This window comes from Anabrus simplex, chromosome 5, assembly GCF_040414725.1.
Source record: "Anabrus simplex isolate iqAnaSimp1 chromosome 5, ASM4041472v1, whole genome shotgun sequence".
Classification (NCBI taxonomy): domain Eukaryota; kingdom Metazoa; phylum Arthropoda; class Insecta; order Orthoptera; family Tettigoniidae; genus Anabrus; species Anabrus simplex.
In genome coordinates, this window is record NC_090269.1 from 433,722,895 (window position 1) to 433,867,073 (window position 144,179).

General features: G+C 39.2%; 1 protein-coding gene across 1 annotated transcript; it reads right to left on the bottom strand.

Moving 5' to 3' along the window:
• Positions 1-22,015: 22,015 nt before the first annotated feature.
• On the bottom strand, positions 22,016-81,269 carry LOC136874610 (zinc finger protein 792). Its single transcript, XM_068227881.1, has 7 exons — positions 81,237-81,269; positions 78,506-78,634; positions 74,688-74,759; positions 50,467-50,547; positions 39,917-39,999; positions 24,018-24,400; positions 22,016-22,146 (listed from the first exon to the last, which is right to left on the bottom strand). Exons 2-7 carry the CDS (start codon positions 78,569-78,571, stop codon positions 22,016-22,018), a joined length of 816 nt encoding a protein of 271 aa, XP_068083982.1. The 5' UTR covers positions 78,572-78,634; positions 81,237-81,269.
• Positions 81,270-144,179: the final 62,910 nt, after the last annotated feature.

Here is a 144,179-nt window from a genome sequence, read left to right on the forward strand (position 1 = left end):
TATGTTGGTACTGTACATTGATTGTTAGTATTTGATGATCGGGTGTGTACATCATGGTTTCTTGAAAAATTATTTAATCAGTGATGTAGCTGTGCGCTTTGGTGTGTTTTATTCTGAAATTAATTAACCTTATCTGACTTATAAGGTTATTTCTTAAATTTGGTTAATTTACCTACTTCTAATGTGTAGTGAGCTTGATGTGTGCCGTTATATGTGTCCACTCGGTTGTGATTAGGTCTGGGTTATGTCACAATCAATTAGTGATATGTTTTCGCCCTTGTGTGGAATTGGATATGATATTGTACTGACCTGGTTAATGTTTTGGTTTACTCCTTGTGTCAACTGTTTATTGGGCAGTTACCATCATGATTGAGCCATGTGGATCAGTATCTGATTGGGATGACTTGTTGGTTTCGTACCTAAACCGTAGTGTTTTTACTGGTTTTCCCTGTCTTAATTATTGCTTGCATGTGTTCTGCTATTCTGATGTGTCGAAGCCCTCTTACTTTGGTTGTGAGGTATTCATCAGGTGTCTGGGCCACTTCAAGTTTCTCTAATCGTGATCTCCTTGGTTGAGTATTGATTAATCTGCCTGGCTTTTCTTAATTTCTGTTTGTTTTCATCCTGGGGTAAACGTTATTTGGTGTTTGATGTTTCTCATGCCTGACTGTCCCTTGCATTGTTGTTATTGTGCACCCTCGTGGTATTTATGTATCTGATTCATGTGATCTGGTTCCTTTCTTCCTCTCTTTATGCATCGCCTGTTGATCAGATGTCCTCTAGTGTTTAACCTTTTTCTGTAAAGCCCATTTAATGTTTACCTGCCACTCAAAGGCATTTTCTCTCAGTGGTTCTTATAATGTTTCTTGACATGGTTGTTGTCATCTTGCTGTGTTATTGGATTTGATACTTAGGTATGGGACTAAATAGCAAATCCTCTAGCCGGTACTGGAATCCTACTAATGATGGTTTATGGGGGCCATTTGCGGTGTAACTGTCTTTTTCAAGGATTCTTGGGCATTTCCATCGACTCGACTTCTATTCTGCTACTTATATTTTATTTACTTCGTCCCCTGGGGAATATTGGGGGAGGTACCTGTTTTGCTGTGGAGCGACAGTGTGATCTTGACATCACCTATTTATAGACCGGGTAATGCCGAGGTTCTGCAAAGGACAACTGTGGTATATGTAGTTTGGGTCCTTGCTCGTTATTTCCCTGTTGGTTCTTCTAATCGAAGGATTTATTTGCCTTTTTTTAAAATTGGTTGGATGTTCCATGGTGGGATGAATTGTATCTGTGTTTCTGTGAAGTAGGCTAGTTACCTGATTCCAGACTGTGTTCCCTCCTGAGTTTATGTTATCCCTAATTCTATGCTGTTTGATCTGATGTTTGATAGCTTGGCATTAATTGTTGATCTGTTGTGATGACAAACTTATTGAGCTCTCTTCATCTAATAGTACTAGTGGTCTCCAACTGATCGTGCCTATTTTGCCTCGCTATGAACTGTTTACCATTTCTATCTTGGATTTTGCTTGTTTGATATCTAGTTCTAGATTATTTGAAACATAATTATTAATTGTGGATCGATTGCTTGTCCTTCTTCTTATTCAACTTGGTGATGTAGTTGTGGAGGAAAGTTGAACCTGTGGCAGTTGAAAAATTATTTTACGTTCTGGTCTGTCAATTATGTTCTAGTGTTTTGAAGTTGTAGTATAGTCTACTGTTAGGTGTTCTTACCATCTTCAAAGGGGAAGTGTAAGGAAAGTTGTGTTAAGTGATTTCATCCTGTGGAAATATTGAATATTCGTGTGGACTTCACGTTGTAAGGTGATCTGGTATCCTGCCTATTCATCGCTGTTATCATCATTTCCTTAGGTGTTTTGGGGGAAATTGGGACTTGTTTTATTGAAAATGTTGTTTAATTTGAGTTGTAGGTTCATGTAATGTACTTAGAGTTTTACTTCTTCCGTCCGTTATTGTGAAGTGATGTTGAGATAGTTAAAGGATTCATGACCTAAGGAGTGTACCTCCTTTTGACCTTAGGGTATGGTTTCTGATCCTTGAGTATTGGTGAAGTTTGGTATCATGGGTTTGATTTTGGGAATTATGTTGGGGTGGCATTATGGTTTCGTTGAGAGGTGACTGTGTTCCTCTGAAGTCATGATGGTGTTATTGTGGTTGTTGTGAAATGATATTGGGTGGGCACTCTGTGATTTGTGAGATGGTGTCGAGGATTTGTATGTCCTTTACCTTCGTGGCTGACACATCGGCACTGGTGGTCATTTGAGTGGTGATGTATTGTTGTTATTTGAGTTACTTATTTGGTGGGTTATTGTAGTATGGACACCTTGAGGAGGTTGTACATTGCCTTTTTATTTTTCTCTTGGTGTCAAAGGTGGATTTGGTGAAAACTCATTTTATGTATCTACAACTCATTTTGGGAAAAATTCTTAACTATGTGTTTAGTTTCGGGTCTGTCACCTGACTTGTGGTTCAACTTCTTATATTCTCTGCCATAACCCGTTCTTCTGAAGTCATCTTGCTTTTGCTTGGGGATTTAAACGTTCATTTTAATTAACCTGCCTGGCTAAGGCATTTTATAATGGGAGTTTCACCTGAATGATGTCGTTGATATGGTAAGTTATCGTTCTGTGATGTAGAAGAATAAGTATGGGATTATTCGGTTCGTGCAGTCGGTACTGCGGTCATCGATCCTCTACCTGCATATGGGGGCTTGTAGAAGGAGTATATGATTTCAGAATAGTGTTGTTTCCCGTGTTTCTCCTGGTCATTTTCTGTCCCGGTGTAGGTGTTGATATTGTGTGTTCATTGCCTGGTAATTGGTGATAGTTCGGTTGTTGATGACCCACCTTACGCGTACCCTACATCTGAATTATACATATGTCTCCAACTGTAATTAACCTTTTACCCTTGGCTCTAAACATTCATATCTTCTACGCTAGCTTTGCTTATTGTTCTAAACGTGTTATTCAGTATTCTTCTATTTATTGTTTCTTGTTTTCACCTTCTGCTTGGAACGAGTATATGTGTAGTAAGCCTATGGAAGTTGAAGCTGTGAGAATGGAATATTAATTTAAGCCAAGAAATGATTTGAAAATTTAAAAAGAAAGGCTTTGTCATCTATTGATTGGGGGGTTTTGATTTCACAAATATATCTGTTAAAATTTTATCTTTATTCATGTATTGATTTATTCGCTACTATTAGCTTGATGTGGTAATTTATCGTGAGTGATTTGATACTCTGTTTATGCCTCTTGCAGTTGTATTCTGTACTGATTGGAGGAAACTGATGATAAAGTGATTAGTGCGATAAGTTACCGTACTTAAAGAATTATCTAATGTTTGTTGCACTGATTTACTTCTCGTAGAGGCTTATGTTTTCCTAATTATTTTTCTATTTTCTTTCTTCTTCTTGTGTTTCCTTTTTTGGGGGGGGTATTTATGTGGTAATTTGGTTATCACTCATGAAGTCTTGTCTTCCCCTATAATTGTAGCCCGGAATCAATTTCAAAAGAGAATTTTGCTATGTTTAAAACATTGTAAGACCTGCCTTCTTGTGTAGGTTGTGACTCTGAAAATTTATTGTGATTATGCGAACTTCGATTACCTTAGTAACCTCGGTATTATCTGCACATTTCAAGGAAAATTGGGGTGCTGATGATATTACGCGTGAAAACTGGACTTAATTGAACACTAAACAACTGCGTGTGGTCTGTATCCCTGTTATACATCACCCAAGTATACCTCTGCTCTGCTGGAGAAGTGCTTATGTTAAATTATTCAAGATGGAACTTTTCTTGCATATATTCTTGAGACAACAGATGGTTTTTATCTATGACTGCTTGTTATACCCCACCCCAAGTTGATGGTTTCGGGGGGGAGGCTGTAATGGATTTAAAATTATTTTTCGCGATGGTACGATGCATATTGGTTATGTGTCTATTTTCTTGTCTGGCCCACCGTGTATTCAAACTTCAGGATTCCATGGACCTTCTATAATTGATGATGGTGTGCTATCTAGCGGTCGACTTGGAATTTAAGCAGCGAGGTAGCTAGTTGTGCTGCTATCTGGGCGCTAGATGTGAAGCTTTCTCAGTCGTAGTCTGTCGACAATGCAGATAGCAGTTGTTCCGATTATTGCTTTTTAATCTGAAGACGGTGGAACCTATTCTCTACTGATTGTGCTTTAAGAAGAGTAGAAAATCATGATGCAAGAAGAGGAGATGGTTGAGAAACTAGACCATGGGTGATGGATTGTCCATCTGGGCCATAGGCCTGAATATTTGGTTATCCTTCTGAATTTTTAATAGTATATTTTGTTTCCTTCGACCTCGTAAGTAAGCTGCATCCATCTTCTGTAGTGAACTAAGTGACCGAGGAATGGATTAGATAATAGTGTTAATACGTGGAGATATTTAAATTCGTATGTGAAATTGGGCATGTGGTTTTAAAAGAAATTAACTTCCTAAAACAGGTCTTCATAAAAATCTTGTAACATGGTAATATTTGTTTTAGGCTTCAGTGTTGTAACGATCATGTTGGCATTTGTTTACCTTCTTGACTTCAATTAATTTTAGTTTGGTGCACCAAAACAAGTTATTTTTTTTTATTATAATATTTTCAAGCGAATGTCGGGCTACTAAAAGAGAAACAGTGTGACTTTAATGTAGGACTTCTAATGACTTCCTCGGTACTTCAAGTGCTTGTTTTGATTTCGGTGCTCGTCATCTGTTACATCTGTGTAACAGAATGCAAACTTACCGTAGCCATGCCGTGTTGAAATTGACATTCGAGTATCGACGTATTATTGGTAACTTGATATTATTCAGCTGATTTGGGTGTGGATGTTGTGCGTGTGGAAGATTTTTCTGACGAGTTTGATTAACTCATTTGGTTTAAGCTACCGTTCCTTGGAGTATATTTGGGTTATTTATCCTAATTATGGATTTATGCCCATGTTTCGAATAATTTCTTGGTATTAAATGAAGTCATGCCTTTTCTTCGATTTGATTAATTTTAATGCAGCCCTGGAGTGACCGAGAATTTCATTAGGAAAGATTTCAAACTTCTTTCTATAATAGTTGTCTTAAGATTTTAATCTTCTATTGGCCTACGTTTGTTTATTTTCAAAAGATTTACTGCCTCTTGGCAAATTGAGTCACTGTTAAAATAATTTATTTTCAATGGATATCCTTAATTAATTTTTCTGAATGGTGTTCACGTTCATTGTGCGGTGGTAATTGATTTGTTAATTAGTTTGAGGTCGAAAATTTTTAAATTATTTTCCTAATTAAATTTGGTTTGATCAATTTATTTTGAGTTATTATTTCAGCCAATTAATTAAGTAAGCTTATTTTAAGTTGATTCGCTTGGCCTCTTGTGTCCAGAGCTTCCACAGTCTGCGACGGCCTTTGGTTGGGATAATTCGTAAGTTGTCCTTTAACTTATTTTATCCCTGGTCGTGCTAACACTCTTGACATTTACCTTAAGTTGTGAGACCTCATCGGCACGAAACTTCCACATACATAGCAGAATGTATCTGGATTGTTCTTGAAGCCACGTCGTGGCATGTTGATAGATGTAAGTTCAATAAAAATATTAACACGGTACGTCACTCACATATAGAACGCTTATGAAGACAAAAATCTCCTTTCACTAGCAAGCGAAATACAAATCAGACAGTCGCGGACGAAGCACAACGAGAGAATGACGCTACTCAGCCAAAAGCGCGCGTGTCCGGCTATGTTGTACATAGTTGCCGACTCTACGCTCTGAGCATCATAATACAGGACAAGGAGATGGCTGGAGGACGCCGAATTAATAAAATAAATTAATAAAGGAATATGGAAATCTAAATTAAAGCAACACTCTTCCTAACAACGTAAGAAGTGCATGAGTGCACGTGATGAAGTAAACGTAATATAGGATTTTTGAAAAAATGTGATGTGATGGGAAAAAAATAACATCGGATCCTGATTCAGGATGCAGAAGTCATCCTAAAAAGCAGTACGGGATGGCGACAATGAAACCATCGCAGGGCAGTGTTATCTTATTCAGCGCATCGACAGAGCTCTAATGCGCGGTAGCGTCACAACCATTCTTGGGACATCCCCACCTGGCAAAAAGCTGGATGTTTTTTTCTTTAATGCATGACTTTGTATTTTATGATATTCAGCATGTATAAGAAATCTAATTTCATAAATGCTTAAACATATACAAAACATTTTTATTTAATTTTTTACCATAGGAACAGAGGTGTACGGGAGATTATCTTTGGCGAGGAGTATCAGATACACTACTGATCCACTTTCTTCTATCCATGTTTTTCTCACGAAATTCAACTGTAATATGCATCCAATTTCCTAATTTAGAATAGGCATTCCTAGTTTAAAGACACCAATAATGTCTACATTTATTCAAATAATCATACAAGAGTATGACAATATTTTGGAACCGCATCACGAGTCATATTGGTGGAAGTTCAGGATAAAGGAAAATTTTAATCCGTTGGCCAGTAGGCCTAAAATTTTATACTGTACGGGGAAAAGAATACCCTTTAATACCAGATCACTATTGGATCTGTCTCTGGAATTTAATGAAATCATTTACATAACCTCTTCTATATTAACCTATGGGTAATGGGTTTGATGAACTTATATTAGACTTCTGATCATCACACTATTCTCACTTAATTTGTTCAAAGAGGATGACTAACTAGATGAACTTCCTCTTAAAACGAAAATCACCACCACAACCACCACAAACACCTGACATTCTGATATAGATTCAAGCAAATTCGCCCGCCATTAAAGAATATACCCTTCTAGGTAACTAATGCAAAAATAGAAGTATAACCCCAGTTCCAATATCTTGTATTATAATAAATTAACTTTCGGCTATTGTTATCAGTCCAGTATGTAGCATTAGTTTTGTATTACAGCAGTACAGGAAAAGAATAATCAATAATACCGGTATCTAAGTGAAAATAGGGCATGCATTCCAATATATAACTTGAGGTCATAACACTCAATGCAATATTGAACTAAAAATACAATATGAACGTCAAATATAATATTTAAAATATACAAAATATTTGTTCACACCTTTACGTAAAGCCTATAGGCACTATATCTTGTTATACTGAAGAAAATAGATCTCCTCTGTAGCCTAAATCAGTCTGAAAAAGTCTGAAGACGAGTACAGAGTAGAGTGTCTTGTCTCACTCCGGTGTGCTACTTCTTTCTTACTACTCTAGTTCATTTCATAACGGGCACCTGTGTGCCACGCTTTCCGTCTCCAATAGAAACAGCCGAGAGAAGGAGGAAGGTTCATTTGCAGATTTGTTTGAAAATCAAGAGATTAAAGGTGAAACAGGCCAAGTGGTTCAGACAGTACAGTGTAGGTCTTCTGAGTTCGAGTTGAAGGGTTCGATTCTTGTTTAGTCTGGTGGAGGTCAAATCCACCAGTCTCGTTTGTTGGACTTCTATTCAAGTTAAAGTACTGAGGGGAGAAATTTGAGCACTCAGCACTCAATGGATCTCGAAAAACATTAAAAGCAGACAAAAGTGCGTAAAACTATTATTATTATTATTATTATTATTATTATTATTATTATTATTATACTGGCGCAAAAGTATCCAAACACCTAGAAGTGTTTGTGCTAGATTAGCGAAAGTTCGTAGGGTTGTTTATATATCTGAAAGAAGACGTTGAATTAAATTTCCCGCAAATCGCATTAGCGTGGCACAAGCAGCGGCATTATGACGTTGCACAACAGGTTTGCTTTAAATGCGGATGTACTGTGCGAGAGCGTGAGATAGGACAGAGTGACAATGAGTGGGTCAAGAATGCCTTTACGTTGAAGAAGAATCAACAGCTCACTGCAGTTGAAGGAGGGCTACATAAAGGTTGATATTCCTTCTGCGATATTGCAGAACGACTTGGCAGGAATTTCTCCAATGTGCATGCGTGCTGCAGCAGTGGTCAAGTGAAGGTATGTTCCCAAGAAGACCTGGGTGCGGACGCCCCGTGTCACCCCAAAGAGGCCGGACCGCTGTATTTGGCGCAGCGGACTGTGTTTGCAGCAGCAATTCGAGCGGCGGTTGCCACCACAGTAACGCAACGAACTGTTCGAAATCGGTTACTTGAAGAATAGGTCCGAGCAAAACGCCCTGCGGCGTGTATTCCACTTACCCCAAACCATCGCCGTCTTCGCATTCAGTGGTGCGGCGTCGACAGAGTGGATTTACACCGGGAGTTCCGGTCAGGGGAACAATTTGCAATGACAGCAGGGGCACTCTCGTAGTTATCCCACGCACCCCGAGTGCAAATGTGTACATCCTTTTGTTGATTCGACCTTTTGTGCTCCCATTCTTGAACAGCATTCCAGGGTTTTTTCCAGCAGGATAACGGACGGCCCCCGGCCGCTGTTGTAACCCAACGTGCTCTACAGAGTGTCGAGAAGTTGCTTTGACGTGCTCGAACAACTGACCTGTCCCCAGTCGAGCACGTATGGGTAATCACTGGACAACTCCAGCGTTATCCACAACCAGCATTAATCGTCCATGTATTGATGGACCACATGCAACAGACATAAAATTCCATCCTACAAGCTGGCATCCGGCACCTGTACGTCACAATGCATGCCTGCATTCAATTGTCCGGCGATTACACCGGTTATTAATGGGCCAAGATGGCACGTTTGCGGTGGCCTTTCTCGCGCGGATATTAACCGGTAGTCTTGTACCTTTAATCAATTCAGTATGTTACCTCGACAAAGATATTGCCAACATTTCCATATGCCACATTCCTTACTTCATGATGTTTGGATATTTTTTCCGCCAGTGTATACTAATAATAATAATAATAATAATAATAATAATAATAATAATAATAATAATAATTATAATTATATAATATTATATAATTATATAATATATAATATAATTATATAATATTATATAATTATATTATATATATATTATATTATTATTATTATATTATTATTATTATTATTATTATTATTAATGACAATAGATAAACTTACTCTCAACATAATAATCCTACTTTTCTGTATTATCGAACCACTCACTATGAGGAGGCATTGTGTTGACACATTATCATCGGTGCTGCAGGGCAGATTGACTAAAACACCACATAGTATGTATCAAAGATGCACGTTTGGTAAGACTGAACGTGACAGATTTGATGGAGGAGTAAAATAGCCGAACAATATTGCCAAACTGAGTTATTTGATTTGAGATGACCTATTGTCGTGTGCTTGTCCGAAAAATGAACGTATTTTAAACTCAACATTAATCCAAGTATGCCATTTCTCAAAATCAATAAAGTGCACAATAATAGAAAACCATACAAGTAAACCATACAAGTAAAATATGGCGGACTTTGAGGTGACGCTGTGAGTGTGCTCCGTGTTTATCCCGCGCTAACTGCATTTAAAACAGCATATATAGTCCGTAAGTTGTGTGAAAAGTGGTGTTAAGTTGTAACTAGTAACTAGTGTACGTTGGAAGATGCCTTCCGTCAAAGGTGCACACGAAAGACTGGATAAATTTGAAGCAGCTATGAACAGGTTCGAGGCACGCCTAGAACTTGTTGATGGCTCCCAAGGCTCCAGCACAACCAACCCTGCTGGTAATTCCCTAGCTTCCTTGAGGCAGGAATTCATGGAATTTAGGTCAGCGATAACCAGTGAACTCAAGTCGCTTAGAGATGAACTAAATGATCTTCAACATAAACTGGAGGAACATGACAAGCTACTGGATGAGGCAGAGCAGTACAGTAGAAGAAACTGCTTGCTCATACATGGTATCGCCGAGGAACCAAATGAAGACATTTACAGAAAAGTGAAGGACGTATTCTCCAAACATCTAGAGTTGGAAGTGCCCATAGAAGGGATCGATAGAATCCACCGAATTGGAAAGCCTCAGAGGACAGCAGCAGAGGTACTAACAGCGGGTAAGCGGCCGATTATCGTTAAGTTCACTCGCTACTGGGAACGTGAACGCGTGTGCGGTGCTAAGCGCAAGCTAAAAGGCACGAAAATCCTGATCACTGAATCGCTGACAAGAACACGTAAGGCAATTTTAAATTCTGCTCGGGACAGATTCGGCATGAGAAATGTGTGGACACTAGATGGTCGTATTGTAGTTCTGCTTCCAGACGGCACTAAGAAGATTATTACCACGAATGCGGATTTGAAATCTTTAAAGTTTTAGTGGGATAAACGTTAACAACTATGTTTCTTGTAATTATTATTGTTGTTATTATTATAGTGTTTTTAAGAATGTGTGAATGTGTGTGTAAATGCCGGCAAGTGATTGTTAGCTGTCTCATTCTCCAGGAAGTCGAGGTGAGTTTCCTTCTTCTAAATAGCATGTATTGTTATCTTATAATCTACTTGTTGGAATTCTTAGTATTCAGCTAGACAGTTATTGTGCACCTGGACCTGACCTTGGCAGTGACAGTATTAATAATCCCTAACTCTCGGTCTCTTCCTTCTCAGCAAGTACCGGTACTCTGTTGAAACAAGCATTGTCGTCCTCTTCTTACAGTCTACAGTGTTGCCATGTAAATGCTCTTTCTCTTCCGGCGCACTACGACGAAATTCAAGCAATACTAACGGAAAATAATTTACATATACTGTACTTTGCATCTCTGAAACCTGGCTGTCTCCTAGCATCCCTTCCTCCATGGTTGATATCGATCGATATGATCTAATACGCTTCGATCGGTCGGATGGAAGGCGTGGTGGCGGGACAGCGATTTACTGTAGAAACGATCTACAGAGCCGAGTGATATGTACTTCTTCCCAGGGTGTACGAACACGGCCGGAATTCATGTTCGTTGAAGTAAATATCAACAGACAAAAAGTGATGTTTTCTGTCATATACAAACCGCCTGGTGTAACTGATATGACCGAATTCGAAACGTCTTTACTAGGCTTCCAGGCTATTTATGAACACATAATCATTATGGGTGACTTTAACTGTAACCTACTTAATACGACTCATGACAGTAAACGATTAGTAGATTTGTTTGGTACTTGTAACATGACCATTCTCCCACTACAACCCACGAACCACGTGTATGCAACAAACCGTTTATCACACACACTCATAGATCTCATTATAACGAACAACCCAGGTAAAGTAATAACCCATGGACAAATCCCTGTACCATCCATTTCGACCCACGACCTTATATATTTATCCTATTCCCTCAAAGTGCCTAAATACAAACCCAAGTACATAACTGTCAGAAATACGTACGACTTAAACTTGGATTACTTGAAATATGACGCTTATCAACTACCGTGGGACGATATACGGAGTCTAAATGATACTGACGCTAAAGTTAACTTGTTTAATGCGATGGTAAAGAACTTATATGACAGACATGTCCCCAAACGTCGAATAAAGGTTTCTCGCCCTTCTTGTCCATGGCTAGATGATGAAACCAAGAGAATGATGGCCCACCGTGACTCTTTATTTCGACATTATAAGCATACCCTAGATGACGCAGACTTCGAATCTTACCGCATCTTAAGAAATCGCACAAAGCAATTAATCAGAAATAAAAAATGTGCATATTTCCGGAATTTAGCTAACAACATAAATTCTAATCGTGCATGGGACCAACTTAGAGCTCTGGGAATAGGAAAACATCAACAGAGACAGACAACTCCTGACATTCCACTTGACGAACTGAACGATTACTTTAGTAGAATAAATATTCAACCTACCCCAATTAACTGTACTGTCTCACTGCCCTCCCCTCCAGCCAATCCACCATTCACATTTCACAGTGTCACAGAAAATCAGGTTAAAAAGGCTTTGTACTCGATTAAATCAAAGGCCACAGGTGTAGACGATATTCCTATTGCTTTTATACATAACATTATGGGTGCTGTCCTGCCTATACTGACGCACATACTGAACGTTTGTTTACTCAACGGAACTTTCCCAACTGTTTGGAAAACAGCCAATATTATACCAGTACGTAAGAGTTTAGACCCACCATCACCCTCTGACTATCGTCCGGTGTCCTTACTCCCTGCGCTTTCTAAAGCCTTCGAACGTTTAGTATACGAGCAGGTTCTGGAGTACCTAAATAAAAATGCTCTTTTGGACCCTTTGCAGTCTGGATTTAAGAAGGGGCACAGTACCGCGACAGCACTTTTGAAGGTTACTGAAGACATTAGAAATGCTATGGACAAACGACTGCTTACTATACTTATCCTTCTTGACTTCAGTAGCGCCTTTGACACTATAGACATTCAGACTATGATAAAGAAAATGGAACTACTAAATTTTGACCTGGCTGCGCTTAAGTTTTTTAGGTCTTATTTGAGTAACCGTCAGCAGCGTGTAACAGTAAATGACAAGGTCTCTAAATGGAAAATGAAACTTAGTGGTGCCCTACAGGGCAGTATTCTAGGGCCCTTATTTCCTGTATTTATATCAATGACATATCATCGGTGACAGGAAATAACACACCACCTCTATGCTGAAGATCTTCAGATTTATCAACACTGCAAGACTTCAGACTTAGATGAAACAATACAAGATATTAACAATGACCTCCGACGACTCAGTATATATGCACAACGAAATTCTCTTATACTAAACTCCACAAAATCTCAGGCAATCATAATAGGAACACGAAAATTACTGAACTGCTCAAACAATATTGCAATCCCGCCTATCCTACTGAATGGTAACATTATTCCCTACAATAAAACAGTTAAAAATCTCGGCGTAATTATGAATGAAACACTTGATTGGTCTGATCACACAAAAATCATCTGTAAAAAGATTTTTGGAGCGCTACACCCTCTTAAACGGCAAAGGGATGTATTTCCATTTGAGCTTAAGGCCAAACTAATACAGACACTGGTTCTCCCTATTCTTGATTATTGTGACGTTGTTCTAGTTGATATGACAAGAGAAGAAACACTTAAACTTCAACGAGCACTGAATTCCTGCCTGCGATTTATTTACAATATTGGTTACGATGTTCACATTACTCCATACTATAAGGCTCTCTCATGGCTGAAGCCTGATAAACGTCGGCAGCTACACATTTTAACGATGGTATTTTGAGTACTAGCGGAAAGTCAGCCACTGTATATTTCTTCTAAATTCACCTTTCTATCATCATTTCACAACTTAAATACACGTTCCAGATCCACTCTTTCTATTCCAGTGCACCGCACAAACAAAATTAATAGATCGTTTGTAGTGACCGGCGCCAGATTATGGAATTCCCTGCCAGCTCAGGTCAGAGAAACTAGCTCTTTAGAAAGGTTTAAGGTCACCTGCCGAGACTACCTGCTGAGGACAGCTAACTGAATGGTTGAAGTATGAATGTGTGCGCGCCTGAGGATAAGTCATTATTAAGAGTTCTTACTTTTAATTAGTTTTATTATTAACTTCGTAATGTATTTAAAATTGCTCTCAATTCTGTTAATTTTTTGTTTGGTTTTAACTATTTTAAATATCTCATAACTTTATGTATGGTTTTGATTAGTATGTGGTTAAGTAGAAGAGAGGGCCTCGAGCCCTAACTTCGCCACTGAAAAAAAGGCATTAATAAATAAATAAATAAATAAATAAATAAAACAACAAGTACAACGTGGTACCTATTGGCATAGAAAAAGGATCAAGGGGGACAAGCTCTCCACGTCTTGATAAACAAGCCGAATAACCGATTGCATTTAGAGAATGAAATCTCTTGCTGTTTGCAGAATATATTCCGCTTGAAACACACAGTAGAACCTGCATCACACAACTAGCTTATTTAGAAAATCGTACTGTCTGGAAAGAAGTAACTCTCTCTTCACGAGGAACTTTCTCGTTCAATAAAAGAAAGTATTGCTCAGTGTAGAGGTGTGTGCTGAAACAGGCCGAAATTTCTATTTGCAAATCAAAAATGTCTGACCGTCAGGGTAACTATAAAAAAAAGGAAATATTCTTTTAAGGCATCATGACTAGAGGAGAGCGACAGCCATTTTACCCAAATATATAACTGAAATTGCAACAATCACTGTCGGAAAGGAAAATTTTTAACAACTACTACCGTACCCTGCCCTGTCCTATGCCTTGGCCTTGCTCAGCGGAGAAGCTACGTGCATCGTCCGTTAGTGAAATTTGCCAAACATTTACCTAAAAATGTAACTTAAATCAAAATGAGGATGGGAGCAAGTTTACATATACTAGTAATGAGAAGTAATTGAATTCAGTGGGTTGAACAACTTTTAACAGTTAAATTTGCGTGAGATAATATTATCACAACCGCTGTACAACAAATTTACAGATATAAATACCGAGCTCGATAGCTGCAGTCGCTTAATTGCGGCCAATATCCAGTATTCGGGAGATAGTAGTTTCGAACCCCACTGTCGGCGGCCCTGAAAATGGTTTTCCGTGGTTTCCCATTTTCACACCAGGCAAATGCTGGGGCTGTACCTTAATTAAGGCCACGGCCGCTTCCTTCCCACTCCTAGCCCTTTCTTGTCCCATCGTCGCCGTAAGACCTATCTGTGTCGGTGCGACGTAAAGCAACTAGAAAAAAACAACAAAAAAACAGAAAGAAATATCTTGACGACACGCATGTGCGTCAAAGAAATCGGGTCACGAACCCATGACGGAAATTTCCGGAAGTGGAGAGTATCGTAGATGATTCCGTGATTCGCGGACTTAATCAGATGAGCATATAGAAATGTGGCATACGAGTTATCTATAGTTAGCACTGACACACAATAAAAGACTCATGCCTCGCCCAGATCTTTACAAGCACAAGCCGAACTAGTTGATATAAACATTAAAAAGTGTACACTCTTGGGACCGAAAGACGTACCCCTAAAAGTACTGATACTACCACCTTGGGGTCCGCCCGGGCGTAATTGGATGGTTTAGAAACACCACCATCTACAGCGCGTTCTGCCACAGATTACTCAACGTCGTGAACTCAATAAGTATATGCATAAACGCACGTTACAAATGTTGAAAACACCAACTGAAGATAAAAAAGCCACATAGAAATACCCTGGAATATCACAGAATGATATCCAGTCTGTAGCCACGAGATGTCAGAACACATAACCAGCCCATATGGGCGGGTCTTATGACGTCTTTGGCGAAGGATTACCAGCTGTGCAGACCTTACAAGGCGAGAGCGACGAAAAATAAACAACTTTCACTGCGGACAGGATCGTGCCGGCCTGGCTTACTACTACTAACGGGAATCTCCATATACCTCGGGAGGCCACTGACACAAAGTATACCTGCTACACAAAACATTCCCCAAATAGCAGTCTCCAATGACTTTTCCACTACACCCTGGCAGAGAAACTAAAACGCAAATTACACTTTCCTCGCTATTCAATATCTGGGTCAACGATACGGCCACTCATAGGCGTCTCACAATCTGTATTTCACATCATTAGCACTAACGACTTTTCACAACTAGAATACGCAGGTTCGTAACTCGGCTAGTATACAGCCTATCACACAGTCGTCTGGAGACTAAATCTCAGCTATATAATCCCTGCGCACTTCCTGGCCACAAATTGTACCGTTGACAACACGTCTCACCTAGGCTACTGTACTATCTGTTGCAGTATTAATTACGAAAGAAACTTTGCTCTCAACGATGTTAGCTACAACCTAAAACTGGTCTCGCTCCAAGCTAGAAATAAAACAACATGGTCATCTGTCTGGTGTCCCCACACAAAAACTGGAGGTGATTTTGCCTCGTACTTTACTGATGAGAATTACTTCATTTACCTTGCACGAACACGAGACGAGCGCTCCCCACTAACACAAACATACCCTCGTTCCTACACGCGTCACGTCAGCCTACGGCATATAGCTTATGAACTTATATACAAGATTAATTACAAATGAAATCAAACAGGGCATCCCGTGTCTTTATTGCATACCATGCCTAAAATTATAGATTTCTCATCTGATTGATGTCCGCCAACGCCTTCGGCCCTTCTGTCGGAACTCATAGTAGCTTAAGCCATCATGTTGGCTTGATCCTCCGGACTGGAACTCCTCCGCTCGAACTCCGGGACAGGTTGACGCGTTTCTGTCGGTTTGTTGCTTGAGTTATATTCTGGAACCATCAGCTGCAGAAGAAAGACAGTGCTTCGATCATTAGCCTCTTAATCTCCGCACAAGGCTGCGATTTAGGCGAGGCCAATTAGCAAGTCTCACAAATTGTAACTTAGTCCGTCAAATGCAGCGCCTAATTAAGTTTGAATGACCAACCACAGAAAAATTCATGAGGCTTACGGTCACCGCGACGCGCACTCAAATGCACGCGAACTTGATGAGTTTCACTGTCTAAGCTCGGAGTAGCTACTTACATCAGAGTAAACTGTATACGTTCACGTTAGTAGTTAAATTATCCCTCGGATAGAAATTCACTCAGTTCTTCCGGCTAGATTAAAGATAAATTAAGCGTTACGGGCGTCGCACTCTCGATCACACACGAACGTCACTTGCCAAAATAATCAGAATGAATGGCGCGAGCTCTGCGTCTGCCGGTATTTTATAAGGGTTGGCTTGGACCGTTAGGTCTGGGGACAATCCTTGGTGACGGCAGTCTTCCTCTGTGTGAAGGCGGTTGGCCGGCAACGGCTTTCTCATTTAAACCTGTCAGATCGATTAGGATCCCTTCGTAATGGTATTATAACCTCTTCATAAATTAATTTGACACTTGCGATCATTCGCATTCTCTTACAACAGACTGGTGTGATTAAAATACCAATAACATCTGACGATCTGCCTAGCCTGGATCTCTCGTATTCGGCTGCGTAGGGTTGCACACACCTCCACGTGACAATTTCAAAGTTCTCTGTTTCATTCAGAACTCATCGGTCTCTGTCTCACTGGCCCGTTCAAATAATTTTGAAATAAACAGTCGCTGGCAGCCGGGGCTTTCATGAGTAATCTCACGGACTGATACTGGTTCCGGCACCTCCTAAAACAGGGAGGTTGGGGTTTAAATGGCGCTGTATTTGAAACACGTAGATTGAATAAATATTGTAAATGACTATATCATAGAAAGTTATGATGATTACTTGACCGTAAACATGTGATACGGTTCACTACCAACAGATACAAAACAAGGCTTAAAACTCTAGCCGCAAGGAAAAGATCACGTTTGGAATTGCTTTCTAGACAGCACCAATTGCATACATACTTCTCGTTAGCTGAACAGTTAGCGTACTGACCTTCGGTTCAGAGGGTCCCGGGTTCGATTCCCGGCCGGTTCTGGAATTTTAACCTTAATTGGTTAATTCCAATGGCACGGGGGCTGGGTGTATGTGTTGTCTTCATTATCATTTCATCCTCATCACGACGCGCAGGTCGCCTACGGACGTCAAATAGAAAGACCTGCACCTGGCGAGCCGAACCCGTCCTGGGATAACCCGGCACTAAAAGCCATACGACATTTCATTTCAGTGTAAAAACTGGTCACACCATAACTGAAAAGTGGCCTATGAAACATGCAGTGGCAGGTTCTCATCCTAACGTCCAAGATGAAAAAGGCGAGTGATAATTTTATCCATACTCGCAAAACCGCTCGCGTTCTTTTCTTGCACATCTGACTATATTTCCAGTAGCTGTCAGCTTGAACGGTAAACAGAACTCTTATATGAGATAAAGTATGAAGCCTACGTTCTGCCGGGTAACGAAATCTCCTCGCACAACATTGCAGGAATAAAGTTTATATTTATGAGTAGTCACCAGCTGTTAGGATTTGATCCTGAGTTTAAAGGTTCGGTATCTCAAATCCGGGCTCAACTATAATTTATCCGTTTAAAATAATTTAATAATGACATTACTGGCTTTACATCACACTGGCTAATTTTATGGTAGACGCGGAGGTGCTGGAATTTACTCCCGGAGAACTTTTCCGACCCAGTAAATCTACCGACACGTTGCTAACGTATTTGAACACCTTCAAAAACCACCGGACTCACCCAGGAGCGTACCTGCCAAGTTGAGTTCAGAAGACTAACGCCTCAACCGTCTGAGCCATTAAGCCCGGCAAAATATTTAATAATATTGTAAGGAAAATCCTGACGTTTATTCATCTCTTCACTGCATTTTGGCACCTATAGTGGGATGGAGTAATTTTTTTTTGCTACCTGACATGTCTGAATTGAAACACTTATTATCTTGCAGTGATAACATTGATAACCAAACATCTAATGTTAATCCAATCTAAATAGTGAAGCTTAATGCATACAAGGCAGATACCATGTCTCTTAAGTGAGCAAATCAGACAAAATGCTTATTTAAATAAAAAACAGCCTATAAATTGTATTATATCCAACGTTGAGTTCCAGATAAGCACCAGAATGAACCGCGCAGGATCATCAGCATCAGTTAGGAACGAACCAATACCGTATGTTTTCTCACTTCAAGATTCCTGGTGTGGAAACACACGCGTTGACAGTGAAAATGCGTTACTTCACTGCAAAATATCGAAGGTGCAATAACTCATCCTCTGTTAATTATCACTCGACCGTATGCCTGAACATTCCAGTTTAAATGTCACTTGGGTGGTCCATGACCAGTGTAGTGAACTCCGGAGCGCCCTCCAGTAGATTTCCAAGTGTGAAACATATCTCGATAAAGTACACTTATATTTCATTCATTGTTACGGATGTCGAATTCATAGTGTCACTGCAGTCTTCTCCATCATAGTGAGGAATGAAGATTTACAATTACGTACGAGGATGTTTTATCAAAGAAAACGAGGGAGAGCCTGGTTTCTCAAGCGAGGTGGACAAAGAACAGGAAACACCAAGCCCCACTGTGTGAGAGAAACGTGCAAGCGAGACAAAGACATTTAATAACCCAAGCGTTTTCAATTGCTTCGAGGAAATATTATTGCTAATTGTGTGGGTGGGAAATATGAGATGATTTAACGTTGGAAAACCCAACAGATTTCTATCTAGCACGGGTACATGATATGGGCGAAATAAAAATGCCAAGCAGCCAAGATATAATTACAGTGGCTGAGAAATAGTTACAACTAAAAAAATGCATTTTGGAGATTTTTCTGTCAATGTTTAGCATATGCCAACATCTACAAACTCCGAGAGTTTAACTACACAACATGTAATGTATTTATTTTAACAACCACTTCAAACGGTTTTCATTGTTCTGAAATTGGTCGCTTTTCTTACTTTCAACGGCTTACATTATGAGTTGTAACTCTTTTTCCAGATAATACCAACCCTGTAAGAACCGTGTACACACCAATTTTCATAAGAATAATCAAAAACATATATCTTTGAGATGCTATGATGTAATCTGTTAAAACTCTAAGTTCTTCTCTTGAAAATCATGGATTTTGAATTGTGACACTTCCATTCTAGGCCATCGATCCATACAGCCATGCACAATCATGCATTAATTCAGCATTCTGGTAGAAGCAAGGAAATTACAGCAAACCATTAACAGAAAGTCGGTTGACCTTGATGTCAGAAAGAAAAGTTTGTAAGCGGGCTATATACTTTGACATTTTAATAACTTGGACTCCATTTTTGTTCCAATCAGTTCATATAAAGAACTGTGTAATGGCACAACATTTAACACATCGTTGAGTGCAGCTAGAGAATATAACATGCAATTAATAAAGAGAAACTTTAAGAGGTAGGAACAGTGCACTTGTAAATAGATTCAATAATAATTCCAGCCGTTAACGTGAGCGCTCAACTAGACCAGCTAGTTTGGAGGTGTGATAAATGAACACATTTTCCAAGCCATCAAAAATATAGCCTCACCAGTAAGTTGGTCAATATCACAAAGGATCCCGTGAACTTCCCTTAAGTCAATATTATCGCCATGGAGCACTCATCACCAATGGCCGACTCTCTGAAACAGATGTTCATCACAAGATTGAGACCAGGTGTGTGGTAATCATTATTATTACTTTATTCAGGAGAGTTACAACCGCACACAGTGATCCATATAAATATGTAAATATCAAATAATTAATGATTCATTGTGACGATTTTAAACTTTCTAGTTACTTGAGATACAATTGGGTTAATACATGTCCCCTTATGGTTGATGGATTGCCTAAAGGAGTATTAGTTATTGCAGTGTAAGTATTACTAATCATGGGTGTTCAGATGTATTTGCTTAATGCTGAGCTGACATGAAATGACTGTACTTTAGAAAATATTATAACTAATGTAGACAAAATTTATCCTTCATATGTTGTTATAGACAATTCATTGCCTGATCATAAAATAAATAAATAAAAGGTTCAACAACCATAGCACTGCACATCCTGGATTACTTCTTTGTAAACAAGTACAAACTGGAAAACAACTTTGAGCTCCTTGGGGAGAATTACAATTTACTTGCTGATATTCTGAGTTACCATCAATTACAGAGAGCAAATGATGTAAATTGTATGTGGCATCAAATTACATTTGTAAAGTCACTCCATGATAACTGGTAGCATACATGAAATATTACGACTAGTGGTAAGTAAATAATAATATCCTTGTCTATAATTTCCATTGCTCATTTCCCTCATGTTGCCATTGCATTTGGGTTGCGTTACTGCACATTATATCCAGACATGTAATATTAAACTTTTTTGTTTTTGTTTAATGCAGTATGAAGGATTGCATTCGTTTTATGTTCTTTCAAAAAATAAATGTTAACTTGTATCCGCCACAATTACAAACATTAAAGAAAACTACGCATGTGATAGATTTCAGACAACTTCACAAATTTTAGATCATAGCATGTAGCACTGTTAAAGAGCAAATGCATGTACTTAACAGTATTTTAAAGTGTTATTATGCCCGAAGGGTGGAATTGTAGGTTACTGAGCGGGGAAAGCATTTTTCTATTCAAATACAAGAAAGCAAATTTCTACTTCCAATGTTGCTTTCAAACAAGTACACTCATAAAAATATATTTCAACAAATCACACATCTAACAAACCATACTCTACAGTAAATAGATAGAATGTCATTAAGAGGAACTTACTGGGTGAATAAACATTCAGGCACAGAATAACTATATGACAATGACCAAGATGGAGATACGATTATTTAATAATAACAATAATGTTACTGAAAAGCCTCCATGGCTCAGGCATGTCAGCCACTCATCGCTGGATTCCTTGGTTCAAACCCCAGTCACTCCATGTGAGATTTGTGCTGGACAAAGCAGAGGCTGGACAGGTTTACATCCGGGTACTCCAGATTTTCGCTGTCATCTTTTATTCCAGCAACACACTTCAATATCATATCATTTCATTTGTCAGTCATTAGTCATTGCCCCAGAGGAGTACGACAGGCCTCGGCAGCCAGGACAATTTCTATCCTCGCCGCAAGGCGGTGGCTTCATTTATTCCATTCCTGACTTGACCACTGACTGGAAAACAGGTAGTAGGTTTTCATCTACAATAATGTTACTGAGCCACTCAGCCTGGCTGTTTTTTAAGGAAGGATCTGTCAGAAAAACAGGGCACTGCATACATGAGAAATGTTCGGCCTGACACGTGAGTTAGTGAAATCATAATACCGACAATTGTACCAATGAGAAAATTTACTTTTGTATACATCGCTATGGATGGATCTTACTCAGACTGAGTTAACACTAGAACAGTAGGGTGAATATCATAACATGAATGGCCATTAATTTTGCATTAAAGTATTTTACAGTAAAACAGCATAATGTCAATAACCTGAATACATTTTAAAAATAGTTGACTCCATAAAAACTTTAAAATGTTCACTGAAAATCAGTATAAGACTTATGGTACAAAACACACATGATATGAAAATTTGTGACATAGAATATGTACTCAATATATCTATCACTGAATTCTTATCACCATTACCAGGATGTACACAGGTTACCATCCCTGTGAATGCTGAGGCCTTGGTGTAACTGTAAAAAGTCATACTAGTGGGTCTCACACGCCGAGACCGACCATTTTATAGTTAATAGTCATGAAACCAGAAGAGTCTTCAGACATAAACATACCTACACATTGAATATAAGGGTGACGCCGTTCTGTAAAATCCTTTTTAAGATTATGAATACCTGAAAATAATATGGAAATATACCGTATAAGTACATGGGGTTAACAATAGTTTATAAAGATGTGTACCTTGGGAGTTTACTTACAAAAAGAACAAACGACCAATGATACATTACATCACTGTACATGTTCACAGAGTGAGCTACAAAATATGTCTGAAAAAGAGACTTGTGGGAATACATTATTAATTAATTTATTAAAATGGTATGATCGTTCTGCAGCGTTAACGAGTGTCTTCTTAAGATAAGTCTCTAAGAAATCCTCTTGCCACACTTATTACACTGAAGCGGTTATTCACGAGCGTACGTGGAGCAGGTGTTTACTAAAATTTGCCTTCATATTGAACAACGAATCATATTCTTCAAATAGAGAACCTTCTACAAAATTCGTTAGAACAGTGGGAGAGAGATGTGTAAGAACTTTTCACCTAATGCTTTACAAGAAAGTCCCCGTCCCACAGCATAAATCAACATACATAGTTGTATTGCATGCCTGAGAGTTGTATTGCATGCCTGAGAACATTTACCATCACATTGATATCAATACTGTGAACGTAACTTGCGATGACTCACCGGATGCTTTCCAACACTAGCCTTTTCACTAAAGATTTTACCTCATTCCTAACAATAGTGCGAAGATATTCCGGTGCGTCACAAGGTGAATTCGAAGATTAGATTTCCTAAATAAATTATTAGCACATTCTTGAGAAATTTGTAGGCGCTCAACAGCAAGATTGAGTAGGTTTGTTTTGAAAATAAGATGTCGGTGGAAACGTTTACCATAACAGCGCGAAGGCTCTAAAATATCTTTGAAGCAGTGTCTCATTACGCCTGCATTTTCTATGAAATGTATTACCACATTAGTTATGACAGTATGTGTGACATCAAGTATGGATAAACAGATATTTCCGACAAATATATGTGCGGATAACGCTCACAACAAGTAAGAAACGACTGTCGCCACTCTCCAGTGTCTGTCAAAGAAATTTTATATCGTGTAGGGTATTTTCACAAATCCTCTTACCAAATCCGTTACAGCAATATGGGACCAGTTCCATATGAGCAAACCTGTGTACTCCAAGAATGAGATTTGATACAAATATTATCAAGACATCGAAAAAATGGGGTGAACGTCCTCCTAAGCGAGGTCTTACATATGCATATTCAAATCTATTTTGAACGAAAGCTGTCACCACATCGTTCTCAACATAACGGGCGGCCTGCAGTATGTCTTTTTACGTGTCGTCGAAGGGCACACTTCCGAGAAAATTTCCTAACACATTCACTACATGAATATGGACGCTCACCAGTATGAGTGCGAGTGTGTCGTTGAAGACTTTGCTTGTTAGAAAAGGTAAAATCACAACTACTACAGGAATATGGACGCTCACCACTATATTTTAGCTGGTGTACTCCAAGACTATATTTGGTAGTAAACCCAATACCACATTGATTACAATAATGTGGACGCCCTGCAGTATGAGTGAGTAGGTGACATTGAAGATTTTGCTTGCTAGCAAAGCTGATTCCGCATTCCTCGCATGCATATGGACGCTCGCCAGTATGAGTGAGCACGTGTCGTTTAAGGTTTTGCTTAGTAGGAAAGGAATTTCCACAATCACCACAGGAATATGGACGTTCATCAGTATGTGTAAGCCCGTGTACTCGAAGATTAGACTTGCTAGCAAACTCGCTGCCACATATATCACAAGAATGTGGTCGCAGTCCACTATGTATGCGTATATGCTGATCTAGGTGTGACTTCATTGAAAACCTCTTACAGCAAAGTACACATGAAAATGATCGCTTGCCAGTGTGAGCAAGCATATGTTGCTCAAGGTGGGACTTCCGCAGAAACTTCTTGCTGCACTTACCACAACAATGTTTACGCTCACCACGATGTATCTGCATGTGTTGGCGAAGATTCGCCCTTTCCGAGAACTTCTTACCGCATTGATCACAATAATATGGATGCTTTTCAGTATGCAGGTGGCTTTGAAGGTCGGACTGAGTACAAAATCTATAACCACATTGACCACAGGAATGTGGACGAACATTGTTATTTTTAAACATATATTCTGGAAGATATTTGGAAGATATATGACTGAACTCGTTACTGGAGCCTAGGCGGTCTTTAGTATGAGCGTGCAGGTGCTTACGAAAAGTGGATTCATCATAACATGGTGCCCATTGTCCACTAGCATGGATTGACATTTCACCAGAGTTAGCTTTGGTCAATAATCCGTGATTTTCAAGGCTAGAAAACAGAACAAACAAAACTTGTTATTTTTTTCCAGAAATCAAATGCAGTAAACAGAAGCAAACACATCACACGTACAGAAAATCATTGTTTACATATTACAATAATTACTATCATTTCAGGTAATGTCTCCAACAGGTAATCGAAAATGATTTTCACTCGCCAAAGTGTGCCCTCAATGGCAGCACATCTCAACAATTTAAGAGAGTCCTTTATGGTAGCAATGATTGTGAGAATGCTTCTCTTAGTGATTTCCTTACATGCTCTCTTCAAGTTTGTTTTTTACTGAAACTCATCACATTTAGGATGCCAAGTAAGACCTAATGTTTTAATAGCATGATGACACGGCATGGTAGTAAGGTAAATTAAGACTAGACGGATAGCTCCTACACTAAGATTTATTAAGTAAGCACCAAACTACACATAACTTTCACCCATGTACACACTTACACTGTTAGCGTGCTCTCTCTCTAGGTTTCTCACTGGTTCTCACACTACACACATACACACAAGGTAAAAAGTTGTCACAAAGTCACATGGTCATATGTTCTCTCCTTCGCAGTCAAGTTGCACTGCAACGTGCTAGTCTGACAATCATGGCAGTCCACACCGGCAGTCACTCGCTGACTGAGCTCACGACTGAACTACATTAACCACCTAGGCTATTCAATTCCCTCTTATATAACCGTCCGGATCCTAGATGTGTCCAAGAACCTCAAGAGATAGACTCCAGATAAATCATCGAGAAATTTCCATAGCCCTCTGGTGCACTACTGCAGACAGAAAAGAGAGGGGGCAGCCTTAGCACTTAAGTCTTGTTCCTGATCAGCACGGTCAAAGCATAAGGGAGTGGGCCAACAACCCCGACCGGAAGAAAGTTGGCAGGGCAGAAGCTATAACCATTACAATAGCTTCGTTCTTAAAGATGTTACAATTTCACAAGTTTCCTCTATCATTTACAGGGACATTGGCAAGGGCTTCTGGACAATTTGATGTCCATGTTCTGAGATACACATGTGTAAGATAAAGCATGGAAGAAAGTTCTGATGAAGATCCTTAGCTTCTTCAACTGAGCTAGTACCAATTAACAGGTTGTCAACGTAAAAAGAAGAGGATGCAATGGGGTGAGATACTTTGTGTTTATCAGAAGTTGAACTAGAAATCTCATGGCAAGAAAGGGAACAGAACTTGTAACAGTAGTAAGGTGGTAAACCTTGATCCCTTCATCAGAGGATTCTCTCCACACAATTTTCTGAAGACTCCTGTGGTCAGGATGAATTAAAACAACACTTAAAATGAAGTCATGAGCAATATAAACATTGGAACAATCAATTTGCTCTCCAGGAAGTTGGCTTGTTGTTATATTCACAACTGCACAGGCCAAGATCAATGTATTATCAGACACATCAACAATATCAGCTGGAAGAGTAACAAGATAAGTTCTGAACTTTAAAGCAATAGACAGGAAGACAATCTGAATTTTAGGGTTGACCATTAACAAAGAATTCAATACTACCCCATTTGAAGATTCATAACTTCCATCAAACTCAACTTCTTAGTTGATTGTCATACTAGAATCTTTGAGCACACAATGATGGGGCATGTTAAAGCTTAATGAGTTAGAATTCTCGAGGGATGCAATTTCCATGCATCCAGTTTCACTGTATTCATGAATGAAAATTACATACTGCTGTTTCAAGTCTGGAAATATAGCAAAATTATTTTCAATGTGCTTGACAATTTTAGCAGCATTATGCTTAGATTTATGAACAGGTGACACTTCAGAATGAATAGGAAATTTGCCAACACACCTGCCGGAATCAACCACTTGATCATTATTAAAAACATGTTCTTCACAAGCTCTTTCTTTAAGAGTTAGAAATGGTTGATGGGGTTCTTCAAGTTTCCAAACCTTTTGCTATTTTGTTTCAAGAGAATCAAGTTTTATAAGGCTGGCATGCCGAACCTTGGAATTAATCTTAACACAAAACTCAGAGATGATGCCTGACAATATCCAACCAAATTTGGTCATCTATCACGGTGGGATAACCTTTCTTATCAAGATATTAGAAGACAAAATTTCATAGTAGACATCAGCTCCTAACAAGATATCAAGAGTAGAAGGCTAGTTAATTATACCAACACATAAAATGACATCATGAGCAATATACAATTTGGAACAATCAATTTACTATGCAGGAAGTTGACTCATTATTGTATTCACAACTGCAGAGTTCAACTTCAGTATAATCTGTCATATTAGAGAACAAAACAAGGGTGCATATGAATCTTCCCGGCAATATATCAGTGTTGCATAAACCATCTATAGGTAGCCGACAAGCCTTAGTACAAATGCCAAGCTTCATGACAAGGCCACAAGACACTAATGATAAATGACTCCACCAGTCCCAATAAATCTTTAACTAGTACAATCTTTCCTGAAATGTTTTTCACTGCTACACAAGCTGTGCTTAGAAAAATATTTAAGTGGGTGAAGCAATTACAGATATTCAAATATTAATTTCATTATTGGAAATTGTTTGTTATTTACGAATCAATAAATTGTGAGGTCAATTATACTGGGGGCACTTGTGTTGCTTACAATGTTTAGAAACATGAGAAGTAGAAAACATAGATAACAAAGGTTATTTTCCCTCACAAATGTGTCGAGAATCAATGTTTGCTTGTGTGAACTCTCTACAGTCAGAAATGCTATGATTATCAAGTTTATAAAACCTACAATTCAAAGAAAGGCTCTTGTTGGTATTGTGAAGTAAAATATAAAACAATTGATGATGAAAAAGTGATAATGAACCCAAAACAATCAGTGGATCCAATTCACAATGCATTATATCCAGAGATGATACCTGTTGTCCAAATGGTTCCAAAATCCATGCCACTGGCCCTTATAACAGTACTAATCACTGGTAAAGCAGAACAATGGCCTTCTCCATATAGTGGTATTAATCACAGGTAATGTATTCATGGCATTCCTGGCATGGTGGTACTAATCACAGGCAATCTATACACATGGCATATCACACATAATAGCACCACTCATAGGTAACACAGACCAATGGTGTTCCTCACATAAGGGCACTATTCACAAGCAATGGAGACCAATGGTGTTTCTCACATAGTGGAATTAAACATGTTCATAGACTAGATCAGTGATGGTGATGATGATGTTTCATGTTTAAAGGGGCCTCTATTGGTATGAGGTACAAAACAGAATGAAATAGAAATTATAAATTAAAGACATCCACTGACAAGAATCTAAAATGAATGTTGATGAAGAATCACCATGAAACCAAAACAATCAGTGGATCCAATTGACAATGCCTAAATGACTTCACTATGCAGGGTAAGAATAGAAAGCACTTCAGGTAAATGAAGAAACTTAGCCTGGAGTCTCAACACTCAATGCTGCATCAGCCTGTTTGCATCCTCGAGTCAGCATGCTTTTCTCCTCCACAGAGCAAGTTAGTTATGTGGCTTTTACGTCCTATAGACAAGAACGTCCATTCAAGGGATTTTAAGTAAAAGTCCCCAGCTCTGAAGATAGTTTTAAAGTGGTTTCACATTTTCACACCAAGCTGGTCTATGCAACATCACTGTAGCATGAAACTTCTCCTTCTCAAACACTTTGTAGTGTTTAACCTCCTTATGGACAGAGTGGTATGCATGACCTCTCCCTATTCAGTACTCATTTCTGTTACAAAGTAGAGTAAAACTCAGAAATATCTCTCCGACCTCATAACAGACAATCAAACTAACACCTTTTTTAATAGACCTAACAGAATTGCTGTTAAAATTTATACTTCGTCCATTGAGATTAAAATAAATGCTCTCCTTGCCACCACCATAAAGAATCAAACCCTCAATCCTTGGGTTCTGAGAAAAAGATTTGAGCCACATAAACCACAAATTCCTTTGCAGAGAAATGTGTTAACAATTGCATTCGCTTAGCAATCTAGTTATAATATAATCTTTTGACAGCAAAGCAGTTCATCATTAGATTTAACTACTGAGTAGTATGACAAGTCTACGATGACTAGCGACACAACAACTTACAACAGAAAACCAACAGAGAGCACCACCAGTAAGAAAGCTACCGCATGTGGGAAAAGCTCCTTCCATGGCACCTGGAAATTTCACACAGTCACCACAACACCATGAGGACTACAAATTTTGATGAAGGAGTATGCAGGAAAGCTGGCTATGTGCCCGGAAGACAGTGATTCTGCAAGTCCAAATCATTGCAAGTAGTTTGCTATTTATCCAGAGTAATAAATCCCACTTGCATTGACTTGCAGTACATACACACCACCGTCAGTCAATCAGGTGGCATATCACCTCTCAGTATCACAGAGAGTGTGATATTCCAGTACAGTTCCATTTACCAGCTGTGAACTGCTCCGGGATTTACGTCATTAAATATCAGGAGGTAAGCAGAGGGAGCAAAAAACACTGCACTGCCACATAAAGTAAAACAACATAATGGCACAACAACAAACACCGATCTCCATGCCCCATTGTATATAATGAAGCTGAGAAATCTGAACCCAGATATCAACTGACCCATCAGAATCTACAATATAAACACCAAGTTTCTGCCCAACGCCACATGAGATTACCACCCAGAAATTTTGTGGAGCATAGACGGCCACACCATCAAAATCTCCAGAAATATTTACACAATCCTAGTGAACAAAATTAGACTGGGACATTTGCGATGCATGCTGCAGCACAGAACAACCTGGCTGCATAATGGGGCACAACCAACCACCTATTCATCCAGCCTCCACTAAGTCAGTAGTGGCATATGGGGTTGATAGCAGCTACACAGAGTATGTTACCACTGGCCACCTTCAGCAACAGGGACATCAAATATACTGGGCCATTTGGGTCCAGAATTCCACGCTGACGGGTGCCCTGCCTAGAATACAGCAACAATGAACTAGCTGCTGAAGGATAGCGTGCTGACTTACGGGAAGCAACATCATGTGGAGGCCTGTTGGTCATCTCGACCACAGCGTAGACACTGTGATCACTGCCAATTCTATGTTCATTCTACTATTGCTTTCTTGAAAACATATGCACAATTTGTAGTGGTCAGCACAACTCAAGAGCTTGCATGAAAAAGGAATCACTCAAATGCAACAACTGTGGCAAAGCTCATCCAACTTTCTCAGTTAAATACAAGGGTAAACCTCAGCCTTCTCCCACGCAACCAGAAAAACTGTTACCTTTCACCCCTGTTGATATCCCTTTTGGATCTGCCCATTCCACTCTTCCCCCTCCTTCCACTGAGAACATTCTGAAAATCATCATTATGGTGCAACAGAATATTCTTCCATTCCAACATCCTGATGTTCTGTATCAGATCCAACTAGCAGCGTGACTGATCTTCCAGGCTCACTTTGACTGAAAGTTCTCTGGGACAAGAATGCACTGTGCATTCATTCCCCTTGATCCTAGTCATCTATTTTAGTAAATAAAAGTTCATTATGATAAGTTGTGTTCTTTGAGGACAAAGCCACCACTGCCCAAATAGATGTCGCGGAGGGGTAGCAATTAGTCTTCATAAATCCTTCCCATCACAACAACATTATCATTCCTTAAATGAATATCTATCTGAAAACTTAAATATAGAAATCACAACTGGAAATCAAATAACAGCTTTAGCAACAATTTATATACTTCCTGGCCATTCCCCACCTCAAAAATCAATTGAATTTGTACCGTCTGATATGTGTCCTAACAGTGTGTTCAAAAATCTTAAAATCATCTTCACTCACTGTATATACTCCTATCTCAACTCCCTCCAGCTCATAACTCAGTTACAAGCTGGTTTCTGCCCTTAGCACTCCATACGTGACTAGGTCTTTCATATCTCTACATCCACCTCAAAATATTTAACTACAAAAATATGCACAGCCTTACCAGTCTTGTAATTGAGAAGGCGTTTCAGCAGACTGATATTGTATTGTATTTATTCTTGAACATAACAGGCGTTCAGCACCAAATACATGTTCACAATAAAATGATGATAATAAAAAAATGTAAAAACTTACAAAAACAGGAAATAGGAACAAAAAACAACAACACGAGACTCTCAGGGCATGCCATGAGGTCCATCAGATACTCCGGAAACGTGACACTCCCTAGGGAGGATCAACACAGTAGCCATCCTCAGTCCCTACATGCCACACCCATCGACCCCACTGGATAAAAAAATAAACGACTGATTGTCCGGCCCTGGTGAGAATTTTTTTCTAGTGGCTTTACGTCGCACCGACACAGATAGGTCTCATGGCGACTATGGGATAGGAAAGGCCTAGGATTTGGAAGGAATCGGCCATGGCCTTAATTAAGGTACAGCCCCAGCATTTGCCTCGTGTGAAAATGGGTAACCATGGGAAACCATCTTCAGGGCTGCCGACAGTGGGGCTCGAACCCACGATCTCCCGGATGCAAGCTCACAGCCGCGCGCCACATGACCGGCCCTATCCACGGGGCGCATAAGATGCCCCCAACCATCCATATCTAAAATAATAATAATCTACTAATAATACTAAACTGAAGCTCTATATACTAACTGGCTACCTGAACGAAATACTCCTTAACTACCCTAACATACTAAATATATCCGATACAAGATCATTTTAGCTGTCACCAACTCCTCTTTTCAGTACACTCATCATGTGTCCTTATGCATTCAGCAACTTTCGTCACATTCATTGTTCCCTGACCTACTCCCGATCAATACCAAAACAACGACAGTCAGCAATTACATTCCATCCTGCCATATCAAAAACAAAAACTCCACTACCTTTGCAAAATAACACATCATTTACCCAACTTCACCCACTCAACTATGTACCCAACACCAGTACTCCCCTCACCATTAATTTTATCACACAATCTCCATCCAGTGCATATCATCAAATTATTAAACAAGCTTCCCATAGACATACATCACTATTCCAAACACATACCCCCGTGTCCACCCTCTTACTCTTCCTCTTCCATTTTGCTCTCAAAGGCCTTTTTTACCGCACATAGGTACCTGTTCAACTCTCCCCCGTTTCCCCACTGCTTGATAATCCATCTTAAAATAGACTGCTCACCCCCTCTTCCCAATAGTTTCTGATGCTCGGCACTCAGTAATCTAATTCTTATCTTACTTGTTTCTGCACAGTCACCTAATAAGTGAAAATCGTCATTCACTGCCCCACATAGTATACACACTGTCTTGTCCCTCCCTTGTAACCAACCCTTATTCTTATGCAATCCCATAATCCACCACACCAATCCACACCTATTTAACCTGTCAACGTATCTAATATTTATCCCCATTACTTCCTCTATTTTAATAAAAACATTCAGCGAATTTCTCAGTCTACTTTCCCCCAATAATTTCTTCCTATGAATGTCTCTAATCCTCCTCTCAAGGACCTTCATCCCTCTGGCTTCTGTCTTCATCCAAACCTCCCCCCACACATTCCCTAATCCTATCATCTCCAAATATCTTTTAATTTTGACTAGCCAACATCCCTTTTACATACTCTTCAGTTGTTGTTCGTACGCAGCTTGTAGCACCCTCCCGCCATCTTGTCTCTTCAAAATCACCCAATATTTCATTATTCCTTTCACACACTCAAATTCCAAGTCTTCCCCACATAGTAATTCCACCCCAGCACTAGCTGTGCACTGCGGGAGCCGCAACACCAACTTACCGAAATTACTAATAATTCATCTTAATTCTACTGTTTTCTCATCCACCTCACAAATTTCAGCCCCATACATTACCCTACCAAAAACCACCGATCGTAAAAAAACCTCAAAGTTTTATAACTGATACCCGGCAGCAGACTGATGCATAACCTCCATCACTTCCAGTTCACATGACAATCACCCATTTCCTAGCCAAAATCAATATCCAACACATTATCCTACACATTTCCAATTAAAGCAGGAGTATCACGAGGTAGCACATTGTCACCAATTTGATATGTTCTGTTTTGTGTCACTGTTATTCAACCCTGATTGTCAGTTTGCTGAACGTGCAAAAATATTCGCTGTAGAATCCAATAATCAATCTTTGCAATCCTGTCTCCAAACCAATTTAAATGAACTTGACCAAGGGCTCAATCTCTGTCAACAAAATTAATGTAAGCAAAACAATTTATCATTTTCCAAAGCGTAAACTAAATGCCATCCTACTAACAAACTCTACTTAACCCTAAATAGTAATCAACCCCTTGCTGAAACTACCATTTTTACCTACCTAGGTATAATGTTCCAAAATAATTTATAATAGAATGTACATTTGGACAAAATTTATAAAAAGGCACCTCCGCTGGCTGTTAGGTCAAACCTAGGTATTAAAAACCATACAAATCATTAACATATACAAAGCCTTCATTCGACCTGTCAACATGTATGCCTCTCTTATCCAATACTTAAGGCATATCGAAGCTTGACCACTATGCCATCCAAGTAGCTTAATGACTCAGACGAGAATTTAAACTCATAGTTATCAACAAGCTTTATAACATTCCCTAAAATCCTTTCCCATCTATGCTCTATTTGCTTTCTCTGTTTACAAAATTCAGCCTCCCACAACTCACATACATTTTTAGAAGCACTCAGCCTTTCCCCACTTGCCACTGCCATTCATACATACCAACCAAAGCCTGCTGCCAAACATCTCTTTCCACCTTCGAATCAACCCATGGATAAATTTAAACTCAAAATGGAATTACGGAGAACTGCAGATCGCATATCTCAGGGTGAGGTTTATCTTGTTATTTTTCTTTCTTCATAAATTATAACAACTTGGCTTATTCACATGGGCATGAATTGGTTAATAAATTTATGATCAATTGTATACTAAAATTTAAAATATACATAAATGTACATAAGTATATATATAAAATATATACATAAAATATTTCATATTGTTTCACTTCAAGAAAAACAATATTTACTGTTCTCTTATTATGTTTGTAGTGATTCATTACTTTGACGAGAAAATGACTTAAATATCTGACGTGTTTTACAAAAGCAGAAGAAAAAGGTTTTTAAATTTACTTCCATAATATGTGTGAAATTAGCACACAACCATAGCCAAAGCTAATATCTGTAAATGCAATTGCTACAGAGTCAATTTGTTGGACTAATGGCCTACTCCCCTAGAGCGGAAAATGAAATAACTATGACACTAAAAATATTGGTTCATCTCTCTTTGTCTCTCTCTGTGATTAGGAATGTATCTATCACGAAACAACCCACCCCGGGTTATATTTGTAAGGACTGTGAGAGAACCTTCCTCCAGGGGTACAAGAAACATCATGAGATGTCATACATGACAATTGTTTTTGGCTGATCTAAGAATGACAGCCAGAAGTGAACTTAAAAACTTAGTAGCATATCAAGTTTATATAGACTAACTTGGTCTGAGAAGATGTCATCTAATTCTTCCAACTTTGAAAAACTACCTAGGTGAGGGTTAAGTCTGTAGAAAACGGCATGATCATCAGCAATGAGCAGTCGCTAATCAGCAAGGTGCCGTTAAGCATGACTTTATGAGCAGGGGCTAGTAAGCAACCACAAATGATCAGGGGGCAATTGAGCAAGAGCCTCTGAGCAGTTACTAATGAGCATGGGCTAATGGGCAAATGGGCAGTGACTAATAAGTGTTGATTAATGAGATGCGCATTGCTAGTTTGCTACATTGTTTGGTGGAAACACTGTAAAAGTCTGTTCTGGAACCCTTCCAACAGCAAACATCACAAAGAAGTTTGTAGTGTAGCTTCATCAAGAAAGAAGTTTAAAGAGCTCAAACTTATTCTAGCAGATAATTTATTTGTAAATATTACAACTTTACAAAATATTTTGAACCCTGCTTCATTGTCCAGGTATACAACAAGTTCTGTTCATATGCTACCATCTCAGAAGGAAGAGAAGCAAGATAAAAAAGGGGAATAAAAACGAAATCTCAATGGTCTTTTACCATCAGAGTTCTTAATTCTATTTCACTGGCAATGGCAGTGCAAACATCTAAAGGAGAAGAGCAGGAGGATGAGGTACAAAAGGAAGAAGGCGATGAAAAAGAAGATGACCAAGAAAATCTTGGTGCCTCATTACCATCAAAGGAGGTTAATTACAGTTTTCTACATATCAATTGTCTGCACAGTCTGAAATGTTAACAACAAGCCTCTGTTACTGTATGTAGATGTAAGACACTATAAAGACCCCAATCTACTCGTAGAACACTTGTAACTGCTAAGAGCCAATCAAGATTGCCATTACACAAAGTATGAAGTAGAAATTCTAGAAACAGGGCAAGAATTACACTGTGTGGGTATAACTGAGTAATAGCTCATCAAAACGAAAACCTTACCTGTAGTACAGTCAGTACAGTACCTTCATATATTCATACTTCCAAACCCATACTTTTCTTTTCTCTAGCATATAGTATACTAAAATGTTGCTGACTCTTTAATAACCTCCATCTCTTAGGGTGTTAACTTAACCTCTAGCTGTAGAGCAGGTCTCAAGGCTGATAAAGCAAGAGACACACCCTAAATAGTGGGCTAGATGAAATGGTAGTTTAGGGGGAAGTATACAATTTAATTCTTGTTTAACAGTGTTAGTAGCCATTCTATCACAATATGCCACATAACTAAATGTGTAAAATATCACTTGTCTAATAATTATTGTCCAAACATGAGTTTTCATACAGGCTATAATAGCACACACAGTCATGAATTTAAACTTTTACTGAGTTGTAAAAATATAGTTGCATAAAATGTAAAAAAAACTAGTAATGCGCATCTCATTAATCAATGCTTATTAGCCCGCACTCATTAGTAACTGCTCAGAGGCTCTTGCTCAATTGCCCCCTGATCATTTGTGGTTGCTTACTAGCCCCTGCTCATAAAGTCATGCTTAACAGCACCTTACTGATTAGCACCTGCTCATTGCTGATGACCATGCAGTTTTCTAGAGACTTAACCCTCACCTAGGCAGTTTTTCAAATTTGGAAGAGTTAGATGACATCCTCTCAGACCACGTTAGTCTATATAAACTTGATATTTTTCTAAGTTTTAAAGTTCACTTCTGGCTGTCATTCTTAGATCAGCCCAAGAACAAGTGCTCTGCCACCTGGGCTACTGACTCTAAGTTAGTCTTTTTTTTTTTTTTTGCTAGGGGCTTTACGTCGCATCGACACAGATAGGTCTTATGGCGACGATGGGATAGGAAAGGCCTAGGAGTTGGAAGGAAGCGGCCGTGGCCTTAATTAAGGTACAGCCCCAGCATTTGCCTGGTGTGAAAATGGGAAACCACGGAAAACCATCTTCAGGGCTGCCGATAGTGGGATTCGAACCTACTATCTCCCGGATGCAAGCTCACAGCCGCGCGCCTCTACGCGCACGACCAACTCGCCCGGTCTAAGTTAGTCTACAAAGTCGTGAAATGCTGCTGTGTTTCAACTTCACCTCTGTCTACTGATCCGTAGATCAGCCCTTTAGGCTGATGACAATGCAATTTTCAAGACTCAAAAGGCTAGCGCTCAGCTATTTGAGCTGCACAGCCTAAGTTACTCTACACAGACTTGATAGCTATATTTCAATATTTTTTTAAGTTCTGAACTCAAAGCTTTAAATCCAAGTGATGTAAACATTATGGTATGGAATCAGAAGTCTCTAATGTTCAAATCTATAAGCTCAAAAAGTTAAAATCAACAAGTGAGCGACTCCGTGGTCGCTCAACTCTCAGCCCCTGAGATCGACCTCCATTATGTGCATATAAGCAATTCAAACATGTTAGGCATTACACCACCTCCCTAGTGCCATATAAACAATGTAGTCACCATCTTGTGCAGAACTGCAAGTTCAGCACTGAGTCCTTCCGGTTGCCTTCAATTAGGCCCCTATCCGTACTAAACCATATCCACGATCCCATTAATAAAATGTGTAGCCACTATGTTGTTCCAAGTCCAGCACCGAGATCTGTGGTTGACTTCCAATGTTATGCCTCTATGAGTAAAGCATAGGTACCAAGCCTTATACGATCTCCATAGACCAAATAGTATAATGTGTAACCACCATTTTGTATGCAGGTCAGATCCAAGGGAGATAATGCTTCTGTGCATTGCATTAAAATAATTAGAGTTATGTTGTCCAGATGGGAAGCAGCATGTGGTCGAGTATTTAGAAGGCTGTAAAATACCTCGATCTCTCTGAAGTAAAGGTTGGAGAGAGAGAATGGTTATGGCTGAGCTGCGTTAGGGTACATATTTGTACTTTTCCCTACCTCATTATACACCCCTTTAATTTCTCACTGAACATTGAGGCAATGGCCTCGGTGGAGGCAACTGTTATCCTATTATAGTATAACACATTTTGTGTTGGATTACCATTTTTACTATTAAGGTATTAACACATGTCTTTGCTGTTGTTACTTACCTTGTTTATGTAGTTTTTGTATACTACATGAACGAGTTTCTTGTTTGTATTCCTCACACATTTATAGTTGTACCACATACGATTGCTCATTTCCTGTTTCCTGTAAAGTGGGTTCCTTTTGTGTGTCATCTTGACTATTTCTTTTGTGATTTATGAAGAGTTTTTCTTGGTAACGATGGGTAGATGGCTTCATAGAAGTTATGATAACAGTTCCCAGTCAGCTCTTTTTAGTTGTAGACTTTTCTATTACATTGTTTACTGGTGTTTTCTTATATTTTAGGTTAGCTGTAACTGATAGGTTTCTAGAGAAACAGATGATTACTTATGTCTTCAGTACTGTAGATGGTAGGTTAGTAAGGACAAGAGTTTTTGTTATACGGGTTGGGTCAGTAATGAATTGGTCAAGGAACAGGTCATAGAATACTACTATGAAAGTTGCTGCTAATGGACTAGTGGGAATAGGCAGGAGGTGAGGGCGATCCTGCTGCCAGAAAATTTCTGAGAAAAAAGCAACAGCCTTGTAGACACTTTTGAAGCAATGCTGTATATTTTCTACATGGCTTAGAGACAGTAGTAATTCCTCATATTCTCACTGGGATAGTTCGGAGCTCAGTATATAGAAACCAAAAATAAATTTGGTTCCAGCGCATGTGAATTCCACTGAAAGAAATTCTGCCTTTGTTTCCAGCTGCTCAAAGCACACATGGTTGAATTTGTGTTTCACGGCAATAAGTGTTCCTCCCCCTGAGGTCTCTTATGTACTGTGTATGACTGAGGTACCACTTCTAAGTCATAGATTGATGAATTTAGCCAGGATTTATTAACACACACAATTGGTGGGCTTAAGCAGCAAGAGTGGCCAGGACTGCTTGTTTACAACTCACATATTTGAGGTTGTGAGCATTAAATCAAAACATAGTAAATGTCCTATTACCTACATTCCAAGATTCTGACATGCTAACATCACTATTTACACTGCTTGATGCCATGTTAAAAACTGATTCTGAGATTGAGGAAAACTACATTTCCAACATGACCAAGTCTGTAATCCCAAGTTAATTTTCTACAGTAGAGATGTATTAATTACTGTGCATGTTCTCAGAGCAGGAGAATGGCAAAATGTACACATCATAAAGAGCTGATTCTCATGACCTTTAGAATTATACACAATACACAGGCATTTGAATGAGATTTCTGAGTTAGGTCCTGGTTCAATTCTATATCTTCACTAAGAGCAAGAGAACACATCACAAGGTGCAGTAATGATACAGGCAGTTTTGGCAACTTTACTCCCTCTGCCCCTCCACCCACTGATGTCCGTTACCCATTCCTGTGGTGGACTGTAGACCTTCATGTCCACACCATGCCCAAGAATTAAATATCATATTTAGATCCTTCTAATAAGCCCTTATTAACTTCTAAATATTGTCTGTTTGTCAAGAGTACTTTGATACTACTTTTGTACTTTTGTAGATGTTAATCCACTTTTTAACATTGAAAACACGACACAAACTTGGAGAAATCATATCACTACAGAGCTGCTTGCTGTCATCTTGAACTATTTTCTGGTTATTTTTTTGTGATGAGCTGCACATTTAAATATTCCAGAATAACATTCTTGCAAAACCAAACATTTGATTCCTTGACTTTCATCCAACACAGCCAAATAAGAGGCAGTGTTCCCAACATTTCTATCCGAGAATATATTTTCCACCTGCCTGAACACTGAGGATGCTGAGGTCAACCTCTCGCTCTGAATCAACTCCACTTTTGTTTTTGTTTACTCACTTAATTTAACCCTGAAAGGATGCATTTATCAAATAGGTTGCTTACCTGTTACCCATGACCATATTTCAGTCTTTTTGATTTGATGGTTCTTGGAATATTGTGATGAGTGTGTGAGTGGTATTTTGCACTTCTACCATACAATGCCCGTAATCACATGATTGTGCAGAAATCAGCTACTACTTACAGTACAGGGTCAGATGTAAGAACAAAGATTGTAAAAGAGCAACAGGAGGCCAAGTTACTTGTCAGAGAGCAATAAAGGCTTGACATTTAGACAATTAAATATCTCCAAACTGCATACAACAGTGTTTATAATGAGGTGATAGAGGTGAAGAAGAATAAAAAATACAGATGATGGAATATAACGCACCAGCCCATGAGGATCACTGATGGAGTTTCAGCCACCTGATTGCAAGATCAAATTTCCAAAGGTCAGAATAAATTTTGAGTACAGAAAGCAAAATTGAGTACATCAGGACATGGTCATCTGTCAATAATCTGGCCTTGGAATATAAGAAAATTCCAGGCATGTTCCTGATATTATTCTTCCATCTGAAACAACATAAAAGATATTTACCTAATAACACCATGACAAAAATCTAATATGTCTTCACATGAGTCAGTGATTTCCAAGGCTCTGAAACTTTACAAGCCATGAAAGGCAACAGTAAATATATTAGTGTCACAGAAAGAAGATATTTGTGAAGTGTCACTAATGAAAGAAATGGGGGTTCGATAGAAGAATGCAAAGATCTCCAGAGATATGAAAGGAGACAGAATCGAGTGCCTAAGTCAAGGAAGGCTGATTAACTGGACTGGTCATGGTGCAAGAATAGACAACAGCAAGATCATGGTCAACTAGACAAACCAGGAACACCTATTACAATATGGAGAACAGAACAGGGATGGTAATATTAACAATCATTCTACTGGCTTAGATACCGAGTGGTGCCATCTAGGTGGCCTGCTGATCAATAGATAGTATCGGCTGAGAGATTTTAATTTTTGTGGAATTTTCTCATGAACCCTGATCAAGCAAACAAGTTCAGACCATGAGTTAAGTACAGGAGACAGAATTCGAGAATGATCAGGATGGGCCTGTGCTCACTTTGAACCCATGATATTGGGATGTCGAGGTCTTCACTCCACCTCTTGTCTGCAGTGGGAGCCACTGAACACATGAAAAGCAAATTCCATATTGTCGAGGGCAGGGGTGTAAAATCAAATTAAGCTTAAGTGTACTTACTTGTCTTCTTCTTTGAAACATTCAACCGACTGACCAATTGTGTGTTCATCTACGGATATTTCATCCTTAATATCAGTAGAAGGCTGTAAGGAAAAAATACGCAAAGCAATGAAGAAATGAAGAGTTAAAAAATAACTAGAGTAACAGTTTATAAATAGACATGACATAGCTCACAAAATAAATTGCATTGTTGCATGATTAAAATATCAATTTATGATCCCAATGTAAAAAGAAAACAAACAAGTATCATGTCATAATTATATGAAGAACAGGAACTAGAAAACGAACTCATAATGGGATAAAGAGGACAGCACTGGAAGAGGGATCAAAACAAGAAGAAAAACTTGAAGGAGAACAATAATCTCTGCATTTCTAGTCTTATTTTCCTGCAACATCCTGCCATCATGTTCATCCTATTAAGTGTTCTTAAACGACTGATCAATTGTTTGTTTCTTGTGTGCCCACAGATGACTCTCACTGTCAGACATACACTGACTGACAGAGCAAATGCAACACCAAGAAGGAGTGGTTCGAAAGGGATGAAAGTTGGGGAAAAAAACAGAGACGGCACGGACGAATAATTGATGTTTATTTCAAACCGATATGCAGGTTACACAATGCGCACGGCATCGACTCAGTAGGATGTACGAGCACCGCGAGCAGCGATGCACGCAGAAACACGTCGAGGTACAGAGTCAATAAGAGTGCGGATGGTGTCCTGAGGGATGGTTTTCCATTCTCTGTCAACCATTTGCCACAGTTGGTCGTCCGTACGAGGCTGGGGCAGAGTTTGCAAACGGCGTCCAATGAGATCCCACACGTGTTCGATTGGTGAGAGATCCGGAGAGTACGCTGGCCACGGAAGCATCTGTACACCTCGTAGAGCCTGTTGGGAGATGCGAGCAGTGTGTGGGCGGGCATTATCCTGCTGAAACAGAGCATTGGGCAGCTCCTGAAGGTACGGGAGAGCCACCGGCCGCAGCACATGCTGCACGTAGCGGTGGGCATTTAACGTGCCTTGAATATGCACTAGAGGTGACGTGGAATCATACGCAATAGCGCCCCAAACCATGATGCCGCGTTGTCTAGCGGTAGGGCGCTCCACAGTTACTGCCGGATTTGACCTTTCTCCACGCCGATGCCACACTCGTCTGCGGTGACTATCACTGACAGAACAGAAGCGTGACTCATCGAGAACACGACGTTCCGTCATTCCCTCATCCAAGTCGCTCTAGCCCGGCACCATGCCAGGCGTGCACGTCTATGCTGTGGAGTCAATGGTAGTCTTCTGAGCGGACGCCGGGAGTGCAGGCCTCCTTCAACCAATCGACGGGAAATTGTTCTGGTCGATATTGGAACAGCCAGGGTGTCTTGCACATGCTGGAGAATGGCGGTTGACGTGGCGTGCGGGGCTGCCACCGCTTGGCGGCGGATGCGCCGATCCTCGCGTGCTGACATCACTCGGGCTGCGCCTGGACCCCTCGCACGTGCCACATGTCCCTGCGCCAACCATCTTCGCCACAGGCGCTGCACCATGGACACATCCCTATGGGTATCGGCTGCGATTTGACGAAGCGACCAACCTGCCCTTCTCAGCCCGATCACCATACCCCTCGTAAAGTCGTCTGTCTGCTGGAAATGCCTCCGTTGATGGCGGCCTGGCATTCTTAGCTATACACGTGTCCTGTGGCACACGACAACACGTTCTACAATGACTGTCGGCTGAGAAATCACGGTACGAAGTGGGCCATTCGCCAACGCCGTATCCCATTTATCGTTCGCTACGTGCGGAGCACAGCGGCGCATTTCACATCATCAGCATACCTTAGTGACGTCAGTCTACCCTGCAATTGGCATAAAGTTCTGACCACTCCTTCTTGGTGTTGCATTTGCTCTGTCAGACAGTGTATATTGGATCTTAATCTGAGATAGGTCATTCTCTTGCAAATCATGTTCAAGTTTTGTCAACAAATAGTCAATTGTTGGACTTTTCATTGACCCTAAACAATCTGAAGGCTTTATCATTATAGACTTACAACATTTACATTCAGATTTTAAAGAAAAATGCTGGCCCCGTTTTTTATGGATAGCGAGTACACCGAATTTCCGGAAGCCCCAGAATTGATTCTCGAACAAGTCAGGGATTATTACCAGAATCTGGTGGATACTTGCTGGTCCAGTCAGTTTATATGAGAACAATGATGGCGCTAGTTGATGGAGAGGTAGAGACATTAGTCTAAAAACATAAGAATGGCCAAGAAAATTTGTTGTGCTCACCAAACATCAACTTATAAGCTGCAGGCCATCAGGCTGAGCTGAGATTGCTTGGCAGGGTAATGCTCTTTGGAGCTGTAGTTTGTTGGTCTTTAAAAGGACTCTGTTCAGAGAGTTTCAAACTACCTAATATGTTTCCTAGACATGAGCAGAACAGCCCAATATTTTTAAAAATTATCAATCAACTGACAAATTCCACACTTGACTTTCTACATAATGTTAGATTAACATAATCTCTAGGGTTTTTTGAAAGAGAGAAATCTTACAGCTTGCTTCTTCAGAAGTGAACTTTTGACTCTTCTAACAAAGGTGAAAGGATTCACTTTAGTTAACTGTCATTGTGTAATTCACCAATAGAGCAATAGTCAAATGAATTCCACAATCAAAACTTTACTAATAAAAGTTGAAGGATCATAACTAACGTTGAATATTTTGAAACTAACAACCAGCAAAAGAGAAGAAAATCCCAATGTCTTGTGTAACAAATGCTGCAAAAAGAAATGGAGGATCCAAAGCACATGGATAAAACTGCCCTGAAAACTCTCAAGGCTCAATTCTGCTCAGATAAATCTCTTCAGGATTGGCTGCATCTATGGATATGACATGTAGCACATGTAGCATTATATTGACTTTAATGTAAAATTTTATACTGGTAAAGCTAATCCATTTGTTCACAACAAGAAAGCATTGAAAAAAATCTATATTAGCATCATGAGAATAAACTTGCCTGAAACGGGCATTTCTCCACATATACCCATACATTTTTTTAATGGACTGTGCATAAAAAGATTAAGTAGGCCACAGATGGATGAAAACAGAAATGATGTTTAATTAGCTGTTGAAATTGAAGGCAAACTGAAGTATGGGACATAAGATGGTTGGAGCTTTAATAGTGACAACACTGCTGCAAAGACGCCATGCAATGTAATCTAATAATGTTAGTTACATACCTGCCTTAGCTCAGAGCATACAGACTCTGCCTTCTCACATCATGCGCATGCGAACTGGCATAAGGAACACAGCCTCGGGTTCGCGGGCAATCTAAGTCAGTGTTGTCACAATGTTTTTGAGACAGGAACAATGGGATTGGATAAAGATTGAATGTGCCAGTGGTCATATAGCACAACAGTGTCATCAAGTTCTTCAAGAGGTTTGGGGGGACAGTACAAGACTTCAACGAGGGACGCCAATATCTGGGAGACATGCATCAGCCAGGTCATCCTAGTGTCAGTGAAGGAGAAGTGTTAACGGACACTGACCAATGTCATATGTAATGTGAGCTAGCCCGAGACAATGGGGTAGCGAATGCGACAGTGCTTCATATTTGAAGGATCACCTGGGCATGAGAAATATTTCATCACAATGGGCTAAGCATGATTCAACAAAAATGCAGAAATTATTACGACACGATGCTGCTCGCAACCATTTGCAGGATCCATTTGGAGTACTATAAGTGTGAAGTAGAGGCTTTCTTATGCCATACCATTACACTGGATGAGACATGAACTGAATTGCATGAGCCGCAACTGAAATGTCTATCGAACTAATGGTATATTTATGGGAAACCAAGAAGACTGAGAGTTTGTGAGAAACCCAGCCCTGTGAAAGTTATTGTTATTCTCATGTATGACTGTGATGGTTTTATCCTAATGCACTATGTTCCTCCACAGCATAGCGTAAATGCGTATTATCCGTCATTTTCCATGACAATGCTCGGCTGCATACAACGCAAACTGTGGCTGATTTGTTTGGTCGATGGGGATGGGAATTGCTGTACCATCCACTGTAATCCAGGAATTTAAACCCTTGTGAATTTGCCTTGTTGACAAGATGAAGGAACCACTTCTGGGCTTTTGCTCCAGAATTATTCGAAGATCTTCTGGGAGTAAACCGCTCCATTCAAACTATCAACACAATACGTGCTGCAATAGATATGCTATGACTTTTGCATCACTGGTAACAGGATGTACACAATGCTGGTGTCTACTCTGAAGGACACCATTGGTAAAACATTCATCTCTTTTGTAAGAGTTGCTGCTATTAATGTTCAAACCCTCCTATAAGTCCAATAACTTTCTCTTTACAACTTGCTTCATGGCACACCGGCATCAATAGGTCTTATGGCAACCATGTGATAGGAAAGGGCTAGGAGTGGGAAGGAAGCAGCCTCGGCATCAAATGACGTACACTTCCAGCATTTGCCTTCTTTAAAAGTGGAAAACCATGGAAAACCATATTTGAAAGAATGGCTGAAAGAGAAATGCAAGGGTGTTCAAGGCTTTATGGTCATAGGAAATGTAGAAACTGCATACGAGAAAATCAAACAATCCTTCAGAGAAACGAAAACTAGGCATGAAGAGAAGTGATGGGTGATATGATAGTGCTGATGGATAGGATATGGAGGAATGTAGTCAACAGCTTGCTGATAATCCTATGAAACTGCAGTCCAAGGATTGGGCATTTGGTATTGCTAAATGGACTAAGCTACTTGAGATTCTGAAGGTGATCAGTATCAGAAAACGAAAAAGATGAATTATTTAAAATCAGCACATAAATCAACCTGTAGTGATAAGAAACTGGCAAGCTTCTTCAAAGTTTCACGTTCTGCTTGAACTGAGGAAGCTCACTCCTACATGTACCTATATGTACATTGAAAACAACCTTCAGACAAGCAGAGCACAAATTTAAGATAAGAAGACTATAACACCAACAGCGCTTAGATCATTCCTCAGTGCCGCATTTCACTATGAATAACACACTTATCAAGATTTTAACTGTTCATTAAGCTTTATCATACCAAAGCCCAACTTTACAGAAAGTGGCTCAACTTACATACCAAGACAACATATAACTATTACACCACTGTGTAGCAATCCTCGTAAATTTTATATAAAGTATTTTAAATGTGAATCGTTAACAAATTTTACCTAGTGTGTGTGTGTATTGTTGCTATGTGTTGCAACGCCCTCAAACAATACAAGAAAATGACAAGCGTCATTGGGACGTGTGTATACAAGATAAACAGTAAACAACATCATCAAAGCCAAAAATGGAAGAGTGCAGGACTTAACCCAACAGAAATAAGATTAGAGGATGGGATCATTAGGTATTGCGACAGACATTGCCCAAATAACACCAACATAAAGTTTTAGATTAAATTTATCCTTAAAAGAAAATTTATTCTTACATATTATTTAAAATAAAAAAAATCATTAGACCCCAATTAACATAATGAACTTGAGAAAATAAAATTATTTAATTTTTGGCATCCCTGAAAATAAGTCAGATAAATAATCAGGATATAAATAAAATTAATATTATTTAAAATAAGTTTCTTCTTTTGTAAAATAAAATTCTTGTGCACCAGACAGCTAAACTAAATAAATTACTATTAAGTGTTCGTGAACAAACATAAAATTTTAATAAAATTTATAACAAATTATTTAATAGAGGGCTTCCAACACATCCTAGTGGAAGGATCATTCCCCACAAAACTCACATAATGTAAACCAAACAATGCATGAAAATAAAGGGACTTTACACTATAACCGACCAATATGAAAACACATATCGTACAGTAGTTAAAATAAAATCAACACTAATACATTATAAATAAAATCACTCCACATAGTAGATGTGGTAATTAGTAACAACATGACCAGAAATGCACAATTTAATGAGGCGGAACCCACATTACAAGATAGAAAACACACGATCTTGCCTCAATACCGCAAAACAAAACATCATAATAATTACAGCGGCCCACAACAGCGGATGCTAAAGCCCACAAGACAATAATGACCAATGACAGTTGCGTAACTACCACACGGCGATAAGATAAGATAAGCAACAATACATGGAAGAGTAGATAAGCCCCAAGCAACAATCACTCCACACTAAGGGTGCCCAAAACCCTCAATTAAATCTTCAAACTTTTACATTGTTAATGAATCTCATCGTTGTAATAAATGTAGGCATCCTCATATAATTAAGCAATAATAAAACAAAACCACCCACAGAAATGCAAGAAATATACAATCCTATTCCCTAGTCATACGTATGAATCAAATAAGAATCAATGAAAAATCCAACTAATAATAATAATAAAAATAATGATGCCCTTTAAGAGAAATGGGTGGTGTTCAGTGCAATCGCAGTAGTTAGATCGTAACACGAGTAACGGGAGGCTAAATCACACGAACCGAATCACAAAACAATAGTATGGGAACAAAATATCAGAGAGAACAGACGATAGTGTACACCACAATAAACACGGCAATATGAAGATGCAATTTATCAGAAGAAACAGCACACGAATCAAATAATACACGAAAACACACATAGATACACCAGAAACAAGAATTAACAAAGGGAATCACAAAATTTAGAAAAGGCAGGAACGAATTTTGACTGTTACCTAGAGCAAACACTGCACTTCGCCGTTACGCAGCACACACTTCAAATATGAACACCATCACCAAGCTGTAGCTTAACTACACTTACAATAAGCAATAAACACTTATAGAATACAGAAAACTACACCAAAATGATATATACACAGTAATAAGACCTAAAGGCCAACTTTTGTGGTGATCAATAATGCCCAGGTAACATCCTCGTGCTATAACCAACTACCACGGCACTTCACAAATAAGAATTTTTAAGAATGACTTACATACTAAAAACGAATATACTTAAATACTGTACAACACATTTAGACTTCCTCGTTAGGCAAGGTGTACTCTCCTTTATCACCCAATTCCCTCAGCTTCCATAATCATTATTTGAGTTACAGAGTAGCCATTGAACATGGCTGAGCTTCCAGTCACAAGCGAGTCCAACAGCTTAAAAGCGCATTTCACACGTTGTCACTAGGCGCGACACAGTCTCAACCCCGCTACACGCTCTGGCGGAGACCGCCGAACCACCAAGATAAGTTGCTAGCCACTCTCACAGATGGCATAGGAGTCCATGTATCGTTCCACTATGTACTAATAGCTCGTAGAAGCATTACCAAGCAATAAACAATGTTCCGAAAAGTCACAATTGCCACGTTTAGACAGAAAATATGCCCAATATTCCAACAGTTCATAGCGCTCATGCATTGAAATAACCAAGTCTACCAGACTCAAGGTTTTAGTCTTTCCATAGAGTGAAATAACAGTTCCATATGAACGGGAAAATCACGGCTCAGTACAGTACTTAGCCCGTGAACATGATGTCCGTAGAGGAATTAGTTAATTCACCAAAATACCAGTTCCGATGAGAGACACTATATAAATGTATGTCGCGTAGACAGTAGAAAGTTCACATATATATATACATCACAGGTAGCGTATTTGTTAATAACGCTACAGTGTGAATTTATTTTCTTGCTTGGTTTTACAAGAGGCTGACGATGACATTGAAAACATGTCAAAACCAGTACCTTCATAATAATAAAAGTGTTGTAATATAACTTTTGTGCAACAGTTTTATATGTATTGAAAAGGTTGACTCCTTACATGAAAATTACCTGTGCGATTCTCAGTTTAATATGCAAAACCATGAAGTTTTTATCTTTAGATCCTGTGATAAGAATCAAAAACTTTGAGAAAACAGCAGCATTCCATAAGGAAGTGAGGCAAGGCTGAAGGTTCAATGTGGTGGTGAAGTAAATCAAAGAGGTATTTGGGAAGGGAATCTCAATTCAAGGAGAGGAAATAAAAACCCTGAAATTTTCTGATGATATTGTTATTTTATCTCACTCTTCAGAAGAACTGGAGAAATTGTTGAATAGTATGGACAGAGCCTTGGGGAAGAAGTACACGATGCAAATAAATAAATAAATAAATAAATAAATAAATAAATAAATAAATCCAAAACAAGAGTAATGGAGTGCAGCAAAAGAAAGTCAGCTGATGATGGAAATATTAGATTAGGAAATATAAACTTTTAAAGGAAGTAAATGAATATGGTTACTAATGGCAGCAGAAGTAAGGACATAAAATGCAGACTGCAGGCTAGCACAAGCAATGAAGACTTTTCTTCAGAAAGGAAATTTGCACTCTGCAAACATTTAAAACTGAATTACCTAAATGTTTTTGAACAATTTTTTTCTGGAGTGTGGCATTGTATAGAAGTAAAGTATGGATGATAACTAGCCCAGGTAAAAAAAGGAAGGTAGAAGCTATTGAAATGTAGTGTTAAAGATGAATGCTGAAGGTGAGATGGGTAGATCGAATCACGAACGATGAGAAATGGAATTAAATTGGTGACCGATCAATTTGGCTAAATTTTAGAAGAGATAGAATGATAGGACATATTTTAGGACACATAGGACTTGTTCAGTTGCTTTTGGGGGAAGTGTAGTTGGTAAGAGCAGTAGGGATAGCCCAAGATATGAATATGACAAGCAGATCAGACTAATGTAGGGTGTAGTAGTAATCTAGAAATGAACAGGATATGGGTTGCACGAAGTGCTGCATCAATACCAGTCTCTGGACTGATAACTCAAACAATAACAAGTTCGAAGTCGTGTCCTGGTTAACACAGACTGGAATTCCTTTCCAAGAGAACCCGGTAATATTCATTAATCAAAATGAAAAAGCCAGTCCCATACACTTATAAAACAGATTGTATTTAAGATAAACATGGACATACTGTGTTAAACCTTTCTCCAAATCACCCATCAAGCTCATATGGGCAAGTGTCAAGAATGGCATTTCTGAACATAATGCGATATTCAGAATGGAAGCATTACTAAATGTTATGGGCGAACAAATTGCTTTTATTACAGATGAGGAAGGGAAGAAAAATTTAGGAGCACATAAAGAAAACTGAAGACCAGTACATTTCAATGAAGGTTTATTGGACCATGGTAAACATAAACGTGGTAAGTGAAATGGATTGAAATAGTGACAGTCATGGAAGCAATACTGAAATTGCAAGAGAAGATGATAATAAATCGACTAACACTGCAGGCGGAAGTGAAATAGACACAGATACAGAATATGATGAAACAGTGGGAGGGGCATTCTCTAAGAGATTTTCTTTATCTGGAAATAGTGACAGTGAATGATCCTTAGTTCCAATCAAGGGATTAACATACTGAGTTATGTGTAGCATGCAGTTGTGCGTATAATTACTGGAAGAATTTTTCAAATTCTTCTTAAGAGGACTGCTACAATTTATGATAACATAGTTTCATAAGGCCTGGATTGTAAAATATTCTCACTTATACTCTCCTATGTATGTCACCTTCTACTGCAGCACTACTCACTACCATGAGTGTCCTCCACAATTTCCACAAGCTGTGTGTAAGGATTGCAACTTTGTGTTCATCTTCATTAGCATGTGGCAACTCCTATCCTGAAATGATCGCAGAATTAAACCTCATAAAGAGAATAACAAAGTGTTGCATCCCCTCCATCTTACTAAATAACATACAGCCCCATGTATTTCATTACCCAGAGAAAAGAGAATCCAAAAAAAAAAAAAAAGGTAAAACAGCAAATGGTATAAATTTGTGGGTTATTTTTATGTTGCACCAATAGCGATAGCTCTGATGGCAATGGCAGGATAGGAAAAGGCTAAGAGTGAAAAGGAAGCAGCCATGGCCTTAATTGAGAAACCTTGAAAACCAACTTCAGGCTGCCGACAGTGGGGTTCAAAACCCCCAATCTTTTGGTTGGAGCATAGCAAAAGAGGGATGTACACCACACAAAGAGCTGTTGACCTCAGCTCATCAAGACAATTAAACTGAAGAGACTGAAATACATGAACAAATTATGAGGAGTCCTAAAAGGAACAGTTTATTACAAGTAATATTTTGATGAACAAATTTAGGCAAAAAGGGACTCAGCATAAAATCAATCACTTTCACATTGTCAGAGTCAAGGACAAGACTGAGGGACTCTTTGATCAATATTTCAAGAAATTGTTTGGAGCTCCTTGACACATGACAAAAGGAAGATAGCCAAGCTCATAGCCTAAATCCAGTTAGGATAAGGTAAAAGTAACAGTGATAAAACCAGCCATCAGATGCCATGCAGTGGAAGGACTTCAAACAATAATGGCTGGTATATCTAGCCGAGCATAAAATTTTGAACTACGTAAAAAAAAAAATGAAAATCATTTCAAAATATTGGAAATCTCACTATAAATCTTTCTGAGGACCTCCTGAATGCCTGCTTTAAAATGAGGAGTTGTTCAATAAAATATATTCAACCGTTTCTTACAATTTCTATTAAAAGAAAAATGTCTTCAAAGTATCAGATTACACCAAATGTGCTCACCTGTGTTTCTCTTGGCTCTGCCAACTCTGATTTGGGTTCTCCTTTAAAATCCATCCCATCAGATGTAATTTTATAATTGTCCTGTAGAAAAGAATATATTAGACACATTTTCCAAACATCTCGAAATTTACATATATATATGAGTGGGCTTAACAATTCATAATTTCGTAGTAAAAGAATCAGTATCAGTTTCAAATCATGATCATTTATCAGAAAATTTACATGTTGAGTATCCTTAAAAACATGCCAACTACGAGAACTTCAAGAGTGGAGAAATGTCCTGTTCAATGCTCAGAGATATTTTTGAAGAGTAGAACGATTATATAATACAGTATAAAACCTTCTAAAATAACACTAAACGATCAGGAAAATATACAGACAGACTTACAAATAATCTGTTCATCATAAACAAACCAATTCTGAAATATTAAGAACTTCAAAATTTATGACTCTTATCTTTTATATCATATACCCCTCGGCATGAAGTACGTATCTTCCATATCTCCTGTTGTCTTTGATGTGTTCAGCCTGAAGGCAGGAAGGATTCTCAACAGCTCTACAATCAGATGCCATAGAGAGCTAGGTGTCATGGAGGAGGCAAAGTATGGAAACGAAGAGTGAGGTAGTTTCCCATAACCAGAAAGTGTTACTTTTTTGCTAGTGGCTTTACATCACACCGACACAGACAAGCCTTATGGTAATGATGGGATAGGAAAAGCCTAGGAGTAGGAAGGAAGTGGCCATGGCCTTAATTAAGGTACAGCCCCAGCATTTGCCTGGACCAGAAAGTGCTTACATGACAGACTTTCATGTTCACTGTAATGTGCACATGAATGTCAATTTCACATCCTTTCCTACAGAATCTGGCCGTATTAGGAATAGTGTTACTAGCACTGCTCATATCTCAATCACTTTCACATTGTCAGAGTCAAGGATGAGACTGAGATACAAAATACACGTGACAAACTTCATCATCATCATCATCATCATCATCATCATCATTGCCCTTTATCCAGCTATAGCCAGGTAGGGGCAAATATGGTTCCTCTCCACTTTCTTCGCGGTCTTTCCACCACTCCTCCTCCAACACTGTGTCCCAGTCCAGGTTTCTTTCTATAATGCTGCGTTGGATACTATCCTTCCATCTCAATCGTGGTCGTCCACAGCCTCTCCTTCCTTGGATTTGCATTTCCATCACCTTTTTTGGCATTCTTTCGTCGCTCATTCGCTTTATGTGCCCAAACCATCTAAGTCAGCTCCTCTCTATTCTATCATTCATTTTTTCCACTCCAATTTCTTCCCAGATTTTCTCATTCCTTATTTTGTCTCTTCTACTCTTCTGTATCATAATCCTCAAGAACTTCATTTCAGCTGCCTGTATTTGACTCTCAGCCTTCTTTGTCATTGTCCAAGTTTCTGCTCCGTAAGTTGTTATGGGTACGTAATACATCTTGTACATAGTATCCTTTGCTTCCATTGGCACATCTTTGTCCCATAACATGTTTCATACACTATGATAGAAACAACTTCCAGCTTGAATCCTTTTACTAATCTTAGCATCCAGTCGAGCATTCTCCATTAATTCACTCCCCAGGTATTTAAACGTTTCCACTACTTCCAGGGGCTTGTCTGCAAGTCTAATCTGACCTTCCCTTCTTTCTCCCCTCTAGTCATAACAAGAGTTTTACTCTTCTCTACACTTATTTTCAATCCACATTTTTCAATCTTCCCATTCACCACATTCAACTGTTCTTGAACCTTCCTGTCATCTTCTCCCCAAATCACAATATCATCTGCAAATAACATCATGTTCATTTCTCTTCCACCACATGTTGCTTTTGCTGTTCTCATGATGTCATCCATTACTATCATCATATCATTCCCGTTCTCCCAATGCTTTTCCATTAGTTGTCTCATAATGAAAATGGGCTCTATTGTTGAAGTATTTTTCTTTATTTCCTTCTTCTGAGCTTTTTTTCATAGAAGTCTCTCTCCTAGTATCGAACTAGGAAGACTTTGACCCCCTTCCACTTCTGAAACCAAACTGATTTTCCTGTATCTGATTCTCAACCCTCAACCTTATTCTACTTTCCAGTATCCTTTCCATTATCTTAGCAACATGGGATATTAAAGTAATTCCCCTGTAGTTCTTCAAAACTTTCTTATCACCTTTCTTGAAAATTGGGATGATTATTCCCTTTTGTCAATCCTCAGGGACCTCCTTATTCTCCCAGACATTCCTTAGAACCTGATATGTCCACTGCAGGCCTACAGCTCCAGCTGCCTTTATCATCTCCACTGAAATTTCATCTATTCCAGCAGTTTTTCCATTCTTCAACTTTCTTACTGCCATTTCAATTTCATTCATTGTAATTTCTTTATCCATTTCTTCATCAACTAATTGCCTTTCCTGGTCGTCCATTGAATGACTGTCATCCGTTCTTATGTTCAGCAGTTTCTGAAAATACTCTCTCCATCTATTTCTTATTTCTTCTGGCTTTGTTAAAATTATGCCACCTTCATCCTTCACAAATCTGGTGTTTACTTGATCTCTCTTTTTGTTTCTTAAGATACCATACAGTAATTTCTTGCTGCCCTGCATATCCTCTCTCAATTTCTGTGTGAATTAGGCCCAGCTTTTCCTCTTTTCTTCCTCCACTACTTTCTCGGCCAAATTATTTGCCTCCACATATTTTCTTCTACTTTCTTCAGTCTTAGATGTTTTCCATGCCTTCCATGCCATTTTCTTTTCCTTTACTTTAATCTTTACCCTATCATTCCACCAGTGTGTTTCTTTGTCTTTCACATTTCCTGATGTTCTACAACACACCTCTTCTGCACATCCAACCAGTGCTTCCTTAAATCTTTTCCATTCCTCAACATTCCCCACCTCTGTCCTGGGTACCAAGGGTATTATTTCCCTTTGAAATTCTTCTTGTATGCTTTTCTCCTTCAACTTCCATACTTTAATTCTTTTCTCTCTTCTTAATTGGGGTTTTTCAATCTTTCCTACTTCCAATTTTCCTATCACAACTCTATGATCTCCACCAAAGGCTTCTTCAGGTATGGCTGCTACATCTACAAGGTTCTTCCGGTGTTCTTTCTCTATGATTATATAATCAATCATGGTCTTTGTTCGTCTGTCTCCCGAACCATACCTTGTAATCTTCTGACTGTTCTTCTTCCTAAACCAGGTGTTTCCAACAATCATTTGATTCTTCATGCAAAAATCCACCAACAACTTGCCTTCTGGATTTACATTTCCATATCCAAAGGGCCCTACACCATCTTCCTTTCCTGGTCTTTCCATTCCAAATTGTGCATTTAGATCTCCCTTCAATAGTACTTCCTTATCTTCTATCTGTCTCTACACTTCCTCTAAGAAGTCCTCTAGATGTTCATCTATGCAACCAGTTTGTGGGGCATACAACTGAAATAGATCTTTCACGCCATTTTCAAACTGGAGTCTCATCATCATCATCCTATCGCTGACGTACTTTGTATATTCCACATATTCTTGTATTTCTCTTCTAAGTATGATGGCCACTCCATTTTTTGCTTCAGGTCCTCCGCTGTAATACAGCCTGTATCCTTCTCTCCCCTGTACCCTCTTCATGGTCTTGCACAGTCCAAGTATGGCTATATCTTTTTCTATCATGAAGTCAACCAGTTCTTCTGTCTTTCCCGTCAGTGTCAGTACATTTAGTGTTTCAATTTTGATGTAGTTTGGTGCTGGTTGCCCATTTTTCACAGTTCTCCCAGCACCTGAAGAGCTGCGCGTCGCTTTTAGCAGGGGACGCCCTAACCTTTTTCGAGGCACCATATCTGCTTTGTCCATATAGGCTATTGTTACGATGGGCTCGCCACACCCAAAGGCATTTTATACCTACTGCCAGGTTCAAAATTAGGCTGCCCCTAACATGGAGACAGACGCCTTTCGTAGCTGCTCCTCTGGAGTACAGAGGCTATGGGTATGCCCCTTCCGCCATCTCCGCCGTACCAAAGTCCACCTTCTCCGCCGTAGATGCTTGTTCTGGGAAAATCCAGAAGACATTAAGCATTGAGCACACAGTATCTCACCAGAGATGCAATAGGCATATGTAATTTGGAAAGGAAGTCATCACGGATATCGGCCCTAAATTACATGAACTCGCAAACAATTATTCCTATAGGTTATCTGAACCACAACAAGCTACAATATCATAGAGGGACTATACACCAGACATCAGCACTCCTTGTGAAGGCATGTGAACACTTGGTGTGAAAACTGGAAACCACAGAAAACCATCTTGAGGGCTGTCATCAGTGGGGTTCGAACCCACTATCTCCGGAATACAAGCTCACAGCTGGGTGACCCTAACAGCACGGCTGCTTGCTCAATACAGGGATATTGTGCATGGTGACTGGACTTCATATGTATTAAGAAGCAAGAGGTTAAACTGTTGTCTCCAAAACAACATATGGCTGCACTAATCAGTGTAACTAATCCAAGGATACACTTTGTTTTAACTAAGTGTTACTGAATTATAACTGACATTGCTTCTGTAATCCATGTTTGTAATTAAACCCATTTTAAAGTTTACATAGGGGAAGTACTGTGAGACAAAGTTATTATTTATTTCATTATGCTCCTGATGTCCTCCTTAAAGACCAAGGAATTAACTCAACAATGGTTTGTGAGGATGAAAAGAGACAAATTTTATCCCACCCAATACAGTCACTTATGCTCTGTACACTCTAAAGGTAAGTACACGTATCAAATGACCAGCGGCGATTACTGCCAAACACAATTCTAACCATATTTTAATTTTCCCTGCATTTGCAAACAAAGAAAATAGAGGACCCATTGCCAATAAAAGATAACCAGGAAAACCCACCTGAAGAAATTATGACGAAAATCCTGTTAAAATTAAGGTATATGAAGTGGGGACTATTAAACAGTGTTGCTAATCACTTGCTACTCTAAATTGCAGTGATCTGGATGACTTTGTTTTAAAATTGTTTTATCTTTTAAATTACCAAACCAACAACCTAAACTACAGCTCTTGTCCCAGCCCTATGAAAATTAAGCAACAACTGGTGCAGCTTACCAGGAAAATAAAGCAGCCAAAGTAATGGCAGAGCAAAGAAAGAGGAACAGTAGGAAAGTACTCCATCAGCAAGAATTCACTGCAGGTCTTCACAAGAAACATGATGATTAAGGCTCAATGTTTTGGGTAGCTATTTCCAAGAGGTGATCCAAGGTCAACCCAGCTGTGCATGAACATCCCTAGTATCCCTATTGTTTGTCACTGGGCAATATTTACTGATGGGCAGTCCAGATTTTACAGAGGAGTGTTTTTAAAACAAAGAAATAGTTACGGCTATTTCAGAACCAATCCTTGGAACTTAGACGTTTGATGAAATGGCTGTTAAGAAGTACTTGGTGTGGCACAATAAACAGCTTGGTGTCTATGTTGACTTAAGTCAGGAGTATTTAGACACTGGCAAATATGAAGTGGCCAAGGAAGCATTAGACTTTAAGGTGGCAGCACTGAATAGGAGTTTGAAAATACCAGTCAGTGAAGTTCCCAAAGAAGTGAAGTAAAATTTAGTGAACGAGTATTTGAGAAAACTGCAAGAGACAAGTACAAAAAATCACATCATCAACAGTGGTGATGGGATTGGGACTAACAGCCTTAGAAATGAAGTTTGTTGAACTGAACTCCCAGCGTTGGTTTCCTCATCCAGCAGAGTCTGAGCAAAAGGTGTTTGCTTCCCTTGATGCTGCTCACAATATAAATCATGCAACCAATCTGCTAGCAGAAAAGCAGGTTCTCATAGATGGTAGTGATCCAGACCAAGAAAATATTACTGAGATGAAATACCTGGAAAAATTAGGTACTATTACAGATTGTGAAAGGCCTGCACACTGGTTATAGATTATAGAGAAAGAATTTAGCGTGGCTGAGACAGAAGTTAAATGCTTCCTTAGGCGCATAAATCTTCAAGAATTCTGTGGCTAATACCATTAAATTTTGCAGAGATCTGGGTCATAAAGTGTTTACTAATTGTGAAAGAACAATTCAATTTGCAATGTTCCTACATCTTGCATTTGATTTAATGAATTCATGCCATCCTACAGGTCTGTGAACCAAGGCTGCAAAACGACATTTCAGCAAGGCCAAAATCTGTACTGATATTGAAAAATGCTTAAGTTAATTTAATAACATTAGGCTAATTGACGGTTTATCACTCTGTAAATCTAAGAACATAACTGCAATGAATGCCATCATTCCTGCCATTTTCACTTGAACATTTCAGGTCTAATTTCATCCATCCCTGCTGCTTTATGACAATGGACTTTATTTACCACCCTTTCCACTTCCTTAAGAGTAATTTCACCAACATCATTGTCCTCGTGACACAAGAGTTGAGAAACAACAGGGATTACAAGTAATAAATAACACAGGAATGTTGCTGAAAATAGACTATGTCCTATGACTGAGAAAAGTATTTGTGAGAATCTATCTGAAGGGTATAATGCTGTACTGCATGAATGGGCTAAAGATGGCATTGCTGAAGAGAGACATTATGAAGGGAATTGAGGTAAAGGCTACATTCTACTTCATTGGGGTGTAATTAAGGACAGTGCAACTATACAAATTAGATCCATATTCACCGCATCCAGTAAAAGGAAGAGGGAGTTGTCACTGAAAGACTGTATCAACGAAGGTCCGGACTTGATCGAACTTACTCCCTCCCAGGTTTAGAGAGAGTTCAGCGGGTATGATCTCCGCCATAAGAATGGTGTTCCTACAAGTGCCAGTAATGGGGTTTATCAATTTCTGTTGTGGGAATTTCATACTCATAAGAACTTCAAGGTCTTTTGTCATCACCAAGTGGATGGGAAAGTAGCATGCTTTATCAGGCACAGAAGACTCAGTCTCTCCAGTACGGGGACTGCTAGGTTTTGTCACAAAAGATTGCAAAATTCATAACGAACCTGTAAAAAGACAAAGTATTCTATCAATCTGTCAGGGCATCCTTGTACCCATTTGTTTCTCCTGTCCAGAGACTCTGATGCCAAAGATTCTGTTGCAAGACAGTTGAGAGCAGAGAATAAGTTATGGCACAGAGGTACTTCCAGAAACAACGGACATCTTCATAAAGTGGAATAAACAATTACCTCCATTAGCTTGTATCGCTATACCAAGATGACCTACTTTGGCTGACTGTAAGGAAGTCTTATCAACCTTCTTCATTCTGTGATGCCAGTAAATATGTTTAGGTTGCAGTTGTATTGCTGAAAAGCAAGCATCAAAATGAAATCAGTCTGCAGCTAATATTTGCAAAAGGGAGTGTAGCACGATTTAAGAGAACTACTACACCCCAACTAAATTTACTCTCCTGCCATACTGGTGTTTGAATGTAAACCATTTAAAAGACAGTCTCAGGCTCGTTGATGTGCAATGCTATTTTTGAACTCTGCATGGATATGGATAAAGAAAGGTGTCTTTGTACGAAATAGAGTGAGGGAAATATTGACTTTTCCCACAGAGTAGAGTGGCGGCATTTACAAGGAAGACTTAATCGTGCTGATTTGCCTTCGCGAGGTTGCAGCATGGTGAATTTTAGAGGAAACCATGCGGTGGGAAGGTCCTGCCCTGGTGAAACTGGGAGAAGAAGAGTGGCCTTGTGTTGAAAATTCCATGCAGAAAAGGAAGTTGATATTGAAAGAGATAAGGAAACTGTGACTTATGCTGTCCCCTCTGGTAAGCCTCCTTGGTATCTGGAATATGCTTATTCTATACCAAGGTCTCCACAATGGTAACTTGGATGTTGTGGTTTACTGTTAACAAAAGAAGGAACGCGAAACAAACACCGGTGGGAGAGAGAACCATGAATTAAATAAAGGCATCAGGAAGGATTAGTGCAAGAAGAAGTTTCTGAGGGAGAAGGGATTTGCAGCTGGAAGTCAATTTGCATGTTCAAAGACTGTGAAGGAAATTTTTGAGTAAAAACAAAGATCATTAAAAGAAACGATAGTGAGGACTTCGGATGCCCAATGGTACTACCGAGTAAACATCGTCTGGTGAAACTTTTAATTCATGAGGAACATGTTAGAATGTTACAAGAAGGTACTTGCATTTTACTGTTGCACTTGCAAGAAAGAATTTTGGTCATATGAGGAGGAAGGAGCTGTCAAGGTGTGCGAGATGTAAACAGCACGGAGCTAAGAAGGCGGATGCTCATCCTGGAACTGTATCGGAAAACAGAATAAAATATGTTTTGGTATTTAAGGTGACAGATGCAGACATTTCTGGACCTCTCATACTGAAAGGAGGAAGAGAGGGATGGATTTGCCGTATACAGGGTGATTTCTTCAAATGTGTACAAACTCTAGGGATTGATTGTGAAGAGGAAATGGAACAAGAATGGTCTAATGAACGTATGTCCAGAAATGCATGGTGTCCATGCTAGCGACCATGTATTCAATCATACTTTGTTACAGAGCCTGCAGGCCAATACGCACTGTACCATACCACCACAGTTACAGCATGCGTGGTTTCCTCCTAAAGGGTGGTACACTTCCTCATACGTCATGCACTAGTGCCCTCTTCTGCCATAGTCATTGGTACCGTTATGACCGAGTCACTTCTCGTGCTGACTCACCGGGTACTAGTGTTGCTTCATTGTACACAATGGTTCCGTATTCGACTCGAGAGATTGCCAACATGGTGTTTGCTTACAGCAATGCAAATAGCAATGGGCAGTGGGCAGCATGGTTATATCGGGAGACCTATCCCACCGACAACAACCATACCATTCAATGTTTGCAAAAGTGTTTTGCTGTTTATCTGAGACAGGGTTGTTTATGGAAGCAGGATACACATACCCTGTTCAGACACCAGACGTGCAGGAAAATGTGATTCATTCTGTGGAACGCGACCGTCGTGTCAGTACCAGGCAGTTGGCCTGGCAGTACAGGGTAAGCCAGACAACCGTGTGGAACATTCTCCTTGACAATTGTTACCACCCTTATAACTTACAGCATGTGCAGGGCATACTAGTGACAGACTTTCCATATTGGGCGTGGTTTTGTCACTGATTTATTCCCAAGGCAACCACAAATCCAGGATTTGTGGCATCCATCTTATTCACAGATGAGGCTACCTTTAAACGGAGGGGTAGCTTCAAATTTCATAACAGTCATCTGTAGGATTTATGCAGAACCCCCGTGGTTTGGTGCCAATGAATTATCAGCAGCAGTTCAGCTGGAATGTATGGGCCAGGATAATTGGCAACCGTGTTTTGGGACCAGTCTTCCTTCACGTCGCCTAACAGGCCAGAACTATTGGCGTTTCTTGCGGGTGACTTTGCCCCCCCCTGCTGGAAGACGTACCACTGAAGATTCGCAAGGTTATGTTGCTGCAACTTGATGGTGCTCCAGCCCACTTCGCCATGAACGTCCGGACACATCTCAATCGTACCTTCCCTGGTCAATGTATCAGACGAGGAGGGCCAATTGCATGGCGTGCTCATTCACCAGACCTCAACCCATGCGATTTCTGGTCATGGGGCCACTTCAAATGTATCGTGAATACACAGCCCATTCCAGATGAGGAGAAACTGGAGCAGCGTATTCGTGCTGCTTTTGACACTGTTCGGATGTAGCCTGGCCGATATAACCCGTATGAGACAGAACATGCTACGGTGCATACACACATGCATGGAGGCACATGGAAACCATTTCCAACACATACTGTAAGAGAGGCTGCATGGTACAGGGCATATTAGACTGCCGTTTCTGTAAGAAAGGATGAATGAATAAATGGTCCCTAACAAACAAACCATGCATTTGTGGACATATGTTCATTAGACTTTGTCTGTTCCGTATCCTCTCCTTGATCAATCCCTAGAGTTTGTAAATGGTGGAAAAAATAAACCCTGTATAGGGCAGTGCACTTGAAACTAGTCAGCAGTTTCATAATAAACAGATATTTTACTGAGGTTTTGAGGGTTCACTGCTTGATGAGGAAGTCCAAAAGTTGTCTACAATGGCAATGAAACAAATTTCACAGGTACAGATAATTTGTTTCAAAATGTTGACTAAAACTACACAGAATGAGAGTCCACAATGCAGCAAATACAGAGGAGGATTAACCCTCCCAGAGCAGGCTGGTGGGGTGGTTGGTGGCAACGTTTGATTTTGGTAGTAAAGGATTTTGAGATGTGTCCTCAGGAGAGCTTCACTGTGTTACAAAGAGATGACGACCCTACAGTGTGAGTGAAGAGCCGTGGTTAATTCCTGTCCTCTTACCTATTTGCCAGAAAAGCCTGAAGGTCTCAACCAACTTTCACCTTTAAGTATTTTGCCAGACGATGTCTGCATAGGAATACTAAATCTAGATCAACTGGATCCTGTGAAATTATCCAGGAGATTTTTATTTCTACTAGAGTTTTGGCAAGATTTTCAGAAAAGCACCTAAGTCAGTTGATCCAGAGGCAGAATAAGATGTCTAAAAACACTGCAGAAGCAGATGTGGTGCCGGTTGGAGCTGATGGGAAGAATTGAATGGACTGGCCATTAGTACGGGTGCTAGAAGTGTATCTTGGGAAAAAGTTGGAAGAGTTATGAGGTTGAAAACAGGTGAGGTGACCGGTCCTCATCAGTAACTTCTGAAACTGCGAAGGAGGATGCTGACGACTGCCCCAGTAGCTTCCACTCTCACGAACATTCTGCCTCATCAGACTCCTCAAAGTAGTACTGGTAACCACAAGTGGTCGACAAGTGAAAGTTTGGAAGTTTCATAATGTAATTTAGACAATTTTATACAAGGTATCTGATATGGTTTGGAAGTTTTTTAACATATTAAATTTTGTATTAGATTTAAGATCAATTTTAACCATGTACCTGACATGGTTTGAGGTAATGATACGGCTGATGATGCCCCACAGGAAAGGACGAAACATGTCCCAACACACATTTTAATGAGGATTTAGCTCTAACTTTAACATTTGAGTTGTATTGAGTAGGTGGAAGAGAAATTTTCTTACATCTATATATATAAAAGCAAGTCAGTCTGGAGCGATGTATATATAAATATTTGAAAATGAAAAGAGACGTGAATTAATGAGGCACTTCCAGAAATCTCAGAAATTTGAAACTTGGTACGGGAGAAGCTCATGACCCCAGGATCCCTAGAAAAATTGAAAATTCTCAAAATTCCCTGAAGGGGGCACACTGGGGGCCTCAAATTTTGGGCTCAGCATAAGAACGCAGTTGTATAATTTATCCAAAGCTACAACCTATATGTTTCGTGGGCTTTAAAATTTTCAAGAATTTACCAATTTTTATCCCCCGTCCCCACAAATCAAGATGGCGGCACAACCTGCCAGACGAGGTAAAAAATTGAAATTTTGGTGAAATTATAGCTTTTGGTCCCTAACCGACGTAAAGATTCCAAGATGTTCAAATTTTTCACTTTTTACCCCCAAAGATATCGAAATATGGAGACAATTTTAATGACTGTGCAGACATTCATTTTGAGCTATTTGTTGGCTAAACGGTAAGTCGTAGCACAAAACTGATGGCACAATCTCCTTCAATTTGGAGTGATCTACAACTTTGGACCTATGACATTTTGGCGTATCTCTCTCCCTTATACGTTAGATTTGGCCATATTTCTGGATTGTTCGTAAATTTGATGATTTTTACAAGTATATTTCATTGTTTGACACACTTATAGGAATGACAGGATCATCACGTTGGGTGCGCACATTGGCACGCTTAGGGGCCATATGTGGACCAAATTTAATGATTCTAGCTTATACACAAGTAGGCGAAAAGTAATGTGAAATGTTAAAAATGTACAAAAATTTCACCCCATTCAAATTTTAAACTCAATTTACCCCCTAAATATAGGAGATATGAGGAAATGGTTAAGAAGCACCCATGTAGAGCGATAAATGACGCGTCTGATGGCGTAAACCGTTTGTTAATATCATGCACCGTTTATGAGTTATGAATCTCGAAGTGGAAGTCTGCACTTTTCAACGTGCTCATGCTTATCCGTCATTCTATATATATAAAAGCAAGTCGGTCTGGAGCGATGTATATATAAATATTTAAAAATGAAAAAAGACGTGAATTAATGAGGCACTTCCAGAAATCTCAGAAATTTGAAACTTGGTACGAGAGAAGCTCATGACCCCAGGATCCCTAGAAAAATCGAAAATTCTCAAAATTCCCTGAAGGGGGGACGCTGGGGGGCCTCAAATTTTGGGCTCAGCATAAGAACGCAGTCGTATAATTTATCCAAAGAAACAACCTATATGTTTCGTGGGCTTAAAAATTTTCAAGAATTTACCAATTTTTATCCCCTGTCCCTCCAAATCAAAATGGCGGCAACACCTGCCACACGAGGTAAAAAATTGAAATTTGGTGAAATAATCGCTTTTGGTGCCTAAGCGACGTAAAAATTCCATGATGTTAAAATTTTCCACTTTTTACCCCCAAATATATCGAAATATGGAGACAATTTTAATGACTGTGCAGACATTCATTTTGAGCTATTTGTTGGCTAAACGGTAAGTCGTAGCACAAAACTGATGGCACAATGTCCTTCAATTCGGAGTGATCTACAACTTTGAACCTATGACATTTTGGCGTATCTCTCTCCCTTATACGATAGATTTGGCCATATTTCTGGATTTTTCGTAAATTTGGTTATTTTTTACAAGGAAAAGGTTTAGAAATAAATATGTAGAGCAATAAATGGGGCGTCAGGTGGCCTAAACTGTTTGTTAATATCATGCACCGTTTAGGAGTTATGAATTTCGAAGTGGAAGTCTGCACTTTTCAACGTGCTCATGCTTATCCGTCATCTTCTTATAAATAAAGTTGTAGGGGGTCCGCTGCCTGTAATTTCGTTTGTTTTGCCAATTATTCAGATATTTATCCGTTTTAGGTCAACTCAAGACCGAATCGGTGGTTTTTACTTTTCGTGTCTGTTTGTTTGTTTGTTCCACCATCACGGCAAAACGGCTGGATAGATTTAAACCAAACTTCATATTTGGAGTATATTCACCCCGAGGAAGGTTTCTATATTCATTTCATTTTGAAATCTTTGATTAGACGGGGGTTTTCTCTTATACTATTGATTTCCTGTAAACACCGTGGACCGTATGTGAAACGTATCTTAATTATAAACAACTTCCGTTATGTTCATAATTTACTATTCAAATGACGGTGAAATTTTCTATTTTCCGCGGGTATCATGGTCTGCGTGTGTGACCGACAGACCGACAACGAACCTAGAGGTTACCATGGCAACGTCTCTGACTGCTTGCCAGCAGGGATATAACGTATTGCCATTTTCCTCATCATACCTTTAAATTCATGGTTGTTCCTTGGGTAGAAGGCAAGGGAGGGCGTCAATCGGCCATTCTGCGGGATATTGGCGGAATATCGTTGGAGTTTATAACCGTCCTCGAATAGCTTAAGTAATAACACCATTGGCCATCTTATCTGTTGACCTAAGAATGCCTGCGCCTAAATTTCTCCTCTGTTACCTCTTTCTTATATCCATAACTCACACCAGCATAATTTATTGAGGGGCATTTGATTTTCCAATACATTCACTTGGTATATACATACTTGTCGTCACCCGAATGTCCTCAGTTTTTAATCCATTTTCTATTAATTTCAACTTTCTTTACTGAATTATTTTCTTCCTTAATTATACCGTATGTATGCGAGTGCTAATCCCGAAAGCTTGACACTCTTTCCTTTGAGGAAATATTCTAAGCTATGCAAATGTATAACTTTCGGCCCCGGAAAATATCGAAATATGGATGTAATTTTAACGACGGTGCACACCTTCGTTTCGGGATAATTAGTGGCTAATCGGTAAGTCTTATTACAAATCAGAAAGCACAATCGCCTTTCAGTTTGGAGAGATCTACAACATTGGTTCTATGACTTTTTATCGTATTTTTATTCCTTATACGTTAAATAGAGCTGTATTTCTCGATTTCAATTTTGCACTTTCACACGTATATGTTAACATTAATTTGGCACACTTATAGGAAAGATAGAATCATGACATTCGGCACGCACATTGGCATGACCAGTGGCAATGTGATAGCCAAATTTTATGATTCTGTCACATGAGTATCACAAATATAAAGTAGTATGCGAAAACTGTACAAAATTTCACACCCAATGATTCTAACTCAATCTAAACCATAAATATAGGAGATACGAGAAGATGTCATAGGACCAACCATGTAGAACACTGAAAGAGGCGTCTGATGGTGAGATCCGTTTGCAGATATGTCGCAGAGTTTCAAAGCAGTAACTCTCGAAATAAAGGTCTGCACTTCTAGAGTGTGTCTGTACATTGACTATTTTGGCGACATTTCTGTACAGTTATCCCATTTGAGGTGTAATAATGACCATCTGCATATTTTAAGCTTTGGTGTCTGTTTTTCTATTTGTCTGTCTGTTTGTCTATAATTTGGAAACTACTGGATATATTTCCTCCAAACTTTATATTTAGAATTCACCTGCCCTTGGGTAGGTTTCAGGGCAAATATTGTTTCTAAATCCATGAAATGACTGGGGGGTTTATACGAAACCGAAACCGTGATTTTGCACTCCCACAAAATATACACAACCAAACTTAATAGAAATCTACCTGCCTTAATGAAAAATTAATTTTTAAATTTTTTTCTCATGTGCATCATTTCGGTAAGAGGATTTATAAGGGAGATATCATTAACCGGACTTAACTTAAGAACGGGCACGTGTTGAGCGTATTTCTTACAACTTGAAAACTATTGAAGATATTTGAACCAAACTTTATATTTAGCATCCACCTTTCCAAAGGTAGATTTTAAAGGTCAATAACATTTCCTGTTCCTGGAATGGACTGGCGGTTTATAGGGAACCGAAATGGTGAATTTACTCTTCCACAATATATAGAATACATGACCAACCTGACAGGAAATCGACCAAATTTGTTGGAAATCCATTTCTAAAACTTTTTCATGTGTATTTTTTCGACAGAAAGATTAATAAGGGAGATATCATGAATGGTCAGTTTTGCAGGGTAAGTCCAGCAGACATAGACTAAAAGGTGCTGTACGTGGAGCAGATTCCTTATCTATCTATATAAGTAAAATCCTAACGACTGTGTGCCTGTACATTGACTATTTTGGTGAAATGTTCGCACAGCTATGCGTTTAAGAGGTAATAATAACCATCTGCATAATTTTTTGGGTTAGTTTCCTGAAATTCCTAATTTTAACCCTCCTCGCCCAAAATCCACATTGCGGCATAATCTGCCAGACGAACAAGAAAACAGAAATTTGGCAAAATTATACGTTTTAGCCTGTAACGAATGGAAAACTTCCAAGATCTTTAAATTTTTCCCCTTTTATCCCGAAGAATATCGAAATATGGAGGCAATTTTAATGCTGGTGCAGACCTTCGGGAATTATTATCACATAACGGATGGCACAATCCCTGTTCAATTTGGAGTGATCTACAACCTTGGTCTTATGACTTTTTGTTGTATCTGTATCGCTTTTACGTTTGATTTTTGTCTATTTCTCGACGTTAAGTAAATTTGGACTTTTCATATGCATAATTCATATTTTCAATCACTTACAAGATAGATAGAACAATCAAACCCTACACAAAAATTGGCCCACCCAGTAGCCATATGTGAGCCAGATGCTATGTATGTAGCTGTCACATAATTATCTGAAAAGTAATGCAGTGTGAGATAATCTTACAAAACTTTTACCCTATTCAACGTTTCTAACTCAATCGGACCCATGAATAGATCAGATATCATACGACCAGCCATTTAGGCCGCTAAATTTGACGTCTTATGGTACAATACTTTGTCGATATGACATCCGTTTTGCAGCAGTCAATCTGTAAATGAAGGTCTGCAATATTTTAAGCATGGATATACTTTCGTATGTCGATCTGTAAATATTCACTGATGTCGTCTTGTAGCGATCGAGAAGGGGTGTGTCTGCTATTGTAATCAGTACTCCCCACACCGACGTTGACTGGCAGTAGGAATGGGGTCCTTCTCCAATTCCTGTGTAACTGGCATTAATAAGGCAGGCCTACCATTGTAATGAATAAATCACTTCTCAATTTGACTTGCAGAAGGCAAGGGAGCATGTAGTTTTGTTCAAAACTCCCCTTACCCGATTGTGTTTGGCTGTAGGCAAGCGTTCCCGCAGTTATAAACAGATATACCCATGTAAAATGTGACTGGCATTAGGCATACTGGCCTGCTATTTTGATGGAAACTTACCAACTTGGTGTGACTGGCAGTTGGAAAAGGGGCCTCACATTATAATGATAACTGCACAACTCAATTTTGACTGGTTGTAGGGAAGTTTCCTGCCATTATAATAAAAACTCCTCAATTTGTAATATGTCTGGAAGTAGGAAAAGGGGACTGCCATTGTGACGGAAACTCCCCAAATTGATTGTGACCGCGCAGTAGGCAATGGGGCCTGCAATTATAATGTAAACTTCCCAACTCGATTGTGAATGGCAGTAGACAAGTGAGCCTATCGTTATCATCACAAATCCGTAACAAGCACTTTACATTGGAAACAACATATGGGGACCTCTCCATGCTGTTTCTCGGATAACGCTAAGAGACATGCTATTTTAAAACAATCTTATTCACTGCATGGAAGTATTTACTTCAATATTCGTATACAATGCAGAATACCGTAGTGAAGCACGGGTACATTTGCTACTCTATATATATAAAAGCAAGTCGGTCTGGAGCGATGTAGATATAAATATTTAAAAATGAAAAGAGACGTGAATTAATGAGGCACTTCCAGAAATACCAGAAATTTGAAACTTGGTACGGGAAAAGCTGATGACCCCAGGATCCCTAGAAAAATCGAAAATTCTCAAAATTCCCTGAAGGGGGCACGCTGGGGGGCCTCAAATTTTGGGCTCAGCATAAGAATGCAGTCGTATAATTTATCCAAAACGACAACCTATAGGTTTCGTTGGCTTAAAATTTTCAGGAGTTTCCTAATTTTTATCCCCCGTCCCCCAAATCAAGATGGCGGCACAACCTGCCAGACGAGTGTAATTTGGTGAAATTATAGCTTTTGGTTCTTAACCGACGTAAAAATTCCAAGATGTTCAAATTTTTCACTTTTTACCCCCAAAGATATCGAAATATGGAGGCAATTTTAATGACTGTGCAGACATTCCTTTTGAGCTATTTGTTGGCTAAACGGTAAGTCGTACCACAAAACGGATGGCACAATCTCCGTTCAATTCGGAGTGATCTACAACTTTGGTCCTATGACATTTTGTCGTATCTCTCTCCCTTATACGTTAGATTTGGCCGTGTTTCTGGATTGTTCGTAAATTTGGTGATTTTTACAAGTATATTTCATAGTTTGACACACTTATATGAATAATAGGATCATCAAGTTGGGTTCGCACATTAGCACGATCAAGGGCCATATGTGGACCAAATTTCATGATTCTAGCTTATATATAAGTAGGCAAAAAGTAATGTAAAACGTTACAAATATACCCAAGTTTCACCCTATTCAAATTTTGAACTCAATTTACCCACTAAATAGGGGAGATACAAGGAAATGGTTTAGAACCCAACATATAGAGCGGTAAATGAGGCGCCTGATGGTGCAATCCGGTTGTTAAAATCATGCACTGTTTAGGAGTTATGAATCTCGAAGTGGAAGTCTGCACTTTTCAACATGCTCATGCTTATCCCTCATCTTCTTCTATCTATCTATCTATATAAATAAAATCGTAACGACCCTGTGTCTGTACACTGATTAGGCCTATTTTGGCTAAATTTCCGTACAGTTATCCGTTTCAGGTGTAATAATGACCATCTGCATAATTTTTAGCTTTGGCGTCTGTTTGTCTGTCCTTTTATAACTTGAAAACTGCTGGATATATTTCCACCAAACTTCATATTTAGAATCCACCTGTCCTTGGGTAGGTTTTTGCGCAAATATAGTTTCTAAATCCCTGAACTGAGTGGGAATTTTTACGAAACCGAAACCGTGATTTTGCACTCCCTCAAATTATACACAACCGAACTTAATGGAAATCTACCTGCCTTAATGAAAATTAATTTCTAAACCTTTTTTTCTTATGTGGATCATTTCAATAACAGGATTTAATAAGGGCTATATCATTAACGGACCGTTTTTCGGTACAAATCCCAGCGGACTTAACGCAAGAGCGGGTGCATGTAAAGGCGTATTTCTTACAACTTGAAATCTAGTGAAGGTATTTGAACCAAACTTTATATATAGCATCCATCTGTCCAAGAGTAGGCTTCCTTGGTGTCTGTTAGTTGGTTAGTTTGTTTGTTTGTCTGTTTTTCTTTCTATAACTTGAAAACTACTGGATATATTTCCACCAAACTTCATATTTAGAATCCACCTGTCCTTGGGTAGGTTTTAGGGCAAATATTGTTTCTAAATCCCTGAACTAATTGGGGGTTTATACGAAACCGAAACCGTGATTTTGCACTCCCTCAAAATATACACAATCAAACTTAATGGAAATCTACCTGCCTTAATGAAAATTAATTTCTAAACCTTTTTTTCTCATGTGCATCACTTCGATACCAGGATTAATAACGGAGATATCAATAACGGACCGTTTTTCGGTACAAGTCCCACCGGACTTAACGCAAGAGCGGGTGCGCGTAAAGCGTATTTCTTCCAACTTGAAAACTACCGAGATATTTAAACCAAACTTTATATTTAGCATCCGCCCCTCCAAGGGTAGGTTTTAAGGTTTATACAATTTCAAATTCCCGGAATGGAGTGGGGTTTTATAGGGGACCGAAGTGGTGATTTTTACTCTCCCACAATGTATAAAGTACAAGACCAATCTGACTGGAAATCGATCGAACTGTTTGGAAATCCAGTTCTAATATCTTTTTCTCATGTGCATTTTTCAATAGGAGGATTAATAAGGGAGATAACATGAAAGGTCGGTTTTCAGGCTAAGTCTAGCGGACATAGCCCAAAAGGTGTTATACGTGGAGCAGATTCCATCTATCTAGATAAATCATATCGTAACGACCGCGTGTCTGTGCATTGACTATTTGGGCAAAATTTTTGTACAGCTATCCGTTTAAGGTTAATAATGAAAATCTGCATATTTTTAGCTGTAGTTTTCTGAAGGTCTTTTATTTTACCCCCCTCACCCAAAATCAATATTGTGGCACAATTTGGCAGACGAGCTAGAAAATTAAAATTAGGCAAAATTACACGTTTTAGCTGGTAACCGACGGAAGACTTCCAAGATCTTCAAATTTTTCAGTGATCTACAACCTGGTGTGATGACTCTTTGTCGTATCTGTATCCGTTAAATTGGTCTCTATTTCTCGATTTTAAGTAAATTTGGACTTTTTACACGCATAATTCATACTTTGAATTACTTGCAGTAAAGATAGAATCATCAAATTCTACACGAACCTTGACCCACCCAGTAGCCATATGTGAGGCATATGCCATGTTTTTAGCTGTCACATGATTATACAAAAAGAAATGCAATGTGAGATAATCTCTACCAAACTTCACCCTATTCAACTTTTCTAACTCGATCTGACCCATGAATAGATGAGATGCAAGAAAATATCATAGGACCAGCCATTTAGGCCGCTAAATATGGCGTTTTATGGTAAATTTGTTTGTCAAAATGACGTACCGCTAAGCAGCAGTTAATCTGTAAATGAAGGTCTGCAGTATTGTAAACATGCGTAAACGTTCGTATGGCGATGTATATATATTCATTGATATAGATTTTTAGCGATGGAGAAATGGTGTGTCTGCTATTGTAATCAGTACTCCCCACATCGACTTTGAGTGGCAGTAGGAATGGGATCCTTCTCCAACTCCTGTGTAACTGGCATTAGTAATGGGGGACTACAATTGTAATGAATAAATCACTTCTCGATTTAAGTTGCAGAAGTCAAGGGAGCATGTAATTTTGTTCAAAACTCCCCTACCCGATTATGTATGGCTGTGGGCAAGAGTGCCCACCTATATAAACAATATTGTACCCATCTGAAATATGACTGGTGGGCATAGTGGTCTGCTATTTTAATGAAAACTCACCAACTTGGTGTGACTGGCAGTAAGCTGGCTGGCAGTAGGAAGAAGGGCCTCTCATTATAACTCAAATTTGACTGGCTGTAGGGATATTTTCTGCCATTAAAATGCAAAATCATCAACTCTAATCTCTCTGGAAGTTGGAAAGGAGGCCTGCCATTGTAACGAAAACTCCCCAAATCGATTTTGATCGCGCAGTAGGTAATGGGGCCTCAAATTATAATGTAAACTTCCCAGCACGACTGTGAATAGCTGTAGGCAAGTGAGCCTGCCGTTATCATCACAATTCCACAATCCACACTTTACATTGGAAACAACGTATGGGGACCTGTCCATGCTGTTTCTCGGATAACGATAAGAGACATGCAATTTTAAAACAATCCTATTTACTGCATGTTCAGTAAATTACTTCGATATGCGTGTACATTGTAGAATACCGTAGTGAAGCACGGGTACGCTTACTAGTTTTATCATAAGTGAAACTGGCTAATAAATTATGTTTGTGAATTACTTCAATGTTTAATTTCTATATTTTTTCAGATTATAATTCTGATTGGTGCCACTCCTTCCATATAGGGGAGGATGTAAATAACAATATGCTGTAAATATTCTATTTTGTTTTCTCTTTCGAATTACTATCAATGAGTTTACACACGAGTGTGTATTCCTTGATATTATGACAGTATGTCTACTGTTTCATGTGAACATAAAAACTGATTAAATCTAAGTACTTAACAATAAATGGGAAGTTCCTTTCAAGTAGAAACAATGCTTCTCACAGGCTATATTTTCTAGGAATACAACTGTAAGACATTCTGTTAAAGATATCTGTCTTATTAATCCTATCAAAATAGTATATATGAGAAGAGAAATTTAGAAATAGATATCCAGTAAGGTTTGTAAATTTTACATAAGGTTGGCCATGTATATTTTGTGGTCAAATCACTGTACCAGTCTTCCTATAAACGCCCAGTCAATTCGTCAACGTCGAAATGATATTGAGCCTAAAACCTATCGATGCATAAGAGGATTCTAAAGGATTCAAATATATCCTGTAGTTTTTCAGCTACAAGAAATTAAAAACAACAAATGAAAGGCAAGACTCATAACCTAAAAGATATGTAGGTATCATTGTTACACCTGAAACAGATTATAAGAAAATGTTGCCAAAATAATCAATGTATAGATACACAGTTATTACAAATTTCTTTAATAGATTACAGTCATTACTAATGTGCTTTGCTTATCAGTCAATGGACTAGAATTATGCAGCTATCCACATTACTTTATCCTGTTCTATCAGCTTCTCCTTTAAATATTGTAGTGTTCTTCCTGGAAATTTTGTCAGCTGGGCATCAGGAATGAGTAGCCAGGCGGGGAATACTGCGTACCAAAATGGATATGAAAAAAATTCAATTTATTCCCCTCAAGGCATTCATAACACCAGACAGGTAACATTAACTGCAAAATTGAACTATTTTAGTGTTATTATGAACAAAACAACAGAGTATTTTCAACTTCTGTTGTTCTACTGCTCATTCATAATCATTCAATACCAGGTATTCTCATTCCATTGTTGTGGAGTGCCATACAGGTTCATGATGCCATGTGGAACAGCTAAACATTTAAACTCCAATGTAACTGATTTAATTATGCTGCAAATACTGATTGATAAATTAACAAAACAGTTTTATAATATGTAAGTAGCGCATATCTAGGTTACGTTAGACAGGTGGCCTGCAAACCTCGCAGGATAGTGCGACTATTTAAAAGGTCTTAGCGAGAGCATTATAGTCAAATTTATATTAACTACAATCCTCTTATCATATGAACATCATGGCCTGCCCTACCACTCTAAACCGCTAGACGTGCTCCCAAACTAAATTCATGAAATCCTGCAAGATTGTCCTTCTAAACGGGTAACAATAAAAAGGTTGTTATAACATGCCTTCCATTGTTGTAGACTACATAGAACATTAGTACAGCTGTTGCAGTACCTACAGTCACACAATCAGGTCGGGTGATACCAGTGTTGTAATATCATGGTGGAAAAAGTGATGGTCAAACATTTTGCCATTAACTGGTTTTCAAATGCAGTATAAGGAGACTTTTCATTTCAATGGAACATTTAATCATTTCACTATCCACATGAGCCCTGTAAATTCCTCACACTAACAGGGAATAAAAATAGTATTCCTCTAGATTTACCTATCTGTGTAATCTCAAAAGCAAAGGTGTAGGAAACCTTAAGAGTATTGTGACAGTTATGCCATACCTTGAAGCACTGCAGTAGCAGTTTTTATAATTCTGGTAATTTCAAAGATCCAACAAGATGGACTCCATCTTACCGATGAACAGAAGTTGTATTGCTACCTGGATGAGTAACTCTCAAGCTGCTGGATTAGACTAAGTACTGAGAACAACCTGGTGGTGTTTACATAACCTTCTAAGTTGCATAATTTTTGTTGTAGTTGCGGGGATATAATTAAGGCATTCTTTTAGTATCACAACAGGGTACTTACAATTGCAAAGATGCTAATTTCATGAACAGCCCCAACTGCTTCATCTGGAAACACCATCAGCATTGCTAACAAGCCATGACCATCCTGAGCAAGCCATAGATTGTTCAGGTAGAGGAGTATAAATAATAATCAACCCCCTCCCATAGCTCTATCGTAACTTTGTTTTTCAGTGGCTTCAACGACTGTTGGATGTCCCGGTTGTATTTCATGAATATAATTCACAAAAACTCAACAGAACGGTTCATACTAATGTTAATGTAGCTCAGACCTTAGAGATGGCTGTCCAAGTAAACAAATTCATAAATAAATTACTGATACCAATAAAAAAGGAATATAAATTAAGTGGAAGCAGAGGGAACACAGCATGAGATATTGTACAAAATACTTAAAAAATCACAACAAAAATTTCCCTCCTTGATCACACAGACCATTTATAAAATCAACTGGAAAATCCAATTACCTAAGTTGACCATCAATGTTATAAAATTTATTCAATCAGGAGAAAAGATGCATAAAAATGAATAATTAGCAAACTCACCACACACACACGTCAATATAAATTTCTTGTTGCCAAAGAGGATAATGTAGAATATTCAATACTACAATTAACGAATGCAAACCTTTCATGATTTTAGGTGAAAAGGACCATATCAGTCACAGTGTTATTTTTTCATGAACATTAACCTAAATGTCACTATAGTAGTTTTACCAAATGAAGGAAAATTCCATAGCATTGACAGGATCCCGAGTCAGCACAAAGATTCATGTAATGATAATCTCAAACTCGCTGGGAATCTTACTGAGGCCCTGTAGGAGAAATGAAGGTGCTCATTCTCTAAAGAATATGGCCTGCTCAGTTAATTTACACTGAAAATAATTAGTGCTATATAACCAATCATTAAACTATCAATGGGGAAAAATAATGAACACAGGGATCCACACATATCCAGAATGCCATCACCACTCATCTGATGGCCATTCACAGCTACAACACACAGCACACTCACAAGACTATCACTAAGATATGTCATGCTATTAAAGTAGAACGCTGGCCCTGTGGTGTAGGGGTAGCATGCCTGCCTCTTACCCGGAGGCCCCAGGTTCGATTCCTGGCCGGGTCAGGGATTTTTACCGGGACCTGAGGGCTGGTTCAAGGTCCACTCAGCCTACGTGATTAGAATTGAGGAGCCATCTGATGGTGAAATAGCGGCCTCGGTCTAGGAAACCAGGAATAACGGCCAAGAGGATTTGTCATACTGACCACATGACACCTTGTGATCTGCAGGCCTTCGGGCTGAGTAGCGATCACTTGGTAGGCCAAGGCCCTTCAAGGGCTGTCGTGCCATTGGGTGCGGGTGGTGTGTGGTATTAAAGTAGAATACAATGAAATATCTGGCAAAGTAACCTTTAAAAGTTTGAGAGTTATATGCCTCTAGTTATGCACTGAACATTATTCCAGGTGAAACACTTTGTAGCTTATAGCTCTGAAAATGGTTTGATAATCAATTAAATTATCAATATAAAGTAGTCAGGAATGATACTTACAAAGGATGCACTTGCCGTGCCTTCAAACCAGACAGGTTCCTCCTTGATCCCTATTTTCTGGTCCATTTCACACTGCAACGGAAAATGAGACATAAATTACTTACACTGGCTTTTTACTAATTAAAAAATGTACAGAAAATGTATATTATTATTATTATTATTCTCATCATCAATTGGGTCATAGTTTATTGACAAATGAAGTAAGTCTGTAGCACTCCATTATTTTCAATATTTTAAACACAGCCTCTAGCCTTCCAAGGAAATCATATCACATGGTCAACTTTTATTTTTAAAAACTCACATGCACTGGATGGGACTGACTGCTAGCAGAACATATTTTTGAAAACAGAGAATTTGCTTCTCCTTTAGCAGGTTAACAATCCGTATTTGCTAACACTGCAGGACCACCCAGTTGGTCAGCCACTGCTAAGCAGAGTCTTGGAGGGCAGGCGAATCCAATTGATGACCCCAAATGGCACATCTGGGTGAAACTCTGCAAACGCACACCACCTAATCACCCAAAAGCTGGTCCTATTCCAGAGATTTCAAAATTTCTCCAACTCGATTGTGACTGGCATTAAGAAGAGGGGCTTGTTAATGGCAATTGGCAAATAAGTTTGACATTAAGGTACAAACCCCTGAACTCTATTTTGAATGGTGATATGAAATGTGACCTGCCATCATCATCAAAACACCCCAACACCCACCTTACTTTAGAATAACTGCATGGGGCCTCCACGTTTTTTTCTCAATGGGCGCCAAGGGACATACAATTGAATATAACCTTATTCACTGCATGTACAGCAATTTTCATTGAAATCCATACACAAAGTAGAATACTGTAGCAAAGCATGGGTACATTAGCTTTTTGTTATATTTCTTCAAGGAATGTTTGGAATTATGAAACCACATGTGTAATTGTATGCCATACACAATTTTTTTGGAGCTACTTGTTTCCATTTTTGTCATTATTATTATTCCTTCCTTTATTTATCTGATTTTATGTTTAATGGGTAACTTGTATTATTATCAAGGCAATCTTTTATTAACCTAACACTGGTGGGTGGTGAGGGAATCCCTAAATCCTTGATTTTGTCACACAGCACAATTATTTTGTACCCATTTCTCTTCATCTAGGTATTCCAAGTTTATTATCTTCTGTATCACTCTAAGACTGTTGCATGTTGGTGAGGGTTTGTTACTTTCATTTGTGGTGCGCTGTTGTCATCCTCGCAGTTAAGTGAGATTTTCCCTCACCTTGCACAATGTTCGATTAGTATTTCTGCCATTGTTGAATACTGTAGATATATTTACTATTCATGAATATACTGAAGTATGGTTGTTGAGAATGCACAGAAACTGTTACAATGGACAGATCACCGGGCGAGTTGGCCATGTGCGTAGAGTCGCGCGGCTGTGAGCTTGAATCCGGGAGATAGTAGGTTCGAATCCCACTATAGGCAGCCCTGAAAATGGTTTTCCGTGGTTTCCCATTTTCACACCAGGCAAATGCTGGGGCTGTACCTTAATTAAGGCCATGGCCGCTTCCTTCCAACTCCTAGGCCTTTCCTATCCCATCGTCGCCATAAGACCTATCTGTGTCGGTGCGACGTAAAGCCCCTAGCAAAAAAAAAAATGGACAGATCAACTGGAAAATGAGATGAACAGGTAGGAAGAAGCAGGTGAGGATTTAGATTTTATAATCAACAGTCGCTATTATAATGTTGAAAAAATTAAACAAATATTTCCGGAAGGGAAACGGAACCTGTTGTTACAAATTCTCATCAATTGTTACAAAACAGACCCTATACACAGGGAATGATGGAAAAACCACATGCATAAGAATCTTGTGAGACATCTAACAAGTGCGAGGGGAAAGGCACAAAATGTAAATTCTGCAATGGAAGCATGGCATTTATTTTTCCCTGCAGACACTACAAAGCTAATTGTACATCATACCAAACTCAAATTAGCAGAGAGGTGTAAAAGAGTCACCCATGAAAGAAATATTCATGATAGTGACTGAACAATGTAGAATTCCATACATTTGTAATTAAAATAGTGTAAAAATACATAAATTCTTACAAAAATAAATACATAAAGCATTAATTAACCAATTTGATCTGAAACTGTCCTATAAAGATTATATTTAATTTAATTCATGCGTGAGGGAGGTTCTTACCTGTGCCCATTTATGTCCCTATTAACCTTATCCCTTGTGCCAAGTTAAGTAATGAAATTATGTTAATAAATTCCACGTAAGGCTTTTGAATCATTCTGAATATCCAATAAGACTACGTTCTAACAAGTTTCTTGAATTCAGCTAATGCTTCTCCATATCATGTCTGCCTTTCTTTTCCTTTGAGGGCTGTGTTTAATATATATCTGTCTACCCACTGTTATTGTGTCAATTGCCATTTGTTTATTGGAAATAGATTGTTAATTGGGATTGATGTGTCTGCGATGGTGGGCATCAATTTATGTCCTTAATTGTGGGAAATATTGGAAGTTTTTTCAGGATTTAGAATTTGTGAGCTTCTCTTGGTGATGTTATTCAATTATAAATATTTTTCTTCTAAGTAACAATTTATTTCTTTGTGTCTTGTTCTTGGTTTCAACGAACTGGGACCTTATTAAGGATTCTCCATTTTAATATTCATCACATTCTAACTATGAGTTGTGAACTAGGTTTAAATTCACCTGCCTTAAACTATATTTTATTAAGGGATCTCTAAACATTATTTAGTTAAAAGCAAAATTCATTATATTCATACTACTTATCAACTTGTTGTTGTTGTTTTAGTCATCAGTCCATAGACTGGTTTGATGCAGCTCTCCATCCCAACCTATCCTGTGCTAACCTTTTCATTCCTACATAACTATTGCATCCTAAATCTGCTCTAATCTGCTTGTCGTATTCATACCTTGGTCTACTCCTACCGTTCTTACCACCTACACTTCCTTCAAAAACCAACTAAACAAGTCCTGGGTGTCATAAGATGTGTTCTATCATTCTATCCCTTCTTCTTGTCAAATTTAGCCAAATCGATCTCCTGTCGCCAATTCGGTTCAGTATCTCTTCATTCGTGATTCGATCAATCCATCGCACCTTCAGCATTTTTTTGCAACACCACATTTCAAAAGCTTCTATTCTCTTTCTTTCTGAGTTAGTTATTGTCCATGTTTCACTTCCATACAATGCCATGCTTATCAAATTTGTCATGAATTATGTCATGCTTTACCATTTCAAATATACTATTCAAGTTGTTTTAATTTATAAAATTGAATGTTAATGGTAATGAGTGTTCTCACATCTTCCATTCAGGCAAAGGTACAGAACATATTACAATACATGTTGCCTTCTTGTTCACACCCTCGTTCCTGCAAGAGGCTGATGTATTTGAGCACCTTTAATACCATCGGCGTGATAAAGGATTTATCATACCAACTTGAAACTAGAAGGCAAACCCTCCACAACCTGAGATACTCAGACTCCCATTTTTCCTGACAAAAGTTACAAAGCAAATAGAGATGAAGAGAAACCCAAATCTTTTTTAAAACCTAATGAATGAATTCGACTTGCAGACATGCTATGCAAAATAAAAGTTGCATACTTGTAATTTCTGCATTTTTGTAATAATAATAATAAAAAATATCTAGTCAATATCAGATTAGTATACAAATATATGCCTTAACAATAAACAGCAAGATACTCCTATATTTCATGAACACCAGATAAAAGAGATAACCAGTCAAATTCAGATGAATGATATGGGCTGAATTGTAATCACTATAAAAATATCTATAATGATACTTACGCATGAAGTATTTGATGTTTCCTGAAAGAAGATAGGTTCCTCTTTGATCTTGACTTCCAAATCCATTTTAAATAGGGTGTGATGGTATAGATGGTTTTGGGATGTAGATTTAATTCCACAGACCTTGCACTGAAACATGAGCAACATACATTATTATTGCTGTTTTGTAGTCAAGCCTGTAATTTTACGTGACTTATTATTATGCTCATAGCCACAGGACCTCCAGTTTTACCTGGAAACTGAACAACAGATGTAAACAATTCCACTGAAAGAGCATCCCACACCAACAGATTGGGATTAATTTGTACACAACTTGTGAAAAGCCTGTGACTATGCAACTTGCACATTGCCTACTACATTGGGTGTCTCCCCATACAACCCCATCCTGTGATATGCTGTAGATGTACTCTAATCTGTTCATTATATTTTGTCCTCTATACCACAACTGATTTCCTTTTTTACAATTTGTTTCACAACACACTGACACAGATAGGACTTACGACATTATGGCTAAGAGTGGGAAGAAAGAGACCTTGGCCTTGAGTAACATATGTAATGTATGTACAGTATGAAAATCAGAAAAGGTGTTGGTAAAGAATTGGGTCTCCACCACCAGCAGGATTAAAGTATTATTTATGTTTGGGTCAGTAAGTAGTATGATCTTTGTCCTCAAGCTAAAACATATCCCTTGTCACCGTAAGACCTATCTGTGTTGGTGTGATGTAAAGCAGCTTGCTATTAAAAATAAAAAAAAAATTTAAAAAAAATCATCCTGTCAAAGCTGCTCCTATTACTAGGAATAGGATTACCACACCTGTTGATCAGGTATGCATATAGTTATATGAACCGTAGTATATTCCACTACCTACATCGAGGAGTGAAAGTAGGAAAGCACAGAAAAATGTCTTTAGGGCTCCCATGGCCACTTCCATCCCACTCCCAGTCCTCCCGTATCCCATTGTTACCATACATCCTATCTGTGTGAGCATGATGTAAAGCTAATTGCTTGCTTGTTGTTTTAAGGGGCCTAACATCGAAGGTCATCGGCCCTAAAGCTAATTGTAAGAAAATAAATTCTACAACCAAACTTCCAAACTATTTATTTCTTCCTCAACTTGCAGGGCAAATGATCTGCTTTTAACCACTATGAAGACAGAAAATCCCCACCATGTCACTCCACCACCTCTATTGGCTATGCACATTCTGTACTGCTCAATATAAACCTCACTGTTTTTACACTAAAGTCCAGCAGGGATTCGGTTACAATATACAATATAAATTTGTACGTCACTAATATGAATGTTCTGATGTAGTTCATTCAGTTTTATTTTCAATCAACAAACATTTGGATAGTAATTGGAAAGCCCAGACTTATTCATCATTAGGCCTATGTGAATCATCCTGGATGTTAGTGACAATTGTGTGTAAGCCCTGTGCCTTACGTATTTTTAGCCGGTTTCTTACACAGATAAAGGGGCTAGCTGCCCCTTTAAGGGCTAGCATACAATATGGCATATTCAGTAGCAGTTTAGCAAGATGCCTCAATGATCAAACAAATTATTTGTTAGAGGATAGCCAGGTACTAATTGGCAACTTTATCCAACAAGTTAAAACCATTACTGATAGTGTTGTAATATATACTTTATGTCTGTTACAACAAACAGTTCTGAACTGGCTATAAACTAATTTGTTAACATCAAACAGTTCCAAACCAGCTGTGAACTACTCTGTTGCACCAAACAGTTCTGAACTGGCCATGAACTAATTTGTTACCACAAACAATTCTGAACTGGCTATGAACTCCTTCATAACAACAAACCATTCTGAAGTTATTATGAATACACTCAAAATTATCTTAATGCGCATACACGTATCCGAATAGTTCCAGATCTGATTGTTAATAATGGTTTGCTGGAATTAGCAAATAGCAACTGTGAACAGTATCAACACCATCTAGGAAGAGTTACAAAATGTTTAGTGACGGATGTTGGAAGACCTCACTATTCCAATGAGAAGTACTGTATGTAGTCACACCACTTACTGGTCAAATTAAATGTGCATGTATACAACGGGCAGTCCCATGTACTGAATAAAAACTGTTGGCATTGGCTCTGAATGTAGTTAAAACAGAATGAATTCAGAACTCATAGTTCAGAACGAGTTCTGAATTTCTGTTGGAACAGTATGTATACTACTGCACATAAGGAGGCTATTCAGAATCAATTTGGTACCATGTTGGAACAAACATGCTGGTATTCCCACTAAGAATCGTAGCTGGGTAATATTTAATATAGACAGCCTACATTGGACTGGAAAACAGAACTATCGGACGCTGTTTTTTTGTGTGTGTGTGTGTATTCGGGAGATAGTAGGTTCGAACCCCACTGTTGGCAGCCCTGATGATGGTTTTCCGTGGTTTCCCATTTTCACACCAGGCAAATGCTGGGGCTGTACCTTAATTAAGGCCACGGCCGCTTCCTTCCCACTCCTAGCTCCTCCCTGTCCCATCGTCACCATAAGACCCATCTGTGTCAGCGCGACGCAAAAGCAACTAACAAAAAGTTTTTTTGTGTATAAATACGAACTTAACAATAAAGCTAACCTTATTCCCTATCACGTATCGTTCGGTATTAAGTTCCTTAAGGAGATGTAGAAAACTGAGACTCCAACTTTATTAAGCAGTATGCTCAGATATTTGGACACAGCGTAAAACGTTAGAAACTGCAGTTACCTGATGAAGAAAATCTAGAGAAACACCACAATCCACAGAGGCACAGAATACACCTCCACAAGCTGCCGCAGTATGTCCGAGAAGAACAATACGAGCATTCAACAACAAGCCAACCACTTGGAAAGTAAACTAGAAATAGCGAATAGCGCTGCTCACAAATTTATAACCAGTGCGTCGTTCCTCGACTGTATACATATACATGTGGTAAAATTCACTTATCTCCACCATCTACTGTACATAGAAAGAAGTTATAAGTCACCTTGGACGTCCAACACCAACCTTTACACTCAGATCACATGACAGAAAATATATGGGGTTCGTACCAACTCATGAGGAAGAAATGGTGACTAAAGTTATATAGCGATTATAAATGTGGTAACTAGGTTAATTGCCGCATGCCGCGTCTAATAACACAAGGGAAGAAGGAAAACGGAAAAATAAATTGTTAGTATTTTTTGTTGGTAAGTAAATACACGTGTGGTGAAATAATTGTTCCTGCTCGGTTATCAGAGAGGCATTTCCGGGAGCAGATCTTCATATCTCGCGTGAAATAATTTCTGTCTGTATGTCATTAAGTAGTATCACGGCCGACTTGATGCGTCGCTCTAGCTAGCTCCTTACCGGCCTTGACAATCGGGTCCACGCATTGTAATCGGAGTAGTTACACAACGCGACACGTGGCGCTGGCGGCCGACCTATTTGCGGTAGAAATGCATACTTCTATAAGGAAAATATATTGACTTTGGTTGCCGATTTATCGTAATTTAGAGCTATGGAGAATATTACATGGGTTAATACTGTTAAAATGATTAATCTTAAAGGTTACTTTCGTTGATATTTGCCAAAATGATGTCGTGAAATGAAACTGGGGGGAGATGACTTAGTCCAGCTGACGTTCTGATATTGACTCTGCCGATGTATCTTAATTTAGGGAATAAAATAGTACGTTACATTGACTAATATTGTTAAAATGATTAATCCTAAAGGCTACTTTCATTGATATGTGCCAAAACAACGTCGTGAAATGAAACTGCGGAGGAAGGAGTAGCCCAACTGACGTTAATTAATTGTGAGGAATAATAGTAATCATTTTTATTATCATGGCATTTAGATACATAGCAGAACTTACCACAATGCTTTTGTCTTCTGATGTTAATATTGAGATTAAGAGTCATTGTTCAATTAGAGTTTTAAAATTCTTCAAGCGCTGCTCTCAGGAAGGGGGCTGGATAAAACATAAGAGTCTTACATTTTCCATATTCGTTGTATGCAGAACATAAATATTTTGACTCAAACATGTTTAAATGTTAATTTCAATATATATAGTTTCAGATTACAATTCAATTCATACCTTTCACTAGAATATTAAATACCGGGCAAGCTGGCCATGCTAAATTCAGAAAATAAATTTTACTTGAAATGTAGTAGGGTGGAACAAGTTGGCCGCGCGGCGTGGAGCTGTGAGCTTGCATCCGGGAGATAGTGGGTTCGAACCCCACTGTCGGCAGCTCTAGTGATGGTTTCCCGTGGTTTCCCATTTTCACATCAGGCTGTACCTCAATTAAGGCCACGGCCGATTCCTTCCCACTGCTAGCCCTTTCCTATTCCACCGGCGTCATAAGACCTATCTGTATCGGTGCGACGTAAAACAAATAGCGAAAGAAGAAGAAGAATTTTAAATAAAAATTCAGTGAGAGAAAAGTATTTTGAGTAAATAAAATGTAAACTGTTCTCTGCTCGATGGTGATGATTCTTGTTGTCTAAAGGGGCCTAACATCTAGGTCATCGGCCCCATTGCTCAGGTAATAACACTTCATACGCTGGCCTTACCGTCATAGCAGTAGCGATTCTTACTTGTCAATGTTTAAATGTTAAAGTTCAGATTAGCTTGGATAAAATGTGTTGTGTTGCTGTCATATGGCAAATACGACACCGCCTAAAGGATTATTCTATGAAAGAAAATTCATGGGTAAAAATACCTGATTAGCGTGATTAGCGGCCACTCACGGAGGCCCGGATTCGACTCCTGGCCCTGCCACGAAATGTTAAAAGTGGTACGAAGGCTGGAACGGGGTCCACTCAGCCTTGGGAGGTCAACTGTGTAGAGGGTGGTATCGATTCCCACCTCAGACATCTTCGAAGTGGTTTTCCATAGTTTCCCACTTCTCCACCAAGCAAATGCCGGGATGGTAACTAACTTAAGGCCATGGCTGCTTCCTTCCCTCTTCCTTGGATATGCCTTCCAGTCTCCCCATCCCCGACACAAGGCCCCTGTTCAGCATAGAAGTTGCGGCCGCCTGGGCGAGGTACTGGTCATCCTTGCCAGTTGTATCCCCCGACCCGCAGTCTCACGCTCTAGGATACTACCTTTGAGGTGGTAGAGGTGGGATCCCTCACTGAGTCCGAGAGAAAAGCCAACGTTGGAGGGATAAACAGAGTAAGAAAAGAGAAAGAAAGAACGAAGGTAAATACCCGACATAGAAACGGAAAACTAAGACGAGAGTGTTACCTGCTTTTAGCCACTTCGTAATTCTGTCCTGGTCTACAGAGAATTCGTGAAATGATAGTGTACCTTTGCTTCTTTTTTCCTGTTCGGAATACAAAAACGTCACACAGCAATATATATTTGAATATTTCCTAACACAGTTAAAGAAAAGCAAATCAACACACCATAAAAAAACGAATTAGCACATAAATAAAAATCCTTGTTCAGATCGAAGTTACAGCGAGAAAATCACTTTGTTCTTGTTTCCATAAAATTTCTGCTCGAAGTACGAAAAGATGCACAAGAATGTCTCAAATTCCAAGATTTGTAAACACAATTTAAAAAATATAATCTAATATAATATAAGGCAGCTGGAGCTGTAGGCCTGCAGTGGACATATCGGGTTCTCAGGAATGTCTGGGAGAATAAGGAGGTCCCTGAGGATTGGCAAAAAGGAATAATCATCCCAATTTTCAAGAAAGGTGATAAGAAAGTTTTGAAGAACTACAGGGGAATTACTCTAATATCCCATGTTGCTAAGATAATGGAAAGAATACTGGAAAGTAGAATAAGGTTGAGGGTTGAGAAGCAGATACAGGAAAATCAGTTTGGTTTCAGAAGTGGAAGATCAACAATAGAGCCCATTTTCATTATGAGACAACTAATGGAAAAGCATTGGGAGTACGGGAATGATATGGTGATGACATTCATTGATATTGAAAAGGCATATGACAGTGTCCCTAGGACGAAAGTTTGGGACAGTCTGGTGCAAAAAGGAATTGGACAGGGATTAATAAAAATGATCATGGCATTGTATAAGGAATGTTGTAGTTGCGTGCAAACACAAGTTGGCAGGACAAGTTGGTTCAAAATAACTAGTGGGCTGAGACAGGGAAGTGTTCTATCACCAATCCTGTTTACAATAGTAATGGATGACATCATGAGAACAGCAAAAGCAGCATATGGAGGAAGAGAAATGAACACGATGTTATTTGCAGATGATATTGTGATTTGGGGAGAAGACGACAGGAAGGTTCAAGAACAGTTGAATGTGGTGAATGGGAAGATTGAAGAATGTGGATTGAAAATAAGTGTAGAAAAGAGTAAAACTCTTGTTATGACGAGAGGGGAGAAAGAAGGGAAAGGTCAGATTAGACTTGCAGACAAGCCCCTGGAAGTAGTGGAAACTTTTAAATACCTGGGGAGTGAATTAATGGAGAATGCTCGACTGGATGCTGAGATTAGTAAAAGGATTCAAGCTGGAAGTTGTTTCTATCATAGTGTAAGAAATATGTTATGGGACAAAGATGTGCCAATGGAAGCAAAGGATACCATGTACAAGATGTATTACGTACCCATAACAACTTACGGAGCAGAAACTTGGACAATGACAAAGAAGGATGAGAGTCGAATACAGGCAGCTGAAATGAAATTCTTGAGGAGTATGATACAGAAGAGTAGACGAGACAAAATAAGGAATGAGAAAATCCGGGAAGAATTTGGAGTGGAAAAAATGAATGATAGAATAGAGAAGAGCCGACTAAGATGGTTTGGGCACATAAAGCGAATGAGCGACGAAAGAATGCCAAAAAAAGGTGATGGAAATGCAAGTCCAAGGAAGGAGAGGCCGTGGACGACCACGATTAAGATGGAAGGATACCATCCAACGCAGCATTATAGAAAGAAACCTGGACTGGGACACAGTGTTGGAGGAGGAGTGGTGGAAAGACCGAAGAAAGTGGAGAGGAACCATATTTGCCCCTACCCGGCTACAGCTGGATAAAGGGAAATGATGATGATGATGATGATGATGAATCACCACACTACACAATAAAAAATAAACTCACTAGCGCATAACTATCAGATTTCATTATCAAGCCAACAAGCACCTCATTGCGAACACATTGCCAACATTTACTGGAAATGCAGCAATTTGCGGTATGCAGCTTCCTGTCAGTGGGTAGTAGGCCAGCGCTCCAGCGGCATTATGGTGAAACTTTCCAATTACAGCTTTATGCTGGGCTTCACAAGCGATTGTCAAGGCCGGTATAAGGAGCGCAGCGAGGTATCCAGTCGGCCGTGGTAGTATACTTGTCCCTATAGGGACCGTGCGTAACAACAAATTTTCGACCGCAGCGCCCCTAGCGGAGGAGACGATTATTCATCGGTAGGAGAAACACCAGAATAACATCAGCTGTCGTTGTTTACTTATTGAAATATGTTGTGAATACGTATAATTTGAATTAATCAGCTACGTCGAATGCAGTTATTCTTGTAGGTTTTCAGAAAATTATGTGGAGTTCTAAGTATTTTAGGAAATCTACTTGAGGAACGGAAGAGAGCTTAATGGTAGCCATCACATATATCAGGTAGAAGAAAAACTTTCAAAGGAAATAGGCATATCTGGTGTATGTTTGAGAGAGACAAATGTTAGTCAAACCCCATATAATATTAACATCAAGAATATAATTTTTTTAAAATTCTTAATGTAGATCCTTTTCATATTTTATAAATTTGTAATAATCTTAGTTTTAACATTATTAAACATATACCCGGTAACCTTAATGTTCAGTTCAAATTTTCCGGTTACGTGAACGAATCCGATCCACGAAATGCCACTATTATTTGTCCCAAATGGAAGATAATAATTGTTTTTACTCAAATAAAGTGTTATATCTGCGGTAAATTCAGAAAAAGTACGAAATATTTTACTTGTAGAGAATAATATGGATACATACTTTACTACCGTACCTTACAACTATTTTTTCTGCTACGTCGCAGCGCCTCCGTACGCGTTTTGTTTGTCTAACACTTCCGTGCGTAAAATTGTCAGAGTTTTTGAATCACATTTTGAATTATCACTGGGCAATTATAAATGACAATATAGTACATTTACATTTCCCTGGCCATGTGAAAATGGTAAATAATCAGTCTGAATACCTATACCAACCCCCATGGCACTACAGCCCTTGAAAGGCCTTGGCCTACCAAGCGACCGCTGCTCAGCCCGAAGGCCTGCAGATTACGAGGTGTCGTGTGGTCAGCATGACGAATCCTCTCGGCCGTTATTCTTGGTTTTCTAGACCGGATGAATACCTATGCTACAAACAATTTGGGGAGATTGTGATTCAGGAACAGAATTCGTGTTTTCTTTCATTTCACTTTGTCTCCCTTTCCTCCTCTAGTACCTGACTGTCAGTTTCCTCCGTATTTCGTCCTCATTAGTTCTTCCTGGTAATATATGCAAAGTAGGCTTATATCCAGGGCTATCAGGGTCTCTGGTAGGTGTTCCATCAATGAAGTGTCGGATGCAGATTCTGAATTCCTGGCTGGAACCCACGGTTTTCCATCAAGTGTTGAACGTTCTAAAGATGTTATCCATGCTTCCCTTCTGATCTTATGGGCAGCTGCCGCTGGAAAACGAAAAATAATTCGTTCCTGGTGGGCTGTTTTAGTAAGTGTAATTACAACCGTACACGGAACAGTTCACGTGACATTTACTGCGTTTACTGGTTCTATGAGTTTCGTTCATGCTTAGAGAATATGCTGAAAGAACCTAATCAAAACGTAGGCTACCGGTACCTCAGTAAGCAATGTGAACAGTCAAAGACTTACAGCTAGAAAGATAAAAAAAAACACTATTCACTAACTCGATGGTGAAAAATGCTCCTACGGCTCCTACCAGTTACTTCAGATTAAGCCACCAGATGGCAGCAGTCGCTATACGCACGGTCCCTATTGGTCAACTGGTCTTAATACATTCTTTCTACTTAGATTTACACTTCAATCGTGTTTTGTTTCTGGGTAGTCTCGTCCGCGACATCGTACTGTACGGTTCGTTGTGTTCGAGGTTTCGTGTTCGGTGTTTGACGTTTCTAGATCTTACTCGTGCGTTCGGGTGCTAGCTTGCGTGTGATTGTGCAGTGGTGGTGGCATGAGTTCTGATAGTGGAGGTACTCGGGACTTTCATCCCGCGTCAAATAGTAATGTTGCACGGGAAGAAGAAGTGAAAATGGATACAACCGTGACTGATAATTCTACTCCTACCCCTTCGTTGCAAACCGCGACTCAATCCAATCCTAACCCTCCCCCTCCTGCTCAACCTCCTACTACTAGTGCATGTAATTTATACCCATTAAACCATCCAGGACCATATTTTGTTTTTGTTTCATCCAAACAAGGTAATAACATTGGCAATCTACACCCTATGGCTATAGGGCGTCTACTCCATGAAAGGAAATTTCCTGTTAAATCCATCCAGTATAAAGGCCGTAACCGGATTCAGGTAAACTTTCACTCTCCTAATCATGCTAATGACTTTCTGCAGAATAAGTTTCTTGAGACACAAAAGTTGCATGCCTTTATTCCTCACTCAAATATCTTCCGCGTAGGCATTATACGCGGTGTTGAGAAAGATCTAACTGAATCCGATATTCTTACTTTACTTCAAAGTGACGTCAAAGTTCATTCTGTTCAACGCCTACGCCGTAAATCCCTCCAAGATGGTCAGTCAGTATATCTACCTACCGGCTCCGTCAAGATTGTTTTTTGCTCCAAAACGTTGCCCAAATATGTTTCAATCTATCATGTAATGTTAGAAGTCAATCCCTTTATATTTTACCCCATTATCTGTTCCAAATGCCAGCGTTATGGACACACCATACGCAATTGCCAGTCCACTAACTTTCGCTGTCGCAACTGTGGTATGAATCATTCTACCTCAGACTGCCTTGCTAATGTCAAGTTATGTGTACATTGCAATCGGGAACACGAAACGGGTTCATCAGATTGTGCTGTTCATCAGAAGCAAGTGGAAATCAAAAAACTTATGTGCACTGATAACATTTCGTTCTCAGAAGCTTCTGCTCGACTATCTCCACCTACTTATTCTGAGTATCATAACGTCCAACAATTTCCTCCCCTACCCTCTCAACATCCTTCTCCATTACCAGACGCCCCTCGCAAACGCAAATTCACACAAGTGGTTGTTAAGGATTTGCCACCTAAACCTTCTCCTGGCTATGATAGAGCTGCGTATCTCCAGCTAGTGCAATCCACTACACCCTCTCACCCCTCTCAATCTCTGAGTTATCAATACCCCATTCAACCCAGTCAGCCCACTCCCTCAACATCGAGCCCGTCAATGCCTCTGCAACCCGCACAGCATTCTCAAACAGGTACTACACTTCCTCAGCGAGAACATGTTCATCAGTGTGTTCTCCATCTTCTCATGCAGCTTACTCAACTAATTGGCGATCACCCCAATATCTTACCAGTTATTAGTCAACTTCGCGAAAGTTTACACCTTATCTTTAATAATGGTAGTACGCATCCTTCAATGGAATGCTAGGAGCCTACAAAATAAACACTACGAATTCAAAATTCTCATGCACGAAACATCTCCTCACATAGTCGCTTTGCAAGAAACTTGGTTTTCTCATACAACTCACTTTTATTTTCCAGGATATTCTATCGAACGCCATGACGGACCAGGATTTGATGGTGTCGCACTTATGATACATACTTCGTTATCGTACACTCCATTACATCTACAATACATAATACCAAATACCTATTCCCTAGGTCTTATATGTCAGAACACATATGTTATAAACTTGTATAATCCCCCTGATAACTACATATCTTTTGCCCAATGGTTCAAATTTTTTAATCAGTTTCCACCTGATACCCAACTGTTGTTTTTGGGCGATGTCAACATTGATCATAGTCAGTGGGGAGCTCCGCTCAACACCTCCAAAGGCACACAGTTCTTACATGCTGTAACTCAACATAATCTTTTGCTTCTGAACGATGGTTCCCCTACCAGGCTCACTCCTCCTGGTTCGTTGCCTAGTGCGGTCGATCTATCACTTTGCCGCAACTCCATTGCCTCTATAACCACGTGGAGAGTACTCAGTGACACTCATACAAGTGATCACTTTCCTATCCTCATTACTTATGGCCACGGGTATATCACTAAAAACCCACTTAACGACCATTATATCGCTCCGCTACGTTCCATGAAACAGTTCAATGCTTCGTGCTTTAACTCCTACATGGTAACCCAATTGGAGACCTTCCCTGTAACAGAATTATCCTATCACTCCCTGCTCAAAATAATAACACAGTATCTGGACCTCTACCATCCTTTTACGACACCATCAAACTCCATGACCACTGGTGCCTCTCAATTAAAGTGGTGGGACAGTGAATGTCACCAACTAATCCTTAAACGCAAGAGACTCTTCAAAATTTATCGTAAAACTCTAACCCCTTCACACTACTTTCACCTCAAACATCATATTGCGCATATCAAACGTGTATTCAATCAAAAACGACGACAGGCATGGAAAACTTTTATATCCTCTTTCCATAACCATATTTCTGCATCTCGCTTATGGAATGCTATCCGTGCTCTCACACGGGCTTCCAATCACGTTCCACGCCCTCAAATCCCGCCGACTATTCTGAATGACTTTATCAGGTCCCTCACTCCAGATCATGCACTTCCACCTTATACTCCAGTTATCTCTGCTTCCACTCGTAATTGTTCAGTACTTTCACGTCCCATCACTCTCCCTGAGCTCACGTCCGTTCTTAATTCCTGCAAATCATCCACTCCCGGTCCTGATTATATCTCTTATGCCATGTTAAAACAGTTGCCGACCAAAGCCCTACACGTGCTTGTTCAGTACTTTAATTTTGTGTTGCATACTACGACTCCACCTCCCGAGTGGAACACTTTTTTCCTAGTTCCGGTTCCAAAGCCTCGACGTTCAATGACCTCCCCTCACAATATTCGAGGAATAATTTTGCCGTCTTGTATACGCAAACTATTTCTTAAACTCCTCCTCCAAAGGTTTCTCTGGTACTTGGAATATTATTCCCTCCTTCCCAAGTATCAGTATGCTTACTGTAAGGGTCGAAATGCTCAGGATGCGATCAATATGCTTATAATAGACATCTTATTAGCTAAATCTCGAAAAGAACACACTATTGCTGTCTTCCTCGATATACGAGGTGCCTTTGATTCCGTCCCCCTGAATATGTTATGGGATGTGTTATCACAGAAAGGCATCCCAACCACTTTCATAACTCTTCTACGTCATCTCTTAACGTCCCGCACTCTAATCTTCAAACCTCCTCTCACTACGCCATCCCCTCGTCAAGCTAATGTCGGCGTCCCTCAAGGTGATATCTTCAGTGGAATACTGTTTGCTTTATATTTATCCGGCCTCGAGCAACTTGCCCTCCAATCTGCCCGAATTCTTATGTATGCTGACGACATAGTTCTCTACTTTTCCCATAAAGACGTAGATGTTGCTCGCAAATGTATAACACGGCTACTCATTCAAGTTCAGTCCTGGTTACATACTCATGGGTTCTCTTTATCACCCGATAAATGCTCTGCAGTAATCTTTACTACCAAGCGGATTTACAACTCCGAGCCTTTACTGTTCGATACTTATGAAATTTCCATACGTTCGCACCATAAATATCTTGGCATTATCCTTGACCGTAAATTACAATTTTCCCAACATATACAACACCTACGTAACTGTACTGCCACGTATATTAACCTCCTCAAAGCCATTACACGTCGTTCGTGGGGAGCTGATCCTGCTACAGCAAAATTAGTCTACTGCTCCACGATCCGTGCTCGTTTCGACTACTGTGCACATATAATTGATCTAGCATCACCATCTGCCCTTCAATCCCTCACCACAATTCAAAATCAAGCACTACGAGTTTGTTTTGGTGCGTTGTCTACCACACCTACTAATGCCTTATGAGTTGAAACTGGTGACCCTCCTCTTCCCCTTCGACGCAGATTTCTAGCAGCTAAGTATCTCCTCAAACGACTTCTCGTACTCTCCAATAACCTTCTACCCAAAATACAATTACTCGCTCAATCATTCGCAACGCCTATCCCACTTCCTTGCCGAGCCCCTGCCTTAATTTGGGCATTTCAGTTTGTCTCCCCTCTTAAATCTACTATTATTCGTAGTCATGTGCTACCATACTATTCTGTGGCATACGATGTGCTTCAATATACACCTCCTATTATTCATTCTAAAGAATCTTCTTTTGCTATGCTCCCTTATCGGCTTTCATATTTTTCTCTACATTCTAAAAAAGTTCGCATATCATCCACTAATGCCTGTCCCAATTTTTATACTGATGGATCGAAAAATTCTTGTGGTGTCGGCGCTGCTTTTTATTACGAACAGACTCAGTATGCTGAATTGTTTCACTTATCGTCCCACTTTTCTATTTTTTCGGCTGAACTCCTTGCCATACGCCAAACATTACTCTACATCAAACATTCATCCATACAATCTGCTAATATATTCACTGATTCTCTCTCTGTGCTACAAACACTAAAATCTAACAAGTTTACACTGAACTGGTATGTTTATAACGTCAAACACATCCTCTTCAATTTACACCAATCAGGTGTCCAAATCACCCTCATTTGGATACCTGCACATAAGAACATACCAGGCAATGAACGAGCCGATCGCTTAGCGAAAGAGGCTTCCCTCTTATCAGGCGCGGCTCCATAATACGATCTGCAGAGCTGCAGAACCACCTGAGTCGAAAGATATGATATACAGCGATGAGCAATCCCATCTGTCATGCTGTGTTGTTATTGAGCCAAAGACTGACAGCCATTCGGTTACTAGTGATCTGGCGATCTGGCAACCTTGTTCGGGACTGTGAACGCCAGCTCTGTGAAGAAAGCATGAGAACCACACTTTTAGCCACCTATCGGAGAAAACGGTAGTTAGGAGTCGCCCATAAGCACATAAGGTTCTATTTGTACTGCATGCCTTGCAGCTCAGGTGGCTTATTCGTTTGTATTAGACGTTCCAGGCTGTGATTTTTCGCGCCAGTTTCCAGTGCAGTTTTGTTAAGAGAGCGTGTGAGTGGAAATATATTTAAGAAATTGTTGTTTTGGTGTCAGTGTTATGTAAGTGCTCAGCAGAAATTCACAGGTAGAGTAGATTAGTTATTTAGCATTGTGTAGGCCAATAAGCGAAGTTTAATTATTACATGTTTAAATATGGATGTCGTGAAGAACTTGTTGTCGAAGCCATTTTCTGCATTAACTTATGAGGAAAGACTACTAATTAAAGAACAAGGGAGACCCCTTCCGAATTTAACAATAGAAGTGTCAGGTTCCAGTCGAGGTAAAGCGTACACAAGGCGTTTTAATAATGATATATATAATAGAAATAAATGGATTTGTGGCTGTAACAATGCCAATGCTCTGTTCTGCTTTCCATGCGTTTTATTCAGTGGTGAGCCCTTATGGTCAAAAACTGGAGTAAAAGATCTCGTACATCTAAGCGAAAAACTTAAGAAGCATGAAAATTCAAAGACTCATTTGAACAATCAGACAGAACTTGCATTATTAGGAACTGTGAACATTCAACAGCAACTCGATTCTGCGTATTGGATTAACATTCAAATGCATAATGAGAATGTCACAAAAAATAGGTATGTTCTATCCAAAATACTTAATTGTATAAAATTCTGTGGATCTTTTGAACTAGCCTTGCGTGGTCATAATGAAAAAGAAGATTCACTAAACCGGGGTATTTTTCATGGCTTGATTGATTTATGTGCCGATTTGGATAGCACGTTAAGGGAACATTTAGAAAGTTCTAGGCAGTTCAAAGGCACGTCTAAAACCATCCAAAATGAATTATTGGACAGTATGTTAGCAGTTTGTCGTGATGTAATTTCTCATGAATTAGGACAGGCATCCTTTGTTGCTATTATGGGCGATGAAACTAGTGACTGCGCTCAACAGTGTCAGATGGTTTTAGTTTACCGGTAGGTACGTCATAAATGGTTGTCCAGTTGAGCGTTTTGGTGGATTTATTTTACCATCTGATTCTGATGCCGAAACACTCACGCAAACAATATTAAATGAAATTTTACCGATCATTCCTTCAGACAAACTAATTGCTCAGTGTTATGATGGGGCAAATGTCATGAGTGGCAGGCATGGGGGTGTGCAAACAAAAATCAAGGAGAAGTATCCAACAGCACATTTTGTGCATTGTTATGCTCACCAATTGAATTTAATAATGGCCCAAGCGTCGTCACAAAACAAGCAAGTCAGGTTATTTTTTTCCGATTTACAAGAAGTACCGTCGTTCTTTTCTAATTCTCCGCAACGCACTGCTGTGCTGGATAAGATAGTACAGCGAAGGGTACCTCGTTCTGCACCTACACGATGGAATTTCAAAAGCCGCACAGTGAATGTTGTGTACGAACACCGAAGTGATATTATTGAGTGTATGCAAGAAATACAAGAATAATCACGACAGACGACGACCATTAATCAAGCTTCAGCAATAGAAAGAATGTTAGAAAGTGACAAATTCATCTTTTGGTTGACATTTTTTCATCATGTTATGCCCCATGTTGATATATTATTCAATCAACTACAGAAAGTAAAAACTAACCTTAATGATATCGAAAGGGCGCTGAGATATTTTGAAACAAGTATATCGTCCGTAAGAAGTAACATGGATGGAATTACGAATCAAGCAGACATTCTTTCAAAGAAATCAGTTTCCCAAGACCCGAAACGTAAGCGCCCAGACGATTCTGTAAGTGATCATCGCGTTGCAGCTTTGAAAGTTTGTGACGTAATCACAAGAAATGTAAAGCACCGATTCGAATTCAACGGCCATTTAATAGCTTCAGCACTATTCTTATCAGGTAACTTCCTACAGTATACCTTGAACTTTCCAACCGAGGAACTGAATACCACCGTTCAAAATTACCCAATGCTCGATAAAGATCGTTTACAAATAGAATTGTCGATAATGTACATGAGAAAGGATTTCAGCCATATCCAAGGTCTGACACCATTATTAAATTACTTTTTAAGACATAATTTGTGTGACACTTTCAAAGAAACTGTTAAACTGCTGGACATTCTCATCACAACTCCAATGACTACATCAGAAGCCGAACGTTGCTTTTCTACTCTGAAACGAGTAAAAACCTTTCTCCGGTCAACCATTTGCCAAGAAAGACTGAATGCATTATCCATGCTGTCTATTGAACGGGAATTTGTGGCCAGTATACCCAGCTTTAATGAGCGAGTCATAGACCACTTCGTTCGTCAGAAAGATCGTCGCATGGAATTCATCTACAAGAAATAGGGTGAGTTTACAGTTTAAATAATTGTTTTCATGGTTCAGTATTAAATTAATGTTATTTATACGTATGTTGCTGGTATAAGGCATGCTAATATAGTTAGAATGATAGGACACGTCTTCAGACACCCAGGACTTGTTCAGTTGGTTTTTGAAGGAAGTGTAGGTGGCAAGAACGGTAGGGGTAGACCAAGGTATGAATATGACAAACAGATTAGAGCAGATGTAGGATGCAATAGTTACGTAGAAATGAAAAGGTTAGCACAGGATAGGGTGGCATGGAGAGCTGCATCAAACCAGTCTATGGACTGATGACTCAAACAACAACAATATAGTGGTGTAATTATCCGTATCTAACCAAGATGGCATAGCTCGACTCCCGGCCAATGCATGTGTATATTCAAAACTAAAAATATGTCCTGTGGTTCGATTTACACATGTAAAAAAAGGATCCGTAACACCTCGCAAAGCTACAAACTTGCCTTGCATTTCTTGGTGTACGGTATAATATTGTTCGAAGGAGCTCTGCAGCTGAGAAGTACCACTACGGTACTTGGAATTGTTGACAGTTTCTCCCCGAGCGCGGCTGTAAATCACACCCTCTCTTCTCTCCTCTCTCATCCCTCTTTGGGACGACCTTGCCTTACAGAATGTGAAAGGAAAGGACGGCCTTGACGATTTGTATTGAAATGTCATTGCTCCGAGTTTACCTCTTGCTATTGGATCGCGCTGTAGCAAAGAATTATTTCAAGGGTTTAAAGTGTCCTCTTTTCGACAAACGTAATACTGCTGGCAAAATGAGACAAGCCATAAACGTAATTAGATTAATAAGGAATGATCACTTTACAAGTAATCGTGAAGATTTTTCTCCGTAATGGTACAGATGAAGGCGAGGTATTCATGAAAATAGGAACGTTAGTATCATCACACGATTTACCCCTCCATTAAGAAAGCTGGCTGCAAACGTTGTGTACAGATCTCAAGCCCTGCGGTCTATTGGTAGCGTGACTACCTCTCACACGGAGGCCCCGAGTTCGATTCCCGGCGAGGACGGATTTTTACCTCCTAGATCTGAGGGCTGGTTCGAGATCCACTCAACCTATGTGGTTACAGCACAACTGAGGAGCTATCTGACGGTGAGATTGCAACTCTGGTCTAGAAAGCCAAGAATAATGGCCGGGAGGATTCGTCGCCCTGACCATGCGTCACCCCATAATCTGCAGGCCTTCGAGCTGAGCAGCGGTCGCGTGGTGGGCCAAGGCCAATCAGTCATGAGGTTTGGTTTGTTTTGTTCGATACTAGATCAGAATTATTTTCGGTACGGTAAGGGGAAGAAATGCTTTATTTTTGTAACATTTTATCATCATCATCATCATCATCATCATCTGTTTACCCTCCAGGTTCGGTTTTTCCCTCGGACTTAGCGAGGGATCCCACCTCTACCGCCTCAAGGGCAGAGTCCTGGAGCTTCAGACTCTGGGTCGGGGGATCCAACTGGGGAGAATGACCAGTACCTTGCCCAGGCGGCCTCACCTGCTATGCTGAACAGGGGCCTTGCGGGGGGATGGGAAGATTGGAAGGGATAGGCAAGGAAGAGGGAAGGAAGCGGCCGTGGCCTTAAGTTAGGTACCATCCCGGTATTCGCCTGGAGAAGTGGGAAACCACGGAAAACCACTTCCAGGATGGCTGAGGTGGGAATCGAACCCATCTCTACTCAGTTGACCTCCCGAGGCTCAGTGGACCCCGTTCCAGCCCTCGTACCACTTTTCAAATTTCGTGGCAGAGCCGGAAATCGAACCCGGGCCTCCGGGGGTGGCAGCTAATCACGCTAACCACTACACCACAGAGGCGGACTGTATCATTTTAACCATTGTATTTTTTGTACAAGTCGGTTCTTTATATCGTCGAAGCCACTCGAAGTCAGGGAGTCTTAGAAATTGAGATGTACTGTATGTTTACCTGCATTTTTTTCTGTAAATTTTCGGGAACTTCAAAGCAGATAGGACATGGAGAGAGAGGGGCCCATTAGACGCATTCGCGGGATTGGAGAACGGATTGCACACGAGATAAGCTGACTTCTCGTGTGCAGTGCGAATTTAGATTTCACTATTACACTTACTGCAATGGACTGGCGCTCATATTGCAGAACCACCAACACAATTCGGCACGAGCCGCCACTGCCTCTTATCTACAACCCCAGCTACATTTTCTGTTCCAGCCACAGATTTCATATCTCTCCTCAAATCACAACTACGACAAACATGGCAAAACACATGGACAACATCTGCATGTCAGAAGGGCAAATTCTATCATAGTCTCCAACCCATACTACCTACTACTTTCTGATATCAACACGCCACCTACACTCGTCGTCATATCATCAATATCATACGTCTTCGCTTTAATCATTCCCTTACCCCTCTCTATAAATTTCGCTTTCGCTTACAACCGCATCCCATATGCCATTGTGGATCTGTAGATGCTGATATCAATCATCTCTTTTTTCAATGCCCATTGTATAACTCTCCTCGTCGATGCCTGTACTCCAACTTAATACAATACAATTATCCACTTCCCACGTCAACTGCATGTCTCGTCTACAACCCCTCTCCCACAATCATACGTATCTTAAATCAGTTCTTAGATCACTCTAATTTACAACTCTAACCCCACTTTCCCACAATACATTGACACTACTTACATATTTCATCATATTCTCATTGCCTCCCGCCCTCCCTAACGCCTCCTCTTCAACCACGACACATAGCTACCGTTTTTCTCATCTCCCCCTCCGCCGATCGCGTGTACCTTTTCATTGATGTTCATAACAACACAATATCCCCCCCTCTTCCTCTTTTGTTTACGATTTCACCGACACTTTCCCCTCCCTACATCCCCCATATACTTTGCTCAGATCTTTCCTTCCATCCGTCCAAAGTCCTACACTCTCACATATATCCACCCCTCCGTCGTTCCCCTGCCCTCTCCTGCTTGTCCCTTATATGTTGGCCCGGTGTGTATGTTTTGTAGAAGTCGCTGAGACGGCCACTCTAGCGTGAAGATTAGTATACCTTGTGTCCCTGTGCTTTTTCCTATATCTCCTAGTCTTGTATACGTAATTCCTCACTTTTAATTGTCTAGGTGATACGTCTTTTCTTGATCTACTTTCCGTGCTTTGAACCCATTTGTGAGTCTGCTGCATGGTCTACTTCCCTCCATCTTCAAGTACTTGTACTCCGAAAACATTGTCAACTGCATTAGTGTACTACTTTCTTGAAATTGTGTGCGTGTGTAGATCTAGTTCAAATATCATACGGTATAGTGTCTGGGTGAAATAACGAGCCCAAATAAACTTCACGAACAGAACAGAACAGTGTTTTGTTTCTGGTTCTTAAATGTGCGGCACGTGGACTGGTTTTCTTTAGCATAACTGACCTTCATGCCGGGTATTATTATTATTATTATTATTAAGCCACTAGCACTGAGTTTATATTCACATGAACAAACTGTACCATAGTAGCTGTAATTGTCCAAGTATGGCTATTACGTAATGCATGATTCAGTTTTGAAGTGTGAGGTTTGTTATTTAATACTTTTAACATTTTGGTTTTTGGGACGTATCACCGCACTTTGTGCAGTTTTAATCCGTTAATTAGGCTATTTCTGTATGGTTCGCTTGGTTAAAGAATTGTAGCTTTTTAGACCTTTAACTGCAAACAGTACCACTACCGTGCCAAACCACCACAGCTACTGTGTGACGTATTTAGGCTGTCCGAAGGTCAGTGCCTTCTACATGTCGACAACGTATGATACGTTACATTTGCATGGGCATTTCCACTTCACTTTACCTGATTGAATACTTAAGCCGCCATCACGGAATTGCGCTCTGCAGTGTAAAATGCTAAAGTAAAGAAGTTATATTGTGAGTATTTTTTTCAAACATGTGGCCTTTTTGATATAGAAGCCTTGATAATTTCCTTATCATTGTAATATAGAAACGTGAACACATTCGAAGATGTTAAATTCAGCTCTAGAAAGAGAGAAAATATGACAAGTACTTCGTATATACAACTTTATTATCTCAGCAGCAAGCAGGGACGAGCCAACAAATACAAGCAGTTTTAAGATCAAACTCAGGAGGAATGTTGATGAAACATTCTGAAGCATCCACTTCACCACACAAACTTCTGCACCAATCCCACTTTTACACCCACTGTGTAGATAACATGATTGTATACCAGTACGCACTCTATTACTGTGGATTCATTCTAGACCGGGCAAGTTGGCTGTGCAGTTAGGGGCGTGCAGCTGTGAGCTTGCATCCGGGAGATAGTGGGTTCTGTTGATTTCCCTTTTCACACCATGCAAATGCTGGGGCTATACCTTAATTAAGGCCATGGCCGCTTCCTACCAACTCCTAGGCATTTCCTATCCCACCGTCGCCATAAGACCTTATAGTTATGAATTTCATTGGTTCCGTATTGAAGTGGGATTACAACAAAATTAAATTCTTTCAAGGTCCACCTATTCAATACAATGACGTTTTATTGTGATTTAATCACATGTCAAATAGTCAAATGGTACTAGTTTCGGCATCCATGTTTATTTTATTCATGTTAGGCCAGTTTTGGTTAGGGCCTTTTGATAAAATGGCAATTTCTTTCTTATTAAAGTTTACATTGGAAAGGTTAACTACAGGGGGATGAAATTTCTCAATTTTATTTTTTGTCAAATTGATTTCTTTAGGTTGATTTACAACATCTGACTTAGCTATTTTCTACTTCAGGTTCAAATTGAAGTGGGAATTCATCTCTAAATACATCACGATCTTACATGATCAAAGTAAACTTCCCTGGAACCACCTAATATCTGAAGGAACAAATGTCATTCACATAGACAGCATACAACTGTAAAAATTCACTTATCGCAGATGCACACAGACTGAATTATGTAACGAACAGCCGGAATTTTAAGAATTTTATATCACACCAATTGTATCATAATTTTATCGTATTTCATATATCACCACATTAATTGTATGTTATTTTATAATGTGTTTTAGATGTTTTAGGAATATATATCTTGTTTTAATTTGTACTCAAGGCTGATGATGGCACATAGATGCCGAAACTAGTACCATTTGACTATTTGACATGTGATTAGATCACAATAAAATGTCATTGTATTGAATAGGTGGACCTTGAAAGAATTTAATTTTGTTGCCATAAGACCTATCTGTGCCAGTGCGACGTAAAAGCACTAGCAAAAAAAATCCTTCTGTTTAGTGTATGTCACCACAGATTTCTGCTTGACGGCTCCACCGCCAGGCATGCTAATACATGAGACACAAGTTGTAATCCTTCCAACTTTGCAGATAATATAATCAGCTAAATGGTACATAAGGCACACTCTTTACAGAAAGTGCTTCACTTTCCCTCTCATAAAGAATGGTATTAGAGTTGTAATTTACTATGAATTTTCCTCTTGTCTCCTGTAGTATAGCTTCAGAGCATTTCCTGTTCATTTCTTCCCTGGTTGTAGCTAATGACCGCATGTGGCTGACAAGTCGTCACACGTTAGTGATCTTGTGATTCCAAACTGTTGCTCCAGTCATTCCTGAATACGTTTTGGTATTAAATGTAACTGTACTCTTTACAAATAATCTTCGGTCTCGAGAGTACCATTTATAGTGACCCATAAAGAATCCAATGTTCTTTCAGAAGCGAAAGTATTTCCTGGAATGTCCAACGATTGTAGCATCTCTTTCAGAGCTTTTTGTAAATTATCTGTTTTATGTTACACAGACACAAATAAGTCTTATGGCCATGATGTGATAGGAAAGGGCTAGGAGTGGAAAGGAAGCGGTTATGGCCTCAAGTAAGGAACAGCCTCAGCATTTGCCTTGTGTAAAATTGGTAAACAATCGAAGACTATCTTCAGGGCTGCCGACAGTGGGGTTCAAACCCATTATCTCCCAAATACAAGCTCGCTGCTGCAGGCCCCTAGCCGCATGGCTGACTTACTCGATCTTTCAGAAATTTATGGTGAATGAATCTTTGTAAAGAGCAGATAAGGGAAGTTTAGAATTCAGAGCATTGGCAACATCGTTATTATAGTATGTGAACTCCCCCATTCCTTCACGTTTTTGCAACCCATCAAAATTTGTGGACCTAACAAATTCAATAGACATAACCATGTGTGCACGTAATAATTGGAATGCCAGCCTTGCATTCATTCTGTAGAAATAATGTGGCTCAATGTGTGATGATGGTATTTGGGATATGATCTCATTCCAGAAAATTCAGTGGTGTTATTATTTTGGTATACATATTTATAATATAGGAATTTAATTTCTTTCATATTGAAAAATCACTGTTTCTTTATCATGAAAGTAATTTCATATATACTTTAGTGCACATACTGCTGAAGAGAAATCCCATAATTTTCTTTCATTATCAGTAAAGTTGGGTATACAGCACTTAATCTTCCCCACTTTACCAGTAATATCTAAACACCTCCTTGCTACTTTATTTGACTGACTCCCTTCAAACATGATCCAATAATACTTACATTCAAACTGGATAATTACTTCAATTATTATATTGATGAAAATGTCCAAGGATGAGTTAAGTACAACTGTGACTGTCCATAATCCTTCTGTTTAGTGGATGTCACCACACATTTCTGCTTCACGGATCTGCTACCGGGCATGCCAGGCATGTTCAAGCATTTCTGCTTGCATAGACAGCCTCAGATGGGATTTAGTTGTATTTCAGTATTACAAATAAAAACTGTAAAGCATAATTTGCTAATGAGCTTCTTATGTATCTTGGGTCATATCAAAACTGTTGACTTTAAGGGAAACATTATTGAATGCTATCTCCTCACATAATTTTTCTTCAAAAATTAGCACCCTTTACGTTTTGTTTGGATCACCTTCTTTATGGAAGTACTTTTCAAGGGCACCAACTGCATACTCATTAATACCATAGGAGCATTATATACCTTTCAGTCATCATCATCATCATCATCATCATCATCATTTCCCTTTATCCAGCTGTAGCCGGGTAGGGGCAAATATGGTTCCTCTCCACTTTCTTCGGTCTTTCCACCACTCCTCCTCCAACACTGTGTCCCAGTCCAGGTTTCTTTCTATAATGCTGCGTTGGATGGTATCCTTCCACCTCAATCGTGGTCGTCCACGGCCTCTCCTTCCTTGGATTTGCATTTCCATCACCTTTTTTGGCATTCTTTCGTCGCTCATTCGCTTTATGTGCCCAAACCATCTTAGTCGGCTCTTCTCTATTCTATCATTCATTTTTTCCACTCCAATTTCTTCCCGGATTTTCTCATTCCTTATTTTGTCTCGTCTACTCTTCTGTATCATACTCCTCAAGAATTTCATTTCGGCTGCCTGTATTCGACTCTCATCCTTCTTTGTCATTGTCCAAGTTTCTGCTCCGTAAGTTGTTATGGGTACGTAATACATCTTGTACATAGTATCCTTTGCTTCCATTGGCACATCTTTGTCCCATAACATATTTCTTACCCTATGATAGAAACAACTTCCAGCTTGAATCCTTTTACTAATCTCAGCATCCAGTCGAGCATTCTCCATTAATTCACTCCCCAGGTATTTAAACGTTTCCACTACTTCCAGGGGCTTGTCTGCAAGTCTAATCTGACCTTTCCCTTCTTTCTCCCCTCTCGTCATAACAAGAGTTTTACTCTTTTCTACACTTATTTTCAATCCACATTCTTCAATCTTCCCATTCACCACATTCAACTGTTCTTGAACCTTCCTGTCGTCTTCTCCCCAAATCACAATATCATCTGCAAATAACATCGTGTTCATTTCTCTTCCTCCATATGCTGCTTTTGCTGTTCTCATGATGTCATCCATTACTATTGTAAACAGGATTGGTGATAGAACACTTCCCTGTCTCAGCCCACTAGTTATTTTGAACCAACTTGTCCTGCCAACTTGTGTTTGCACGCAACTACAACATTCCTTATACAATGCCATGATCATTTTTATTAATCCCTGTCCAATTCCTTTTTGCACCAGACTGTCCCAAACTTTCGTCCTAGGGACACTGTCATATGCCTTTTCAATATCAATGAATGTCATCACCATATCATTCCCGTACTCCCAATGCTTTTCCATTAGTTGTCTCATAATGAAAATGGGCTCTATTGTTGATCTTCCACTTCTGAAACCAAACTGATTTTCCTGTATCTGCTTCTCAACCCTCAACCTTATTCTACTTTCCAGTATTCTTTCCATTATCTTAGCAACATGGGATATTAGAGTAATTCCCCTGTAGTTCTTCAAAACTTTCTTATCACCTTTCTTGAAAATTGGTATGATTATTCCTTTTTGCCAATCCTCAGGGACCTCCTTATACTCCCAGACATTCCTGAGAACCCGATATGTCCACTGCAGGCCTACAGCTCCAGCTGCCTTTATCATCTCCACTGAAATTTCATCTATTCCAGCAGTTTTTCCATTCTTCATCTTTCTTACTGCCATTTCAATTTCATTCATTGTAATTTCTTTATCCATTTCTTCGTCAACTAATTGTCTTTCCTGGTCGTCCATTGAATGACTGTCATCCGTTCTTATGTTCAGCAGCTTCTGAAAATACTCTCTCCATCTATTTCTTATTTCTTCTGGCTTTGTTAAAATTATGCCACCTTCATCCTTCACAAATCTGGTGTTTACTTGATCTCTCTTTTTGTTTCTTAAGATACCATACAGTAATTTCTTGCTGCCCTGCGTATCATCTCTCAATTTCTGTGTGAATAAGGCCCAGCTTTTCCTCTTTTCTTCCTCCACTACTTTCTTGGCCAAATTCTTTGCCTCCACATATTTTCTTCTACTTTCTTCAGTCTTAGATGTTTTCCATGCCTTCCATGCCATTTTCTTTTCCTTCACTTTAATCTTTACCCTATCGTTCCACCAGTGTGTTTCTTTGTCTTTCACATTTCCTGATGTTCTACCACACACCTTTTCTGCACATCCAACTAGTGCTTCCTTAAATCTTTTCCATTCCTCTTCAACATTCCCCACCTCTGTCCTGGGTATCAAGGGTATTATTTCCCTTTGAAATTCTTCTTGTACGCTTTTCTCCTTCAACTTCCATACTTTAATTCTTTTCTCTCTTCTTAATTGGGGTTTTTTAATCTTTCCAACTTTCAATTTTCCTATCACAACTCTATGATCTCCACCAAAGGCTTCTTCAGGCATGGCTGTTACATCTACAAGGTTCTTCCGGTGTTCTTTCTCTACAATTATATAATCAATCATGGTCTTTGTTCGTCTGTCTCCCTACCCATACCTTATAATCTTCTGACTGTTCTTCTTCCTAAACCAGGTGTTTCCAACAATCATTTGATTCCTCATGCAAAAATCCACCAACAACTCGCCTTCTGGATTTACATTTCCATATCCAAAGGGCCCTACAACATCTTCCTTTCCTTGTCTTTCCATTCCAACTTGTGCATTTAGATCTCCCATCAATAGTACTTCCTTATCTTCTATCTGTCTCTCCACTTCCTCTAAGAAGTCCTCTAGATGTAAACTCCTTAAATGAACTTCTGCAGGAAGAGGTGACAAACCAAACAATGTCTGTAACCTTTAGTGGATTTGGTCCTCAATAATACACTGTTCTTTCAAACACTTCACTTGACATTCCCTAACCCTTTCAGACCTGAAAGAAAACTGGAGGTGTGAATTTTTGTTTGTACGTCAAGAACTGACTAAAATGCTCCTCAATACACATATTAATAGTTTATTTTACAAAATAAAAACTAACATCCTAAAAACAGGACCCACACAATTGTGCGTATCAAAACTCAAAACCTCGTATCACGTACGATGGTGTAGCTTCAAAATTTACGTTCACTAACCAATGTACACACTTCATTGAATATATTCCGGTATTCAGTAAAGGTTCTAGATTAATATAAACGCAGTAAATAAATACTTACTTTCGGCACTACTGCTTCCTGCCATCTCGCCGATCAACTGTGCTTTTTAAACTCTTCTTCCTTCGCCCTGGTGGTCAAGCGCATACTAAAATCAATTGAAATACACGCCACGTGTCCTGCACAATCACTGCAGTCCGGTGTAGCGCCGAAAAAACATCAAATACGGTCAGGGATAACTAAAATACGAACCCGCACAATTGTGCGTACTCGGTCTGAAAGGGTTAATCATGGTATCTAATGTAAGTTTTTGCTTTTTGCTAAGGTATTTTGCTCCTACCTTCCCCTCCATTTCATTTATTCTGGCATTGCTACAGAAAACTTACTGTTTGCTCTGTCAAATTTATGTCCCAAAGTTTATTTTTTCTTATGAATGGAAACAGTGTCAGTCATTCCTTCATGTGTGTTAGGGCAATAAGAAGTGGAAATGGAATTAAGACTGGCATTACTCATTGAATAGGTTGATTTGGCAGTTTCACGGATAAGCCTATGAACTTCTGTAGCCAGCACTTTTTGCTGTTACTTGCCGGGCATTGCTTTATTTCTGCAGGGGATTTCCTAGTCTAAACCTGTGTTGTTAAATATTTCGGTAGATTTGGAAAAGTGTGTGGTACTGCGTCCAATGTTCAATGCCACCTCGGTCATGGAAGTCCCTTCTCCTTGCCAATAATCACAAATTTATCAGCCTGAATAATGTACTTGCCTTCAAAAGAGCAGTATACAAATGGAACTTAACAGTGAAATTTCTGTCCTTCCATTTCAAAGCAATGCTGCTATTTTTGAGTGAAAAAAAAAAATAGTTATGTCTTTCTTCATTATTGTCTTTGTAACCTGACCTACAACTTGTTTGTTACAAAAACAAGACATATATCTGTTGCAGCTGTAAGAATGTACTCACAGAAGTAAAAAACTACACTTTATACTGTCACATTGACATTCCCAGATCCACAAGTATGCACGCTGTGAAATCTGGAACTTTTTCAGCTGGTTTCAGAGGGAAGTGTTTGGGGTAGGAAATTGGTAGGGCAATGGTATAGATTAAAGTAGATGCAGGATGTTATAGTTAGGAGGAGATGGGGAGGTTAGTACCCGATACTGTGACATAAAAATCTGTATCAGACAAATCTGTGGATAGGGAGGGGTCAATGATAATGTTGTGGAATTGTTGATTGTTTCTAATCAAGTTCATTTATTCTGGCATTGCTACAGATAACTTACTCTTTGCTCTAGTCAAATTTATGTTCAAAAGTTTATTTTTTCTTAAGAACAGAAACGGCAATTAACAGCACAATGTGCTGGCTACGGAAGCTGGTAGCCTTATCCCTGAAATCTCCAAATCAACCCGCTTGACAAGTAATGTCAGTCTTAATTCCCAGCTTATGTACGTTGGATGTTTGAAATACAAGTAATTTCCCTGTGATTTGGATTTCATATAAGACTAGAGGCTGTGTGGCTATGATAAAGAAATTGACAATCACAGAAAGCACAAGCTTGCTTGTGTACTTAGTCTAAATGAATGACTCTAATAATTATAATAATATCAGGTACGTTGGCGGTGCGGTTAGGGGCGCACACTGTTTGCTTGCATCCAGGAGAGAGTGGGTTTGAACCCCACTTTCTGTAGCCCTAAATGGGGTTTTCCAAGGTTTCCGATTTTCACATCAGGCAAATGCTGGGAATGTACCTTATTTAAGGCCATGGCTGCTTCTTTTCCATTTCTAGGACTTTTCCTATTCCATCATTGCCACAAGACTTACCTATGTTGGTGCAACGTAGAGCAAATAGAACAATAATAATAATTTTCTCTGTTTCATGTTTCAGTGGAAAGTCAGTGGAAGTATTTCACTACTCCAGATCATTTAAACACTTCAGGTGGTGTAGGAAATGGACGTGAAAGTAGAGATAAAAAAGGAAACAGTCTGGGTTGAAGGAGCGGGAAGTTCTTCATTAGTAAGTATCATTTCCGATTACATTATAAATATTCAAATTTAATTCATGTTAAACAACTCTGTATTAAAGAAATTCATATTAATATTGGGAGTTAAATTCTGTAATATACTGCTCTGCCAGTTTGCGAACATACAGGGTTATTCTAAGTGATTCGTCATATTTTGAAGTCTATAATTTATAAAGTATTTCATTTGGAATAATTGTAACAGGAAACAAACTTGCTAATCTTAAAGGGGACTTGCGCAGGTGTTTCAAGACGTTCATTTATCTCACGACTCATGTGGGTGATAGTCTTGCACGTTATAGCATGTCGCTGTCAATGGAATTCAGATGAATACTGATGGTGTCCCGGATTGTTGGAAATGGTAATAATTGAAGTAATTACACCATTGTAATCACACTATTTTTCCGATGCACTGTTTAAAATTTGATTGCACAGTACTTATTAATCTTCAGTGTCAAAGTAACTGAGCTGGCCCTATGCTCGAAAGAAAGTGCACCTTCATCTTACATATAGGACACTGGTTGATTCCCTGCAAGTTGAGGTATTTTTGCCTGAAACTGAGGGCTGGTTCAAGGTCCATCAGTGCCACAAACTGATTCAAGTCACTGCTTTTGAGAAAATTACTAATAGCGAGTGTTTGGGTCATGTTCGATTAAAATAATGAGACCGACTGATTACATCCACTATTGCAGTATTGATCAGTCTATGTTGTTTTCTTTGATACCAGTACCAAGAGATTTGCTACTACTTATCACTCTGATTAAGTTTATTAATGGTGTATGTATGAGGAATTTGCTAATTATTGATTTTTGCTCTTTTTTTCATGTGATTGTGAAATCTTATGATATCGACAGTGAATTTTGATAGTAATTTTCCAATTCATTACATAATGGACCTGTCTGTTGGTAGATGGAAATTTTTGGTGTGATATCTGCAAGTTCTTAGTGGTTGATTAATCTTTAGACTCTAAGTTAGCACCTGGTCTGGCAAGACATCTCATGGTAACAATCCATTGGTACCCAGAATTATTTTGATTTGTTTCCCCTTATTTACACACTAGATTTCTATAGCTACCAGGAAATATTTAGAGGACAGTTCTGACTTGCATTTTACTTAATAGGAATCACTGTTATTCTGTATTCCTTGACCTAAAACTCGTGTTCAGTTTCCCGGCTTGTTGATGACGTGATTGGTGGCAATGACATATGGTTGTTCAGTATTCTACATTGTTATGCAATTTATTTGGTGATATTAAGATGTATCTTAGACAGTTAATGTAGTTTATTTGTTGGTTTCTTAATAATTCAAGTAGTTTTAGTGTATGTATAGTATTATGTGTACGCTACCATTAGGTTACAAGTTTACGCAACCTGTGTGATGTGGCGAAGCAAAGTGCGGGTTTAGCAGACAGTGATGTAATACAATATCTAGACCACTGTTCAAGTGATGGCGATAATCTTTCATCAAAATCTGATAGATGGAAGGATGAAGCAGTGACTGAAATTAGGGCTTCCTAGCATATTTATTGAGCACGGGCATAAACAGGAAGCCTACAGTTGGCTCGTACTGGTCATCGTATTTATTCGAGTCGATTCATTGTCTTGAGAATATGTTTTAATTTTTATTGCTTTCGGCATTTAGTGGACAGAGTGCTCCTCCTGGTAATGCAGCCTATGACTCCTGTATCACTGTTTCTGTTGAACTTCATGTCAATATTTTTATTAGATTTTTTCATAACTTTTTAAAATATGCATATTTTGTAGTAAAAATGGCTGAACACAAGGGTACATAGGTCATTAACACATTTTACTTTTCATTTTATCATGAAACTAGAAAAAACACTATAGAGTAATAATATTTCCTGTGCTAATAGAGGATAAAGCCAGCATCCTACACTGATAGTCAGTAACTTAGTGTCAAATGACCAACATTTTCTCTTTTAATAACAATTTTTTTTAAAAATTTTTAATAGTTTTCTTTGTTTAAACCAGATGGTATAGAGGCTCAGTTCCCTTTCAGTGCTTTGTAGTGATGTGTTATATTCCTTTCTGTTAAATTTTGTGTTGATATTTTCATTAGATTATTTCCCTGATTTTTAAATAAATTTGTTGGCTTTGTAGTAAATGGCTGACAGGTTTCACACAACCATCACTATGAGCTATGAAAGCAAAGGAGTTATATCCCCTGTGCATCCTCTCAGTGTTTATTTCCTTCTTCTCCCTTGATTTCAATTTATTTACCAGTTTGTTTACTTCCTGACATGAAAAGTTTGTACTGGCAGACAAAAAATGTACAGGCAGCTCCAAGGAGAGGGATATATTCACCTGCCCAGAACACGTAATAGTTGTTAAAATCTTTTAAAACTATTGTTAAGAGAGAGCTTGTTGGATGGGATGATGATTATACCCTAAATATCTTGTGAGGTTTCCAAGTAAATTTTTGCACTTGTTTCTACATGTACCTTGAATATTGCAGTTCTTATTATCTGCACAATGAGTGATTTGTTTTTCATTTTCCAAACATTCAGTCAAAAATGTGGCATTGTTTTCTGAAGTTTCTTGAGGTGAACGTTTTAACTAAAATCTTTTGAGAATAAGTGAATCAGCAGCTTGAAGAAGGGAATTAATAAAAACAAATTATTGCTGAAATAAATATTTCCTACTTTTCTTATTTACATAGTTTTCTTCGCCAAAATATTTGATGTTTCTTTATGCTATTCAAGCAGCTTCAACAGATCAGTAGGACTGTTGTTACTCAAATCCATGAATTTGTTCTCTTCTTCAAACTGGTTTTTGATTTTCAAAATTAACATTGTTACTGATACAACGTATAGGGTTAATTTTTTACCATATGTTCAGAAAGCATTATGTACCTAATATACTCTGAAGGTCATTTCTACCCATCACTTTGACCATCATATGCAGTTGTTGTCTCATTAGCACTTCTTCATGAAATGGCTTGTACTCATGAGGATGTGTGTAACCACTTTCCCTCATCCTGGATCTTCTTGTCTTGTATTGAAATTTTTTTCATAGTAAGCCTTTTCTGTTGGAGTCTGGGTGCTCCTGTGTTAAGCTTTAGCAGCAAGAAAGTATTTTGTAGCCTCATAGAACTAAGATGCACCAGGCTGACTGGCTCAGGTAGTTAAGGCACTGGCCTTTGAACCCAAATTGGCAGGTTCGATCCTGGCTTAGTCCGATAGTATTTGTAGGTGCTCAAATACGTCAGCCTCATGTCAGTAGGTTTACTGGCACATAAAAGAACTCCTCTGGAACTAAATTCTAGCACCTTAGCATCTCCAAAAACTGGAAAAGTAGTTAGTGGTACGTAAAACCAATAATATTATTATTAGAATTAATATGCAGTTAGATGACTTTTTGGGAAGTACTGTACTAACTGTCTATACTTGGAAATAGAAAATGAGAATATTTCCTTGGTCTTCAAGCTTAGGCCACCAGTTTATGATGTCTTGGATACTTTCTGACCTTTTAGAGGATTGAATCTGTAGGGCACCACATGATACGTGTGTGTTTTATATTTCATGACTTCTTACCCCTTATAATAACTATCAATTATTCTTTGACATGAGACAGTCATCTGTGGTCTTCATCTAGAAGCAATAGAGTTGATAATTTTTGGGTAAATTATTATATATTTTAATAAAGTGTAAGTTTGTAACTGTTATAATTGGTGGTTGTGTTATTGAATTGTAGCCTCTGTGCAAATCCAATCATTGTATTGTTGCAGTGTGTACATTCTGTCGATTCATCTGATTTTCCTTTTAGCAGATGAAAATTGCGCTCACATTGTAGCAATGAGTGCACTCAAACTAGGAAGTACTGATATATCTAAATTGCTGAGAAATGCAGGAAATATAATAACTCACGACATTTATAGTTTACGGGGATGCCAAGGTGCCCGAATTTTTACCCGTAGGATTCCTTGAACCTGCCAGTAAATTACCAACATGTGGCTGACATGTTTGAGCACCTTAAAATAGAACCAGACTGACCCAGTCAGAAGGCCAACGCCTGAACCCTCTGAGCCAGTCATCCCGGCAAATGCAGCGAAACAGTGCACACAAGTGGTGGTGGTGGTATTTTGTCCATGTAGGCATCACTGAAATCTAGAAGTTCTTTAATCTCATAGTACTTATGTTAAATTTTTTAATGCAGCATGTTACATACAGTTATCTGAGTGTAATGGCAGATAGCTGTTAGCACGAATGACAGTGTGCTCCCAGAATAAGTATTCGTGCAACATTGTGTTAGTTCAAAACAGGGCAGTCTTTTTCACAGTATTATGTGCTCCAGATTGAGTTAAGTCAATTCCAAATGTGCAGCATATTTTCATCTAAATAAGTCATATTTATGCTATGGAGGAGCCAAGAAGACTGCAGCCACTATGGGAACAAAGGCTGCAGTAGGTGCTGAAGTTGTAAATTATCAATGTGAGGTTGTCCTGCTCCATGGTTAAATGGTTAGAATGCTGGCCTTTGGTCACAGGTCCCAGATTCGATTCCTGGCATGTTCGGGAATTTTAACGATTATTGGTTAATTCCCCTGACACAGGGACTGGGTGTATGTGTCATCTTCATCATCATGTCATCCTCATCATGATGCACAGGTCACCTACGGGCTTCAAATCAAAAGACCTGCACCTAGCGAGCCAAAGTCGTCAGACACATCCTGGCATTAAAAAGCTGTATGCCATTTCATTTCAGTGTGAGGTTGAACTCATTACTCTTGTGCTTGAATTAGAACACTTAGACATAAAATACAAAGGATGTACCAATGCTCTTGAACAGTATCCATTGAGAGGGAGTATTCTCGTCTTCAGTATTCCTGAATCTTCAGAAGAGGACACTGATGAAGTGGCAGTCAGCCTGTTTAGGGGCAAGCTAGGTCTGGACATTTCTGTGCTGGCTATTGACAGATCCCCTTGTGCAAGTAAGAGAAAGCCAAGGATGAAGCACCCTATGATAGAAAAATTTGTCAGCTGCAGGAAGCTAGAGGCACTGTTGGGAATGAATTGTAGGCAAGCAGGTAGTGCGGCATCTGGGAAGAATCGACTGCTGCAAGAGTAGATATTTTGAAGTGAGCATTACAGGTTTTGGTGTTAAGAATGTCAGGACTGCTTAAGAATGTTTAGTTAAAAAGAGAGAAAATGCAAAGTAATATGTAACAAGGATGGACAAAACTTAGTAAAAGCAAGTAGGTGCATTGTCAGGAACTGTATAGTGTAGTTATATACGTATGTATCAATTTGTATAATGTGCAGAGGTCATTGACTGGCCATAGCGTTACGTATTTTTTTCCTTCAGCACCGCTATTTAGTGAATTTCTCATCTTCTAAAGACAAGGTAGACAAAGCAACATAACATTTCAACTACTCAGTAGAAATAAATGAAAGTGCAGTAACATGTTGCCAGAGGTCTCCCTGGTGTGAGGTGAGCACAACTTTAGTGCCAAATGGGTCTGACCCCACAAATCGAGCCAGTTAAAAGAGTGGGACAAGACAGTGTGAATCAATCAGTGTGCTGTTATTCATTACAACAGGATCTGGACACAACATTCGAATGACTTCACATGGGGAAGAATCATCGGGAAACTGGAAGAAGGATGAAGTGTGTCGAGTGTAGCCCAGGAGTTTTGTATTGTTCACAGCACTCTTTCACATACATGGAGAGCATTGCGAACTCCAGGCACTGCTGCCTCAAGGAGAGGACGGGGTCTACTGCAGTAGCAGATGACCGCTACATTGCGCAACAGGTAACATGCCGAACAGCGGAGCAATTGCAACCACTTTCAACATGAGTGGAAGGCACCCAATCTCATGCTCCATAGTGCCACGATGACTGCGTGGAGGTGGTCTGTTTGCCTGATGACCATTACATTGTGTTCTGTTGACACCTGCACATCACCAGCACATTCTGGTCTGGACCGACGAGGATTGGGGTCACGTGCTCTTTTCAGGTACGTGCTGATTCAGTCCGAGTAGTGATTTTAGACATCTAGCCAGATCTGGCTAGAGGTGGGAACTCATAATGCACCCAGGAGCATTGTCAGAGATGATCATTTTGGTGGTCCAAGTGCTATAGTGTAGGGAGGCATCATGTCACGTGGGCATTCCGATCCCCAGATCTTCGAACGGTGTACATTTACCAGTCAACATTGTTGTGACAGTGTACTCTTTCCCCATGTGCATATTTTCAGGGGTGTATTTGGCCCTGACTTAATTTTTATGTATGACAATGCACCACCACATCAAACAGCACAGGTGGAGGAGCTCTTGGAACGAGAGGATGGTGCATTGACTGGTCTGCCTGTCCCCCCCCCCCCCCGACTTAAATCCCATCAAGCATATGTGGGACATAGGCAGATGTATTGCAGCATGTTCATATGCATCAACGACCATCCAGCAGTTGTTAACAGCCCTGCTGGGAGAATGGAGTGCTCTACCACAAGAACTCCTTACCAGTCTTGTGGCTGGCATGGGAACACATTGCAGAGCATGAATCTCTCTCTGTGGTGATCACACACCCTTTTGAGGGTGATGCCCAGGGGACCATCATGAGTCACAGTGACCTATGTGTAATTTATTGCCTCTGTGTAAAAGTGTTATTCCTGATTGTCTTATTGCATATTCCTTTCAGTTGCATACCATACCATACTGTAGCATTTCTTCCTGTGTGTGTTTCCAGTTTCATTGTGCTATGTTACATGGAAGTAACACAGAATGCAAAAGTTACTTTCATCCTTAAGTTATGCCCTGCAGTGTAATTACTTCCTTCCTAATTTTAATGACTGATACAAGATGACACAGAAGTGAAGTTGTCAAATTATCCCATTTCATTGTGGATAATTGCTATCAAATTACTCAAACACTTGGGGTAGTTCCTGCTTCAGAAGGAATACATTTTGCAGGTTTTTACAAATATGGGAGTATAGTATTTCTCCCTATCATATTAATGGGATTGTAAGTAGTAAATACTATTTGTGAGAGAGAAGTTGGTACTTGTAGCAGGGATATTTCTTGATAGTTGCTTTACGTCACACTGACACAGATAGGTCTTATGGCGACGATGGGATAGGGAAGGCCTAGGAGTTGGAGGAAAGTGGCCATAGTCTTAGTTAAGGTTCAGCCCTAGCATTTGCCTGATGTGAAAATGGGAAACTACAGAAAACCATCTTGAGGGCTGCCGACAGTGCGATTCGAACCCACTATCTCCCGGATGCAAGTTTACAGCTGCATGCCCCTGACCGCACAGCCAACTCACTTGGTAGCAGGGATTTAAGAGACCATGTCAAAGAATAATTGATAGTTATTATAAGGGGTAAAAAGTCATGAAATATAAAACACACACATATCATGTGGTTCCCTACAGATTCAATCCTCTAAAAAGTCAGAAAGTTTCCCAGACATCATAAACTGGTGGCCTAAGCTCGAAGACCCAGGAAATATTCTCAGTTTCTATTTCCAAGTATAGACAGTTAGGGTAGTACTTCCCAAAAGGTCATCTAACTGCATATTAATTCTAATAATAATATTATTGGCTTTACGTACCACTAACTACTTTTCCAGTTTTTGGAGATGCCAAGGTGCTAGAATTTAGTTCCAGAGGAGTTCTTTTATGTGCCAGGAAACCTACTGACATGAGGCTGATGTATTTGAGCACCTACAAATACTATCGGACCAAGCCAGGATCGAACCTGCCAATTTGGGTTCAAAGGCCAGTGCCTTAACTGCCTGAGCCAGTCAGCCTGGTGCATCTTAGTTCTATGAGGCTACAAAATACTTTCTTCTTGCTAAAGCTTAACACAGGAGCACCCAGACTCCAACAGAAAAGGCTTACTATGAAAAGAAAAGTAAAGAATCACAAGAATATCAGCCTGAATTGTTCTGGGTGACTTCTGACAGAAGAGTAGCCTTATGAAAATGTTGTAAAGTTTGAGCTGGGAAGACATTGCAGAAAGGAGGTGAGCTGTTCAACTTAGCAGTATATTCCAAGGTGTCAGCGGAGGGGTGGTGTGGAATGATAGTAGATGAATGAATTTGAGTGGTGGTTTTAAAAGGAGGAGAGATCACAATGTGAAGATAATGTTGGAAGTGAGAGAACAGTAGGGCAAATATTGTAATATCTTCGAACTTGAAAATAGGTGCAATGAGTATGATATGAAATTTAGCCTTTCAAAACAGTCAGGTTGAGAACACAAAGCTGGATCAGGTAGATAATTTGAAGTATTTTGTATATGTATTCTCCCAGAATGCTCATATTATCAGCAAAATTGAAACAAGGTGCATCAAAGCTAATGCAGTGAATTCGCAGTTCAGTATTCTTTAGGAAGGAAGTCAACTCACATAGGAAAATATTGTTAGACTGGTCGGCTTTCAGACCGACTTACCAGGGATGGAAGCTGGGTGGACTCAGCATGTATTATTCATAATTTAGATTTAACAGATGTGAAATTAGCAAGAATGATTTATAAACAGGTGGGAACAATTGGCAGAAGGGTACTCAGAATGAGGGTATAAAGACTATTTTAGGAACGACCTCAATTGATGAAGTTGTATGCATAAACTGCCTTCAGTAATGTTTGTCGTATGACGCGAGTGAGAGAATAGATTACCTAGGAGAATATTGGAATCAGTCATGGAGGGTAAGGGAGACCAAGACCACGGTAGTTAGAAACCGTTCCCAACGATTTAAAGATAAGAGGCGTGAGACCACAGAGCTAGCGACAAATATAGGTTTGCGGTGGCATTTTATAAATTCACAGAGGCTTGGAGACTGATGGGTCTCTCATATAAACTAAGACAGTGTTTTACTCTCAGTTCTTGACCTGGTGTGTAGTCTACCTGACGAGTGTCAGTCACCAGTCTGGACCTCAGCTGTTAACATGGTCAGACACTCATCATTGCAACACCGTACTTTCGTATGTAAAAGTTCTGCTTACATCTTAATGGTCGTGCGAACAGCCATAACTCATAACTCTTGCTGTTGGTGTGCAGAAAATCCTAGTGGTGTTTATGAAGTCCCTCATTGTGATAAGGTGATTGGTGTTTTGTGTACTGTTAGTGCGGGATGAATAATCGGGCCTATACTTTTTGAGATGACAGTAAATGCAGAGAGGTAACAAGATGACATTTGGACGCCATTCTTCCATCATTTAACGGAACAAGAGAAATTGCTTGGGTACTTTTAACAAGATTCAGCCCCTGCTCATACAGCAGAAGATTCCCTTCTTACAGTCTCGGAAATGTTCGGAGACAGAGTGATCAGTGCTTGTTTATTTCCTCTCGTTCTCCAGATCTAACATTGTCTGATTTTTACTTGAGGGGTAATCTGAAAGAAAAAGTGTATCAAAGAAAACCTCACACATTGGAGGATCTGAAAGAAAACGTTAAGATGAAATCAGGAACATAACAGTGTCAGAACTCGCTCATGTCAGCCAGAATGTGGTTACTAGGCACAATGCCTGTATAACCCAGGAAGGACAACAATTCCACCATCTTTTATAAGGTATGATTTCATATAAGTTCGTATACACGCTTATAGCAGGGCGGCTGAGGCAGAGTACAAACACCGTGCGTATAGTTGCTGTTTGAAAACATCAGTCGCCTTTTCATGTCTATTATACATTTCACTGAGTGTGAATCCCTAAATAGTTGTACATTCTCCTCATTCCAGCAGGTTTTCTCCTCACACCTTCAAGTTCTTTACATTAATTCTCAATCTTTTGCTGTGTGCAGTAAAACTTGATATTGGTTGTGGCCTGCACTTCGAGTTAAATTTGGAAGACCTGCCCGAGTGTAGATTGTTCAGAACACGTGTAGTAGCTTATGTTAGAGAAGATTTAGGATGTAAAATTTTCTTCGCTACTACTTATGACTGCACAGGGCTTGATTCTGAGTACATGTGCCCAGAAATTGAATCCTGTCAGAAGAAGTGTTGTTTGGCTGCTGTTATCTACTCTCTACCTAAATTGCATTTCCTTATTAAATTAGAATCTATTTTCCATGATCACGTAATCAAGTATGAACATGTGATTATAATAGGGGTGATTTCACATTAATCTGCTTCCCAGTACCAGGGAAAATCAACTACTTTGAGACATGCTTCTGTCATTTTACTTACATATTCTACCCTTGAAAGCTACCCACTTCACTCGTAATTTACAATTTTTGTAGGATGGCATGATTACAAACAGTCCCCATAACGTCTTTCAGCATGGAAAGCTCCCAGTACCACGTGTATCGGAGCAGTACTTTTCAATAAAATTTTTCAACATTTTTGTGCATAAATAGTGACTTTCATGTCAGTCGTACTCCAGAGTACCGATGGTCTGTGAGAAGGTGCAATGTATATATGAACATAACCTCAGATGATCACTGTCCATTTTGCGATAAACTGTTGTGACTTACAATTTTTAGTGCTTTGTTGGTAAATATGGCTAGGTTTTTAAGTGATAATGAACTGTTCAAAATTTTAAAAGATACTGAACTGGATAACAACTGTGACACTGATATTGAGAGGGAAAATGATGAAAGTGATTCGTTGCCGCTTCTGGATACATGCGTGCATGATGTCCTTGATTAGGTGTTTAGTGCTGAAATTGCTAAAGTCAGACAAGTAACTGAAATCAATGAGTCAGAAAATAATTCTGTTATCAGATTATCTAGGCCTGTTTAAATGAAACTGTGTAACAGTGATTGTAAATGGAAGAGTTGATGACGTGAGTACCAGCAAACAGGATAGTGCCAATTTTCCAGCTGATGATGCTGGTAGGAGTGGGAAAGACAGTATTGGGGAAATAAGTAGAAAATGGAAGAAAGTAGAGAAGGACACAATGATTCCTGAATATCATTTGCAACTAGTGTTAAACAGAAAAGTTATTCCTCGAAATATGGCAGATTACAAGAAAATGTTTTGTGGTGAGAGTGAATGCAGGATGTCAAATACTGGCATAGGATATTTCAAGTGGAAAGATACCAATGATGTAACTTTTGCATCTGACAAGCAGAGAACTACCACAGTTTCCAGAAAAACAAGGATGGCACAAGGAAAGAACTGACCTCCCAACAGTTGTTGCAGATTATTACTCTCATCTGGGAGGGGTTGATTTGGCGGGCAGACTTAGGACAGTGTATGGACTAGGCCAATTATGCAAGAAATGGTGACACAGGCTCTTCTGGAGACTACTTGAAATAGCATTCATTGATGCATATGTATTTTTTTGTGAAATGAATGATAAAATTCCACTTATTCAATTTCCGACTTTCAGTAATCCCAAGAAAACTCCTAAAAGAAAGTTTAGTGCTAAAAAGCAAGCAGAAACAACAAGAGAAGAGGGAAAATCTTCTCCATCACTAAAGATGTCATACTAGGAAACAAGGCTTTCATTGGCATATATTTACAGACGTACGGGCTAGGTGTGAATTCTGCAGTTTCCACCAGATCCAATCTAGTCCCTACAGTAAATGTAGTCACTGGAATTTGCATTTGTGTTGTAATGAAAAATATAATTGTTTCACTGCCTATCATGATGTAGCTATCATTAGGAATAACAGTGTGAACTGACATTTGTAAACCGTTCCTCCACTTTTCATAATCAATTAATTCATTAATTCATTAAATTTTACTAATTGTGCATTTAATTGTCCCTGGATTGATTTTGATACAACCTTAGTATTATTAATGTGAAAAATTAACTACAAAATGATAATTTTAGTTTTTTTTTTTTGTATCTTGGAGGAAGCTTTTCATCAGCATGAAATACATCTAAGTACTTATGTTAAATCAGCCTTCATAGGGACTCTCAAGTACCATGTACAAAAACCATAGAATTAGAAAGAATAAAAAATATTTAGCATATAATTGTATTTATGTAACCCTTTTTTAATAGATTTTTAATGGAAAATTGTATAAAAGTAGGAGCAAAACACCCTTGGTTGGCTAAGGATTAAGGCCACGCTTGCTTCCTTACCACTCTTATGCCTTTCCTATCACATCGTCGCCATAAGACCTAATTTTTGTTGGTGCAATTTAAAGTAAATTATCAAAAAGAAAGACCTCATGGCTCAATAACCACAAAACTGAAGTATTCTTTGAAGCATATAGAATTCTAAGAATTCCAGTTACTCAGTGAACAGAGTACACCTTTCTCATAATTGACCGTACACCAGTAAGTCATAAATATTGTGGCAATTTTTACAGAACTTCGGCATAACTAGTAAAATACATAACCTTAAAATTGACTCAGCACGATCTCTAGACACTCTGAAATTTTTTTTAATAATCTCCATTCAGTTAGACGCTGAGTCTAAAATCGCTATAATTTCTAAGCAGAGTAAGCGAATGCACGTTAGGCACCAAAATGGGTTTAAAGAAGCAATGTACATTTAAATCTTATAGCAATATTGTGCGGTATTTTCTGAAGTGATTCCACATACTGTATATGAGTTGATTAAGTACGTAAGTACAGAAGGTATGAGTAGAATTTTGTAAATAATATAAATTTATTAAGGATGAGCTGTGTGTTTAATAGAAAATATATTAATGTAAATTGTGTAATACTGTATTTTAGGAAAAATGTCTTTTGTATTCTTAACTTAAATGTAGTGGTTGTGAGTAATTTATTTTTGTGTACCGTATCATCTGAGTTCAGACCGGCATAAGCCAGGTCGGTTTTTATCTTCATAGTGAATGAATATTTTATTACAAAAAGACCAAATATTCAAAATAATTTTAAATTTACAGTGATAAATCATAATCATTAGTCTTTTAATTGAAGGTTGGAATGAATGAATAGACGAAACATTATCTGTCTCTATATAATGAATAGAATTTAACTTTTGAGTCAAAAGGCATAAATGGATATAAAAGACGAGAAGACCCTATAGATCTTTATATGAGATTATATATATTTTGTTTAGTGGTATTATTAATAAGTAAGTTATCAAATTTTGTTGGGGTGACACTTATCTCACCTTATAATGAGAGCGACGGGTGATGTGTACATGTTTTAGAGCTAAAATCATATTTTGATAGTCAACATGGTATAATATACTCTGGAATTTACTCATGTTCGAGAGGATATAGTCGTGTGTTTATTTTGTTATTACTTCATTGATTACCATTAAATATTTGAGTATTAAAGGGAGATTTATGTATATTGTGATTATGTTTAAATAGATTTGTAATTACTGTTGCTCCTCAGAAAGATATTTGACCCCAAGGAAGAAACCTATCCTATAAAAGCTCATTTGCAAATAAATTATTTTGATTTGACGCATAATTGTGAAGAATTTGGAAGGAATACAGTTTCCATGAATGATGTGACGTAGGCATTAAGCAAACGTAAGGAAAAATGTAAAAGTCAGGATGGTATCATTTCCGACAGTTTTGATCTAATCTTTGAAATTCTTTACCTAATAATGCACATCTATAAAGTACTCATTGATGACTCACACATTCTCATTGCAAATGAAGCATGCAGCTGTCCATCCCATTCCTAAATTCACTATTCCTCTCATGTTCTCACATTATTGAGCTGTTACTATCATATAAGCTCTCTCTAAGGTCTTGAACGAATCATCTGTGCTCAATTGTTAGAATTTCTACCTAGGGATAATTGCTACACCCTGTCTATTCAGGTTTTACAGCAAATTACATTAATTGCACAGACTGTATTAAAGTCACAGAAGACGTTAAGAGTGCTATGGATAAGAGCAAAGTAACTATAATTTGTCTACTCTATTTCAGTCATGGATTTGACAGCAAGACTGTGATATTCTTATTACAAACCCCAGAAATCTCAACATGGCCAGTGATATAGTTCAATAGTTCAATTCTTGCCTCAAATATAGTTATCAGAATATATTTTTAGCCAATAATTCTCCCTCATTGAGCGAAGAACACTTTGGAGTTCCTGTAGTTCCTGTGCTGGGTCCATTATTATTTTTTCTTTTATTAACGAGATTTCCTCTAACTACCATATTTATGCTGATGGTTTCCATATTTACAGACATCTCTAGAACTACATTAGAACCAAATTCTGAACTGTACCCTTGTTGCAATTGAACAGAACAAAATGAACTCAAAATTAACCCTGATAAGACACAAATCATAATAATTTGGCAGAGAAAAGCTTTAACTTCATTACAAGTGGATGCCTACCTGACATGACATTAAATTTGTGCTTAGCAAAACAGTAAGAAATCTTCATGTTATGTTTGACTAGGACCTCTCATGGGCAGAGAGAGTGGTTTGATGCACTGATTTAAGAAGGTATCAGTCCCTCCATTTATTGCAAAGAACCAGGAAATTCTTACTACTAGCACGTAAATGAACTTAATCAAAACTCTAAGAATGCTCCTATTTGCCTACTGTGATATTGTGTCAACCTTAAGTCACTGTTAGCTACTTGACTATAAAATTCACAACATTCCTGCATTTGTTTCAACTTCAGTGTGAGACCGCATCAACATATCATGCTGTATCTTAGCAAATTGTCAATGTTAAACCTGGAAATAAGGAGGCAACTTCGTGCTCTGCACCAGGCTCTTGGAGACTCATCACCAAATGGTATGCCTACTCCTTTACAGTAGGCACAATACGGCTCCAGATGTCGGGCTCCTTGTTCAAAATACAGTGTCGTTATAAAAAATATTTACAACCTGCATAGGTGGCACTGTTAATATTCTTAAAATTATTATTATTATTATTATTATTATTATTATTATTATTATTATTATTATTATTATTATTATTACTATACATACATATTCATTATAGAATGATATACCTTTCAGTATTCAGTCTGCAAACCTATGTGAATTAACTAATTGTTGTCACAGTCATCCATTTGTAACTAGCTCTGTGGCCCCATTTGGTGCTATATCTCATATATTTAAATTGTTAGAAACTGAGTCTAAACATCATTTTATTCTCCCTCTACTTCTCCTACCCTCCATTGCAGAGTCCATTATTCTCTTAGGTAACGTATCCTCCTGCATTTACCTCACATGAATCCAACACCAAAGCTGGATTGTGCATACAGCTTAATCCATACAGTTCATTCTTAACTTAGCCTTTATTCCCTAATTCTGAGTGTCCTCCTGCCATTGTTCCCATCTGTATGTACCATTAATCATTCTTGCTACATTAATGTCTGTTGCTTCTTATGAATAAGATACCCTGAGTCGACACAACTTTCGTTTCCATAAAACAAAGTTGGTCTGAAAACAGAGTGATGTAATGATAGTTTTGTCTGGGAGCTGACTTCCTTCTTCCAGAATACTGTTGATCGACACTGTGAGCTCACTGCATTTAGCTTTACTGCACCCTGACTCAATCTCACTTATACTACCATCCTGGGAGAACACACATCCCAAATACTTGAAATTTTTTACCTGTTTCAGCTTTGTATCCCCAATCTGACATTTATTTCTGTTGGATTTATTACCTAGTGACATCAATTTAGTCTTAGAAAGAACAATTTTCATACCATGTTCATTGTACTTTGTTTCAAATTAGACTACAGGCTTTCTGAACAATCTGCCATTAACATCAATTCATCAGCATAGGTCAGAGTGCTTACTACATTTGTACCTACTTGAATCCCTCTGTGTCACTTGGTACCTTTTGGCAGATGATCCATGTAAACTGTGAACAACAAAGGTGAAAGATTACAGCCTTGTCTAACTCCTGTAAGTACCTTCAACAAAGAACTCATCCTACTGTCACTTCTCACTGCAGCCCAATTGTCAACATAGATGACTTAGGTTGATTTTAATAATCTGGCATTAATCCCATATTCCCCCAGTGTGGCAACATTCTTTTCTCTCGGTACTCTCATATGCTGGTGTCTAAATCTCATTTATCGTTTTCTAAATTTTCAGATATGTCTGAAAATTTTGCCTCATTCATTGATGACTAATTGCTAGATACACTGACTGACAGTGACAATGCAACACCAAGGAGGAGTGGTTCGAAAGGGATGAAAGTTGGGGAAAAAACAAAGACGGCACGGAAGAATAATTAATGTTTATTTCAAACCGATATGCAGGTTACACAATGCGCACGGCATCGACTCAGTAGGATGTAGGACCACCGCGAGCGGCGATGCACGCAGAAACACGTCGAGGTACAGAGTCAATAAGAGTGCGGATGGTGTCCTGAGGGATGGTTCTCCATTCTCTGTCAACCATTTGCCACAGTTGGTCGTCCGTACGAGGCTGGGGCAGAGTTTGCAAACGGCGTCCAATGAGATCCCACACGTGTTCGATTGGTGAGAGATCCGGAGAGTACGCTGGCCACGGAAGCATCTGTACACCTCGTAGAGCCTGTTGGGAGATGCGAGCAGTGTGTGGGCGGGCATTATCCTGCTGAAACAGAGCATTGGGCAGCCCCTGAAGGTACGAGAGTGCCACCGGCCGCAGCACATGCTGCACGTAGCGGTGGGCATTTAACGTGCCTTGAATACGCACTAGAGGTGACGTGGAATCATACGCAATAGCGCCCCAAACCATGATGCCGCGTTGTCTAGCGGTAGGGCGCTCCACAGTTACTGCCGGATTTGACCTTTCTCCACGCCGACGCCACACTCGTCTGCGGTGACTATCACTGACAGAACAGAAGCGTGACTCATCGGAGAACACGACGTTCCGCCATTCCCTCATCCAAGTCGCTCTAGCCCGGCACCATGCCAGGCGTGCACGTGTATGCTGTGGAGTCAATGGTAGTCTTCTGAGCGGACGCCGGGAGTGCAGGCCTCCTTCAACCAATCGACGGGAAATTGTTCTGGTCGATATTGGAACAGCCAGGGTGTCTTGCACATGCTGAAGAATGGCGGTTGACGTGGCGTGCGGGGCCGCCACCGCTTGGCGGCGGATGCGCCGATCCTCGCGTGCTGACGTCACTCGGGCTACGCCTGGACCCCTCGCACGTGCCACATGTCCCTGCGCCAATCATCTTCGCCACAGGCGCTGCACCGTGGACACATCCCTATGGGTATCGGCTGCGATTTGACGAAGCGACCAACCTGCCCTTCTCAGCCCGATCACCATACCCCTCGTAAAGTCGTCTGTCTGCTGGAAATGCCTCCGTTGACGGTGGCCTGACATTCTTAGCTATACACGTGTCCTGTGGCACACGACAACACGTTCTACAATGACTGTCGGCTGAGAAATCACGGTACGAAGTGGGCCATTCGCCAACGCCGTGTCCCATTTATCGTTCGCTACGTGCGCAGCACAGCGGCGCATTTCACATCATGAGCATACCTCAGTGACGTCAGTCTACCCTGCAATTGGCATAAAGTTCTGACCACTCCTTCTTGGTGTTGCATTTGCTCTGTCAGTCAGTGTATATCTGAAAAAAATGTGCCTAATATATTTAATTTTCCACAGGACAAATATGAACTTGTATCAGAGGAGACACATTTGAAAGAAGAAATCATGTCAGAGTTGGCAGAGCAGGGGCAAACACAGGTGAACACATTTGAGGTAAAATAATACAGTAGAACCATATTTAACATTTTTACAGTGAACCTGATTTTTTTAACCTTAAATGGGGGTTTACCTTAAATTGAGGTTTCATAGAAAGCACACCTTTTCCTGAGATCTTTGCCAATATTAACATAAATTTTTACCATCATACATTATTTACATTGTAACACCAATAAAACAAGGAGATATCTACCCTACACACTGTACTGTAGTTACAGTTTGTGCTTCATTTTGACAGATTTTTGTCAGTGAATGCAAAACCGCTTCAGTTTAAGGTTGTTCTTATAATGTTTTAGATGATTTTCCATAGAAGTCAGGAAAGATACATTTTTGGACAAAAATATATTGTTTAAACATTTTTACAGATATCTCCCAAGCAGCTGCTTACTCATTAGCACGTATTTTCTAATTCCAATATTCTGAACATGTATATCTAGTTTCATTCTTAAAAATTTTAATAGGCTTGTGGCAAATATTTACATTTTCTTACCTCAAACAGCATCACCTAACCTAGGTTAACCATGCACATATTATGAAAACATATTTCAAGCACCCTGTAGAATAATGGTGACATTTTCACTATAAATTTACATGCGAATAACCCTTCTGAAATTTAACAAGATGTGAAAGTACATAACCGAACCTCTGAAATTGGTATGCACACCACTGTATTATGAGAAGGAGAAGTATCATATTCTTATTTTGTTCAGTACATAGTATTAAAATTAAGCAATTATTTACTTCAGCCTTTATTTCTAAGGAGTTAACAACTGCTGTCATTGCACTTATTCAGAAACATGTTATTCCGATGTTTGTCTACACCAACTGGAGCTGTGAGGAGACCTCAGTTATTCAGGCTCACTCAAGATCAATTCGTTCACACGTAGTGAGGATTCGATATGGAAGATTATAGATTGCATCCAGTATAAACGCTGGACTACTGTGTATGAATATTGGTAACATGTAAAAACTAACGTGCCTGATGTTGCCCGCAATAACTGATCAATCAGTGGAAGGTTTCTCATTGTAACCAAAGGATATTGAGCAGATTAATGTAAGAATTTTTGGAGGTTGTAATAACATTGTCATTAAAATGGGGGTTCTCTTCTATAACAGTGGCCATGGTCAGATGTGTATCCTAATCTGTCATCTCACTTTAGTTATAATTAAGAGCTATAAATTTAATTATTTTCCATGTTGAAGTACAGTTATAAATAATATTGTTATTTACTCTATTTTCTTGATATATTGTATTGAAAAGGTGGACCCTCTAATCAATTTATATCTTATAATCTCACTTTAGTCCTAAGTACCCATGCTCTAAATTCCTCACCTGCCTTGATTCATCCTTAGCAAGCTTATGATGCCTTTTAAATAGGTTCTTAATATCCCATGACCAAAACAAATAGAAATAAATATTTGCTAATTTTAACATTTCCTTAACACTAAATGTGGGTTTTACTCTATTGTGAATTACGTTATCTAATGTAAAATTCCATTGCTCTTACGGAATAATTTTTGGGACTGGAAATTTCTTCCGTTAAATGTGGATTTAGGCTAAAGCGAGGTCACGTAAATTTGGTGTTATTATGTAATTTGATAATCTGTTTTGACTTACTTGACTTAGTTCCTGTTGTTTCTTGTGGAACATAGGGCATCAATATAGCATCTCCATCTGATCCTGTTGCCAGCCAACCTCTTCACATCTCTCCAGGTCTTGCCTTCTCCCATGCCTCCACGTGTATAGATCTTTGCCACGTTTGTTTGGGCCTTCCTCTCCTCCTTTTACCCTGCGGATTCCAATCCAGTGCCTCTCTCTAATGGCTTCATTCCCTTTCCCCAATGTATGCCCTATCCATTTACATTTCTGATGCTTTATCTGTATGGCCATCTCAATTTCACCTGTCGTTCTCCATACTTCATGATTGGAGATTATTTCTGGTCAGTAGATATTTAGAATTTTCCCCAAACAGCAGTTGACAAAGGTCTGCAACTTGATGGTAATCACCTTAGTCACTTTCCAGGTCTCGGACCCATATAGTAGAACAGCCTTGACATTTCTTCGGAAAATGCAAAGTTCGGTCCTGATAGATATTTTGTTATTCTTCCGTACCAGATAGAGCTGAACAAAGGCACCATTGGCTTTTTGTATACATTGAGAGACATCCTGTACTGCTCCTCCATCTTTGGTAACTACCCTGCCCAAGTAGGTGAAACTATCCACATCCTCTATAGGTTCATCACTGAAGACAAATGGGTCTAGTTTGTTGGTGTTCATCCTTAGGGCCTTGGTCTTCTTTGAGTTGATTTTTAGTCCCACCTTTTTTCCTTCTTTTACCAAGTCTTCAATCTTTGATTGCATTTCAGCATGTGCCTCAGACAGGAGACATACATCGTCAGCAAAGTCTAGGTCTTCTAACCTATTAGCCTATCCCCACTGGATACCCCATTTCACATTTCACGTTACCTTCCGCATTACCACCAGGAACATGGTTGGCGAGAGTTTACAACCTTGACGTACTCCTGAACATACAGATATAGGCTCAGATACATGGCCCTCATGAATGACTCTGCATGTATAATCATGGTATGTTTCCTGAATGAGGTTGGTAATTTGTGATGGCACTCCATACCGCTTCACTTCCTTCCACATAGCTTCTCTGTTGATCGAATCAAAAGCTGTTTTGAAGTCGATGAACACTGCATAGAGGCAAGATGACCACTCAGCACACTGCTCCAGAATTATCCTCAAGGTGTTTATTTGGTCTACACATGAGCAATTTGATGGAAAGCCTGCCTGTTCCCGTCGGAGCCTCAAGTTGATATACTCCTTAATTCTGTTCAACAGAACCCTGGTGAAGACTTTGATAGGGATTGAAAGAAGCGTAATGGCCCTCCAGTTGTTACAGTTTGACGTTTCACACTTCTTTGGCAACTTCACCAGCAACCCACATTTCCACTCTGTCGTCATTTCTCCATTAACCCTTCTTAAATAGCAGCTGATGTAGATGTTGATTCCCATAGGGAACCTAAAATATTTGTCCTGAATGAGTAAATTTATAATACCAAAGTAATGGTCCGTTATTGGACATTATAAATTTTCCAGCTAACTCATTCTTGGTTGCCTGCGTTTCGCCCTCGTGTGCTAAGTTAGGCTCGTCAGTTGGGACTTAGCACACCACCCAAGACGCAACGCTAGTGCATACCATGGAGGCCACTGCATAGGCCACCTGAAGCCACCAGCAGTGCCAATGCACTGAGAGAGCCATGTCTCACTTCCAAAAATTGATGCCTGCCTGGCCATCAAATGATGTAGATGTTGATTCCCATAGGGAACCTAAAATATTTGTCCTGAATGAGTAAATTTATAATACCAAAGTAATGGTCCGTTATTGGACATTATAAATTTTCCAGCTAACTCATTCTTGGTTGCCTGCGTTTCGCCCTCGTGTGCTAAGTTAGGCTCGTCAGTTGGGACTTAGCACACCACCCAAGACGCAACGCTAGTGCATACCATGGAGGCCACTGCATAGGCCACCTGAAGCCACCAGCAGTGCCAATGCACTGAGAGAGCCATGTCTCACTTCCAAAAATTGATGCCTGCCTGGCCATCAAATGATGTAGATGTTGATTCCCATAGGGAACCTAAAATATTTGTCCTGAATGAGTAAATTTATAATACCAAAGTAATGGTCCGTTATTGGACGTTATAAATTTTCCAGCTAACTCATTCTTGGTTGCCTGCGTTTCGCCCTCGTGTGCTAAGTTAGGCTCGTCAGTTGGGACTTAGCACACCACCCAAGACGCAACGCTAGTGCATACCATGGAGGCCACTGCATAGGCCACCTGAAGCCACCAGCAGTGCCAATGCACTGAGAGAGCCATGTCTCACTTCCAAAAATTGATGCCTGCCTGGCCATCAAATGATGTAGATGTTGATTCCCATAGGGAACCTAAAATATTTGTCCTGAATGAGTAAATTTATAATACCAAAGTAATGGTCCGTTATTGGACATTATAAATTTTCCAGCTAACTCATTCTTGGTTGCCTGCGTTTCGCCCTCGTGTGCTAAGTCCCAACTGACGAGCCTAACTTAGCACACGAGGGCGAAACGCAGGCAACCAAGAATGAGTTAGCTGGAAAATTTATAATGTCCAATAACGGACCATTACTTTGGTATTATAAATTTACTCATTCAGGACAAATATTTTAGGTTCCCTATGGGAATCAACATCTACATCATTTGATGGCCAGGCAGGCATCAATTTTTGGAAGTGAGACATGGCTCTCTCAGTGCATTGGCACTGCTGGTGGCTTCAGGTGGCCTATGCAGTGGCCTCCATGGTATGCACTAGCGTTGCGTCTTGGGTGGTGTGCTAAGTCCCAACTGACGAGCCTAACTTAGCACACGAGGGCGAAACGCAGGCAACCAAGAATGAGTTAGCTGGAAAATTTATAATGTCCAATAACGGACCATTACTTTGGTATTATAAATTTACTCATTCAGGACAAATATTTTAGGTTCCCTATGGGAATCAACATCTACATCATTTGATGGCCAGGCAGGCATCAATTTTTGGAAGTGAGACATGGCTCTCTCAGTGCATTGGCACTGCTGGTGGCTTCAGGTGGCCTATGCAGTGGCCTCCATGGTATGCACTAGCGTTGCGTCTTGGGTGGTGTGCTAAGTCCCAACTGACGAGCCTAACTTAGCACACGAGGGCGAAACGCAGGCAACCAAGAATGAGTTAGCTGGAAAATTTATAATGTCCAATAACGGACCATTACTTTGGTATTATAAATAGCAGCTGCAACATATTTTCTTCATGACTTCTGCTGGAATATTGTCAACACCTGCTGCCTTACCAATACGCAACTCTCGCAATGCCTGCTTGATTTCCTCCACTGTTGGAATGCAGACTTTAATCCTTGGGTCAGGCTAGGTTTCTTCCTCTTCTTCTTCTCCTCCTTCTTTGCCTTCTCCTGCATCTACTTGCTCGTCCAAGGAGTGGTTTAACACCGTAGAGAAATGTTCCTGCCATCGCTTCAGTTGATCCTCGGAGTTTGTTAGGAGGACACCATCTTTGTTTCTGACTGGATGGTTTTTCTGCATCTGCTTCCTTGCCAGAACTCTGGTGATGTATAGAGTTCTGTAAGATTTCCCTTTCTGGCTGCCTCCTCTGCTTGTTGAAATAGGTCCTCTATCCATTTCCTTTGGTCTCTCCTCACACTTTTCTTTACTTCCTTATCCTTTGCAGCATATTTGGATTGCAATTCTGCCTTCCTTGCTCATGTCTTACATGCATTCATTTCTTCCTTTATCTCTTTCTTTTGTCTGATAATTTCCCATGTCTGGTCAGTCATCCAGTCTTATTTCCTCCTATCCTTAAAACCCAGGATATTTTCACATACTTTAGTAAATACAGATCTAGTCTTCACCCATTTTCCCTCAATAGTTTCATCCTCCACCTCAGTGAGTGCTTGGAATCGATTCTTTAGTTCTATCCTGAAGGCTTCCTTCACATTTCTGTCATCCCTTAACTTTCCAACATCATATCGCTTCCTTGTCTGCTCTTCCCTTTTGTGCCTGGATCTTCATTCTAAAGGTAGCCACAACAAGATGGTGATCACTACCAATGTCCGCACCTCTCTTGTTTCTCACATCCAACAATGAACTCCTCCAACTTCGTCCAATAGCCACATGATCTCTCGGATTTTCTGTCCTATGATCCGGTGATACCCATGTCACCTTATGGCAGTCTTTATGTGGAAGTACAGTACCACGAATAACCAAATCGTGGCTTGCACAGAAGTCCACAAACAGCTGTCCATTCTCATTTTGTTCTCCTAAACCATGCCTTCCCATAATATGTTGAAGTCCTTCATTGTCCTGTCCCACTTTAGCATTCAAATCTCCTCCAACTTGGATGATATCCTTCCTTTTCTGTTTCTTAACCATTCTATTAGGATGTCCATAGAACGCCTGTTTGTCTTCCTCCTCCGCCAACTCCGTAGGTGCATAGCATACTATCAACACAATATTTTTAATATTGGTCTTAATACGTGCCACTATTACCCTTTCCATCACTGAGTACCACTCCATGAGGCTCCTCTTGGCCTCCTTATCCATTAATATACCCACACCTCCATAAATCGCTCCGTCACCCTCGGGTCTTCCAGAGTATACAAATGTAGCTCCATCATGGATTACCAATTCCTCAAACTCACTCCATCTTACCTCACTCAAACCTAAGATGTTCAGGCCATAACTCCTCATACATGCCACTGCCTGTCGTAGCCTTCCACTTTCCTCCAGAGTCCTCACATTCCATAGCCCAATTTTCGTTAGCCCTTTCAAGCCAAAGGTCGTCATCTTTGGATCATTCCGGTTTCTCATTGTTGATGTTTCTGTAATAAGGTAATTTAAGGTTGTGTGAGTTATTGGCCTACAGCACCCGAGCTTGGTGGTGGGGCTGCCACCTATGCCTCCAAGCCTGCTGCATTCTGTTGGGGTAGTCCCCCTTAGCCTTTGAAGATCCCTTTTCACCACAAGGCAGTGGTTTTCCTCTTTATTTCACCCCAAGAGAAAGGGTTGCCTCCTCCACCAACTTTGCCGTACCAAAGGTCTCCTCTGCCTCAGTTGCCATTATCCATATAATACAGTATAGTAGTACTCTTTTCTGTTAATGGAAATAGTGAGAAAGCTGCTGAACAGATATCAGTGAATGACCCCCTCTCTGTAATCCAAACCATTTGAAAGTTCTTGGAAGGGTAGTATTTTAATGAAATTGTCAAGTTTTATAAAAACTTTATTTTCTTCAAGTGATAAAGAAGTCTTACCCTAAGTACTGTATAGCAGGTAGTATTGTTCTAAACTCTTTTTTTCTGTTGTGAGGCATATGGCATGTGGTTTCATCACTTCTACTGCTGCCTTATTCTATCTGGTTTTCAGTTAATAGCATGGCTGTCTGCCTGTAGTGTGGAAGAGTTACATACCAACCCATTTCTTCAAATTCATCTTCTGCCTAAAATTATATCTTGAAGTATTACTTGTAGTGGATGGTTTCTCATAATGTGATCCATATAATACAGTCTCAGTGAAGATGATCTCCACGTATGATTCCAACCACATACCAGTCCTCCTGCCAATCTTGAATTTCTGGCAGTACCCGGAATCGAACCCGGGCCCCCGAGGATGGCAGCTAATAAACACCAACCATTATGCTATGGAGGTAGACAGGTAATAGGATGAACACATGAAAGAGAAGACAAGAGATGTTGATATTCCCCTTGTTCTTTCAGGTTTCTTTTCTTTCAGGTTTCTCCTTTCATTATATTTATCCAATTATGAGCTCGGTTTCTTGTTCCTGTCCCTTTGTATAATTACATGGCACTTGTTCGATTATTTCCATTTTTCATATGGATGTATGAAACTTATTTTGTCAGCAATGTCTTGTTCACTTGTATACTTTTATTGTACTGTAGTTGCCACTTTACATTTCTTGATTTACTTTGAATATTTTGTACTTGCAGCCATTTGCAGATGTTAAAGTTGAAATAATCAAAGAAGAACACACAGTTGATCTGATGGAAACAAGCTTCAAAGAAGATGACAAGTAAGTGCAGTGTACATTAATAAGATTTTATGTCCCTAATCCTCACCAGTATGTTCACTTATTTCCTCTATGGACATGTAATAGAGTATCGGCCTCTGGATCCCAACATCACATGTTCAGTTCAACCAGGTCATTCATCAGTCATGGTGAATCAGCAGTGTTAAATTCAAATCTTGGTCCCAAGTCTTCGGATTAGAACCTGGCATGTTGCAATCATCTTGTTGTGCGCCTGGTGTTACCCCTCAAGTTCAAATAACTCAGCCACAATATCTAGTGGTATTTTATTCATGACTTTACAACCACTTTTCTTGGCTGGTTTTATTTTGCAGCCATAGAATACAGTGGCTCATACGATTGTATAGTAGATGCTCATTTATCAAGGCACTTTTGAGTAGATAATTGTTTTAAGATTTTTCAGAGGGAAGGTTATCAAACACCTGCCTAGATTCTGTCCTATATTTCAAGGTCTAATTAACTGCCATTTGTTGAACATGTTCTAGTGTACTCAAATTGATTTCTAGCTTCAAAATTTATTGTGAACTTTGAAAATCTGAATGTCTCTGTTGGGTTGAAATCCATGACCTTGTGATCTAGTGGCTGAATATCCAGCATTGATTCACAGAGCCTGGTGTGTTATATTCCCTTATCAATGTTTTATTTATTCTTCCTCACATCCACCACCTCATTAAAACATAGCTTCTTGCAGTTGGGTGACATTCAGTCGAGTTGTTTGAATGTCAAGGCTTTACTGCCCTCTAACATGTAACCAGGGCTTCTCCTACACAATCATTGTTCTCACATCTGGTCCTGAAAGCAAGAGTTGATTCCTGCACCATCTGTTGTTTGCAGCGAATCTATACTATGAATACAAAATACTACTCATTGTCTTATTGCGATATCTCAAGTACCACCAAACCAATAAAACTAGAATTTTATATTAAACAATGTGTAAGAATCCTTGATACTTTCACGGCCCTTACCTCTAGTAATGATACGGGCTTTTTGACTTATGTCATGTCATGAAAACAAGGTTAAACTCTTTACCTTTTGCAGAGAACTTTGCTCTGTGTCTTCTGAAGAAAATCTCAAATGTTACCGAGGATGTCTTCCACAATCGTGAGAGTTTGAATTTAAGAATATTTTACATTGGAGAAAGGTGGTGGTACGCTCGTTGGTCACCATGTGGCCCACTGTATGCAGGCAGGAGCTGATGACAACATTAAATTCCAGTATGACATTAACACACACAGCTTGGAATGAACCAGCTGATGATGACAAACGTTGAAATTTGGAAAACACCGAAACGAAATATTAATATGGAAAGGGCATAGAGGAGTACTATCTATGTAAATCCTTAATGGCTGGCAACCATGTATTACTTAATTGATAGCCAGTGTACCTGTTGAAATTGTTAGGATGTTTACATATTTTCCTGTTTCGTGTATAATCCTAGAGCTTGTAAAGTTTAATGTTGGTAAGAGCTTGAACATCTTGGAACATGACATCATGACCCAACGGCAGTGCATGCCGCTATTGCTGACTTGTCTGGTTGGTTCTGGCAGATATTTCTTTAGTGTTCCTTGATGCGAGTTCCAATGGACTAACGTGTTTGGCCATTGTATAACTTGCCACAAGTACAGGGAATTTTGTACACCCCGGAGTGTAATAGTGGGGACAGTTTACCCTTTCAGGACAATAGAGTTACTTTAAAAAAATTAGTTTGTAAATAAATAGTGTGTGTAAATATGTTTTTTCATCAAGTTAGTGCATACTTTTAGAACCCAGTATTATATGCATTATGGTATCCCAAATCTTTTGCAAAGAGTTTATCACCTTTCCAACTAATTATTTTCTTGGACAAAAATTGTTTCGGGTACTTGATTCACTGGAGTTGTACCAAGAAGAAGCTGTCTGCAATCGGATTTTCGTGCAACATGTAAGTCACAGCATAAGTATTCTTTACTTGTTAAGAGGTATATAAATATCTTCATTGTCCTGTTGGATGTAAGTCCTTTTTCAAAGTAATGCTTATGTTTCAAAATGCACTTTCAATAATCACCTTAAATTTCCTCCAATGTCTATCAAGCTTGTTTATTCTGCTGTATGCTGTCTTTATATTTTATTTGGATTGCTCGATGGCAAATATCGTTTTCAGGTTGCTGCAGTTTTGACATCCATTCTCATGAACCCTGTGCTGTAAATATGCTCTACATATGTGTTCTGTATGGTTAAATTGTTCCACTATGCTACCTTTTAAGTTACTATACATGCTGTAATGGTAACTGCAATGCTTGATAAACCAGTGATGAATTTCGGTATTCTCTTTCTCGGTCTGATTCAGATGGGGTCAGCCTATGTTGTATATTTTGTTTGCCACCTGTACCACTTCTTATCCTTGTTTACTCTTTAGTGGATATGTCCATGCAAATTTTGAATATACATCTTGAATGGTAAATATGTATTTGAAACTCTTGTTTACATTTGCATGGGGAATCATTTCTACATAATCCATCTGGTGAAGTTTATATATCCCTTTTTTAACAACACAAAATCAAGGGTACCAGCCGTGAGCCTGTCGGTGAAGCTTTCTAGAAAGCCCCTTGTTATTGTAGCCATGTCTGCCTATGTTGATACTAATGTTTTTTTTTAGGAATTATTCATAATTTGTTGATAGGTATGTCATGTCGCCACAGATGCCATGAGCACAGAGCTCGATAGCTTCAGTCACTTAAATGTGGCCATTATCCAGTATTTGGGAGATAATGTGTTCAAACCCCACTGTCAGCAGCCCTGAAGATGGTTTTCCAAATTTTCCCGTTTTCACACCAAGCGGGTGCTGGGACAGTGCCTTAATTAAGGCTGCAACTGTTCCTTCCATCTCCTAGCCCTTTCCTTTCTCGTTGTCACCATAACATCTATCTGTATCGGTGCGACGGAAGGCATCTTGTAAAAAAATGGAGAGATGCAATAAGTAATTTCAGCCACGGAATCAACACCTTGTTTACTAGGTCTTTTAATTGTCATACCAGAGCCTGTTTTTTCAGAGCGAAACAGTCTATTATGTGTGTATTTAAATTTTACATTTGATTTTAACCCCTTAAGTGGGTATGATATCTTTAGGCGTTTTCGCGCTGGGCCTCTACAGTGGGTATGACAGCATTAGTCGATTGTAAAATTTATCAGGTATTTATCTTGAGGGTGAAGGCATATGGCGTTGCCACGGAATCTATCACATTAGTTGATATGTTTTCCACGAGGTCACTCTGTGTACTGGTTTTTAGAGCTGTCAATGTTTCATATTTGGTGCCTTGTACAAAGTTTCCACGCATCCATTTATGTCGCAAAGTATGGCTTCCAAATGTAAAGTAGATCGGCTTGATTATGCGGGTATTTTGACAGTTTCATAATGTAAGTATCCCATTATTGAAGAATAATAATTACTATCATATTAGATTAAACTTATTGTATAGGCCTGCACATTTATGAAGGAAATATTTAAATAGCACAAAGTGGGGAAAAAGTACTCAGGCCAGGTTACACATGTGGAGAATGTAGTGCCCAGTTAAGGGGTTAAAGCACTGAGTGGGTCATTTCTTTTCCAGTGTGCATGGGTTTGATTTAATATCTACTTCTGTCTTTGGAAGAATAGTGCTGGGCTGGGATATTTCTTAAACAGCTACTCACCCAGACCTCTCGAAGCTGCCGATTTTAATAACATTTTATTAACATGACTTTTGGCTGCCTAACATATAGGAATTATTTTCGCATCAAACTGCATTCATGGTATCCAGCTCCTTCCTGGCCATAAATGGCCTGTTAAATGTGGACAAATATTATTCCATCATTTGATTGTGTGCATTATTAGGGGATTAAGATGACATGTCTTTATCCTCTCATGCTAATAGTTCTTCCGAATTTATTTACACGTAAACCCTCTCCTCTTTCCCGTCACTGGTGGAGGCATTTGTTTCCTTCTTGATATGTTCTGTGTCTGATGTTTATACTCTGTTCTATCGGGAATTTTACTTGTCTATTACATTGTTTACTGGTTCTTGAAGCTCATTTTTGACACCTTATTTCATGTTGCATATCTGACATGGATTCTGATATCAAGATACTCTGATGACCGAATGAGTGCTTTGCTCTACTTTTCTAGTCAACATCTTTCTTCTTGTTAACGATACGTATTAGTTACCCAAAGAAGTATATTCTACTTCTACTGGCTATCATCCCATGTCTAATCTACTAATTGCCACGAGACAGCATGTATTTTCGAAACATTTTATTACTCCAAAGAACATCATAAAAGACAGCTGGCACAAAATGGTCGCCATGGGAACGTGTCTCCGCCAATCTTATAACATCTGCTTTCAGTATGTTCTACCCCAGTCATGACGTGCGCACACAGCTGACGACCAAGCCGGATGCTTTAATTACCCCAACTCACGCACACAGCTGATGCATGATGTCACCTTCATGACAGTATAACCCAGTTTCTAGTTTCAAGGTCAAAGGTGAATCATACTGCTTACAGATGTACTACTGGTGAACACTGAGATCATATTCATTTATCTGTAGTATTTCACATACCTGAAAATCAATAAATATCACACCACAATTCAACTACTGTATAATGTTTTACAATGCTAAAAATCGTAACAGAGTTTTTTGACGCACATGCAGTATGGTACGTAAAGTTCGAGCATGATAACACTTTCACATTCTTTGCATTGATTGCACATTAGTTAGCTGTGTTCCTGGCACATGCTCCATGAACATGTGGAACATACCATCTTGCTTCTCCGTTCTTTAAATGTTGGAAAGTATGCACATCTTCATTCCACATTGTCACTCTGGTTTTTCCTGTCACATTCTGCTGAAGAGGGGATGATAAGATAAGTATCTATTTCCAAATAAACTGGTTTCACGAGAAACAGATGTGCAGATTTTCAGGTATTGCTGGGTCATTTCGACCAAAATTTCCTTGATGAACAATCTCCTTTTATAAGAAAAACTTCAGTGGAAGGAGGGATATAGCATACAGTAAAGAGTGAACACATTTAGAACTGACACATCCAAAACTACTACTGAATATTTTCATTCCTCTCGAGAATGGGGAGGTGGGCCTCTTAGAAAGTGACGCCTTCTTTCAGGCCAAGAGATTTGTAGCAGGGAAAGAGATGTGCGAAGAAGATGAAAGGCTTTGCGGCCGTGGCCTATGTTAGCAACTGGTTCGGTATTCACCTTAGTGCAGGAGAATGAAAAACCATGGAAAATCATTCTCTGGACAGCCAATTGTGCGGTACAGCCCCTCTCTATCTCCTGAATAGAGAGGCATAGAGCCGTGCCCACCGCTTCTCTGCTTGTTTGGCCAGTCGGAGTAAGGAGCTTTCGGAGCACGGTCAAGTCGTGGCCACCACTCCTCTGCTAGGTTGGCCATTCAGAGTGCAGAGGTGTCGGAACATGGACAAGCTGTGGCCACTGCTCCTCTGCTTGTTTGGCTGGTCAGATTGAAGAACTCTCAGAACACGGACAAATCGTGGCCACCACTTCTCTGCTCGGTTGGCCGGTTGGGGTGCAGAGCTGTTGGAACATGGACAAGTTGTGGCCACTGCTCCTCTGCTTGTTTGTCTGGTCACAGTGTAGAACTGTCAGAACACGGACAAGTCATGGGCAATGCTCGGTTGGCTGGTCGGGGTGCAGTACTGTTGGAACACGGACAGGCCATGGCCACCGCTCCTCTACTTGGTTGGCTGGTCGGAGTGCAGAAATGTCGAAACATGGACAAGCCATGGCCACCCGTGGGCCGAGACCCACTCTGCATCCTCCAACCTCATCCAAACTATTATACCATAGTGCCGTCTGTCAGCAATTTGTCTGTCTGTTGCAAGTGTTGTTTTCGTCTTTTCGACCCATTATGTCTGTGCCTTCTTAGGTTTTATGTGAAACAAAGTAAAGTTATGACTTGTATCAATGCAAAAAAAACTAAGCACTGTTTCTGTTGTACTGCAGACCATAAACAATGCTCAAGAAGACTGCTAATGCTCCTCATACTTTCACATTAGCTTCTAGTAGTTCATAACCATAAATGTAGGTGGCAAGGCAGTGCATACTGGGAAATAAACTGTACCTTTTTAGTACATGAAGTATAAGGGTCCAACGGACCCAGGTTACGTAAAGTCTATTGAGCAAATATAGAGATGTGCAAAACTTCTGAGTGAGGAACTGCTGAAATTTATTGAGCTTAAATTCTTGTTGGGTGTAATGGACCCAGGATATGCCAATCTCTCTACTCTGTGTTGAGTAAGGTTTTTCAGTTATTCTATTCCCGGGAGCATTACATTGTAATATGAATAATGTTTCATTATCTGTATTGGACTTCCATCTCGATTCTGTATTTTGTTTTGTTGCTCGGGAACGGTAATATGTTTTGTAAATTTTAGTGAGGAGAACCCAGAAGTTCTGATGGGAGATCTGTCGGATTCATGTGGTAGCAGCTGCAAAGAATTGGAAGCACAAAATCAGTTGATGTGCCATTTGCCAACTCACTCTGGAGAACAGTCTTACCATTCTAATGTATTCAACCAACAGCCATTGCCTCCCTCTGCAGTGATCAAATACCAACATGAAGAATTATTTACGCTCAAGTCTAAACTACAAGGACCTTTAACTGCGTACGGAGAGAAATTGCACCGTTGTACGTATTGTGGCAATACATTCGCTCGTAAGTTCACGCTGAACAAGCATCTGCTTACTCATACTGGAGAGCGACCATTTCAATGTAATGAATGTTCTAGAACATTCTCGCAAAAAGGTAATTTGTACAAGCATATGGTAACTCATACCGAAGATCGGCCTCACTCGTGTAATGTTTGTGGAAGGAGGTTTAAGCTGAAGTTTACTCTGAAGATCCACATGATGTCTCATCCACTATATGCTAAAGAGCGGAAACACCATTGCAAATATTGTGGAAAAACGTTCTCGCAAAGTACTTTTCTCGAAAGGCACCTCCTAACGCATACAAATGTGCGATCATTCTCGTGTTTTGAGTGCGGTAAGGCGTTCTTGTTAAAATCTCAACTTGATGATCATTTATTATGCCATTCGTCAGAGAGACCATACTCCTGTTCTGTCTGTTCTGAAAGGTTTTCTCGCAAGGGTTACCTCAGTAAACACATGCGTAATCACTCTGACGTGCGACCGTACTGTTGTACCGAATGTGGTGTTGCGTTCCCTGTGAAGTCCCAACTTCGTGAGCACATGTTAAAGCATTCTCGAGAACAGGTCCACAAGTGTACTGAATGTGTTAAAGTGTTCTCAAGAAAGTCTTACCTTCAGAGACACTCGCAAGTTCATTCTGGAGAAAGGGCTCATGCCTGTAATGAATGTGGCAAAATGTTCTTTCAGAAGAGTCATCTTAAGTCACATATGCTTGTTCATTCTGGAGAACGGTATTTTTCGTGTATAGAGTGTGGTAGTACGTTTGCTCAGAAGTCCAATCTGAACAAGCACATGCGTACTCATTCAGGGGAACGCGATCTTCGCTCTCATTAGCGTGGTCTTTAGTTTTCTTGGGTGTATCCTCCTGAAGAATGCTATGTAACATATTACAAAAAACAGCTTCATCCTTCAATTAAGAGGCCTGTTAAACAACATACTGTTTAAATCTGGACAAAATTATTTCAGCACGTTTTCTCAGATTAATAATGGGTGGTGGTTTCTTTGTACATACGTGAACTACTTGTGTTTTAATGTACGGACTGCAAATATTTGTCTAACAGATCTTTTCGTAAACGACATCTCTTGACTCACTGTGTAGATGAGCTGCAAAATTGTCGAGTTTCCCTCCACATCCTAACCCCGGTTCAAGACTGAGCAAGACAAAACGTACGTCTTTTTAGGAGAAGGTTTTGATGATCATGAGCTGATGGAAAAATGTGAATGTTTCCTTAATTGAAGCGAAAATGATGTATACCCATCTGATTTAAGGCAAAACCCTGTTTTGTTCCTTCAGAGACAATCTCGCATCAACTTTCATATCCACGTTTTATTTATCTAATGTTAAATATCTGGTCCTAACAAAGCCTAAATTGAGATTAGTACTTATAATTGCCTATATATTTATAATTAAAATCTTGAGCCGTAGATCGATTAAAATTGCTCTTAATTCATTCCGAGGAATTAAAACATTTGCCGCTTCGTTTTAAGCAACTTGAAGAATATGTTGTTGACATGTTTTTCAAGCAAAATTTTAAAAACTGGAAGCTGTAAACTGGACAACCTAGATATTTTTATGGACCTCCCACAGGAAATCTTCCCCTAGTATGTGTCACGAGTGTTACTTGACCTGTTGAGTGCAAGAATGAGTCAGCTTCCACGTCGTATTTCAAAGGTTCCAGGAGTCTCCCTGCCATTTGACATCGAATGGTAAAATTATGTTCTGTGACGCTTGTATAAAAGGTTTTAGCACCTAAAATTCTGATGTCTAGTTACTTATAACCCACTGCTAACATCATTTAGTACAATACAATAATATACAAGTTTGTTCCACAAATTTCAATATGTGTTTTAATGAAAAGAATTTTGAGTTATAGCATTTTTCTCTTATTTTTTTAATTTTGTGTTTATTAATGCAAGTATGTTTATAACATTTATGTCCTGATTTCGGTGATTCTTTGCATGTTTTTTCTTCTAAATAAGAAATGACATAATGTAGAAGGGAAATAAATATACATTATTTTTACAGTGGTAATTGTTATTTTTGTTAGGAATTTCAATCTCTTCATCTTCCATCAGATTCTAATGTAGATAGAACATACTCTTTGGCACTGTTGGTGTTTTCTCTAATCATGCTTCTGTAATACTAGTGATACATAGATTGTATGTGATAAGCATCTCTTGAAGTTGCCAAATCGTCTTCTTTGCTTCAGGTATACCAGGGAATTCATCCAAGTCTTCTGCAGGTTCAAGGATTGTCTCTGAGGATGACCCATCTGCCTTATGTCAATATAATGGAACTCTTCACCTTAGAGTGTCTTATATTCCAGAATGAATGGTGCATCCTTCCTTACATTTATCACCTTGACATCAGTCCATAAAATTATGTCTTCATATTTTTGAAGTTGCTGCCCATTTGATTAGGTCAAAGTTTCACGTCAAAAATCATGTTTCCATCTGCCAGATTTTGTATGGATGCCCAGTCTTCCCAGCAATTAATTTGATTGTTTTCCATTGTGCACGAATGTAAACGGGTGCAGACAGAGTTCGATCACATTTTGAACTGAATCACCTTCATTCTGTCCGTGATTGTCCGTGAAGTATATGTGTGTTTTAGAGGTAATTTCATTGATTCATGTAACATCATCTGCAAGTACATTGATGCTTTCTTCTTCAAAGTACCATATCAGGTACCGCTGGTGTTGGCAAACACTTCGACGAATATTGTACGATTCCTTCCTAGATGGAAAATTCATCAGCACTGAATTCCAGTCCATTCTTTTGTTTCCAAGGGATGATCTTGGACTCCTCCCGGCATTTTTCAACTCTATATTTTGCCTTGGAATGTCTATTGTAAGGTCAAGTAGTGGTCATTTCTGAGGATGTTCCTAAGATAAGAAATCTTACTACACCTCATTGTTCAAATGGGCTTCCGACTTGCCCTTCTGAGTACTTCTTTATTTGTTAGTAGAGCAACCAACAAACTCGTGAGCATCCTCCGGTGAGTCCACATTTCAAAGGCTTTTATGTGTTTCACCGTTATGTTCTTGAGGGTCCATGTTTCCGTACCTATAGCAAGACTGACCATATACAGCAGTTGACCTTCCGTTGTCTAAATTTTAAATATAGATAGTCATGACAAGAAAAATTCATTTTATAAATATTCTTCATGCTGTTGCTATCCCATGTTCCATTCCTTTCTCAGGATCAAGTAGTTCAGTGACAATAGTACCCAGATATTTGAAAGTGGTTATTCTCTCAATCTGCTGGTTTTTCAGCAGTGACCAGTAAGAATGCTTTAGCATTGGCATGTCTGCTGAAGATCATGAACATTGTCCTTTCAAAAGCAGTTTTGAAAATTTCATCCGAGTAAAGACTGTACAACAACGGAGATAAAACACACCCTCGTTTAACTCCTCGTTGAATATCTATCTCATTTGTAATTTAATTTCCAATTTGGACAACGGCCTTTTGTCTGCAGTAAAGTTTTCAATAATGCAGATATCTTTGCTGTCAACTCATGTATCCTTGGGGACTTCCACTTTGTAGTTGTATCCTATCTAATGCCTTTTCCAAATTAATGAAATAAACACATCATGTTGATCTAGACAGTTTTAAATAAAGGTATGCACTACAAAAAATCCTTCCCTTGTAACAAAATAATTTCTGAATACAAACATTGTTTGGTTGAGGTCTTCTTCATATTTGGCATTGGTTTTGTTATGAATTATCCAATGCAATATTTTAAGTGTGTGGCTCGTGTTGTTTATTAACCTATAATAAGTACGTACATGCCTTTTGATTCTTTGGCAGCATGATGAATGTAGATAACAGCCAATCAGATGGAACACCTTCACCATGATTTGGAAATTGTCATAAGTCTTTTAATCAGCTCTAACTGGATCTGGTGATTTCTTGTTTTTTTTACTTTTCACAGCATATACCACTTCTGACACCAGAATTTCAGGGCTTTCAAAGTTAGCCCATTGGTTGGATTCCGCACCTCTCTGATCGCAGAAAAGTTCAATCACATAATTTTTCCAATCATCTTAACCCAGTTGCATATTTTGTATCTTATTTGTTCCTTTATTTCAAGAAAACGATCTGCCATCCAGTTCTTAATTCTCTTGAACTTTATTTTGAAGTATATCTACCCCACTTTTAAACCGATTTCACATATTTTGTTTTTTCACAGTTATTGGTATGCATTTCATTAAAATGCCTATTCAAATCCCGGGCATTTTTCTGCTTAATTTCACCTTTTTCAGATTAGCGGTATGTAGTACCTTCCCTGTGGGCCTATAATTTATGATCATCATACGGACTCTTATATTAGCTACCACTGGGTTATGATCCGAGGAAATGTTTGCACCTGGACATGCAGTGACACATTTTCCGAAATTTCTTAAACGCTTATATTTCAGAATGTAAGATATAAGGTTTCTTTATGTGCGCGGATGTTGGGGATTATATTTAGGAACATTCCGCCGACGTTTTGGTAGTTTGTACCACGTATTGGTTAGAGCCGTTTGATGTTCTACACGAAATCCATATACTTTTTCGCGCCGGTCATTGCATTTACTAATTCCAAGTTCGCCTGCGAAGTAGGAGCGAAAACCTTGAGGGATTTTTACATTGACATTGCTGATAATGACAGTGATTTCATCCTTATTCTGATCTTTAAGAATACTTTCAAGGTGTTAATAGAAAAATTTTACTTTGCTATCATACACAATGTCCGCTGTTGGTGCATATATCTGCGGGTTGTTTGTGTTAATATATAAGAGGATGAATGTTGGAACAATATGAATAAATTGAAAAGATGAGGATGAGTCTGATAACAACATGATTAGATTGTACAACGTTGCTGACAAACTTCATAAGTTCAGAATTTACAAAGATTTCGACTCCATTTTTCTGATCTTTATCGTTATCCTCACTAGCAGAGTAGTAGAATGTACCTTCATCACGGTGACATTTACTTACAACAGATCACCGCACTTCACTAACTATAGTAGAATCCGCTAATTTGAGCCCTAGATATTCCTCTACAACGTACTTTAAGAAATTCAGGACCCTATTTTGTTGGAAAATATTCTTCCTAAGGCTTTATCCTAAAACCAAACCAGCGTTGCTTTATCGTTGTAAAATTATTTTTTCTTTTAATTGAATTTAAAGACAAGACGAAAGATCATTTCGTTTCAATTATAAAGGCAATGATTTAACTATGTGAAAGCTGACTAACTGGAAATTTAAAGTAGGCTTATCCAATTTAACAAGTGAAGATATTTAATTGAAAATAAGCCATCTCATATCAACATAATAATGTTAGTTTACAAATGTGCAGTCAAAGATCAGGTTTTGAATTGTAAAATGAATAATTTGCGAATGGGCACTTTTCCAAAGATTTTGCTGTAATTCTAAAGCCAAATCATGATGTAAACATTTTCAACTAGGCAGTTGAATAATTACAAGTGTTAATTATT

What these genes read in the sequence shown, in the direction of transcription:
- LOC136874610 (XM_068227881.1), bottom strand. Translation starts at nt 78,571, where the DNA reads ATGGATTTGGAAGTCAAGATCAAAGAGGAACCTATCTTCTTTCAGGAA. An exon ending in AAACATCAAATACTTCATGC is followed by an intron (nt 74,760 to 78,505) that starts GTAAGTATCATT and finishes TTTCCGTTGCAG; the next exon opens with TGTGAAATGGACCAGAAAAT. An exon ending in GCACGGCAAGTGCATCCTTT is followed by an intron (nt 50,548 to 74,687) that starts GTAAGTATCATT and finishes TCTTTTCTACAG; the next exon opens with GACAATTATAAAATTACATC.